The 144,179-nt window shown below is 42.8% G+C and overlaps 2 protein-coding genes across 2 annotated transcripts; both read left to right on the top strand.

The window, feature by feature from the left end:
* Nucleotides 1–44,099: 44,099 nt before the first annotated feature.
* Nucleotides 44,100–94,374, top strand: TAF1B (TATA-box binding protein associated factor, RNA polymerase I subunit B). The gene is given in 16 exon segments (XM_065631577.1): nt 44,100–44,331; nt 44,334–44,794; nt 45,359–45,457; nt 45,937–46,024; nt 47,888–47,985; nt 48,292–48,387; nt 48,989–49,124; nt 52,251–52,407; nt 59,582–59,681; nt 81,378–81,525; nt 83,329–83,506; nt 83,811–83,857; nt 86,698–86,788; nt 87,118–87,188; nt 89,447–89,672; nt 93,735–94,374. Coding segments are annotated over 16 exon segments (2,421 nt in total). The 3' UTR covers nt 93,928–94,374.
* An 8,420-nt stretch (nt 94,375–102,794) lies between these two features.
* GRHL1 (grainyhead like transcription factor 1) lies at nt 102,795–143,251 on the top strand. The gene is made up of 16 exons (XM_065630961.1): nt 102,795–102,841; nt 106,377–106,563; nt 109,686–109,756; nt 111,233–111,623; nt 112,415–112,491; nt 113,298–113,454; nt 113,947–114,058; nt 115,226–115,320; nt 127,667–127,825; nt 133,102–133,189; nt 135,464–135,603; nt 136,988–137,025; nt 137,124–137,212; nt 138,979–139,064; nt 140,759–140,823; nt 142,031–143,251. Exons 1-16 carry the CDS (start codon nt 102,822–102,824, stop codon nt 142,143–142,145), a joined length of 1,890 nt encoding a protein of 629 aa, XP_065487033.1. The 5' UTR covers nt 102,795–102,821; the 3' UTR covers nt 142,146–143,251.
* The last annotated feature ends 928 nt before the right edge of the window (nt 143,252–144,179 follow it).

Here is a 144,179-nt window from a genome sequence, read left to right as displayed (position 1 = left end):
CATGCTCTTTGCGTTGAGGCAGTTCTTGTTTTTTGCCTACAAAAATGCAGCTGCGTTATTATTTTAAAGATGTAGGGGGAGGGATGAGCATGCTTTGAGTTGCTGCTTTTTCCTAAGGCTATTTGTCTATTTGAAAAAAAAAAAAAAAGAAGCTTTTTTTTTTCTTTTTTTTTTTTCCAAATATGAAACACTGCAGTGCTCCAGCACAAGTTCTGTTGGTGCTGTCCAAGCCCAAACCCTCTTGGGTGACTAGACATTTAGTGGTGACCTCCTCAAAAAGGTGAAACCTTTGGGGTCAGTCTCCCTACCTCATGTGTACTCTGTTGAACCCCCAAGGTCTCGCTCCACCAGTGTGCAGAGGTGAGGGCTGAGCGGATACGAGGAGGAAGGAGCTTTGCGTTGCTGTGGAGCAGGTAGCGCAGCTCGAGTGTGTTTGGTGGGTCCACCTGCAGATGTCAGGGTGCGCGGCTAGAGCCAGTCAAGCTGTTGGCCACTTTCACACTTCCATGGAGGTGTAGAGCAGGGGTTCATCTTGGGTGAATCCTTTGTGTGCATGGGAAGAAAAGGCTTAACCAATGGACAATGTAATTAAACTGTGGGTAATTGCCATTTTCATTTCCTGTACCGTGCCCTAGGAGGATAATAACAGGTCAGGCCATATCAAAATGTTCCTGAATACCTTTAGCAACATGACAGCAGAAGTTAACCACAAAAATTTCTAGAAAATTGTGGAGTCAGCAATATCTCTTGGCACTTGACAGTTCAGGCCTTGCTCTTGTGGGACAGCTCTTTGGAAGGGCTCATAAGCAGTGGTTTGGTAGCAGATAGTTGCCATGTCATCTTTCTTTCCATTTGCTTCCAGAAAGACTGAGAAACCCTCCTCTCCATTAACGATGGTTACGTGAACAATCCCGCTCACAGAATGTCTCCATTTGTGGAGAAGTACTCAGAAAGAGGAGTAGGGTGTAAACAACAAGCTTTTCATGGGCAATCCAGAACAGATAAAAATAGGATCATCTTCTCCATCAGCCATCTGGTGATAAAATAGGGCTATGCATAGCATAACTGGTCAGTGAGGTAGCTATTATTTATAGAGTACTGTAGATGAGCATCACACTTCTCAAGGGCTGAATGGAAATTGGAATGGAATATGGAAATTGGAATTAACTCCCTGAAGAAATCACATCCCAGAGCAATCACATTATAAACGCATGGCCAGAAGGTGGAAGACAGCAGCCCATAGCCATGGCAAACAGAATGAGTGTGGTCACTGTAGCTGCTTGCTTGCTCTCCTTCCTCCTGTGCCATTTCCCATCACTGTGATGCTGAGGCTGACCTGCATTGCTGTCATGCCTACAGACCAGTGGTCCTCACAGACAGACGCCACACAACAAGATAATGAAGAAACTCTCCTACGGCTACAGACTAATAGTCTGGTTCTTTCTACTCCACTGCTTCATCCTTCCATCATATTATTCCAGCTCAGCAGGAAACATGAAATCAATTTTTAATGCAGGAGAACGGTGGGGACATTTCCCCTCTTGTGGGAAAAATAAACACAAATGCTGGCTGTAGGTTCTCCCCAACTCCTACTCACTTTCAGCCTGGTGCACTGGGAACTACATCACGGGTCAATAATACATAAAGACACATATGATGCATTGAGAGCTTAAAACTGATTTTAGTCGTAACAGCTTAGCCTACCACAGCATAAGGCAGTATTGGGGTGCTGTGTGTTCATGGCTGCATGGGTAGCATCATAGGCTACAGCAAAGGACATGTCTCTTTTGTAGTGAAAATAGATGACTTTATACTTTTAATGGTGTGTTTACGATATGCAAGTGCCATGCAGGACTGGTACGGATCACACACAGGTCAGGGGCGCCACACTGAGTGGCCCAACGCAATGTACCTGGACAGAGTGTCCCCACCGCCTTTCCCTTCTCTGCAGCCCAGTTCAGTGGCACTGCTGCACCCTCAGCCTCTCCAGCCCTGCTGGCAGCATCCAAAATGAAGGAGGATACAGGTTTTTTTCCAGGGGTATGGGGCCCTGCACTTTGCAGCAGGGTGAGTACCGTGCTACCCCTGCTGCCATGGGCAGCTAAGTGGCCACTCTTTGTATGCTTGAATCCCAGGAGATCTCATTAAGAAGCAGGCACAGCAAATCGTTGCTTCTATTAAGATGTCCAAAATTGATTTCCTGCACTGACAACAGCTTAATGAATAATGTTCCCAGCAAAGTTTGCAGCTACAGGATTGGAAAGTGTCATTGCCACAGATGTCCTTAGTGATGCTAAATTCTGTTTTTCATTGTGCTCTGACTGCTTTTCAGTGAAAGCTCTGTACTGCACAGGACCCCACAGTTTTGATTATTGCTCATGTATTATTTTCTGCTGCTACTAAGGGAGCTTGTATTGTGTTTGTGCTGAAAGCCGCTTCTGCAAGATCACTGCAGGAGCAAGTCTGAAAAGATGACTGCAGAACTGGAAATAAGTGCGAGGGGAGGCTGGCCGTACGAGCTGGCCGCTGCTGCTGCCTGCTGCCCGCTGCTCCAGGCAGCCAAGAAATCAAGGAGAGTTTTGATCGACAATGAGCTAAAGCATTTGGGCCCCTTGTGCTTGGGTTTGGGCCTGCCCAGCAATGATTCCAGGTGTTTTATCTCACGGCAAAGCCACCTGCCAGCAGTGGCTGGGTAACTGCCTGTTTTCCATGCCCTTCTGCAAGCCCTGAGCTGCAATGGGCTTGCGGAGCACCAGCAGCAGTAAAACACGCTGGATCCCCACCTCCCTCTTGGTGTCTCCTCTTGCCCGCATCCCAGCCTGAGTGGGTTTCTGGGATGGTGAGTGGGACGAACAGGAGAAACTATCTGTGAAAAATCTATTAAAATAATATTCTTGATAGTTAACGCATTTGCATGTATAACGACCGAGGTGCTTTCCCTGGATTATGCTGTTGCAAATTTGGGAATGGCCATAAGGCATGTCTGCTTGAAGCTATAGTGAGCAATACTGGAAAGTGCTGGGTGGATCAGGGAGGGGAACAGCTATTATGTGTACATGGTCATTACACATGTAAACACAATATTAAAAATAGAGCTGGCTGAATACTGCCAAGCGTTTCACTGACTACCTGTTGGAATTAAAAAACATGGGTTTGGCTGGAGTCCCTGCCGTTTTGTTCATGACTCCTGTGATCATTTCAGTGTGAGAGAAAAATGCCTGCAGAAAACGGATAATAAACTCGTGTGTGTGAGTATTTACATGAGAAAGTTTTGTTCCATATGGGGTGGGACACCGTTCGACACAGCAGCGGCAGAACGGGATTCCTGAAACCTCCTGCCAAGGATTTGCGTCCCTCCCTCGAGGTGCAGAGGCTGCTGAGATGCAGTTGCAGTGAGCGGACACAAATCACCCTGGAGGACACTCAACGAAAAGGGCTCCTGGAGGACTGAGTCATAGCAGGTGAAGAGTGAAGGTCAGCACAGTCACTCCAAAGGAAAGCAATGCCCTGTAATTTCCCCCATCATCATGAGAAGCTTTTCATCCCAAAGACAACACAGAAAAAAGTGGGAATGTTTGGACTGAGATTTAACAAACTGGGTCAGGATGTCAAAGAAAATCTAAAGCCAAGAACCCTCAGGCTGAACGGCTGAAATTGATCCTCAAAATTCAGAAGGGGTGAAGACAAGAGCCAGAAAAATGTTTTGAAGGCTTGGAAAAAAGTCCTTACCCATAAGCAGTTCAGTCTCCTTAGTTTATGATAAAAAGAGAGATTGAGAGGTGATGTAATTAGGGTGTAAAGATACTTTCCTGGGGAGAAAGCAGTACATACTAAAAAGGCTCTATAACCAATATTGCCTCCTTGTTTCCTCGTATTTTCCCATCTGTCTGTCATATAAACCCAAGTAATATATCAGGAAGAAACAGAAGACAGAGCTGGGATGAAATTTTGATAAATTCATTTTACTTCAATGTCTGACAGGCAATTACAGCTACCACATTTTGCTCCTGAGTTGCTAGATACAGAGTAGGTGCCACTCATGAGTGTAAAACCTTGTGAAGAATAAAGAGGGGACTCCATTTACACCTTCTGAAATTTGGAATGAGGTGGGTCTGATAAAGACTCTCACCTGCCTATATCCTTTCTTGCCTTCCACATGAGGAGGCTCTGGCCTGAATTTGTTGTCCCAGGGTTCGGTGGTGAGGGACACATGCCAGATCTTTTCCAGGACTCCAGCAGACAAAACCAACCTGTGTCGGGTGGGACATGCACTCCGGAGTGGTTAATGGGGTCATTCTCAGGCTCCTGGAAACCTCAAGAGGTTTTAAAAAGTAATATTATCCTGTCCCAGGATCTAACTCGCTTTGAAGGGAATTAGAGAGGGAGAAAAAAAAGCAATATAATCTTCAGCTGTCACCTCTGTCTGTGTGTTTACCTGAGGGATTAAGCTTTTAAAACCAAATGTGAAACAAATATTTTTCAGGCAATTGATGGCAAGATACAAACTTACTTTATGTTGTTGTTGTTGTTGTTGTTGCTAGAATTGGTGGAAACAAAACCAAACCCATCCCCTCTGCATTCTCACGCATGTAGAAGAGAAGTAACTTGGTCCTGGCGTGGGATATAACCTACAAGGTGTTTCTATTATTAGAAGCTGGCATTGGCACTGGGAATAAACCGTGTGGATTGATAAAGCAAATACCAGGTCAGCTGGGATGGGACCGCAGAGGGAGGCCGGTTTCTATGGCGATGGAGAACCGCCGTGATGGGAGGTATCGTGTGTAGGCGGCAGCGAGCGGCGGCTTTGCTCCCAGCAAAAGTGGTTAGTTGCTTTGGAGACAGGTGCACACTCGGAAAAAAAGCACCTCCGAGGGAATAGGATGGAGATGGGGGGATTGCAGGATACCACCTCTGCCAGGCGTGGGCTAGCCAGGATGTGGACAAATGAGGTGGTGTCAAATGTGATGCATTTTGGTCATCAAAAAACCTTTTCTGTGCTAAAACACCACAACTGCGAGCACGCAGTTTGGAAATGGCACACATCAGGACGCCAGCATCCAGGTGACGGCGGAAAGAGCAGTGAAGTAGTCTACAAATTAAATTGTAAATAAACGCACAACTGGTAGGAGGAAAATAAAAAATACATTTGAAAATGAATGCACATGCCTTACTGAAGCTGCTGCTGCAGTGAATCTTAGCACATAAGCTGATCAAGCCCCCAGGAGCTGCTTGCTGGTCCCCCATCGCGCCAGGAAAGGCCCATGGGAAGATGTCAGCAGGGAGGTAGTTGGTGAGATGGTTTCTCTCTTCTTCCATAGAGTCCAAAGCCGCAAAAACACACAAGCATGTAGAGTCTTCCCTTCTTTCTGACGAGGATGACTTCACATGGTGGAAATCATCAAAGGTGAATACAAGGACATAGCTCATAAAGCAGAGGTGTCTTGCTTGGCTGACAGCCCGTGTAGCTGATGCTTGAGGACATGGTGGGACCATTCTCTGCAAGAGGATGGCCTGTTTGAAAAACGAAGCGGTAAATCAGTGTCACCCAGTTTGTCCAAGCCTGAAGAGATCCTGCCGTGTTTCTGTTCTTGTCTGGGCTGTGTCCAAAGAAGTAGAGGACTTTGCTGGGTCCAGACTCATGAGGCACAGCGGAACTGCAACGTGCAGAGACTCATGTTTATGGGTCCTCTGTCAACATGTGTATGGCCCTTGGGACAGCTTCAGATGTTATGGAGGTGTAAGTGGTTAATTCCATGGCATTCACATCAAGTGTCAACACTTGATGTTTGCAGAGGCACAGACGTGGAGAGGAGCAGCTGCAAACACACGTGAGGAAGGAGGACATTACTGGTGCTGGCTGTGGGTGCTGGGGCTCACACAGGGTCAGGGCGAGGGATGGAGCCAGGGGTGCTCCCTGCCTATGCAGGGCAGGGCGGGGAGCAGCCTGGAGGCACCGACATGGAGAAGCGAGGCCAGACCTGAAGCCACCCCCATGCTCCTCAAGGATACAGAACAACAAGGAGGGAGTGTGGGGGCTGTTCATTGGCCATTCCCAGCCAATGAAGTGCTGAAGTGCCAGTATCCATCAGCAGTGACGCTGCTGACACTAATCCATAGCTACCTGACCTCACATTAGCATCGCGTTGCAAGCTACAACTGTTAGCATCATCGCATTAGTGACAGATGAGCAGCCTTAGATCCTCCTCCTGACTCACAGGACCGAACAGCAAGACCAAAGTTAAATGTTTAGTAGTTACTATAACAGGATCTGAAAGAGAAGTTCCTCCTTCATCTACCCTGGAACATGGGGTGGTGATCATATACATCAGCCCATTAGTAACAGGGCTTTAACAGGCTGCAAAAGGCTCAAAAAAGTAATTTTATTTTGAGAACTACATCTACAAAGTTATTATGCTCATGGGAATGCCATTCATATCCTTTGAAAGTCAATATAACTTATTCTGCAGAGAGGGTTTTTAATTTTTTACTGGAAAAGTGGTTGCTTAATAGAAAAATGAAGATTTATATAGATATATAATTTAACCAATTTAAACATTTTAGTAAATTCATGGTATATCTTCTATATGCAAAGGTATACTCCTTGGTTTTCTTCCGTGAATCATATCCTTTTGCTTTCCAACACAATTTTTATTGGAAAAGCTTTGCCAGTGTGCAAAAATGAGACTGAAAGTGTGTGCTTGGCCTCCTCCTGCAGCTGCTCCCTGCCCTGCGAGGGACGCGGATTTCAATGCCCTGGAGCATCCTGCCCGGCAGGTCTCTGTCATGAGAAGTACCAGGAAATCACACCTTTCTGAGTGAAGGTGAATCCTGACTGCCTCCTTTTCTATCATTTATTTTGGAGCTTTATTTTGAAGCCAGTTTCTTGGTGAACTTCCTCCAAGATGTGGTGCTGAAGTTACTTTATCTCTGTAATACTGCTAACACTTATTTTTCTCCTTCAGTTATACTGGGATGGAAAAGGATTTTAAAAGTAGCCAGGCCCTCTGTTTTGAATATTTTCCTTTAAGTTTTTAAAGCAGACATTGCAAATTAGTCCTTTCTATAGCAAATTGTCTCAGGGAGCTGAAATGAAATAACCTGAGTGTGATATAATCCAGGTGAATTTGTTGCAGCATTTCCAAGGCAACTCCTTTCCCATCAAAAGAGAAGCTTTCTGGGAAAATAAAGTTGAAATAATATTGCTCATGTTCCTAAAAAGTTTTCATGAGAGGAAATGAAAGATAAATTCAGCTTTATGAACAGTCATGCCTATTAGTCATTTGTTATTACGGCTGTTTGTGAGCAAGTGAGAGTGACTATGTTTCTGCTTTATTTGGTGCTTTGTTTGCACAACCTCTTCCCATTTTCCCTACAGAACAGCACAGATTTTTTTACCAAGGATGTCTCTTCAATGTTTCTGAATTGTAAGGCAGAAGTTTTCTTTGACTGGCTTTCAATGCTGTACAACCCTGCCCACCTCCTGTTCCAACTGACTTAGTCTCATGAGCTAAAGGATACCATCTGCAGGTGAAATAATGAGAACGGTCCTGGCCATGCAGAAAGTAATCACCAGAGCTGGCCTTTGCTGGGGGCAGCACAGACATACTAGCACATACCTGCAACAAACAAATTTGCAGTAAGAAGCAAGCATCTGTTTTTTGTTTTTTACCCAAAGGAAGATACCTGTCATTGCACTGGAATGGGATCAATGAAGGGTGATTTGAAAAACTCAGTTTCTCTGAGATTAATGGAAATTATTACCCACCAGAGCAAAATGTGTTTCATGAGCACTATAGACACACACCTGAAGTCAAGAGGAGACCAGGAGCCATGGGTGGAGAGTGCAAACACTGGGGACAACTCCGTGGAAGCAAAAGCTTCATCCTGGGAAGCAGAGGAGAGATGATCCTGCTCTGGGGCCCAGATGAACTCCCCCACTCACTTCTGAGCCTTCCTCGAAAACCTCCCAACCACACACTGATGTCAATGGATCCTACTCAGTTCTTGACATTTACCATGGTCGCAGAGTGAAGTGGTTCACAGAAAGCTCCTTGTTCTGGCCCAGTAATGAGCGTACAGGGGTTTAGAGCATTTTTTTCACATAGCTATGCTTCAGTCTTCTAAAAAATGCATGTGCAGGCAGCTCATTCTGCAAATACAACGGCAGCTGGCCGCACCGTGGAGGGTTGGCTGAATTCAAATGTGCAAGGCTTATACATTAAGAAATGTTCTATTCAGATGGAGAAAACTTTCTAGAAATATTAATATTCAGCGCCCACTATCAAGAGATCATAACAATCCAAAAAGATCTGACTGCTTTGAATTACTATTCATGTACCACGGAATATGTATTTTTTAAGTAGCATTGTAAATTAATGCTAGCAAAATGTAATTTGTAATTTAAATGTAAATCAGAATTGACTAAGAATATAATTAAGTTTTGAATGCCTGGTAGTTTCTGCTAACCAGAGTGTTTTGTGTGTTTTTTTCACTAAGATTTTAAAGTGTATTATTCACCCTGAATACCTCAATGCATATTATCTGTATAGGTGTGCTATAAAAATGTAAATAATTATAAAAGATTAGGTTACACCCTGTTGAATTCTAGATTGATACATTTCTGTGAAACTGAAGACTGTTTTATGCAGAGTTATATGGGATTCTTTATGGGTGTATAGCGGCTGCTGGCTCAGCAAGGGGCACGTTAGTAAGAAACGAAGTCCCCCCATCACAAATGGTGCTTCTATTGCTTGAATTTAATATTGTAACAGAAGTAAAATCCATCATGTCTTTTATATTACTCAAACATAACACAGTCACGTAGCTCTAAGTGGTACACAAATTTATATTAATATTTCCTTCAATACAAGATAACTGTAAGTATATATAGGATATATATATAGGATAGTGTGAGGAGAGGAGCATTTCCCACCTTGCAGCACCTACTCCTCAGAGATGACTAGCGTTGTTCGCGAATGTGCAGTTTGGCTGCAGTCTGAAGTTGCAATTAAATCCAGGCGATGGATGAGGGGCCAGATGCCATGTTTGTAGTCAGGAAAGGCTCCTTCTAAAGCACCAGAATTGTAAAATGTTGCTTTTGTGCATCAGGTGACTTTACATGCTAAGGCATCTGGGGCCCAAAACCTGCTGTCAGACACATGGCTCCAACCTTCTTCGACAGGCAGAACTGATATTATAACTGACAGCTGAAATTAAGATTTTCATAATTACCCAAGCTCTTCTTTGCATAGACCCAGCAGGAAAACATCCTACGATGTGCAGTGTGTCAGCCACTTATGTCGAAGTAAATGAAAGCTGAGGCTTTGCAGCACTGGGAAGGTGCTCAGCAACTTCCAGCATTGGGCTGAAGCATGTTTTCTTAGTATGAATAGTGGATAGAAGTTCAGTGGAAAGTTCACCCTTGTAAGAAGTGGGTACACGCAGACCTAAACAGTATGGACAGTGTAAATGATGTTAAACACTGCTTAAGTGGAACAGAGGGGGAACACAAAAAGGGAACAAAATGTTTTAGGAGAAGGTTAAGAGGTGAATTAAGATGGTGGCTTCTTCCTTCCTACACTGAAGTACTGATTTCACAACCAAAATCCTCCTTTCAGGGTTTGTATTTGACTGCATGCTCACAGAGCCTTTCAGCATTGTTTTGAGTTGACTGTTCAGTGAAGAAAATGGTCCAACCTTTGCACATGGACAAGCCCTTAGTATGGCTCTTGCCTTCTATAAGGGCTGTGTCCAAGCACAGCCTTCCTTGCCCAGCCCTTGATGTAAGGAAATCAGGTCCTGTTCCCAGGGGTACGCTGTCTGCTTTGAAGAGTACAAAACAATGGAGAATATAGTCGGGAAATTCTGATGCTGCAGGCGTGACCGAAGGTTGGCTGGGGATGTACAGCCAAGGGACCCTGGAGAGGTGGTCTCCCATGTTGGCTACCATTTTCTCTTCCTCAAGGAAGGGTTGCAAGAGAAGGTCTCTGGACCAAGACCCATCTGCCACTTTGTGGCACCTGCTTGTCTTCTTCTACAGAGTTGGATGCACTGGCTGGAAAGCCAGCTAAGGTTGTCTGATTCTGTGGTTTGATCTGGAGATTTGGGGTTATGAGCCTCAAACTTTAGTTTCTGTGGTTGCTTCAAGAAAACTTTGGTTTGAACTGACCTGGTATTTCCAAAAGATGTCCCCTAAACTCTGTGCAATTTTGCAGAATTACTGTATCACGGGAAAGTGGGTTGGCTGGAGGGTCTCTACCCCAACTTGCTGCTCAAAGTGGTAGAGCAAGCCAGCCACCACCTTCCTTGGCTGAGCTGGAAACCTCCAAGGGCAGAGACTTATCCCTCTCTGGATGCCTGTCCCAGCTCCATGCCAGCCTCCTGCTAAAATGGGTTTCCTTCTGTCCGGTCCAAACCTCCCAAGTGGCAGTGTGTCCCCTTGTTGTGCTAGGTGCCACCTCTTGAGAGGGATTATGCATCACTGAGGGATGCAGATCTGCTGGCTGGTGTATGAACTTCTTCTACTGCTGCAGAAGAAGAGTAGTCCCTCTGCCAAGGTAACTCACCCATGGCCATTCAGCACCTCATCAGGTACAAGTTGCCTTCAGCAGATCTGCTGGTTGTTTTTTGATCGCTTTCCCACAGGTTTCAACTCATTGTGGCACATCTTGTAATTTCTAAGGGGCTTGTGACTTTGTGATCTTCACTGCACTGATGATTTCCACATTCCCCTTAATAACTTAGAAGTGTAGGTGAATGCTCACCCAAGTAGAAGGGGGTATTGAAAAAAGGGTAGCACACCAAAAGCCTGATTTTTGCTTTCAGTGAAAATTTGCAAGAAGTCTATATGGTACACAGTATCTAAATCTATAAATCACATATTTGAATACACAAAGTGTTGTTGTTCATATGCAAAATTGTTGATATGCAAATTCTAAATAATTCATCATCGTAACAATTTCATCAGCTTATCTTAAAACCAGTACTTCATTTAGGCCTACACACATTCAAATAGTTTGTGTTCCTTCTGAAACTAATCTTCCACCCTTTGCTGCTCGTATTCTTCTCCCAGCCCCATCTTCTGAGGGTTCAGCTCCCTGCAGGGAGGGGAAATGCTATTGCTGCTTTTCTATAGCTTCAAGAAACACAGCGACTGAGAGGCACTGGCCATATGAGTAACTCTGTCACGTAACTCAGAGCACATCCAGCTCAGAGGCTGCAATCAGGTAAAAAGCTGTTAAGCCTTCAGCTAACAGAGCAAGAGCAAGGAGAGGAGAACATGCAGGAGAACATCAACTGCTTTTCCATCTAAGCCTTCTTCTTCTTTCACTTAGCTTGTGCCGGGTTATTTTGTCTCCCCTTTCAATGCTACTGACCTGAAGAAGGTGGAGAACAGGCAGAAATAACAATTTTTTTTCACTCCCATGAAATGCGTGATGAGAACTTTCCACCTTCATCCAATATGGTCACCATTGTGCAGCTCCTGCTCTAGGGAAAGGTGGGGGGATACTGCTGCGCTGTGAGTTTCCACATACACCAGGAGCTGTCGGATTAAAATACACCATCGGCATACCTCCTGAACAGTAAAATTAAATCACCAGCAGTTCACGCAAACTTTGACTCAGACTTGAGATTTCAGAGTGAAATCTTTTAGGGCTCTTCATACCGACCACAGCTTTAAGTAAAATACAAAACCCCACTGGATAGTTCTAGCAATTAAACCATTTTTGTCAGAAATCTTTGGCAGGGATGGATGGGACAGAGGTAACTAGTTTTAAGATGGAGCTTTAAAAATATATGAATGGATGGTTGTTTTCAACAAAAGCAACTTAAGGAGCCAAAAGGCCCTTTTTTTTTCAGTCTCGTATCCTGTGTTCCAGTGGAAATATTGCCATTAGGCAGGTTTTCAAAGTGAGCTGGGTAGATTCCCTATTTGGGAAATGAGACTTCTTTCATTTGTTCGTATCTCAGCGGGAAAAGCAGAAATGTTGTCGCTCAGGAAGTTTAAAACTAGATGGAGTAGCACTAAACCACGACCTAGAGAAGAATCCAACTCTGGAAGGGAAAGTGTCAGTGTGCTGCAAGACAGTCCTTTCCTCTCTCATCTCTGTTATATCCGTGTTTTTCATAGTGGCTTATTTATTTGGCCTCTACAGCTCATCTGGAGACAAATGGTGAGGATTCATCTTAATAAAACAATTCTCTGAGAGGCTGAGAGCCACAAAGAAGGAAGAAGGGAGTAATGAAATTATCTTTATGCTTTATAAATAATTTGTAGCTGGGATAAGTAAAATTACACTCAGCAACACCCACATACTTCTTCCTCTCCAGCCCCTAGGAAGTTAAACCGTGAATGCACTGAAGAGAAGCAGAAAAATTAGGTTGTATTTGAATTGTATCTTGAGGACCAACATGCTCTTGTGCGCCTGCCCCTTCTCACAGGACATGGACTGTAGGCTGGAGATCACAGGCTGAGCATTTCAGCTTCGTTAATTGGTCTTACTGTGAATAGTAATTTCCTTGTTGGAAAGGCAGCCTGTCTGAATGACCCAGCCTTCTTGAGCTTGTGCACCACTTGATGCAGAAATGCAAAGAGAGGGAAAAAAACCCGAATGGATGGGGAAAGCTTATGAGTACATGGAGTTTTAGCACAGCAAATCATCTTTATTCAAGCAGAAGATCTTCCCCCTGTTAAAAGTATATGAATTTCCACAGTCTTGTTTCTAATGAGCTGGTGGTTTCTGCTTTTCAGTTTGCGCTGGGGAGCAGGTCCCCAGGGGTAAGAGATGGGGACTCTTGGGTTTGGCAGAAATACACCTCCAACCACGACCCAAATGTCCTCCAAGGTGCCCAGCCTCTAACCTATGTTTTGTTGAAATGTGCTCCTGTCAGATGTACCAGGGATGGGAAGGTGACACGGCAGGGGGACAGTGTTATTTGCAACAACTTCCCCATTTTGGAGCATCCTTCTGGCAAGAGAAAACTGCCTGAAGGGAAAATCAACCACCATACTGCCAGATCAGACAACTCAGGCTTAGTTTTTAAGTGCTAAAAATATTCTTGATGCAGCAGAAAACACAAACTGAGTTCTTCCATGAGCTGAGAAGAGGAAATGGGGAAGATATCACCAAATTCCCACAGGAGTAATCGTGACAAATTGAAAAGTATAATTTATCCAAGTGGTGCACATGAAGAACACACAGAAAGAATGGTTCTCAGCAAGATGTAAGAGAAGACAAAGGTACCGCACAGTTCTTTAAAGCACATTGGCCCTATTGCGCGTGTTCTGCAGCCGGAGGGGAGTAATGTGGAGGGTCTTGTTATGATTTCAATAAGAGTGGGCTGACATCAGACTGGACACTGTATAACCAAGGTCAAAGACATCACAATGTGTGGGATAGAAAAGCTTCAAGTTTTGTTTCTGTTATGGTGTCATCAGATACCAGGCTTACATCAGCTTGAGACAATTTGCATTTACTCTGTTTATAAGTCATAAATAAATTGCTAACAAATATTTATATTACACTACTTTATGATGCATTATCATAAACAATAATTCACAAATACTATCAATTATATTTCACAATGATTAGCAGTGAGTTAACTTTTTTCACACAATGAGTGAAAGAAGGCTGAGCTATTAGGAAAAGTGTGTGCGTTTTGGGGTGAGAACACTTTTTGGTCTGTTCTGCTTCATCTCTAAAAGGCATTAGAAAAACTATGAAAGGTCAAATTGTTCGAGGGGAAGAGAATCTCTGCATTCAGAGACTGTGGTGCTTGGGCATGGTTTGCTTAATAGCCAGAGGGAAGAAAGAGTTATAGGGATTTCCAAATTATGCTGATCAGAGAGGAAGGCAACTGTACATTGCCATCACTACTGAGGAATTAGGTGGCTTTCAAACAGACTGAAGTCACCAAGCCCAATTTCTACTACTTTTTTCTGTCATGGTGATACCTTGCGAGCAAACGCGCTTATTTAGGTAATGATAACTGCACTTTCTTTTATCCCAAGGATGCTGTGAGGATAAACATATTCCAAGCCAAAGGCCCCAACACCGAGGCACAAGTGCCTTTTGCTGAGCCCCGCGCCCCGCTGGGTATATTCCTATTCCATCCTGGCATTAGCGCTTGTGCAGCCACGCTGAGAGCTGGATTAACAAATTTATAATAGCGGAAAGTCAAAACTAACTGATTTTGGCTAGAAGTTACTGTGGTTTTGGCAGCTGTGGCCACTTTAGTTATGAAGTCAAGGAACTAATGGAAATATGAAATTCCAAATTATAACTTTTCATAGAAGTTTGCATAGGGATATCTGACAGCTTCACAGCAAATCATTAGGGCCTTGAGAAAGGTATTTAAGTGGAATATAACATTGAGATTGGGAAAGAACTGTGTTTAGAAATACACACCAGTCAGGCTCCCTAAGGAGGTCCCTCATTTCTTTTTCCTCTCCAATTGCACAATATCAAATACTCCATAATCCCACTGTGCATACAGTGTGCAATAATATACATTCATAATAAGCAGCACTTACAGTGCTTGACATCTTCAAAGGTCTCTACAAACCTTAGCTAATTAATCTGTTTCAACACCCCTGTGGGCTAAGCATAATTATTCTGAAGAAGCCAAAACAGAGAGGTTAAATGAGTTGCTGTGGGCCACAGACAGCGAGGGACAGGGGAGGGCTGGGAGCGCTGCCACTGGCACCATCCAAGCCCGTACCTTTCCTTTTAATGCCTGTGCATACCACGGTCTCTCGAATATACATTAAAATAACAAAAAAATAAGCAAAATGCAGAGCATCATTAAGTTTCTTGTGTGACATTTATTTGGAACAACCTGCCATTACTCATAGTTCTGTGTCCTGGGAGTAAGGTGACACTAAAGTCACATAAAAGACCCTAAAGTGATAAAACCATCCCACTGCTCGATACCATCATTTATATTGCACCTGGGAATCGGGACATTAAGCCTCAGAGTTCAAATCAACCCCAAATCCAGCATCCACTTTGGATTTGCTATTTGGGTTTACAGTATTAAATAAGGTCAGAGCCTATTTCCAAAGCGTGCCACAAGGGAGTTTCGCACCATCTCTCTTTCTGGAAACATCTCCATGCTTCCACTGATATTTATCTGTTTTGTTTAATGGCAAGTTAATGTTTGATGCTTTTTAGCCCAAACTTTTTGATTAATGTAGATATACAAATTTAAGATCATATTCTATACCATATACAGTTTTGTTTCGGTGAATCACTTGCTTTAAAAGAAAGGGATACAAGATTTATTACCCATATGTTTTGAACAGAATGTTTGGAATTTCCAATCTGAATGATTTTATCTAAACACGTTTAAATGTCTAAGAACTGCTTTGTGCTGGCATTTGTCACAATTGTATTCCAGAGGAATACCCCAGAACTGCCAGAAGCAAACCTCCCTTTGCAGGGGGCAGATCTGCCCTGGTAACCTCAGCCATGCCGATGAGACCAATGTGCCACAGCTCCAGCATATTCTCATGCTGTGCTTATACATCATCCCGCACTCTGATTTTCAAGGCTGCTTCACGCCTTGCCATCGGTAAGAGTCAAGGTGCTCAGTCCCTGCAGAAAATAAGCACAAACGTATACAATAAAAGTGTAATTAGCAGATGAGTCATGAATTCTCATTATTATGTGGCAGAATCAGAGCTGTTCCATCAGGGGATAGCAGAGAGCTCTAACCAACTGTTAGTGATGTAAAATACATCCATCACAGTCACTTCAGTCCCCCAGGGCAGCATCAAGGAAATAAAGATGAGGATGCTGGAGCAGCTAAGTACTATAAGGCCCCAGTTCTGCAAAATACTGAAATATGGGCGTTTCAGCGATGCTGACTTCAGCAGGTGGTGAGAAAAAAACCCATGGCTGTAGATACTCAGCATCAGCAAAATGCCAATTTATTAAGATAACCAGGCCTAAGGGAAAAAAATAAACAAATTTCTTTACCTTATTACACGTATAATCCCCTGATGCCTTTTGGTCTCACACCAGGCTTATAGTGTCGTAACCCTGTGGGTTTTAATGGCGCTGGTCCTCATGCACCGTGGGTGAGGTCAGGGTTAACCCATGAACTGAGCTCTGTGCCAACAACAGAGCTTTTACATACGGTTTCATAATCAACATTTTATTAATTCCCGCTTCAAGGTGCCTAGTTTAAAATAGGACGATTTTTCATTTTCTAGCCCAGCATACTGAATATCAGAAGGACAAGAGATGGTTTTCTGCTTAATGCCTGGTACTAAGAGCCGAGGTCCAGCCCATGTGCTGCCTCTGGGCATCTTCAAAGGTTTCCAAAACTTTTAGAAAATATTGTATCAAAAACATTCCTCTTGGTTAGGATACACATTGACTGTGGCAGATCAGATTAATCCCTGGTGTCACTTTGGCCCTGTCAGTGGATTAATTCCAGGAATTGCTTTAATCTATTACCTTTGCTTTCATTTTCTATTAAAAGTTTGTAAAAAAAAGATCAATAGGGAAAAAATGATACACAGATAAAGCAAACACACAAGCAGAACTAAGAATAACCTGGCGAACTGCTCTCATTGGGCAGTATAAATATTCCTTTCAGGTTAAAAATATTTATTTGAGGATATGGAGCCCTTAAGAACCAGAATAGATCTCGGACAATGACACTTCCTCACAACCAAGGGAGTAACGTGTTTTTGCCAGTAAAGGATATGCTCTGCTCTGCAGAGGAAACTCCTCTTGGCTAATTTCACCATGGAAACTCCAGGCCTGACTATAAAAAGATCAACTTATCTCCTGACAAATATCCTTATGCTGGGAATAACAAAAACTGAGAACGGATGGCGTTAACCCCAGGTAAGGCGGTAGCTTCCAGTGCGGGGAGCCTGGTGTGGGCTGGTCTGCACGGAGACCAGCGCTGAGCATCCAGCCATCTCCAGGTCAATAATAAAACCCTGGCCAAAACCAGCCCTAGCGTCCCTCTGCCCAAATCCCCTGCCCCAAAAGCGACCGACGTGTTTCCCTTCCACTTCTGGGACATGCACAAATTGGCCAGAAGTGAGAATAAGGCCCGGAGTTTTCAGCTGCAAAGGTATTTGTGACGCAGAGCTCTCCCACGTGGCTCCCTTGGCCAGTGACGCTCTGAGGCTGCTTTGTGCGAGGTGGTGGCAAAGCGCTTGTGCAAGGGGACGAGCTGTGAGCTGGACGTGCTTTGGTTTCCTTGGACCAGTCTGCACGGACTTTCAGGTTGCTGTTTGCTCCTGGTCCAGCTGCCTGCATCTGTAGCACAGACCTTTTCAGTTCCCCCGGAGAAGCAAATATAGAAATATATAACATAAATGTAACAATATTAATAATAATAATCTTGATAATGATAATAATAAACAATAATACAGATATATATACCATAAACAATCAAATACTCTTGCTGATGAGGGTTAAGAGGACCCACATGGTCACTAGAATGTTTATCATGAATCCTTTCACAGATGTAATGGTTTTCAGGTTTAATTGTGAGCTCTGCCCCGCTGTCTCGGTCAGACAGAGCAGTATTGAGGCACCGTGAGTGACAGACTGATGGCTGATGGTTACATACACAGCTAAAAAAGAGTGCAGATAAAGGAAAGGCCAGTCCCAGTAACCAGAAAGCAGACGAACTTGTGAAAGAGTAGCAAAAAATAATGCACTGTCTTTTCTGTGTAATCCCAGCCAGCAGAGTAATTTATAGCAAACCAAAGGCAGTTTTACACAGGTTTTGTTTTCTAGAGGTAGAGAATTCACATTGGAAATGGCCATGATTTTACTCTCCTATTGTGCTAGACGCTGCCACAACATCTCTGGATGACCTGAAGAGTGACACTGCACAGGCTAGTCACTCTCCATCACTCCCCAGTGAAAGAACAGGCAGCGTTTAGGAGGAGGGAGAACTTTAGTCCACAATGTCACGCACTGCTCAGCAGAAAGACGCCTTGTAGCTCTTGCTTTTATGTTTCAGAAAAACCAGAAGAAAGGATGTATTTTTTTTCTCTAAATTAAAAACCCAAACAGCCCCAAACCAAACCAAACAAATAATTTGCAAGTGTTCAGGAGTGTTGAAAATCATTTTGGAAAGTGCTTTAGGCTAATTTTGTAAACCACAACAGAGCTGTAGCGGGTGGAAACATGCTTTCATCTTATTTATTTCTCTCCATCTTTAAACACTGGGTTTGTTGGGATAAGTTACTCTTTCAAATCCGCTCGGCATGACATATACTTTCTTGGTTGGCCACACAAGTACAGACACCGACATGCCTGATCTGCTTATGATCTTTCTGTCCAATATTAACACTGGGCCAAATTTGGCTTGGCTTTTCAGCCAAGCTTTTCACCTCAAAAATAAAAAAAAAATCAATAGGGCTGATTTTCCATATACCTGGGACGGCATTTTTCTGTGCACCTGTAGCAAGATGGGTTAATTAACGCCAAAATCAGGGGGAGACGTGCTGTAATTTGCTGTACCCAGCACAGAGGCTGCTGGGCAGATGCCGATACCCAGTGCGCAGCACGTGCACTTGACCTGGCTGAAGCACACGTGGGTTGGTGTCATCCTCAAAAGAAGTTTGTCGAGCAAGGGCGCAGGTGAAACCCCGCTCCCCGCAGCTTCGAGCCTTTAATCTCTCTACCCCCCCAATCTCAACCACCTTCCATGTCTCCTGTGAATCCTCCCAGGATTATAAGTAGGACTGGTAGCAGGGATTTGTGTACCTCTGAGGTGTCTGCCACTGCATTATTTTGTGGAACAAAACTGGCCAGTGGGTTTAGAAGCCTCGGCCTTTCCCGTCCTCTCCTGGTCTTTCTCCCCACTCAGGGAATTTCTGGGAGTTTCTGGTGACCTCTGCAAGCTGCAGCGCTGGTGCGGTCCCGCTGCCTGCCCGGGCTGCCTCTGTGCGCGCTGCAGAGACCAGCGCCTCCAGAGGGAGCATTCGCCCCATCTTAAAACACCATCCAAGCAAGGGGAGAAACCTGCTCTCGCAATTTGAGCTGGTTAAAAACAAGCAAAATGCATCCTACCCTAGCTTATAAGTGCCAGCGCTTCCAAAGGCTTTTGCATGCTGAAGTGTGTGGAACCGAGGGTGAGAAACAGCTCTTTCCATACTGTCAGAAGGTAAAGCACTCCAAGAGGGACTGTATATACCTGGATGCATTAACAGGCGAATGACGAGAGCACAGTCCCTGCCCAGCAGTGACAGATTTCTTGCTGTATAACACGAGTTGGGTTTTCAGCAGTAACCAAGTCCTGAGGTAGAGTGTGAAACACCTGATACCTGGTTGTGTTGCGTAGCTGCTGAAGCACGTACAGACTTGTCAACGCTTGCAGGTCCAAGAGTGAGCAGAGTCCCTCTGCAGGGGGTCTGGAGCTGCTCTGTGCCATTCCTTGGCATTTTGGGGTGACCTGCAACTGGGCTGCAGACAGCCAGAGACCTGGGAAGTTTCCAACAGGAGAGGCAGAGCAGTTCTGCAATACGTAATTCCTCTGCAACCGGCAGTTGTCTGTATGTGGCACTCAGTTAGTCCTTCACACCAGCGACCCACTGTTAAATTCTCAACAATATGTTCCAGTGCTGTAAAACATGACTTCCAGCTTCTCATGCTAGACTGAATTGTGTTCCAGGAATCTTGTACTTCATAGGAAAGTGTGATTTGTTATGTGTTATTTTACAGTTTGGACTGCAGTAAAAATACCGTTCATTTTGTTTCTTTCTTTTTATATGGTTATTTATGGGGAAAAAAGGAAGATAAGACCTAGCCTGAGTTCTTTTGCAGTATGAAATGTTATTTAATAAGTAACAGAAAGCAGGTGAGATGGGGTCCTGCAGTTCTCTTTTCAGCAAATTAGCTTTAATTAATGTAATGACAGGAGCATTCACTTCCAAACAAGGAGAAAGTTCAATGTTATGCAGTAAATCATCCTATGCTTTCGATAATTGGGAATAAATACGTGTCCAACAGAACAAAAACCAACAACCTTTTACAGATTTTCCTAGAGTCCTATGGAAATTGTGCTATGGTGGTAAATGTATCGGGAAAATAGAAGACTTTTGGACTGCTTTGTTATAATAAAGAGACTTTAAAACCTTAAAAACTTAAAAGCTTAAAAAACTTTAAAACTACCACAAATTTGGTAGTACATAACTAGTTCTACATCACTAAATTGATTGATTAAACAAGAAAGACAGAAGAACCAAAGGAAGCTTTTTCCTGTGTAGCACTTATATTTCTGTTTAACATTCACTTCTTCAGGAATGTCTACAAAGTGTCGGTCCATTTTAACTGTCAAACAGGTATGAAAAAAAATGTGCAAAACCATCTGGAAGTACGTAGCTGAAAACTGAGTAACTATGAGACCTTCTAGTCTTCCTTAACTTTGTCCCTTCCCTGTTGTCCACCACCTCCGTGGCTCAGACAAGAAGGTGCATGGTGCCCCATGCTATGTGGAGTGGCTTCTCTGACTGCTGTAGAAAAAGCTTGACATGATCCAGGCCTAGGAATGTCAGATCTCTGGAGTATCCTTTGCAAAGTAGCTAAAAGCAATGAACAAAGTAGATCAAATTCTGAAGGATTCTTCTTGGGTCCAGTAAGGATTTTTAGGCTGAAGCGTGTAACCCCTGTTTGGGGACCAAAAAAGAGAAATCCACTGAAAATCTGAATGTGAGAGTTCACCGATAATTTTATTCTGAGGCAAGAAGTTGTATTCCTGCACACTGAGGGTGATGGTAGCTCCTAAAGGTCTCATTTTGGACAGAGAGTTCTGGTGCATGTGCTGGGCAGCAGGGCAGGAGAGGCAGAGGAGCCAGGCAGGGAGTGCTATGGGGGGCTCAGTCCCTTGCAAGAAGAGAGGGGCAGGGACGAGTGTGATGGGGGGTACAAAGTGAAGAAGAAGCCCAGGTCCCCTGGGTGAGGAGAGGGAGAAGGCAATGACCAAGCCCAAAGGCGTCTCAGGATACCGAGCAAGGAAGAATAGTTGTGGGGCTGTGGCCAGCACAAAGACCTCTTGGTCCTGTGAGGGCCAAGGAGGATTGGGATGGCACGGGGCATCCCTCCTGCTTGTAGCTTGTACAGAAATGGAGTGGGGCAGTGGAGGGATGTCTCTTGTTTTTCAGGCAGAGGCTGTGAGCCCCACTTCTCCCCGTCTCGGAAGAGCAGAGCCACAAGATGCTTTGCTGGGCTCTGTGACACTGCAGAGCACTCAGGAGCCCCCAGCACATGAATCCCCTCTTTGCTGGACCACATCCTTTACTGGGACACCTTCATGGGAGATGGAGACCTGTGCAGGGCAGCATCACACCACTTATGAGAGCTCCGTGAAGCTCTTTGAGAAAAATGCATTAAAACAGCCCTAGGGTGCTGCCAGGGAAATAACAACATCTCTTCTCTTCCTTTTCCCATAACCTGCACATCCTCAAGCCTGCCTTGATACCATAAAAAAAGATAGGTCTTCCTTATGGTTTCTATTCATGTTTTATAATTTAATAGGAAGTAATATCCTTCTTCTAACACAACCGGTTACAACAGGCTTGTTCAAAAACACTATCTCCAGAAATGTCCTACAGAATTGCTATAAAAATTCCATAGTTCTTCAATTAGTTTTTAAAGAAATCTTGAAGTTCCCATGGAGGGGACACTTCCAGAGAATTATGGGAAAAAAAATCGTGATCTTGTAATTGAAAGTCAAAATGCTCACAGATGCTCATGAAAGCCGCATGAGAGTCCTTACAGCAGGGTTGGGCCGGGAAATACGTAACTCAGGAAATTTAGTTAATTAACTTATGTCTTTATAAAAACTAGTTCTGCTCATATTGTCACTCTTTTAAAATCCAATTCTAATGTCTTAGAAAATACTAATGTGACCACTTAACAGATTTGACCACTTGTCCACTACACGGACAACGTGTGAGTAAATTATAACCTACTTTCCCATCAACTCTGTTTCTACCCAGATTACTTCTTTCTCGCCCATGGTGCATGCACCAATTTTCAAAAACAAAGTGAATAAACTAGCATAACCATTTGAATGTGTTTCCGCTGATTCTCATGCTCAAATTAAACATGCAAATGAAAACATTAAAAATAATGATTTATTCATGTTCTTAGGCAAAGCCTACACATTAAATTAATGTACGTGTATGAAAGAAGGCACTAAGTGCTGACTCTTGGAAAGCCTTGTGTAGGAAACTACTACAAACTGTTCATTTAATATTTTTATTGCTTAATATGAAACTTAGGAAGACTAACTGTATTGATTCTATCTGAAATATTTGACAATATATATTCATTTAGAGCAATGTCCTCATTTCCAAATATATATTTAATGAAGCATATGCCATTTTAGGCAGATGTTTAAAGTATAAGTTTCATCTCTTTAACATTTTAAGAGTATATGTCACATTAACAACAGTACAAGAGAATAGCTCCTTTGATGTAGCATGTCAGATGGGAAGTTATCAGTAACAAAGCAGCTGCATAGGATTGTATGTGCGACGCTTCAGAAATACAGAAAAAATATTTTTAAGAATGACAAAGCTTGGTTTTAATTTGCACCTTTTTGTTGATCCTTGGTTTTTATTTGTTTGCTGCTCTGGTGAAAATTATATGTACATACATTTTTAGATCTCTTTATGCTACAAGAGAAGACTAGGGGGAAAAAAATCAACCAGCGATGTTTGTTGTGAAGAGACTCCTTCTGTCTGCAAAAGAGCTGAAGACTTGAGTGATCTGCAGTTCAAGTCTCAGAGTTCCTAGCAAGAAAAGGCAAAAGCATGTTGAGCTAACAAAACCAACAAATAGCTCAAGGACAGAGCTAGAAAGGATGGTTTCAACACATTCAAATGCTGGAAAGCTTTCACAGGAGGAAAATTGTCTTCAGTGGCTGAACATGGAGTATCAAAGTGCTGGGGTTAAGGCTGGAACAGACTCAAGTAATCTCACGCTAGGTTAATAGGTAGGAAAAGAAAAACTGAGTAAGTGACGGAAACAAAGCAACAAAAAAAGGCAGCATAGCAAAGATAAAGATCTGCAAAGCAAGGAGAAAACACAAAGTTATATTCACAAGATGGGTGGCCAGGTAAGCAAAAGAATGGGCCCGTGCAGTGAGATACGGGAGCCAAATCTCGTGGTGTAGGACCTAAAACCAGGCACTCACCAGGCTGACAGAAAGATGGGGGCATGTCCCTTCTGGCTGGAGAACAGGAGTTGGAAGGCAGGCAGTGCTCAGGACAGATGGACACAGAGGTAGGACTGACAGAGCAGCACTGCACACTAGTGATGTACTAATGTATAAAGAAGGAAGAGCATGATACAATAAAATTAATCAAGGTCCATTGCCTTCTTGGAAAGCAGTGTAAAACAAAACGTTATTACAGCAGTAGCACAGATCCAATAAAGATCCTCCAGATGAAATCTAACTGTGGCTATGGAACAGTGGAATAGACAGACAACAGGACCTGTGGGAGATGTCGTTTTTCTAGGCACAGATCAGAGCAGAATGATATGAATAATAAAACTGAGTTATGCATGATGACAGAGCTCAGATATTCCTGAATCTGGACTCCTGTCAGACTTTTTTTTTTTCAACAAGATATTTATTGTGCCCGCAGGAGGTAGTGCTAATTTAGACATAGTGAGGAGGTTACAGAAGAGGTGGCTGTAGAAAATAGCCTTGATCATGCAGATCACAAAGGATTTTGATTAAACTGAATGAAAAGAAACAAATCTTCATTTTTCCGGGTTTTCACGTTTGGCCTTTTTTAATCTCAAAACAGTGAAGTCACTGAACTGAGGAACTTGGATACGTACTGTAAAGGAGATTCCTGAAGTCAAAGTTATAAAAATGTATTTTGAGCCTGCATATCAGGAAGGAGAAAAAGCTCATGGAAAAGAACTCCAGACTCAAGTGATGATGACAATTCACTTTGAAAAGGGGTAGCCAAAGGGTCTGCAAAAGTGGAAAAACAAGGGCCCGATTAACAGGAAAAAATGCATTTTGCAGGTCAGAAAATGTGGGGACAAAGTAAGATCTGCCAAAAGCTGGGCTGTGTTAGACCTTGCAAAGGAAATTAAAAACACATTGTAAAATAGTCTTCAGTCATACAAATAAATAGAGAGAAAAAAGAGCAATTTGAGGCTGCTATGTAGTAAAGAGTGGGACAGAGAGTGTTAAAGATAACCGAGGCACGGGCCAAAACCAAAACAAAAACTTTGCTTCAGATTTTAGTAAGCATGGTGACATGTGGGGCAAAGACAGTGTGACTCGTGGGAATGAGAGAGAATCTGAAGCAGAAACAAAATTTAAAAGGCCTAATATTTTCAGACAAAGAAGACTGTTCCATCTCTACCCACAACCCTGAAAGAACCAACACACGAACTGGCAAAAACTAGCAAAGAGATACCTTAACTTAGGAATGGATGCTGGCAGAAGAACAAGAGTAGCTTCTGTATTTTAGAAAGCAAAAAGGTTTTGATCTGGCAAAACACCAACTGTTAGTTTGATTTCAACAGTCAGCAGAGGTAGGCAAAGGAGAGTACAGCTTAGGACAGCTTAGGCCAAGGTAGGTCACACAACGCTAACCTGCTGTCTTTCTGTGATAAGCTTAATTGATTCTTAGAGGGAAAAATCCCCTAAATTTTTCTCGTTCTGCTTTCAACGAAGTATTTCACGTGATGTCACTTTGGAAACTATCAATTACATGAAGGACATATCCAAGGCAGGTGAAGAATTCGCTAAAATGAAAATGGTTGCTGAACATATTATTGGGGTAGAAGACCACTATTTAAAGAGCAAGTGGAAAACTGCGATCTGCCCTGGGGAACCTGCTTTAGCAGGTGGGTTGGACTAGATGATCTCCAGAGGTCCCTTCCAACCCCAACCATTCTGTGGTTCTGTGATTCAGCGATCTTGGAATCAACTATTTTTATCAGTGAGCTTGACATGAAATGCTTGCCAATTCTAATGACATTTGTCACTGACAAAGGCAGAATAATCAGAATATAGTTCAGAAAAACTGGAAGGACTTTGAGGATTACAAGAATAAGAAAAGGATGGACTTTTAAGGACAGGGTCATGCATCTAATTTTTTTTGTTGTTTTGCTGTAAGCTTGGAATTAATCTGTTGACAGGCAAAAGACCTGAGACAATCAGCTGACCACTGGTACCTTTAAGCCAGTCAACTACAGCAAAGAAAAAGGTAAACTTGATGTTTGCAACCTTATGTTTCCTTTATAGTCAGTGGAAAAAAATAGGACACCATGCTGTTTTAAAATTAGATGAATGGCCTGTGTATGGAACTTAGCTTACAGTCAGACAACAAAGTTTGAATGTCTAAAGTTAGGTTATATGAATGTCCCTGAGAAACATTTTGCATTAAATCTCTGTTTTACACTGTATTCCATCCTCTGCGGTGCTGCTGACTTTTGCTTGAAGCAGTTCACGGGAGGTAAGCAAGGCTATAAAAGTCAGACACCTAAAGTTTCAATTATTTTTGAAAGGACTGAGTGTCTCAACTCTGTCTTTGAAACGCTTTCGCAGTCTGCCTTTTGAAACTGGTGGTGGTGGTGAGCTCAGCCCCAGCAAAGCGTGGCTGTGGGTGGAGGCCTTCCGACAATAACGCTTACCGGGTAAATGTGATTGCACTGATTCATGCCACGAATAGCTGCCCAACGCTCTGCAAACACTTAAAATTACATCACCAGAAGTCCCAGGGTTTGGGGTTATGCAGTCGGTGACCCCTCTTGATGGCTGGATTGCAGAGGTGAAGGTGCTGGGCTCACTGGGCATCTGAGGAGGTGGGTCAGACACACAGTGAAGATGCTCTCAGATCCCTCCCAGGCAGTTGTCTCCTGAGGGATCATCCTGACTCTCAGCTGACACGCAAAATGGCAACACATGACTGTGACTTACCAATAACTGATGGCTGGAGTTAAGCCTAAATTTGCTATTTGCTATTTTGTTGATGTTTGAATTTTCCCCTCAGATGTATGTGCAACACCAGCGCAAAATTCCAGCAAAACTCTCTTTCTGCTCTTGGTTTTTAGTTTTCTGCTCCGTGCATTTGTCACCTGAGATCAAGCTGTTGCCAGGAGACAAAATGTGTTTTGGTAGCATCACCCAGCTGTTGGACTGCATGGCTGTATTTCCCAGATTCAGCTAGAAAGCATAAGTGAAATACTATTTTCCTGCGCCTGCTGTGATTAGCAGGAGTGATCCATCTACCTGTTAGAAGTGAGTGTAAATACACGCAAGCACACATGCTATACAGGTCTTCATGCTTATAGGTCTTCATGCACAGCTGTGGAGACACACGCAGACATACACGTTCATGCTTAGGTATGGAAACAGTAACTCCCCTTGCCATTGGAGTCATTTCTGTCGACAGAAGAGGGTGAAAATTACTCCAGAGCAAGAAAAAAAGAGGTTCTTTGTGCTATGAAAAAGCAATAAAGTAGGGGAAAGAGAAGGTAAAGTGTAGGTGCCACCAGCCTTCCTCACCCCCGCACAGTAGGGCCCACTGGGTGCTCGGGGGTCAGTTTGGGTTGTAGGCAAAGGTGGGGTGCATCACCCTCCTCTCCCATCAGCAAAGATTCGGGAGCTACCAGAGGAAAGGCCTGGGCACCACTAAACAAAATATTTTGTTTCCAGGAGCAGATTAATGTATGAGGAGCAAAGCCGTAGGACCCTCCACTGGAAAGTAATCATTTGGTGATTGTGAGTCCACCACAGCTGCTAGATGGAGAAGGCGGAAAAACTGTTCAGCATATACCACAGAATCTTGGGAAATAAAGCCATTCTGCACCAAATCCCAACATGGTAGAAATCCCTTGCAAAGAGAGCTTTGCAGCTATATGGTTTTCCTCCTTGAGCACCTGCCTGTGTGTCGTGTGATTAGGTGATAAATTCTGCCTTGCGATCACTCATCACGCCAAGTAAGACCAACAGGGACAATTAAATGCTGGAGGAAAAGACAAGGATCACTAATCAACTCGCAAATCATCTAATCAAACTGTGCTGCTCACATCCCACTGTTCCAGTGGATTGATAACTATAATTATCCTATTTTAATTTTTTTCCCAATCAGTTTTACCTGAGTATTTATTTTCATGTGCTAAACATATTGTCCTCCATAGACTCAAGGAGTTTTTTATAGTCCTGCTTCTTAAACAGCCACCTTGCATAGCAACTCTTAACCTTGACACATATTCAGACAGAGACAAAAAATATTTATAGGGTATTGCTCTTGGCTAATCTGCAGTATTTCATGGTGTATATGTATGTTTTGCTTATATATTTTTTTTTCATTAGGGATTTTGTGAAAAATCTGAGTATTAGTAGATGATTTAGCTGTACCATAAGAGATTACAGATTAGAAGATATACTATAAAAGATTGTATGATTTTTTTAGAATGGTTTGATTCTCAGAACAACGAAAATCCTCACATCTTTGGCAGTTTAGTTAGGTCCTGTGTGGGCCTTGCCTTTTCACATCAGCTGGACTTCATGTATTACATTTTCCAAGAGTGTTAAAGAGAAGGAGACCATTAGCATATACTTAGGTTACCTAATATTTTACATTTTAAAGGTTTTTAAAGGAACTTTTGGAAGAGATCTTTCTTTTCCACACAGGACACCCCCAACAGGAGTCCAGCAGCTAATGAGAGGCCTCTCTTAGACTTCTGAAAAATCTCTTTTGACATGGCAACATTGAAAAAAGCCAAGGATCCTTTCCATTTTTGTGTTCCCCAGGTCAGAGAGTGTATTGGAAAGGCACTGCAGCAAAAGCCAGACAGCTATAGGTTTGGGCATATGTATCTGCTCACTATAGCTTTAATAGCATTGTGCCTTAATGACTTTTGATAGGATCTTGCAATATTACATGAGCTGTTGAGTCCTGGCATGAGTTTTGTTAGGTAAGCACTTAAATTCTTGGCAAGAAATTCAGAAGCTTCACAGTCAAGAAAAGGTGATGGAAGGCACTGAGTTCACGATTAACCATGCAGGAAAATGTAGTCCTGTCCATCATACCGAGCCAATATGCTAAGGACAAAACCAAAATGAAATAATTATTTCTACACATAAACTTGTCCAAAACAATGTCGATGAGAGAAGAGTTATCAGGATTGCATGATGTCAGGGGAAATTTTAGCTATTCTAAGCACAAAGTTTTGGAGCAAAGAGAGGGATCTGTTTCCCACAGCTATAAATGAATCTTCATATTTTTGCTGCACTATTCAACCTGCTACGACAAATCCCACCAGGAAACCCCTTTATTGACCTAAGAATTTCAATCCTTTGCCATGGGTTGCTCCATTGCAATAAGAAGCAAAGCAGGGTTCATCGGAGCAAATATATGACACTCCGGAAATTAGAGCGCTTTGGTAAAAAGAAAATAAATCCCACCTTTTAAATCAAGAAGCTTTTGTGACCATCTATGTTTTCAATATGTGGTGATACTGTAAGCTGAGCCAAGAACATCTTTACATCTCCAGTCTGAAAGCTTAGAGGTGGCTGTAACATATCAAGCACAGCTCTGTGTTGCTACTGGAATAAAAGACTTCACCAAGCTGCCAAAAATAAAAATAAAATGAGGCCCCTCTCTAAAATGTATTCCTTTATTTCAAATGGTTGAGAGAGATGACAAACAGCTGGCAAAGGCAGTAATTCACTGGATCAATAGATAAACTACCCGAATTCCAGAAGCCTTGAAAATGGCATTACTGAAAAATAAAGCACAGTTTCCGAGGTAGCTCCTGCAGTCAATCATACCACACGTTTAAGGCAATTCTGCTCCTCCTGGGTTCAGGGAAAGTTGACCAGAAAGAAAAAAAATAATCCCTGGAAGACACACAAAAGACAAAAGAGCAGCTTCTGCAAGCCTGGCCTTAAGGCTTGGTTGGAGGTTCATACAGATCAGTGCTAGTGGACGGGAGTTTTCTGGCTGGGCTTCTCCACTGCAGTTTTACAAGGAGTAAATCCAGAAACACAAAATAAGTGTGGAGGCCGTGTAGCCCATGGCTCCCTGATGCACGGCTGGTGCAGTTCCCTGCTCTCTGGGATTGATCACGTCTGGACCCAGTTGTCATCAGGGGCTGAACATACATGGGAGATGGGCACAGGCCTGGAGAAGAGCCATGTCCAGGAGGGCACCAGGAAAACCTCCTCTAGGACCCACTGAACTGGCTGCCTGGTGCTTGTCCCCCTGGCCACTGCTGCCAAACCAAGTTCCCAGACTGGTAACGATTGTGGAATCTGCTCAAACAGTCACAGTTCATAATTCTGGCCAGACATGAGAGCAATACCGTTTGTTTCTCTCTTGGAGCCCTGCTTGGAAAGAAGTCCTCCAAATGCCAGGACTAGCTAGTTTGGCAAAGGTTTTTTCCTCTACAAGAACAACTATGGTCCCTTCTTGATGACCACTGCAAGAGTAAAGTGGAAACTGTAAAAAAATCCTAATGCTTCCAAACTTGCAAAGCAAATCAATAAAATTAGAAGTGGTGGAAATCCCAGACTGATGAAAATCCTGGGAAGCCAAGTATATTAGAGAAGTGGCTGCTTGTAGCTCTACTTTGAAGCAGAAGATAAAAACCTACAGTATTTTAAATGTGTGATGAATTATCCACTGACAGTCTCTGTAGTACAATCCAGATAAATCAATGATATGTTTAATGGGACACTGGTGTGAAAGCAGTATTAGGATTCAAATAAAGAAAAAAAAATCACGTTGACAGTAGAGGACTACATTTCCATTCATAGTTCATCCATCAATGACGGGGATAGCCACCTGCACTCCAATAGGCTCCTGACCTATTTATATACCAGAAAACCAAAATATGTGAACCCTTAGAAACGCATAGTTTGAAACCCTTATTGCTACAGAAAGGTCTTTGTTAAAGAAAAGCCACATGTTTTTCCAGAACTGGGATGCTAATCTGTGCATACACCTTCAAGAGAATTTTAAAATGTTGTCAAGTTCAAGTAACAAATTATCTAAGGACAAAGAGCTAAACATGGTGTTTTGAAGATGGTGGCATTGTATCAGTTAGGAATTCAGCCCAATTTTATTATTTGGACACAGGAGAAATTATTTACTCCTGTAGCCATTTGCTTATGGGCTCAATTAACAAATATTTATGCAGCTTTTTCTGCTATATATGGTTTATAAGCAGAACAGTGGGCATGAATGATGTCATTTAAAACCAATAGATATTCACTGGTCTATTAGAGGATAAATTAACCTGTATAATGCAATATATGATATTAATGTGATTCCATTATTTTTTACCAGGAGGCATCCCGATACATACATTTATTGGAAATACAAGAATTTGTTTATTAGATGGTTGAACCCCATTAGATTAAAAAGCATAGTTACTATGCAAAAGCCTTAAGAATGCCTTAGTACTTTGTGATCTCTTAGGTGTAAAATTTGAAATGGCAAAAGTATATTTCTGAAAACAATATGCCATAAGCATCATTATTTGTATTGCTTGGAAGTAACGCAGTGTCATTTTATATCAAGGAGTATGTTATGAGAACTCCACCTGCATCCCTCTGGCAGGTGCCTCTCCTGTCTCTAGGAGAGGTTTGGGAATAACCCCCAAAATGCCGTGTACCGGGCTCTCCCTGAGGAGGTGACTCTCCTAGCAGGAGGTGACCTTTTCCATTCCAGTCAGCTACAATGCTGGAAAGGACTTTGGTGAGAGCTGGAAAGGAACTTACTCCATTCTGAATGGCTGGTTTTGTCTCACACCCTGAACACCTGAACTAAGAAGCTGCAAAGAGAAGAACTGAAGCTCTCGTCCTGATGTAAATCTTATGCATCTTCTCCAAACACTATTTCTGCCCCAGCTGGAGTCCTGCTTTAATGAGACACCACGATTTTCTACCTAATTCACTGTCTCACCATAACACAAAGGTGCCCATCTACAGACTGGATCCACATGAGATGATGCAGCACTATAACCAGCAGTAACTGTAGGAGCAGTTGTGAGCGCACAGCTTACTCACTGCCACCAGTATTTTAGCAGGACACGCATTTCTACATAGAGCTAAAATGCTGAAGTCATAGATTTCATCACCACTATTAGTCCTGGGGCTGCACCTTTTTTTCAGTATGGAGAGAATTCTTTATTTTGCTTGTAGGACTGAACCTAGAAGTAGGCGCACACATATTGACATTTCTTTACTGCTTCCCATTCTCTGAATTAACTATTTTTCTTTTCTTTTCTTTTCTTTTCTTTTCTTTTCTTTTCTTTTCTTTTCTTTTCTTTTCTTTTCTTTTCTTTTCTTCTTTTCTTTTCTTTTCTTTCCTTTCCTTTCCTTTCCTTTTCTTTCCTTTTCCTTTCCTTTCTTTTCCTTTCTTTTCTTTTCTTCTCTTCTCTTTTCTTTTCTTTTCCTCTCTTTTCCTCTCTTTTCCTCTCTTCTCTTCTCTTCCCTTCCCTTCCCTTCCCTTCCCTTCCCTTCCCTTCCCTTCCCTTCCCTTCCCTTCCCTTCCCTTCCCTTCCCTTCCCTTCCCTTCCCTTCTCCTTTCTTTTCCTTTTCTTTTTCTTTTTCTTTTCCTTTTCTTTTTCTTTTTCTTTTTCTTTTTCAATTCCTCTGGTCTCTATTAAGGTTTTGCTTCAAGAATGTCATCAGCAAATTTGCCATAGCTGTTATTGATAGCGGACGCAGCAAACACTGGCTGTGTTGATGGCTCCGCAGCAGCTGGTGGCCAAGAGCCAGCCCTGCTGCTCCGCTCCAGGGCTGGGCACAGCTGCACAACTCGTGCAAACTGGGGCTACATTTGAAAGTCTGAAAACTCCTTTGTGCTGTTTGCATTTGTTTGACCATCTTTACTTGTTTCTTATTTGGCAATCAAGCATATAAATGTGTAGAAGTATGAACTGTACTGGAAGGCAATATGTGTTAAACAAGGTGACATAATGATACCAGCCTTGGTGTGATACAGCAGCCAAACTTGGGCCACAGCAAAGTTGTTTTTTTCTTGAGAGGTATTGAAAAGTGTTTTGGAAGTGCACAGCGCTTATCCATACTGATGCTTTAGAAACTGTAATATGCAAAGAGAAACCAGCAGTGTAGGGATGGGAAGGGAGGAAGAGGGTTTCCTCGGGGACGGTGTGGGAGCAGTCACTGCAGCAAGGCAGACAGGAGCTACAGCAGCAACACCGTGTGCTGGATGAAGGAACAAAACCTCCACAAAACCCCAGACTCCTCTAGCCGTCATCAAGGGTGCTTAGAAAAGGAAATGGAAACAGATATGAAAATCTTTTCCACTTTCTAAGATGGGGAACTGAGATATATATTATTTTTTAGACTATCATATGCCCTTCAGTATAGGCACGAAGGCATGCAATTATGGAAATGTGGGTATATTGTTTCAGCAGCTCTTAGCACTTTGAGAGCAAGGCATGTTTATCACGCTGCCTGCTTTAGGCATCTAACCCAAATGTGATCCAAATGATTGAAAACAGGAGCCTGATTTTACTATAGACATTCCTGATAAGTTGAAATGAGAGGAGTGGGGTGCACTTTCTGAGTGAGGGCGCTATTGGCAACACCAAGAGCCGACACCACAGAAACCCAAGTACAAGTGAATTTGGATGGAGCCATGTCAGTGGGATCCTAAATGAAGCTGACACCTGAATGCAGCTGTCCAGATGGTTTCCTGCCTCAGCAGTCTCCTGCCATCCCCACCGGAGCATGACACCAGGTCTTGCCCAGCACTGGGACGCTGGTGGCTGTCACCACTGCTTCTTACCCGTGGATGGCTTTTCCATGCAGCCATACCTGGGAAAAGAAGGCAAGTAATAAGAGTAGATAGGAAACTTTGCAAAGGGTCATCAGCTGTTCCCAAGGGGTCCTATAGTGAAAATCCCAAGAGTCATAAAATTGTCTCCTTCAAGTGCTTCACTTTGTATCTTTGGGGTTAAAAGACTACTGATAAGAGTGATCAGGGAGAGTAAGCACCCTTTTCTGAGGAGGGCAGGGAATGTGAACTGAAAAGAAGACCCAGTTTGGTGTATGTAAACGAGAGGATGCTGTCTGATCACTGTGTACTGACCACAGCAACCACATCTCTCATGAACCTCATGCTCTCCTGATGATAAGCATCCCAAATAAAACTAAAGATGCAGCCACTGGGGTTCAATGACAATTAATTAATGATTCATGAACTGATAGTTGAAAAAATAAAAAGTAGTAAACATGAATTTTTCTTTATCTTTTTACCTCAAACAAAGACTTAGAAAAATGTTCTGCATTTTCTACTTCTAGTACGAAGGTTCTTCATTATACTTTCCTGAGTTAAGCCTGGAGAATACTTAAGCTGTGCATTAATCCCTCCTCAAGCCCTGCTTCTTAATACAAGACATTCCAGAAAGTGATCATAGAATCATTTAGGTTGAAAAGGACCTTTAAGATCAAGTCCAACTGTTAACCCAGCACTGCCAAGTCCACCACTAAACCATGTCCCTAAGCACCACATCTACACGTCTGTTAAACACCTCCAGGGATGGTGACTCAACCACTTCCCTGGGCAGCCTGTTCCAGTGCTTGACAATCCTTCCAGTGAAGAAATTTTTTCCTAATATCCAATCTAAATGCTTAAGTGGAAAGCTGTGAGGATTTCAGCTACATATTAAATATACATATATAGATATAAATAGTTAATTCTGCTTCTCCTCAGTCTCCTCATGTATTTCTTTAGCTTCCTTAATGATGAAGTCTTCAGAGCAAGGAGCACATAACAGCATTCATGTGGAAAACGCCTGGCAAACCCAGGGAGCAGCAGCGTCACAGCTCTGCCAGCCCAGCACAGCCCAGCACAGCCCGGCACCATCTCCCCAGGCGCTGGTGTGTGCTCTGCAGCAGCTGATCAGCATCGGCGTGGGGCACCCAGACAGTTGACATCAAGGGAAGATGTACAAACCTGGATGGTATTTTCCATCTTTGTTTATAGCCAGAATGTCTATCTGTTTTAGCCTTTCTTTCTCTCAATGGTTACACCCTATCCAAAAAGTGGCGAAGATGCAAGGATGGAGCATTCAGACCTGATTGCAGGTCTCTGATCTGCACCCAGCAGAGTGCACTTGTCCCTTCACAGGGATAATCCTGGGCTAGGCTGTTTTGTTTCCCTGTGTGCTGGTACAGAGCTACTCAGCCATGTATGTTTTCCTGTGTGGGTGGAGATAATCTCTGTGCCTTTGCCAGCACCTTCCTAACTCTTTTTGAAGCGAAGTGTCACATACAAGTACTTGCTGTTGTTGTCAGCCTGTGCTTCAAAGTTATTTCAGACTTGCTTTGTGAATGGATTATTTTAACATACTTTTGTATATAATCTTCTTGAAAGAACCTTTCTTCAAGTTTAGAAATCACAAAGTTAACTAATAAAACGTGTTGTTTTTTCTCATGGCTTTGTGAATGAATAAGGGTGGAAAGTGGGCGGATTTTCCCTTCAGATGTTAATTCTGCACCAATTTCATGTATTTGTCTTGTACATGCAGACCTTTTGTTTGCCAGGCAAAAGAATGCACTGGTGTGCAGCAGAGAGGCAAATACAGACAATTTCTTGCTACTCTGTCAGAGCTTGAGACATCTCAAGTACTGTCACCCTGAAAGTCCAAAGCTCATGTGCCATGTCCTAAGTACCAGGCAACTAGCCCCAATTTCTTTGGAGAAGAAGTTGTGGATTTTGATCTGTCTCTTGATATTTCCAAGACTTTCTTGTCCCTGTGTGTAGATAAGGGAGAACTGCGGTATCCCCTCCACATTTCTGGAACGTAGTCCCTGGTGCAGAAGTTCTCATCCCACATCTGTTTCCCCTTTCCATTCCCAGCCCATACACCAGCCCCAGGTGCGCTCCTCTGCCCGCTCAGGGAGTTCAGGAAACTTTGGACAGAGGGGAAAACACCACGGGCTCTTTTATTCCACCTTCCTGGGTCTGGTGTTGCACAGGAAGACAACAAGGAAGACAGATGAAGGCAACGTGGAATGGATGGGTTCTTCCTACTCCTAAATGCCCGTACCTGAGAGGTTAACAAAATACGGCTCAGTAAAGACTGCAACTAAGTGTGGCCTCCAGTATCCAGGCCAGCAGAATCACAGAAATGTGTCATTGCCTAATAGTGCATGTTTTCACAGGAAAGTGGAAAAGATTAAAATATGTAGGAGCTACAAAAAACCACTGACAACTTGAAGCGTATGCAATTTTCAACCTTTTAGCTTGGCAATTATTTCATTGTTATTTTTAAAAATATTTCACAAGAAAGTTTTTCTGAAGTTTTTCCTCAACATTTCCATTTTCCAGCATCGGAAAACTTATTAAAAAGGGGAAAAACATTCCCCTTCCACTATCCCTTGATTTATTTTTTTCAAGGCTTCACATATCTACTTCTGTCTTACCTCTCCTTTCCCCACTTCCTGACTCTTGAGACCAAAATGCTGATTAGATGGGGTTTCCCTTCCAGACTGAGCTTTTTAGGGTTTCCTCCATTTAGGAGACCAGCTCCAGTCCCAGCAAAATGCTGTGAGCTACAGGGAAAAAAACAATGAACCAACAAATATTGGCAAGACCACAAAATACAGAGCGTGTCTGTAGGAGGAATATATTCTCAGGCTGGGGAAATACTGAATTTTCACAACATTGAAGCAGATAATCTGGAGGAGGATGGAATTTTTTTCCCTAGCACTCCCTAGTACTAATAAACACTACTGAGAAAACAAACTTGTTTAGGTGAGAGAGGATTGAATTAAACAGCGGTACCCATTTGTGGTCACCTAAAGCTGCTTCTATGCAGATCGCTTATCTTTGTTTACTGCTCTAAATTGCCTAAATGGTGTGAGCAATTCTGGGGATGGGTGTATGCTGTTTATGCCTTTGTTTGGGTTTGCTTGCCCTTGTCATATGGACAGGGATAAGATGAAAATATGGTTCCTGGCCTGACTTTCAGATCTCTTTTTTCTTCCCTTCTGACGATTGTGACTTGTACTTAGAGTGCACTAGGATTTTTAAATCAGTAGGATCAATTATGCCTTACCTGTCTTGCATATACTCTTGAATTAGTGTCTCATACGAGTGGCTAAAAAGTAGAAATGGAACAAATGTTGTGAAGGCAGCAGTGATTTGGGCACTTTATACCACACATTATACTCATGTGAGAAAGCAAGCCTGTATCTGGCTACCATGGAAAAAAAAAAAAACCAAAACAAAACAAACCTGTGTAAAATCAAGCCCCAAATCCCTTCTCTGCGAGGCCACATGATTTCACACGCTACCTTTGGAGTGTGATTGGACCACTAAGCAAAGGTGACTTTATTACACAGGTATGTGCTGGATTTTCCTCCAGGCGAGGGTGGGATTCCCAAAGCACTCCATTTGTCAGGGATTTGCATCACACCTTCCCGGTTTCAAAGTCTCTTCTGAGGAGAGCTCATTTGAAGGGGTGTTCTAGGTAGGCAGAAGGGACAGGGAAAGAAAATCACTATTTTTTTAAACCTCTATAGCCAATGTGAAACATTTTCTGCATGCAGACTCACCCAAGAAGTGCAGGCTGTAAGAAAATTCATTATTTATAGGTTCTTTGCATGCCAGGAGCAGAAAAGAAAGTTTAAATAAATAAATAACAAAGATAAAGTGGGGAAAGAAATCCCTGATGCAATAATAAGCTATCGCTCCAGAATTACATGCTGTAGGATTATGTGCTGATCTGGCTAAGAGAACTCATGGTGTGCAGATCTACAGATCCATCTGCAAGTGGTGACAGCGATACTTCTGTTTCCCAAGGGTGAGCTAAGGCTAAATACATTCATCTGTGATAATTGCTACAGTATGTATATATACACCTCACTCAAGTCAGTGTCCAAGAGGGCATGATCCAAAATCCACTGAAATGAGTGAAATTTTTTTCACTGTCTTAAATGGGCTTTGGATGAGATCTTGAATCTTGCACTTTAACGAGCAGTCAAATAGTTTTATGTTTAAAACCAGGAGAACACCTAGTGCAGGAACACAATGCATTAAAAGGACACCAGATGGACAATTTTCAATCATAATTAAATCATTCTCCTCAGGTAGAGACTGTATTGTTTAAAAAAGTCTTAAGATGAAATGTATTAATAAATTATAAAAAAGCATGACTCATCCCTGGTTTTCCTCTTCTCATCCTCATTGCACAAAATCTCTTAAAAATTGGTTCCAGCGTTTTTCTCCTATTATAACACTTGATCGCTTTGCCACTACTAAGTGCATCCTCTCAAGACAAAAATTTGCTAGAACTGTACTGATAAAACAGGGCTGCAATTCAATTTGCTGTACTCAAACAGGTCCTCATGGAGTCTCAGGTCCACCTCAGTCCTGGCCAGAGCCATCCTGCACTTCTAATATTTCCGTCATATAAGCAACACCTGAACCAAAGACATGCAGTCTCCAGCATCGCAGGAAGAAAGCCTTCCTCTCTGACCTTTCTGCATATCTACAGAAATAAGCTGTTTCAAGGATATCCTGTAGAGGTGAGACAAAAAGGAGCCATCGCGGCTCTGTCCCCTTGCTATCGTGGTGTATTTGGCAACCACCACCACAAATGCTGCAGCGCACAGGGGAGCTCACTGAACCTTGCTGAGGCACATCATCTTCATACTGGTGTGAAGCCATTTGGGTTCCGCAATGTGCTGTAACTTACAGGCTTCATCAGGCTTTGGATAGGGATGGTGACCTTTTCTTTCTTCAGAAGGAAAGGACAGCAAAATAGATGGTGAGAAAAGGAGGGCAAAAGCCATTGGGGACATAGGATTGTAAGTCAAAACAAACTATGCCTCTGTTTTACTATAGTTTCATTTTTATTATTACAATAACAATCACAACTACTTTTTATGGTGCCCCCCCCTTTAAAAATAGCTAATGAATTTCAAGTGGTCCTCAAAATTTAATTGAAATTTCATAAAATGTTGTAGTTAGAACAGAAAATATATGTTTCTAAACTCTCCTTTTAAACCCCATACCCTGCATAAGTATTTAAAATGAAAGCTATTGTAAAAAACGTGTGTTGTGGATGGGGAATAGAAAATGAGAAAGTATTTTTCTTTAAGAATGTATTAAATATTATTTTCAGATTAATTTTCTTTGCAGAACATTCACTTTGCCTGGGCCATGTCTAGTTTAGAACAGCATTTATCAAACATCCTTTGTAACCGTGAACACGCACGTTGGTTTTGAAGAGTCCAGCATCCTGGCCAGGGTGATCCTGCTGGTTCTTCTGGATTCTCCTGGCTGCTGCTGCATTCTCCTCTTGACAGACACAACTTGAGAAGTGCAGACTTGAGTCCAAAGCTTGGGAATGTTCTGAAACTAGGGGTTTCTAGTCTGCTTATTTCTATTTCTTCTGGATTTGGCTTTCCTTCATCTCTGTGTATTCAAACTTGGAATCATCTATCATTTTTTTTTTTTTGAACACTGCTTCCTGTGCTCTATGGATCCATGCACCATGGCCTCTTGGAAGCATGATGGAATGAAGTATGATAGGAAAAGCTGCAGGGTTTTTTGAGACTTCCATATTTTCGAAACCAGAATAGAAGGTGTTGGCTCCTTACCGTAGCCTTGTTGTCTTTGCATTTTCTCCTGCTACCACATGTCAGCTTATATGTGGTTACATTTAAATTACTGGGGGAAAAATTGAACCGGTCTGAAGCAACCATTAAAGATAGCAATAGATATCTCCTGTTTACCAAAACAATATTTGAACAAAAGGGAAATCTAAACTCTATTAAGCATAAAGGATATGCTGGGCTTGCTGGGCTTGTCTGTTAAGATTTGGCCTAAAAATGACTTTTCAAGTTGCTTTCACATGCTAGTTGCTTTGTAGCGTGCTTTGGGATATTAATGATTGTTTGGCTAACAATGATTTTGAAAGTGGCATCTTTTCTGAAATTTAATTTAACTTAGAGCTCTGTTAGTGTGCAACTAATAAAAAAAACTTCTGGAGCTGAAACTTGGCTCACTAGAAGATGGGTAAAAGCACATAAGACTGCTCAGTGTCCCGGGTCCCGCTCTGGACTTGTGTCATGATTCAACTATCAGACTGATTACCAGCAGATTACCAGCCATTTACCTCAGCAATGGCTTCTCTAGCACCTGGAGGATGACTCCACCATCTCAGTCCATTCTTTTTTTGTATGAGTTGTTAGATAGTTTAAGCTCTACCACTTAGAGAGACTTTTTAAAATTTGGGTGTATATAAAATACATTTTTAAGACATCATCTAATGACAACATGTGCTTTAGGTAAAGTTGCTGCTGTATAAAGGCTAGAAGTCTATTTAAAAAATAAAATTTGAGAGCTGAAGCTGTATAATAAATAGCATTGCAAAGCAATGCTGGGTGTGTCTAGGCTGTAATGTGCTGAAAAAAATCAGATACCTCTTTTTTTGGTAAAACCATGTGCTGGTATCTACATATTGGTACTGACAAGTAGCTCAGAGTTCAACATGAGAAATGATCAGAGAGAAATGTTAAAAGAAACATTTTATAGCCCCTATCGCAAGCTCAGAGCCAAGACTACTCTTCTACTATGCAGAAACAATGACCGGTGAATATTTCCAGTTACAGATTATGTCCATCAGTGATCCCATCTTTGCTGTTTCTCTGGTTATGGATCATGGAGCAGTATTTGCACTCTGGCAATCTAATTCCTGATGTTAATGAATGACTGCAGGAGAAAATACGCCTGTGACAGAAATCTACATATAATGATTCCAAAACGTATCAGCGCTTTTGACTACTTAATTAATAATATGGTGAAAAAATGCCCTGTGAACACCACCACCCTCCCACCAAGGCTGTGTAGGACATGAGTACATTACTTTGCTTTCCCAATTCTGCTGCTTGCTGCATTTTTCCATGAGTCTGACATTCCGGCCTGCCCCTGCCCACACGTATACTTCTGGTTCCATCAGCAGAGGAGCTGTGTCCTCTGCACTCACTGAATATGCGCAGACATGTGCATGTTTACCAGATTAAAAACCCCCAGGATCCCACTGGATCTGAATTCCTGGCAGTGAGTAGCTGCTCTCCAGCACTATTATCTGAAGCCCCTTCACAAATTCCACAAGGTGGCTCTCAATTCCTTGAAAAATACCACTGTGTTTGTGGATTAAATACATCTGAGAATGATCCTGAGAATGCTTCTCAGGGCTCTACGGACACACAAGGCTACAGTGGAACCCAAGATCCCATCCCCTTTAGTACGGTGCATATTTTTCCTTCAGTAAAGCTGGAAACTAGACAAAGCCTGACACTGTTAAAGTATTACAATCTGATGGAATGATTCATGTTAGCTGCTCAATAAAATCCAAAAAAGGAGAAAATAAAGGCATTATACACACTAGGAATGAGAACTGAAACACGGAAACACACACTGCCTGCTCTGTTCCTTTGTGGCTGCTAAGATCACCTTCTCTCCTACAAGTGTCCTTCCCCCACTCTGTAGCTCTGTAGGATCAGGTTAACGTGGTCACCAGGAACTGCGGGGTGCAAGCTCTGCTATTATAGCATGGACAAGGCGATAGCAGCTTGGTGCTCCTCAGGAAAGAGATCCTGCCTTTGAAGGTCAGGACCCCAATGAGGTCTTTACTCAGCTCCAACCAGGACATCAGCGTCCCCAGGCAGACCCAAACGACTTTGCTGCTGACCACACGTTCGCATGGTTTCAGATCACATGAGGAGGCTGAACCTCAAGAGTTTTACCTCCTAGAGCAGCTCATCTGAATGTGAGGTCCTCCTCTGTGGTCTGTGTCTCCAAACACCCCTGGTGAGATGACCACAGATGATCACCAGCTCTCTGTGGTGAGGACAGTCACATGTGAAACCAGAGCAAGACTGTGGCACCGCAAGGTCCTTTTGCGAGATGGGCTGGGCTGCAGCACATGTGTGTAGCAGACGCCGACGGTGCAAACCTCATACTTGGTGTATAAGACTCAAGAAGTTTGCCCTCCCTCTTGGGTGCAGTATTGCTGCTTCTGGCAGTCGAAAATTCAACATTATGCTGCTCACATCCTACGAACAGCTCAAGAAAATCTGAGTAAAGTTTGAGGAAAAAAGTTAGCTGCTTTCTATTGTTTTCAATGTTCATATTTTCAGCTTTTCCACAGCAAGGCTAGAAGTCTATTTAAAAAATAAAATTTGAGAGCTAAAGCTGTACAATAAATACTATTGCAAAGCAATGCTGGGTGTGTCTAGGCTGTAATGTTAAATTCATTCTTCTTGTCGCGTCCTTCAAAGCTCCGCTGAGCTTGGCCCCTCCCTGATTGTCCTCCCTGCCCAACTTGCTGCAACCCCTGAGCTTCGCTGCTCTTCCCACCTTTGTCCCTTCTCCTGCCAGCTCCTTGCACAACCGTCTCCACCGCACTTCTGCTCGGCACAGCTCTTCTTGTTCACCCTCTCTACAGTATGGCCTCTTCTAAAGATCGGTCCGAGTGGAGACATCTGCTTCTTGTTTTCCTAATTTCCCTTTTTGTTTCCTGTCTGCCTTTAAACGTGAGTTCTTCCATGGAGAGATGGTGCAAAACTCAAACTGTGGGTGCTCATAATGATGTATATTTTGTATAAACTTCAGTCTGGTAGATCTGCCCTGTGTTCATCTGCACAACCTTTAGAGCAGCTGAGGTTGCTTTTCTGCTCTGACTCTTTGTAGTAGGTGTCTGACAATGGGTAAAGACTCTGGGCACAATCTCTACTACAGAATTTCGTATCCTGGAGCCAGCACAATTTCATGAGCAATATCCCGAAGGACAGGCCAAGGGACATGTCTTTCAGTCCAATATGCAGTTTTTACATTTTCACACATAGAAAATCTGCAGTCAAGAGCCAGAAATGTGGTATCAGCAATGGAACCCAGTTCATTAAAGATTCAAATCAATGGAAACAACAGGACGTATTATTTATCTACACCTCGAATCAATCTGACTACTATGCATAATGATCTTAATTAGAAAAGTGAGCCGAAGCAGGAAGACAGTCTGTCTCCTGGCTTTTAAATTATCATGCCCCTATCAGCATGCTTGGTTAACTTGTAATTAGGGACAAAGGTTACACATAATTTTATATGCTGAAAAACTGGTTTTATACATGTCGTTTCAAAAAATATTTAAGAAATAGATATAAGAGTTGCTACCCCTATTATGCTTTGATTTTTTGCTACTAGATTAAAAGTTTACACTAATTAGTTGATGGTCTCAAGAAATACTGATAGAAGCTTTGCATTTATATATAGCCTGGATACTAATAAGTAACTAGTAACAGCAGTGTTAGTCTTTGTACAACTTCCCTCCCAACGTTTGGTAGCTTTTCACATCTCTGCCTCACCCGCATGGACAATGCAGCTCAGAAGAGCAGGGTGGATTGTCCCAAAGCAGAGAGTAAGCACTTCTCTGTTCAAAAACTTTACTGGCACATCGCACCAGTACACCCAGAATTATACCAATATAGTTCCCTGTGCAGTCAGCCAATCTTTTCTTCTTTTCTGGCTTATCTTCAACTGCTGCCACCAAAAAGTGTTCTGATTTTGACAAATTGGCAGAGTCCTGTGATTACACTTTCTTTAACGTTTCTTTTGAACAGCTATAATTAGTAAACAGAAGACCTAACTCCGAGGTCCTGCTTCATCAAAGCAGTCGCTTCCACGCTTAATTTAAACAAGTTCTTCAATTTAGTTAAATCCACTGAGCAGGCCCATTGCCTGCTCACAGCGTGGAGTCAAAGACAGCACCGCTCTCGGTATGAGCAACGCGTTATCTTCTGAACTGGAACACAAGTCTTCCTGTTCTACCACAGACACAGCTACCCTGATTTTTTTCAAGGTAGTATTTCATCTTACAAAAAGATCAAACTCTTTCCATCACATGAAATAGCCCTGCTTTCCCAGAACTCTTATTTCCACAAACAAAAAATATGGAAATTAAAATCACAAATAGCATCTGTTTCATCAAAGTATTAGCTACATTTCTGTGAGGCTGACAATCACCTTTTTAACATGTCAGGAATCATATGCGTAATTCTCTTTAATGGGTGATACAAATGTTCATCCCACACTGAAAAAAGATCACAGTTGGTATGAGTAATAACTTTTTTCTTGAACATAAACAGTTCCCCTCTAGCTCTGTACATATCCTCCAACATCAATGTAACCACAGCTGTCAAGGCAGCCTCACCTCTTTCTATGTATATTTTAGCTTTAATTTTTTCCCATGCTTTCACTCAGTGGAGTTGTTTTTTTGTTTTTTTTTTTTTTTAAGGGGCCTAAACCTGTTCTCCAGTTTTGTGGGCAAATTCACTGCAATAACAGATCTTGGTGTTTAGACATCTTTAAACATTATTATTAGCATGCAAGAAATTAGAGCCCTACATCAAGATCTGGAGGGTTGGTTGGTTTTTTTTCAATTGAAAGTGAATTTCAGATCATAGTTTCCCTCATTCAAGCATCTCCAAGCACTTTACATAGTTAAAAGAGCTCTCGTGGCCTCCTTTTGTACAAGCAGTAGCACAGTTCCCCTGCCAACAGCCTCGGCACAGCCGCAGCGGTCACCCGCCATGTGCGCCCAGCCAGGGCGATGCCAGCGAGAGGACGCGGCTCCGGCAGGGCCATGGCAGCGGCTGGGGCTGGAGGGGCACGTGTCCCCTCTGGTCCCCAAGACACCGCAGTGGGGAAGGACCCGTGTCCTCTCAGTGAAGCAACTCACGTACCCTTGAACCACTCGTTCCCTCACAGAATCACAGAATGGTTGGGGTTGGAAGGGACCTCTGGAGATCTAGTGCAGCCCACCTGCTAAAGCAGGTTCCCCAGAGCAGATCCCACAGGAAGGTGTCCAGGTGGGTTTGAATGTGTCCAGAGAAGGAGACTCCACAGCCTCTCTGGCAGCCTGTTCCAGGGCTCTGGCATCTCAAAGGAAAGAAGTTCCTCCTCATATTTAGATGGAACCTCCTGTGCTTCAGCCTGTGCTCGTCGCCCCTCATCCGATCGCTGGGCACCCTGAAAGGAGTCTGGTCCATCCTCTTGACACCCACCCTTGAGATATTTATAAGCGCTGATGGGATCCCCTCTCAGCCTTCTCTTCTCCAGGCTGAACAGCCCCAGCTCTCTCAGTGAAGTTTGCAATGTCCCCTCAGCGGCGCAGCACCCCTGCGTGAAGCACGCGATGTCCCCTCGGCACGCCGCTGCCGCCTCGGCCACCGCCACGGCCCTGCTGCCGCCGAGCCGCGCAGACACCGCGGGCAGCGCGTCGAGCAGCGCCGGGGCGCAGCGGCCCCTCCGCGCCCCCGAGCGCTGTCCGTGAGGGGAGGCAGCCAGGCCGCGGCGGGGGCGGCCCCGCTGGGGCTCCGGAACGCAAGTGCCAGGGCTGCAGTTTCCAGGCCGGCGCTCGGCGCGGTTGCCGCGGTGCGGGCCCCGGGGCGGCTGCCGGCATGGACGAGGAGGCTGCGGTGCGGCCCGGGGAGCGGCGGGGGCGGCTGGTTTCGCTGGGCCGGAGGGAGCTGGCGGAGCGCGGCGGCTGCGGCCGCGTGGGAGGCGCTTCCCCGCCGGGCGTTCAGCGGCTGCGGGCCGGGGCTGCGTGGGGTTCCGGCGGGAGAGCCGAGGCGCCGCTGGGCGCTGCCTGCCCGGGCGCTGCCTGCCCCGGCCCGGCCCTGTCCTGCCCGCCGGGAGCGGCCGGGGCCCGGGGGCGGCGGGCGAGGCCCTGGCCGGGCCCCTCGGCGCGGCGGGCTCGGTGCTCGGCAGCCGCGGGGGTTTGTCCCGGCCGGGGCCGGTGCGGGGCCACCCCCGGGCCCCACGGGAGCTGCCCGGCGCCGGCACGCTCGTGGAGGATGCTTCTGAAAAACACTCCTAAAAATCCCTCCTTTCCCCTCTTTTCTGCTTCCTCCTCTGATTTCTCCGAGAACGGTCCCGTTCTCCCGGCATGTCTCTTCACCGGCGTGTGCAGCCTGTTTTCTGCTGCGTGGGTCTTCACAGTTCTAGACATTTATTTTTATTTTCATCTTCCGCTCTCTGCTTTTTGTCTCTGCTTCCATTTCCGATGGGTGTTTTTTTCTCAAGCCGTGTCACGTGTGGATTATTATTCCCCTTGTACTAAAGTTCACATACACAAGAGCTGGTGCGTGCCGGCTAAAATTATTTGTTCAGAGTTATCTATAATTGCTAGCAAATGCTCTGATTACTTGTTATCTACCTAGTGCTAATGTAAAGGGCATAAATATTCTCCTCTCTGAATAATCTCAAACGCTGTGAAGCAGCCTGGTAATAGTGCCATTTGTTTTACTCGAACACCTTTGGAACTTCTTGTTTGTTTCCTTTTAGAGAGACTTTAATGAACGCTGTGCTCAATGTTCGGAAGTGAACTGGGGTCTCACTGATGGAGGCAGATTTTATTGCAGATCTTGCCACAATGTTACCGAGGTAAAAAGATAAGCTACTGGCCTTAGCAAAGGTTTATTTTTATTGTTTCTTAGTTTTATATTAAAAAAATATTTCCTCCTTGGCATTAGTATTGGCAGTATTGTGGTTCTTCCTTTTTCATGCTTTACTTGACACTGTTTAATGGTCCTTGAAATCACAACATGTGCACTGAGCCACCTGAAGATGCTGCGTTGCTGCAGCTGTAGTGCCGCCGAGCTATGTGATGCCTTAGAGATATTGCCTGGGTGCTGCTGTGCTTCAGTACCTACCAGTCCAGACAAACCCTGATGCACATCCCCTGAATGTCTAGAATAGTAATTCTCTATTTCTGTGATTTCTGAATGAAAATTTCAGAATGTTCTGTCTCCCTTTGGTTTAAGAAATTTGAACAAGCTCCTCCGTTAATGTTTTATGATGAGACAATCTGTGCAAGTTAGGCTTGGCTTTTTTTCTTGCTAAGATGTATTCCTGTTTTCCAGAGGACTAGAGAAGTTATAAACACTGATTTTATTTCTAATACAAGAGTCCAGACAATCTCCAAAGGTTCAAGAAAGAAGGAAAAAACTGGTATGTATGAGTTTCCCTCTGTATTTTGCATAAGAGTGGCTGTTCAGCCAGGGTTTAGCTAGCCCATTATGTCCTTGGCAGTGGCCAAAAGCAGACAGCTTGGAAAAACTGTAGGAACAAAATACATCTCCCAAATGCTGTCAGAATCTTCAGCAGTCACCTTTGGTGACTTCCTGAGCCACAGGTGAGCTCTGTGAGCCTAGCGGTGGTTTTTTTTGCATTGAATGGAGCTACGTGTCACCTATTGCCACTTTGATTTGTGGAAGGCAGTACTCACTGAAGATGCTTGTGGCGTGCATTCAGACGTGGTGATCCCCTTCGTTCCTTCCTTATGATGGTTATCACAAAACCAGAAAAGCTGTCTGTCTCGGTGTGATGTGCCGGTGGTCCAGCTCTTAGAATATCAGTCTGGCTTGCGTTACAGGTGCTTGGTCCTGTAACCTACACACAAACCTACATGGAAGAAACTTCATGCAGTTACAGTGGCTAAACCAATGTTACATCTTTCATCCAGAGTCACTTCTATACTTCTGATTTCCTGATTCAGAAGAATAGTGGTCATTATGTGTGATGATATATATCGTAAGGGTGTTACAGTAAGGCTGCTGCTGGAGCTATGTATATATACTGTGATGGCTGGATAATTGTTTTACTGTTGTGGCCACTTTCAAAAAGCAAAAATGCATATCAGTGCTAAATGAAGCATGGGTTTGTTTTGTCTCTGACACGCTGGCCTATCTTTGCTCTACTGCGGTGTCAGTGGATTCTGATAATACATTCATTTGAAAAGAACAACTTGTGTGTAGGTGAAGGGAGGAGTGAAAAGGTGAACAACCTCAACACCTCCACTTGTCTTTATCCTGTATTACTCCTGAAGTTGGAGCCGTGTACCACTTCATGCTTTTTATTTCTCCTGTTAGGAAGGTCATGAGCCATCCCCCAGGCTTCTTAAGATAGAAACTCTTAGCTTCATACAGTCCCTTCTGTGAGTGCAGTTATGTCATACCATGGCAGCTTATTTTCAGGCATTTATAGGAGTAAACTGTATCTGTGGTTAACAGTTAAAGCCAACATCATTAAAGCAGGGCAGAAGCTTTGAGCAGATAACTTCTAAGCTGGTGAGATGCAAGGTGTTATTGGAAGGAAAAATAATGAAGATCAGGTGCGGAGAGAATGTAAAGGAAGTTGAGAAATGCGGAGAAAATGTCTAAAACCAAAAGCCTGTAGAAGAGGAGAAGTAAATACAGAGAGGTAGGTGTCAAAAGTAAATGCAATGCAGTCTGAGGAAACAGTGAATAGATTTGGGCAGGCCTGCTCTTTATGAAATTCATATTCTGCTGAGGTTTGCTAGAAGCTTGGAATATCTGAGAAAGTTTTTTTCATTTAAATGTGTGTGTTTCCGTGGGAGAGAATGGTGAAGAAAGTGGTGATATTGGTTGTTTTTTGCCTGACTCACCACCATAATGTGTTCCAGTTTTCTGTGCTGGGGATGGGAAAGAAATGATCCTATTTAATTTTTTAATGACAGGTTGTCAGTTATTTTAAAACTGGTCACTTAATAACTCTCCACTCAATTGCCACACTAGAAATTACAGTGAAATATATTATTGTTGGGAGATGTGTGGAGAACAGTGCTTGTTCAGTAGCTTTTTTTCTTGATTAAGACTGTGAATAAATGGAACTTAATGGAGTATTCAGTGTAGCTGGTTTATCCTCTAGGATCTGAAATTATTTAATAGAGAGACGTGTCTCTGTCCTAATACCAAGAGAACAGAATATTAAGTTGAAATAAGTGTGCGTAAGGTTAAAATAACCCAAAATAGTTCTAACAAAACCATTTTTTTTTCTCTTTCTTTTACTTAGATGGAGGCTGTGAATGGTATGTTTGTGAAGGCTTTCAGTTTGTGCTCAAGAAACAAGCTGAAGCTTTGGAAGCATTAGGAGTATGTCCACAAATGAAGGTATGTGGATGTCAGTGTGAGTTGTACACGCCCTGTACACATGCTGTGTGTGTGTTACAGGACCTGCTATTTCAAAAGACTGTAATTTTTAAAGTGAATTGAACAACTCCCTGTTTAAAAACATTGAGCATATGAAAATAAACTTAGCTTCTCTGGTAATTTTAAAACATAGTTAATAAATGACAGTTAATAAAATTAGAGGCGGAACATTATTCAGATTCCTGAGTTAGAAATTACACTCCGTTCTCTTAGCAATTAATGATCTTGTAAACTTTGTACTAATCACTCTCCATTTGTATTTATCAGGATGAAATTCTGTGCAATTTTTGGAGGCTTTACCTTCAGAAGAGCAAACAGGCATATTGTGACAGACCAGATGGGGAAACTGTCAAAGCATTACCTGTAAGTGAAAAGCTCAAATCCCATGAGATGTTTGGTATCCTTTTAAAAAGCAACAACAGAAACCTACTTTGTGCAGGCTACATATCTAGCTTGTATTGATGTCAATTCAGCATGAAAGTTGTCTTCTAAACAGGGCTCGCCATGTCCATTTTATTGTTGGTGGTTTTTTCCCTAGTTCAAGAGAAAAATAATTCTCCAAGTATGGAAAACTGCTTACTTAAAAAAATTTCTTTGTCCTGACATAGATAGTCAGTAGATAGAGCAGAAATTACAATACCAAATGGATCACCAGTTACCATCGTTTCCTGCCTGCTCTCTCAAAGTCAGTTATTTAATCAAGCTTTGTTTCTATGTATTGCAAACTTCCTCGTCACCGTAGCAGAGTGAAATGTAATGTAATCACTAGAACTCTTCTTATCTGGAGAAATCCTTTAAAAAGACTTTTTTTGCAGGGTTTCTTTACATACTGGTGATTCATAGAGAAAGTAAAAATGTGAACAGTTTGGGTTTAAACTTCATTTACTGTTGATCTTGCATCTGTCACGCTTTATTTGGTTTCTTCAGACTGAAACAGTACCTAACAGTGACTTATTTACAAAAGCAGGTGTGCGATAGCAGTACTGATGTGGAGAGTGAACCGGAGACACCCAGCCTCCTTCACTTGTTGTCCCTCTCTGAAAGCGAGGGGGACCTACAGACCGATTCCAGCTTCGTCTCATCAACTAGCAAGGTCTCAGGTAGGAGCAACGAACTGAACTGTCTGGAAACCACTTTTGTACGGGTTTTTTAGATAAATTAATATGTATATGCAGTGTATTCATGTACAATGAATTGGAGGAACTGGTTGGAAAGCGTAAAGTTTTCAGTCCTGTTTGCCACTAGAATACTTTATGTTCTACCAGAAATAGAAGTCTTTTCTCCCCAACCCCCACCCAAGGAGACAAAAGTTGAACAGGACCTGGAAAGACAACGGGAAATACAAGAGGAAGTTCTGTTTCAGAACAAGTTTGCTCCACGCCTCCTGTTTGGAGTGGGGAAAAAATTGCTATTATATTTGTAAAGCTAGATGTTAACAAACATGATAGCTTTGAACAATAAGCACTTGTTCAGCTAATAGCAGAGCTGTCAGTTGTGACTTTGATGTTAAAAAAAGAAAAAAAAAAGACTTTGTTCTTTTGGGGAGGGTATTTTTTTTTTCTGTCCTATAGATACTTTTAGCTTTCTAATTTTTTTTCCTTACAGTACTTTTTGTATTTCTATGTCTTCTGTCTCTGTATTCTTTTTACTACTTTCCCTATAACCCCTTCTGTCAAAAATCTTCTTTTAGCATTTCATCAGTTTCTCCTTTCTGTTCACAATATCAACTTGAAAATACTTAAAATGTTTAGCATTCTGTAATTAAAATGTTATAGAAAATTGGAGTGTTTGATGCTGTTGGGCAAATGTAATGCCAGTCAATGCTGCAATGTCTGATAGTGGAAATACATTTCTAGACAGATGTGAAAGCTTCTGCTTGCATTTTAAACTTCTGATGGTTTTTCTTTTTTTGCTTTATTCTTTGCTTGCCTTTTCTTGTCTCTTTCAGTGTTTCTTTTTCTCTGTTATGTACTATCCTCTTTATATCCCTTTTCTGGTTTTCTGTGATATTGCCTGTATACCCTCAGAAGAATGCAATCTTTTTCTTTGATGTTTTTCTCTTTATTTTGCAAAGTCCAGAAATGGAATCAGAATGAGAAACTTGATCATCTGCAGTTAAAAAAAAATTCAAACAGAATTAGAGAGGGAGAAAAAGGTGCAAAACTGGTGGCACTGGTGAAGGTAGATAGTCTTAAGATAGGCCATAATTTAATGTGCTCTTGGTCTGTTTTTTCAGAGATTGAATTCAGCTTTAAGTAGTCATACTGATTTCACTAAAAGCTCTTGAAATGGATTAAGAGTCACTAAAACTACCATTTGGTAAAATCAGACAAACATAGGACTTGTTTCGTGTACTGAAATTTAACACGGGTAATACTAGAGGCATTCTAATTGATTAAAAATCATTGTGCAGATTCATGGGTTTCCTTTTCTTTGCTGTTTTTACTGAGCTGTTACTGCTACAGATTGGAAACCTCAGCACCCTTTTTTTCCTCAGGGGCTTGTCCATTGTGCAAGCATTCTTTTGTTTTAATTTTTTTGTGTGTGTGTAGGATTAATAGCAAATTTGACTCAGTATAGCAGTGACATATTGCTAGAGAAGCCTGCTGAACTCTTAGGTTATTACACGTGTGTAACTCTGTTGTCACGCCTTGCATAAGCTGGAAGAAGTAAAAGGAAATTGTGTGCCATCATTAAGGCCGCAAATATAATGAGGATTATTTTAAACTGAGTTGAATGTGAAATTAATAATGAAGTTTCAGTCGTGAGGCTGCCGCTAAGCACTAGTATCCATGTAAAAGGTGAAACTAAGAGGGTTAAGTGATGTTCCTGTGTTTGTTCTCTGGCGCACCTGTACGAGACAGACCTTGCAGGATGCTGTCATCTGGACCTTGTCTTGGTCTGTGCCAGGTGTGTGTTTGAGCCAGTTCTTCTAACCTGTTGCTGCATCCCTGCAGTTTTAGGAGCCGGTAGGTGGCATCAAAGACCAAATCTGGCTCAGGAACACGGTATTTGCAGTGTCTGTCTTCATACTGCATGTCAGTGGGCCCTGGGCCTCCCTGCTGACCGCTGTCACCTTCCAGGCTTGGCTGTCACCTGCCAGCATAACCACGGAGCTGAGCTGCACAGCGCGCTCAAGTTTTAAACTGTTTTTTGCAGGCTGCCCGCCATGGCCCTGCAGCTCCCAAAAGCGGAGCTGTGGATCCAGCCCTCGCTGTTCTGTCTGAACAGGTGAACAGTCTGTGGGGAAACAGTGAGAAAATCGCTACAGAATCGATGCTGTTATTTTGTGCTGCTGTGCTTTAAATACAAAACATTTCCATTCGTTCTAGCTGGGTCCTGGTGCAGGGAAGACAGGCTTTTCTTTTTTTCTTCCTCCTTCCCTGAACTTCCAGGTTTCACTGCTGAAAAGGTTCCTAACTCATAAATGACTCCCTTAAATTAAATTTCTCATTGCTGCTGCTTTTGGTTTTCAGTGATTCATCTCAGTAGAGAAGTAAGGAGGTTTGGTTGATTGTTCTTGGTTGTTTTTTTCCCACCTTCTTCACCATTTGCTATATTTTTGTTCTAGAGGTGTTTTCTTTTTTATTTAGTGTAGTTACGTTGTTTTAAAAGAATATTTACATTTCCACAGTTGGAGATCATATGGCAGATGGTTACATACCTTAACCTCGGTAAAATTTCTGTGATGTAAATAATGTTTACATTAAAGTCCTGACTGCGAAGTTTAAAACGCTCTTTTAATCCTCAACTCCAAGGCATTGATTTAAGCACATTGAATTTTCCCTTGCTTCCCCACTGTTCCCTTATCTCTCAAATGGAAAATAGTATTTCCAGCTCATAAGTACTGTGAGTTATATGTCGGATAGGAGTTCATGTCCTTCTAGAACTCCAGGTTTAAGTGTAGTTCCCAATAAAAGTTCTGTTTGGATGGGTACCAGAGTGAGTTTTGTCTCTTCATATGATCCAGTGTCTTAGTCAAGTGAAGCAGCAGTTTATGAAGCAGGTTGTCATCTCGTATCATGGGAGATGAATAAATTAGAGTTAACTGTTTAGTAGAAGAGTACACAAACTACCCAGCTACTCAAAGTAATGATTTCAAAATGTTACTAGTTGCTGAACAAGGGTCTACGTATGTTCCTTTATCTTGTTTCCTGTATACGATGGACTGTGTGTATGTCGTATCAATTACTTTTTTTCTTTTCTGTTTTTAACATAAACACAAGCAAGCACCTCTGTGTGCTCTGGATCAGTAGATGGTAGCTTGTATTTCATGAAGAACCAAAAGGAGAAGCTGAGGATGACAATGCCAATGACCCTTTCGTTTTGTTACATGGCGTTACTCTGGTTGAGAGAACCAATGACATTATCTGATCTGTTAAGGTATGTCTAGTCTCTAGTGAAATATTTGTTGTTTTTGTAAATAATACTTTTTTTTTAAAGTTAGATCTGTTCTCTTGCCCTTTTACTAATTTGCTCATAAAAAGTGAGAATTTCTCTCTATTTAGTTGTCTTATCTTTACTTTGACATAACAATTTGTGCTGCTGCTTTTGGAGAATATTCTCTCTGTTGCTTGCGATGAATCTAAAAGACCTGTAAGGGAGAAAGTTTTGGAGATAGAAGTTTTTTATCCTTCTCCTTCACGATTTCTTAAGATTCACTGGAGGTGCGTATGGTCACAGTTCTGCTATTCTTGCTGTTGTCAGCATGCCAGAATTAAATGAGTAAACATTCTCCAGGACTTACATCAGTGTGATCATACAAACAATACCAGCAGTATATAGTGATATGAAAGGTAGTTAAATAGCTTCACACAATGGAGTTGGGCACAGAAATTAGTATAGGAAGTCTTTTTTCACCCTCATATCTTTGTAATTATCAGAGTTCAGAATGATACAGCGTTTAATGTAGGAGAAATAAAATGTTCTAATAGTAGGGTTTGGTGCTAAATGGAGACCATCAAAACTATTGCTGACAATGCCGTTCCCTTCTGCCGTCTATAAGGCCATGAATACACTCCTTATTTACTTCCAGTCCTGTCAGTGTTTAAGAGGCATTTGGACAATGCCCTTAACAACTCGCTTTAGCTTTTGGTCAGCAGTTGGACTGGATGATCGTTGTAGGTCCCTTCCAACTAAAATAGCCTAATCTATTCTATTCTACTTAAGGAATGAAAAATAATTCAGCTTTTCTTGTTAGTAATAAATATTTGACATCAGGCCCAAATGGTTTAAATTCAGGAATTCTTAGGTCTTCTGTGGAAGACCTTTTGTATATTGATACACCTTTTTAAACAGTGTTGAAATTCTGTGGGGCAAAAAATGTTACTCTGCTAAAATTTAAAGAACAGAAAGACTCAAGTAACTGTACATTGGCAATTCAAATTGCAAACTTGGACAAAAACTAAAAACCGATTCAAAATTCAGTTGATAGGGTAGATTTCAGTTCTTTAATTTTTATTTTTCAAATATGTAACCTCGGAGCTAAAAGGCAAGGCAGTGAGGACATCATCCCCACCTGCAGTGCATCTAACCAGTACTGCTGCTGACAGTGTGACAAATGCAAGAGAAGTTTACCCCAGAGCCTGATCTGCCATCGTGGCCTCTCTCCTTTGCAGAGCCAAATTCTATCTGCGCTTTTCTGGCTTTGTACAAGCTTTCTGAGAAGGATGGGTATTGAAGAATGCTTTTTTGCAAGTGCTTTTTTAAAAGGGGATGTTTGTATGTCTCGAGTACAGTAGTTAATACGAGCTAATTTATTTCTATGCAAAACAGTGTTTAACCCTTTGACTAAACTTTAGTGGGGGGCTGTTGCCTTCATTGGTCAGAATTGCACAAACCACTGCATGTTTGCATAACTGGGCATGCTGTCGTTGCGTAAAAGATGCTTGTAAAATGTTCAGCAAAATGCCACAGTTTTCAGAATTCAAACTAGCAGCCTGCAATACAGGAGTATTTATTGAGTGGATTAAGAAATAGACCTACTGACTAGGATCCTCCTATGCATACTCTGTATTTTTGTCAATGATTAGAAAATAAATATATAAATCATGTCTGGTAGTGTTTGTATATAGCAAAAATCCAAGTAGTAAATTACAATTACTGCGATGGAGCAAATGGTTCACAGTAGATAATTATTGCTTAGCCTATCTTGTTTGGAGAGAAAAAATAATAATGAAATATCTATTCTTTGGTTACCGAATCGTGGAAACCGTTTCTGGAAAGCTTGTGGGGTCATGTGGGAAAAACATCCTCACAAGTTCCTGTCTTAGTATGATGGTGTAGTTTGAAAAAACCAACAAACCAACCAAAAAAACCAGAAACCAACAACCAAACAACAACAACAAATCCAACTGTCAAAGTCAACTGTTAAGAGGAAAAGTGAATTGTGTTGTTTGTGTATTAATGGTATATTGTTGTATTTGGCACTTTAGAAATTGGGGGCTGCAGGGAAGGTCCAGGAAAATGATTCAGGACCTGGAGAACATCCTTTGTATGGAGATACTTATGAGATGGGTGCATTTGCTTGAAAGGATTTAGAGGAAACATGAAAAACATAGAGGAAACAGTAAAAAAAGCTGGAAAAGGAGAGGGGAAAAAAAAGATCAAATATAGCACAGAAAGGCGTAATCAGAAACTAGTAACTGGAAACTGAAATAAGATTATTTGAATGAGAAGGTATCATTTCATTAGATACAATTCATGCATGTAATACTTTTAAAAGTGGGTAAATCAGAATGATTCAGTGACTTAAAATGCACTCAACATATGAACTAAGTTAAATGCAGAAATTGATGTTTAAAAAAACGTCATTTGTATTGCTAAGTTTTGCCATGATAACGATAGTTATAAAGACTGTAATTACATTATCATGCTTCCCTCCCTACCCTTAAGGTCTTTGCCTTTCACAAGTTTGATGAAGAAAGGGAAAGATTTTTAAATTGCATGAACTACCATAAAATACTTGTTTTCTAACTTCTGAATATTTAAGTTTTAAAAATCAGACAATGCTCACATTTTTGCATGCATTAAGATACACAGATCAAAATAGCGACAGACCAGAGATGAAAACTATGCAGAGAAAACATTAAGTATTCAGCATTACCTTTTAAATCTTTATACGCAAATTGTTTTATTTAAACCAGTTGAATTACAGTTGTACTTTAAGTTCTGCCTTGTTTTTTCCTCAGTTTGGTGTTCTCCCTACCCTGAAGTCAGCTGACTGCTGCTCCTCCCTTGTGATACATGCTTAGGCACTATAGTAGGGCAGTCTGCCAGCATTTGAAGGATTTACAACACCAGAAATATACTCCTGCTACTTGACACACTTAGCAGAAAAACAGGACAATTACCTCCTCTGACAGGAACATTTTTGTTTAAAAATAACATTTATAACAACTTTTTACTTAAGTCTGTGCAACACATTAAGTCCTTTTCCATGGTGAATAACGTCACGAAATCCCTATGCTGCATGTTATTTATCTAAATAATGAATAAAATTGTTGGCTTGTGGAAAAAAGTTTCAAGATGCTAGACTTGGAGATTCTGAGAACCAGTGCTTTTCAAATGTGGTTCTACCCAGCCATGCTGGCAAGACCAAACTTGTAATCAGTTTGTGGCATTACTGTGTGGCTTTCACAGATGCATCATTTCCTCGTAGCACGCAGAGGACCTTGGATTTTTTTCATTCTTGAACCTTACTAATATACACTGCTGCTGTAATTAAAAGAACACAGACTGTGTACTGTATCTGCCAGTCAAGTTTTCAGGCACTTGACTGATACAACAGTCTCACAAAGTGTTTTGATCATCTGTCTGTTAAATGAAAGGTTTGGAAGAACAGCAGACAGAAGAAACTGTTCTGAAGTGCTATTCCAAATCTGGGCTTTTTGAGTAAGTGTTTAAAACCTGAATCATCAGCACATTATATTCATAGTAGGGCCTTTACAACGTTTCATGTATTTTTAGAACATAAAACCAACTTTGAGCCTGAGAAAGAAGAGCATTTTTTTGTATGGAGACAGTAATTTCAAGCTAGGAAGGATGCTATTATTTCTTAAACAGTTACAATGCTTTGACATGGCACAGCCAAGTGAGTGGAAACTTTTTTTTTTTCAAACCATTTTGATAGACATCGCTTGTTGCTGGATTTGGTTCCAGTATCAGTTTAAGCTGATCTGAGTTTCAGTTGCCTTGGTCCTGCATAAACACTCCTGCTCTTTCTCTTGCCTTGGGCACATTCATCCAGTTCATGGTGTATTAGTTGAAAGAAGCAGATCTGCATAAAACTAATTTTGCAAAAGAAAGTTTCGCCGGACATTTCAGCGCAGGTTAATTTGCTTCACCGCAGTCCATTTCTGCCTTGTGCTGGCAGTCAGCGGAGTCCGGAGACGTGTCTGGTTGAAATCAAACCCTGGAAAACAAAAGACTGGTTCTCAATCTAAGGCTCTTTCTGAGAAGTCACACAGGTGCTTTTGTCAGCAGGGAGGGGTGCGTGGCAGCGACTGGAGGGTGGGATTCCCCGCTGCAGAGGCAGCAAAGCTGCTGGGGTGGTTTGGCTGCAATCGCCACCACACCCCAAGGAAGGTCCCGATTGTCCTTTTACATCTGCTGCTGTGCTGGCTCAGGAGCTTGCTGCCCTCAGTGTCTTGGTACCAGCTCTTCAGATCTGAAAGCTGATCGTGTGATTGTGCCTTAACGCGTGTCAGTCAAAGCTTATCATCAGCTGAGCCAGTAATGGGCCGCTGCTGCTGAAAGAGGAAGATCTTGCTTCTCTTTCTTCTATCCTCCTGCCTATGTGATGCAGCCCATTCTCTCTGTCAAGTCTTGCACTTGTTAGGAGCCATCTGTGAGCCTCCTCAGTTTGTTAGATGATGGGGAACAAACCGCTCTTTCTTGCCATAGAGTGATAGGTAGTCTGCTGGTGCTATTGTGAGTTACATTTGTGGAAGAAGATCATAGAATCATAGAACAGTTTGGGTTGGAAGGGATCTTCAAAGGTCACCTACTCCAACCAACCCCCTGCGATGAGCAGGGACATCTTCAACTAGATGAGGTCGCTCAGAGCCCCGTCCAGCCTGGCCTTGGATGTCTCCAGGGATGGGGCATCAACCACCTCTCTGGGCAACTTGGGCCAGTGTTTCACCACCCTCACTGTAAAAAGTTTCTTCCTCATATCCAACCTGAATCTCTCCTCCTTTAGTTTAAAACTATCACCCCTTGTCCTATCACAACAGGCTCTGCTAAAAAGTCTGCCCCCATCTTTCTTACAGGCCCCTTTTAAGTATTGAAAGGCCACAACAAGGTCTCCCTGGAGCCTTCTCTTCTCCAGGCTGAACAACCCCAACTCTCTCGGCCTGTCCTCACAGCAGAGCTGTTCCAGCCCTCTGATCATTTTTGTGGTTTCCTCTGGCCCCTCTCCAACAGGTCCATGTCTTTCCTGGGCTGAGGGCCCCAGAGCTGGACACAGGAATCCAGGTGGGGTCAGGCTGGTGAGCACCAGGAGCACACAGCCAGGCCAGGAGAAGGGAAGTACGACTGGTTATGTTGAGCTTTCAGGTTGGCTCAATCCATTCTGTGAAACCATCCCTCAAGTTTGAATTCTTCAGTTTAGTGCAGCTGACCTTGACTAAAATGAGCTAAGGAACTGCTGTGCAAGGATGAGCAACTGGTGCTGGGTTTGGAGGACAACCTCACCAAGCATGTGGACCAGTGCGCTCCTCCACCCGGGGTGGGGAAATGCTGTCTGCGCTGGTTGAGGAAAGCTACTAAAATTTTGTTAGCAAAATGTACATCACAATTTGGTTAGAAAGTATTGTGCAGCGACTTTCACCTCTTCGTTTAAGGGACTAGTACGCAGAGCTTCAGAATAAAAAGGATTGGGCAATGTGATTTTTCAGGCTGCTGCTGATTTTCAGAAGTCGTTAGAAATGGTGAGTTAATTCTAACTGAGAGACAGTTTTCATTAAGAAATGCGCTTTTCATTTAAATCCCGGTTTGAATTCAATTTTTAAATAAAACTGACAATTCAGTTGGGAATGTTTAGAGTTACTTTTTTTTTTTTTTTTTTAACTTTGCAGTTACTAGCCTTTAAACAAAATTTTAGTTGACTTCAATAGACACACACGATGTAACATGCAGCCGGTTGCGGCCAGGGCACCGCACTGGGAGAGGGAAGGTCGGCTTGTGCGTGGCCGTGGGCTCAGGACGGAGGTGGATCCTCCTCAGCAGTGGCTGCTCTGGCTGTGAAGATGTTGTTCTGGTTGGTAGGGCTTTGGTTTTTTGGTTTTGTTTTGTTTTTTTATTTTCTTCTCTTTTTTTCTCCCGACACATTTTCAATGAAAGTGGCAGATTGCTGTGCTTGCTTTATGGGGAGCTCGGTGTTTCAGCCCGTGGGAGTGGATCCAGCTGTGGATTGAAGTGTGGAGGTGCTGCCCCACACGGGGTGCAGATGCAGAACCCACTCTTACAACCACTAGTAACCCAGGAGGGACTCGTGCGGAAATCATAGACCAAGGAGTTACTCATCTACGTAGCAAGATCAGACAGATACTGTGCAGATAACCCAGCTGGCAGGAGAGAAAATTGTTTTCCAGTCTCCAATATTATTTAAAGAACAGTGTCTTTCTGCTAGAAATGTCAACTTATTCCAGTTTAATGTACTCTTTTAGCGAAACTCTTTGGAGAAGGGGAGACAGGAAGGTAGTTCCAGCTCAGTGCTATGGGAGACCACTAATATGCTTTAATCTGGAATGAGAGTAGCGTCTGTGCCCTTGTGAGGATCTGTGCTTGTTCAGCGCTGGTGTTGCCTGCTGTGAATGTTGCTTGAGATGTTAGATAAGAGCAGGGGTTTGGTGTGGTGGTGGCTTTTTACTGGTACCTGTTAAGTCCCATCTTATGTATACACATGAAAGAGTCAAGAAAAATCCCGAATAATACTGTCAAGCCATTTTTTAACCAAAAATGCATTATTTGGGTGCAAATAAAAAAATGTATTTATTAGTATACAAAATAATTTCTATTCATATCTGAATAATGCTTTAAAAAAAAATCAGAATACAGATACCATGAATGGGGTTTCAGCTCTGTGTATCTGCTCATCATTCTGTGACACTCCTCCCAACCACATTACCTGACTCAAACTCCTCCAGCAGAAATTGTGTGTTTTAAAAGTAAAATTTACTTAGCTTTAGAGTTTAAAAAAAAAAGAAATGCCATACCATTCAAAGGAGGCCTAAAGCAGTTTCAGAAACGCAGTAGCTGAAGAATGTGCAGAACAAACTCAATATAAACGTGTTGATTGTGAGCTTACTGCTGTAACATTATTGTTTGTCAGTCATATCTGAGCTAGAACTTACAGGCCTGTTAAATGATTGAACTGGTTTTTGTCCTGTGGAGCATTTAGGGGTGTGTAACTTCAGATAAAATTGTTTAGGCAGTGTAATACTGATGTTATTTCAAATCAGAAGTTGATTTTGTGTATTAATTTTAGAATAAATGTATGCGTTTGTCATAGTAAAACTATTTTGATTTGGTTGTCTTTTTTTTTTTTATGCAGGTTTGTTGTTGAAGGTCATATTCCGTATTTGAATGTTTTTCAGCATTTTCCGGAGAAGATGAAATTATATGGAGTTGATCTTAAGATCTTTTGTGTAGAGGTAATTTTTTTCTGGAAAATTTTTAAAAATGACCAAAACCTAGTCATCTTGTGATATGTCAGGTTTTTTAGTCACTGTACTAATCAATCGATTAAATATATTGTTATGTTGTAGAGTTCATGTTTTGCATTTTGGAGCCTGCGCAGAAACCAGTGCACTCTGTAACTCAGCGTACTTTAACTAGTCTTACTAAACTGATTACCTAAGCTAAAACAAAATCAATAAGTACTTTTGGAGTAAAAGGTATTCAGAACTGCTTTGGGAACACTCAGAAATAGGATTTGGCTTCATGTCTAAGGGCAATATATTATCCTTTTAGGTGCTTATTTAAAATATGTCTTGAATTTGTTGTAACTCCACATTCTTTTCGTAAAATATGGGTTAGATGCTGTCTCTTGATCCGTTTCTTGCTGTATTGGTTGAAATATATCAAACCTAAAATCTATACAAGAGGTTACAGCCCTTTTAGAAGTTGAATAGTGATGGACAGTCATGAGTAAAATGTAAATTTCTCTTATTTAAGGTACTGTGGTAACAATTGCCCGCTGATGGCATGTTGCAGAAAAAAAGTTCATTATGGATATTTTGAAATGTGCAAAACATAGCTTTTACGAGCAGAAAACAGCAATTCTGCTAACAGGAAAAGCTGGGGTTTGGTCTGCTGTAAGGTCTTTGTGGCCCAAGAGCTCGCTAATGATATTGTGAGTAATGTTACTGTTCTCCAATAGCTTATATTCAGCAGGTCATGAGTTGTTCAGAAGCTAATCAGTGGCATTTTTTTTTTGTATGACTACTATCCAATCTGGATAAATAAGAATTATGACTTCAAATTTAAAAAATCAGGAGATAAATTTAATATGAAACCTCTTGATTTCTTTTTTTTGTCTTAGATATTTCCTTAATAGAAAAGATAAATCAGGTTGAAACGTGGGTATAAACTTCTTTTCTTTTTAAACTCTTTCAATTTTGAGTCTCTCTGTCCTTCTTTGCCTCCATCGTCGTGAGGTGTTTTTGTCACTCAAAAATTGCTACATAGAACTGTTTTCTGTCCTGACTAAATAAAATACACTCTCCTAGAGCTGGTGGTTTGGATTATTCTGCTGTCCCTCTGTAAGCAGCTTCCACTATGGACTGTAGTGTGTCCTGATGTGGCAGTGGGACTTCACAACTTGAAAGCCACAAGCTGGTCAATTTAATCTTGATCCACCTTTTATAGAAAAGAGAAAGTCGAGCCATTTCACCCTCTGTCATTTTCCTTTATTTCACAAACTGGGGAAAAAAACCCCAAACAAATCTGACTTTTCTTGTCTTATTGCTTATGATGAGTCTGTATCTAGTGTCATCTATTTAGCTTGCAGGAAATTGCTGATCTAAAAGGTGAATTTTTGTAACTTTTAACTTTCGTCTTGCTTGTCTGTGATACCGACACCTGCACCCCTCACTTCCAAAGTATAAGTAGATATACACACTAATCAAGTAATCTTTTAACTTAGTTTTCATTGAGGTACATAGGTAAAGTTCTGCAAGCTTATTGTACAATTTGTTTTCCAGCCACTACAGTATTATTGTGGCTTTCACTTTCTAGGAATATCTGCTCCCTTTTTTACCTTCAGTGTTCCTGTAGTAACACATCCTTAGGTTTATTTAGTTTTAACATTTTTGACTACATCATTGGGCTGATAATTACAAAAAGCTTAGTAGCTGAGTGTTTCAGAACTGATCTTGCTGATCATTGCAGCACTGAGATAACCAGTAGTTTACTGTATCTAGTTTTGACATCGGAGTTTTGAGAAATTCAAGAGATGAGGTTATTGTCCTGAAGCAGGAAGGCAGATTGTGTAATACTTCATCCAGAAAATACAGGGTGCATTATTTTCTCCTTGGTGTTCTGTATATAATATTTTATAGACAATTATCTTCAAAACCTTTACGGGCTTATGACTGTTAATAACCAGGCAGGTAAGATGCTCTAATGCCATTATTTGTTGTACTTCAGGTCTGGTGAATGTAAGCTGCAAACATGTTCTAAAATCTTGATAACTGACAGGACTACTCAATATTGTCTCCTTTTTATTTTGAACAGATTTTTAGTGCATTTAATTGTGTCCTGTGCTAATTCCCTGCAGACTGAATTTGAATCAAGAAATAGTTATGTCTTAGTGGCTTGAAGGATTTGAATTCATACTAAGTGTAAGTTTATCAGTTAGGTACAGATAAAACCTAACTTGATAAGGCTCGTCATATAAAAACATTCTCAGTGGCTTAAAGTGTGTTTTTCAGTAACAACTTCCAAAATACTCCAAATATACTGAATTTGTACGAGTCTGAAGATGTTATAGCTTTAAAAAATTAAATGCAACAATTATTTCTAGGTGAGTCACATCTACTTTCTATCTTTCTGTGTAGTGACGTGTGTATGTGTATATACACAAGGGGGTTTTTTTTATGCCTCATCATTAAGTAGTAGTATTTCATACACAAGGAATGTGACCAGTCTCAGGCTTCCCAGCTGATGAACCTCTGTGCTGTGTAATACAGAAATGGAGTCCATATCACTGACAATTTTTCCCTGTCCTGTGTACAATTTTGCAATTAGAGGTGATTGCAGCATCTGTCATACAAGGAGAGGCCGAGAGCGCGGAGATTTTTATCTGCGAGAAGGCTGGGGAGGATTTCAGTGATGTGTATAAAGCCCCGACGGGAAGGAGTGGGGATGGGGTCAGACTCTGCTTGCTGGTGCGCAGTGGAAGGGCAGGAGTCAACGTCACAAACTGAAATACAGGAAATTCCATTTAAACAGAACTCTTTTACTGTGAGCGTGAGGGAACGCTGGAGCAGGCTGCCCCAAACCTCTGTGGCATCCTCATCTTTGGACATGCACAAAACCTGACGGGACGCAATCCTGAGCAACGTGCTGTAGTTCCCCCTGCTTTGGGCAGAGGCGTTGGACTCGGCAATCTCCAGAGGTCACTTCCAACCTCAAGGATGCTGTGATTCCAATTGTGTAATATGCCTCGTACTCTGTTTCACATTTTCAGTGTAGGGGGAAAATAAGCCCTTCATGTTTTTAGTAATGGAAGAACTAGTAGGAAGGGCATGATTTTTCATTCTGCGCAAATTGGACTTTAAAATACGTACCATGAAGGTTATCCTATCTGGACATCTCTGTCTGGAAGTCTCAGAGCTCTGGGCATAACTGCCTCATCAATAAAGAGAAAAGGAGCCTCCACGTCTTCAGATTTTCTTTATCATAATGTCATATTAGACACGCATCAGGTCCCAGCTGGAGATAAGTAATACCCAACAAGTATTTTATGAAGGATAAAAGTATTATATAAAAGATCTTTGTGTAAAATGAGTTATCTTCCATATGTGTTTATTTTTCCATTGCTCTAAGTCTCTTTTCGAAGCCTTCGCTTGATTAGTCATTCTATTTATCCCTTCATCTATTAAAATCATGTGTATGTTAGAAGTTAGCCTTCGGTAAGTGGGTTTTACCAAAATGCACGATCAGGGCAAACGGCAGCAGTAGCAGGGTGCTCCTGCTTAGTTCTTAGTTCAGAAGTTCTAAGTTCCCAGTACAAGAGAAGAAAAGCAAGTTTTCATCTTACTCTGCAAAATTTCATTTTTCTAAAACAAGTATTTGTATTCCATTTGATTAAAACCTTTTTTTATGCATCACGAAAGAATAAGATACTTAAGTTTTGGGTTTTTGTTCTATGCAGGAGATAAAGTTTCCTTTCTTAATGCAGAGGACATCTATTTCTTTAAAAGCATGCTAGTGTAGGAGTTAAAATGAATTTGTAAATTACTGGTATGTAGAAGGTTCTGTGGGTAATTTCCTTTCAGTTTGCTTTATTTTTATTGATCGTATTTGTCCTCCGGTGGAGCCACACACAGATTCCTTCTACCATTTCTGCTTGAAGTAAGGATATATCCTTAAGGTACACATGCTCTATTTTGTTTTTAGGGATTTATCTTTATCCTCATACAAAATTGATTAAAGCACCCCTTTTCTCTTGAGCTAACAACAACTTGTCCTTGCCATAGGTCTGTTTTTCCTTCTGTTTTTGACTCAGGACTGTGTTTAACTCAAGACCTGATCATCTTTTATGCAATTATTTTGTTTGTGCTTTAAAGTTGGTTCTGCTTTGCTGTCTCAAGTTTACCTTTAGCTTTCATTACTTTTTATAAAACTCATTGCTTTTTGGTGAATTTTACCATTAGTGCATTGTAGATTGATTTTTTTTTTTTTTAATGTCCAAAAATAAGTTTTGGGTTTGGTTCTCATGTTCTTAACACACATACATGCAACCTTAAATCTACATGTGTGTATATATATATAGGTGAGCCAGCCACTCCCATGGCTGTTGGGCAACACGATTTACTGAAGTATTGAAGATAACAAACACGTCATTTTGGAGTGTGTGCTGCGTGGAACAGGACAGGTGTAGCCTCATAAATATCCTTCGGATCCTGATGTTCTGAAGAGCTTGGGGAATGCTCATATTTTAAGTGTAGAAGTATCTGGACTTGGCAAGGAGCCCGATGTGTGACTCAGTGAAGTTCCCTTCTTTCAATCCCTCCTCCAACTTTTAAAATAACTCTTTTTTTCCCTAAACTTACAAAGAATCTGGTGTGGGTTTTGTTTGGTTTGGTTTGGTTTGCTTCTTTTCCCCTAAGGAATGGAGGAGCTGGGAGAAAGTTGAGCTTGGTGAGTGTTAGATGAATTCTGATTAGAAATTGTCCACCAACCAGCCCTTGAAGACAAAAGGACTGGGTGTTTACCTGATGATCCTTGCTGCTACTTCTGCCCTGGAGTGGGGTCATGGAAGGGCTTCTCTGTATGAGCCTTTCTCTTTTTTTTCCTTTTTTTTTTTTTTTCCTTTTTCAATCGTAGGTTGAAGTAGCTGCACAATTCTAAGTCTGTCTGAAACCTGTCTTCTGAGAGGGCCACTGAATGCTTCAGTGTTGACAGAGTGTTGTTGATATACATTGCTGTCTAGGAAGCTGTATCTTAAAAATGCTTCGGTTTTTGTTTTATGATTTAATTCCATTCTTCTCTGTCTTCCTCTGTGTGTTGGTTTTGTTTGTTTGTTTGTTTTTAATAATCCACTGAGTATTTCTCCTTATAACAAGAAGTGTACTATTTAGGGAGCTTTGACCCTGCAGTGTGAGAAAATCAATATCCAGATTACTTTTCAGTTGTCTCGGTATACATTTTTTTGTTTCCCTCTACACATCCTACCTCCAGCTTACCCATATTAACAGAAGCACTGTTTCATTTGAAATATGCTCTTTGTAATGCACTTATTTCCATCCCTTGATGTCTTGGTTCTTCAGTAACTCCTAGCGTTACTCTTCAGCTTTTTTCATGATACAGAAACGCTTTCTAAACTTCCAGGTGAGAGGGATGTTAGCATCTTCCTTTCCCTTTGCCTGTGGAAAATTCTCGAATGCACCCTGGTAAAGTGGCAGCAATGTATTTGGCTTGTCAGAAATTAGTGTTGTGGACAAGAGGAGAAGAATCATGAAACTCAAAAGCACGGCTCAAGATTTTCTCCTCCTTTTCCCAACTAACTGAAAGGCTTCATGTTTCTCTCTTCTCCCTGATATATATTTTTTTTTCCTGGTTTATCTTTCTGCATAAAAATAGGCCAGTAGTTCTGGGTAGCTCTCCATTGCGTCCAGTTTAACAAGAATTTCAATTCATGCTCTGTCATGAACTGATGTTGGCTTTGATGGGAAGAGTTTGAAAAGAAATATTTGCTGCCCTACGAAAAGGTCTAATTCATCCAGGGTCGTCTTTTTCCTTAAAGTACCCTCTGATAGGTGTTAAAGTAGATACCATAATGTATTTATAAAGTAGACTGGAGAACTTCAGCTCTTTTGAGAATGTGCCACTTCAGTGCAGAGTGTTTCATTCTGTATGATGCTTTGGATTTATTTTATTTGAGTTGGAGGAGAATATACCTTGCACGCATGCGTGCACACACAACTCCCCACCCCGGCTCGGGTTATTAAATTTCTTTCCTCTTTTATTTGGGAATGAAAGGCTTGCTTTAAACACTGAGAAGTGATCGTTCTTCTCTACGCTGTCTGGAAACTTTCCAATTCTGTGGTTTCTTCTCTACCGTATCCTATGACTTGTATGTTTTTTTGTTCTCTTTTTTTTTTTTTTTTAAATTTTGCTTGATTTTATTCTTGGCAGCACTTTTTAACCCTATTGCTCTGCCAGTAATCCTTCTGCCACCCATCTCTGTATGTCAGCTTCGATCAAATCTCACTTTTGCTGAGGATTTGAGAGATCCAGTTTCTGAGATGAGTTTGCCAAGATTTTTTTTTTTGTCCTGCACACTTTGCTTTCCAGCGGGATGGCTCTTGAGTTTTGAGTACAATTATGAGTTATGGTCTTCTAGTGAGACCTTGTGGTGATTTCTTTTCTTTGGGTCCCGTTTAGCTATCCCCTAAAGAAGGAGAAATGTTTTTCAGAGCAGCAACACCAGTAGATTGTGCTGTTTTCCTTGTGGGAGCTGGAGCTTCAGTCGTCTCTCTCCTCTCCTGACCTTATGAAGGCTGCTTGACTGACAGGATATTTTTAGCTTCCATTTTTCCCATTGCCATTGTATTATTCTGTTCAGGATTCATGCCAAGCTAATAATTTTAGAGTTCTTGAATCTCCCCTTTTACATTTTTTTAAATACTGCATATTAATATGGAGAGTCCTTTGATGTTTAGAATTTCTTAAGATTATTTAAAAAGCAACATTTGTGTTTCAGAGAGCTCCTCACTTGTTTCCTTGAAGCTTCTTGTGTGTAAATTATCTGGGCCTCTACTTTGTAAAATACTCAGTTTTATCAGATACTGGTTTGGTTTTTTGCAAACATAATTTTTCTCTTCCTTACATATGATTTTGATGAGATGGAATCATATTCTTTTTTCAGTTACAAAACAATCTTTCTTTTTCTTCATATTTGTTTCATGACTTACCCATTTACCTGTGGCATTGAAATACAAGGTTTGGGGTTTTTTTCTTTTTTTACTTTCCCTACTGCTTACAGCTTAGTCACCTCTACCTCTTGTTTCATTGCAGAATATCTATAGTGCTGTTTCTTGCCTTTTTTTTATCCAGGAGGTTGTCCCTGAGCACTATGCGGTCAAATTCACCCTCTGCTTTCAAAAGGGGATCTTTTATTTGTGGTTTTCCCTGTATCCCACGATAAAAAGAGGGATGTGACAGACCTGTCTAGGAGTGTAGTGACCTGCCAGGACTGTATTTGGAGAGGACTGAAGCATGTGCTTTCATATCTAGGAGCTACACATTTTTGTAGTGTTTACTGTCCTACTTGAGAACAAGGTTTAAACTCGGGACTTGTATCCTTGTGCAGTGCTGCCCAGTGTGGGACTTGTCTTCCAGGTTCCGAATGATGATGGTAACGTTAATCGTTTGTGTTACAATATGGTTAAATATTGCGGAGTTTTACTATGGCAAGAAGGTTGAAGATGTGAAAGCTCAGATTTCACCCCCTTTCTGACTCTCTTAGTTACAGACAACATTATAATTGGAATACAGTTATTAATACTTGCACTGTATAGACATTTTTTGCCTTGTGACCATCTTCTAACAACTCAGTTGCTCGGTAAAAACTGGTTTGAATTAAATGGGGATGTGCCACAAAAATGTATTCGAATGAATTCGGCATTGTTCAAGCACAGTAAAAGCCATTTTGTTTTGTAAATTTAGCGGACAAGTTTAAGTAGTTGAAGACGCCTCCTAATTTTGATTTCCCTGTGAATGTCGGGGGCAGAAGAACTGTCAGGTAGCCTGGAGGAAAACATAAAATTGGAGAGTTTCTCATGGATTAAGGAAAGATTGAGTGATATTTTGACGATTACCGACTTTATACAACCAAAAGCCTTCAGGTTTCGAGGCTAATGGCTCAATTTTAGAAGTAATTCGACATTCAGTCCTCATTAATTGAGGATGGGGTTCGTGCAATTTATGCTGCTAGTATTGGTTGAATAATTTGGCTGTATTCTGACCAGAAGTAGCATCAATATGACAGGTTTCTTGAAAACTAGTTCTTTGAATACGCGGTACTGAATAACACATGAAAACTGTCTAACACTTCTATATCTAAGTGAATTGCTTGGCTTATTCACGTTGGAAACACCTGTTTGCATTTTCTTGTTAGACACTTTGAACTGCTTCTGTTTTGTTTTGTCTCCCGCAGTCAGGAGCGTATCACAAATTCATAAAATATTTTACTGTGTTTGAAGTGCCTAAACTTGGACAGATAGGATCTTCCTTGGGAGGCTTTGAAAAGTAGTTACCTCTCTTGCTTACTGAGAGCGTTTTCATTAGATAACTTCATGTAGATACTGAGGAAGGATAGACAGAGATTAGCAGAGGGGCTGTTTGATATTAGAGAATTGATGCTTCTCCCTTCTTGCCTATGCTCGGCTCTTTTCCCGGAGGGCTGGGCAAGCTCATAGAGTTTGCATGCAGCGTTCGCTCACGGTGATAGTTCTTCCCACCTCGCACCAAGCACAAAGCCGAAGTACTTTCGCATCATTCTTTACGCTTTATAACTGTGTGCTCAAACCATGAGGCGATCGGGGAAGAGCACGATGTCTGTGAGGATGTTGTCACTTGGGGATGGCTGTGGAGCAGACAGCTCATATCTGCCCTTCTGCCTGTGTAGAGCCAGGGTAAACTCTAGCAGAGGCATAAAGTTATATAAAGTTGGAATACTGGCCACTGAAGATCCTTAGAAATCTCATAATGACTTTTTAGCATCACTAAAAATACAGGTGTTTGTCCTGGTCTTCAGGCTAATGCCTTCTTCAGGTTTTGCTCGTGTTGTTCCTCGGTTTGTACCCTAAATTGGATGCAATGTGGCTGAGTGCTTCCATACAGCAAATGCTATTTTAGCAAGTGATATATATTTAGCAAGTGATAGGACATGGGGAAATGGCCTCAAGTTTTGCCAGGGGAGGTTCAGATTGGATATTAGGAAAAAATTCTTCATGGAAAGGGTTGTCAGGCATTGGAACAGGCTGCCCTGGGCAGTGGTGGAGTCACCATCCCTGGAGGGGTTTAAAAGGCGTTTAGACCAGGTTCTTAGGGACATGGTTTAGTGCTAGAGTTAGGCTATGGTTGGACTCGATGATCCTGAGGGTCTCTTCCAACCAAAGTGGTTCTATGATTCTGTGATTCTTTGTGATTGTTTTATATCAAAGATGCTATTTATGGTACTGTAATTTCATCAACTTAAAAGCGGAAGGATTAGCATTTACTTCATTACAGAGTTTGGGTATGTGAATAGAAGTTTATAAAATTGATAGTATTTTTAAAGTGCTCCATTTCTTTGGTTCTGGGTGTGGGTTTAGTCTCCTAATTATAGTACTCTTCTAGGAGGGGCAGATGAAGTGAATCACTGTTCTAGGGCTTTATGTTTTTTGTCCCACTGTCTAAGGAGGAGTGAAATTCTTGATATACTTTTATATTCTGAATATTGCATGAGGTTACTGTTCCGAAATTCTTACTGTGAAAATTATTTATACCATTTGGTGACTGCTTTGGTATTACTAATTTGATAGGTGACAACAATGCCTTCTCTAAACTGACATTACTGTTTTGAATGCTGGTATGTTAAATCATTTTCTAATCTGAAGATGTTTTTTGAAATAAAATGGTCTGGTGACCATTTTTGATGAGTAAACCTTGTAGTAAAAAGTAAAATGCATATCACTGATGCACGTAAAGACTACCTATACTTGCAGAAGTCATTTTTAAAGAAGAATAATAATTTTAAACAAAAAACCCCAGCGTAAACAAAAGTATACCTACAAGGTGCTTGGTCTTTATCAATCTCTTCAGTTTTGCTTTTTCACTTATGTTCTTTCTTGATAAAAATCTTATTCCTATGTTATGAGCAGTTTGGAACAAGTCTTGAAAAGATGCTACCCTCTTGATCAGATGTATTGGGGGGAAAAAAAAAAAAGAAGAAAGAACAAAAAAGGCAAACTTGCCCTACTCTCCGTCTACTGAAATATGTAATGTCTGAGCTCCACAGTTGTGAGAATACAGATGGAGCAAATACAGCTTGAAGTTTCTCAAATTTTCTTCCTGTCCAGCAGTTGACTTAAAAAAAATATTTTGAGTCTATTTGGACAAAATAGCACTAAATAAAGAAAAATTGAGTGGGATGGAGACCTTAAAAGACTGATACAATGCAAGTTTGAGGAATTTTTGTATGACATCATTACAGTGGATCAGTGCTACACATTAGTTTTTTGCTTCTTTAAAAAAGATTATAATTAATTGACCCACAAGCTGCTATTAAAACACACAGACATTTTTTTTTCCACCAATGTCTGTTCTGTGTCCAGGCACACCCATGAAGTACACGTCAATCAACAGATTGGTCCATGCTGTTATGTTTGTTAACTAGGAAGAAATTTTACTTTTTAAAGAATAAAATCTGTAGCGTTCTCTGAAAGCTGGTGTTATCAATGCTATTATGTTCATGTACCAGCCTTAATTTAAATATCTGTGTGATATTAACTATGCATGTTTCTGTAATCCCTTCATGATGCTGTTTTCAAACATGCCATTGTTGTAGCCCAGCTACATTGGAATTATTTTCAAGTAACTCCTGACTTGCAGTAAGGAAATGGAGATCAACTTTTTGTTAATGTATAAATCTGTCATGCACCCATATTTTAAATACTCCATGGAATTCTGGTTGGATTTTTTTGCTTTTGTTACCCTCCCTCTTCTCAAAGTTATAGAAGAACTAAGAGGTACAGAGACTCACAACAAAGATCATTAAATGTAGGGACAATTTTCCTGCAAGAGACAATATTATCTACTTATCTGTCAGCCTAAAGATGAGGTGCTGGGGTGGTATTTTGTAGGAAGTGTTTAGGAAGCAACTGTTCAAGGTCTCTTCTAATATGAGGACTGAGAGGTGTCGGAAGAGGTTGCTGGTCAGCAGGTTCAGAATCAAACACCAGGAAATGCGGCTTCCTACGTTTTGTGGATAACTGGTGAAAACTCCTCATGTTAGGATGTTCTGGATGTTAAGAGGGCCAGATAATGACTGGCTAAATGCCATGAAGGAAAAAGGATCTGGAACGAAAAAGTGCAGAGATCTCATTGTTGACGCAGCCACCAATGGTGTGAAGCTGGACAGACATTTGGTCGTGTTGTTGTGGCTTCCTTGGCTCTGAAATTCCTCCCTGCGCATCTCTCTTGCTCGCTGCTGGATGCAAGGCTAAAGAGATCTTCTTGGATTGGTGTGGTACAGACACTTTTTTTAATTTGTTTGTTTTGGGATTTCAGTTCCAGTTTCAGGTTGTGGTTTTTGTGTTCTAGGGAGACTTTTTTTCAGATCGTAAAACTTCATTTTTCATTCACTAGTTATCTCACAAATCTTTTTTTTTTTTTTTAAGTCATAGTTCAAGCCTTTAAATTAGGTGAACTAAATACCATCCTTTTAAAGTTTCAGATTTAGAGATCTGGGGATGTTTCTTATTCAACTTGAAAACTGTTGAAGAACGATTAGATGGTAGAAGTATGCAAAATCATTGCATGAAAGGGATATCTCTAGCCTATGGCAAAAAATCCTAAGCAATGAAAGCTACAGGTTTCTTAAGCAAAAACTTTGCTTTTTGATAAAAGATTTTGCATGCTTGTATTTTTCTAGTGATCCTTTGGTTTGTTTTGATGGAGGAACTAAAGGAATCTCTTGTTTAAAAACTCACAGCGTAAAATTTCTTACTGTTGAGTAGTAGTGATGATCTCAACATCAGGAGGAAGAAGGAGCACTTGCGAGAAGTCTGGCCTAGGAATGTGGCAAGAGGAGAAACAGGAAAAGCCATGTAAGAGTAAATAAATTCTAGGTCATGGGGGAGCCATCCTGAAATGGCAAAGATATGGCAGCTTAAGGGTTTTTGCACTTTACCCGTAATATTTCTGAACAGCCTTCAGTTCTGTGCAATTTTTCTTGGCCTTAAAACTAAGCACAGGTCTTGGATTTGTGAACAGGTGAAGCTAACACTAACTTCTCTTTTCATGTCTTCGAATAGCGATTAAGGGTTTAAAATTAAGCATATCGAATTTAGGAATTACTGGAATGAATTTGCTTTTAGCCGAGACTTATACCTAAGCACGCTAGGGCGTAGTCATTAATCATTTCATCTCGTATTGTTTCTAAACCAAGATAGCGTCTCAGTTTAACATGCAGAGAAGGTAATGAGCTGCTCCGTATATCTTTTCCTTTTCTCCGTTTAACGTGGGAGTCGAAGCCCGCGTTAGCGCACGCCGTGCAAAGCCAGCGCAGTTGCGGAATATTTGGTTCTCTCTGTTTTGACGCTGGTCTTTGCCCCGCTCACGGGACGGCGGCCGCGGCGGCAGCTCCGGGGCCGGGCTCTGGGGTGGCGATTGTGCTGCTGCGTCACAAGGTGCAAAACTGGGACAAAGAGGCCTGCCCGAGGCCACGGGGTGGGTTTGTGGCACCAGCGTGAGGAAACCTGAACATTTCCTAAGTCCTGTAAAGTTATCCCTGTATTTTTTTTTTTTTTTTTTCCTCCACACCGACTTTTCAAAAGGATTTCATATCACTTAATAATCTGTTGCTGGCTAATACCCACATCTTCAGGTCATCACGCAGCTCACAGGAAGCTGCTGCCATTGGATTGCCTCACGCTCCAGGTTTTGGCGGATTGCATGTTTATATTTTAGTTTGGGTCTCATTCAAACAAAGTAACTCTGACTAAATCTCATAATAAACTCCTGAATGTAGGTCAAAATATTTGCTCTGTTTTCTCCTAGAGTGTTCAGACTGGAATGACAATGGCTTTCTGCTTCCCTGGAAAGTGTATCCACCAGACTGGCTTTTAGACAAATTCCTCTGTTTGCTGAGGTCATTTTCTATTAATAAAAACATTCAAGGTCTGATGTGCAAGAGCCTCTTTTCCTGACTAAAATTTGAATGAGCTTAATTGCCATATGATTTTTTTGGTGGTAACTATTTAAAGAATTCAAATTAAGCTAGAAGCCAGTCATTCTTGTTTATTTTAAAATAATCTTCTAAGAGGTATAACATTCTAGCCATACAAATTCTGCTAATGAGCCATGCTGCTTTTACTTTCTAAAACAAGCAGCGATTCCTGCGTTGGTCTGCTGGTGTTTTGAGATACCTTGTAATCATAGTTTTGTTAGAGGTGAGTGTCTTTCTGTCTGTGGGATTTTTTTTTCTGTCTAACTCTGTATTTTTTGTGCATTTTAACAGGTGCATGCAGTGTTCAGGATAGACAGCAGTGCAGAATGAAAAGAATCAAGGGTGAGGCTTTTATTTGAAAGAAAAAAAAAAGCTGAGGAGGAAGTTCACTGCTGAAAGGGTTATTGTAATCAAGTTTATCATGGGAGCTTGCTGTTGTGTAACAGAAACTCTAGCTTGTCCATACCTGTCTTTAAGCATTACTTAATGAAGAAAGAAAACAAACCTACCAAAATATTTATGAAATTCAATAAAATTTGTTCCCAAACTCTTATATTTCAACACATTATGACAGTTCAGCTCCTTATTGGATGACAATCTCCATTTGTAGAAAGACTACATTTTTTAGAAAAGTGATGTTTGCCAGAGCTTGTGAGCGTGAACAGGCTAACGCTCAAGCACATCTCTGTTGGTTTAATAATATTGAAAGTCATTTATTAAAAAACCACTTTAGCCAGGAATCATGTAATGAAAAAGATGTCTTCTTCTGAAAGTAGCCTATTAAAAGGTCTGCTGTGCATCCAAGGAAAATCTATTATCTTTTTCTTTTGTTCCTAGGAAAGGAGTACCTCCGTACTTGATGTTCAGTTAGCTTTTTCTCTTGTGTGGGAGTTGCTGGCTCATCCACGTGCTGTCTTAAATTCTTTAGTAAAAACTGCTTCTGTCAGTTTAATGCAGTCTAATATCCTAGCATGCATAGATTTTTTTTTTCTGTTGAAAATGCATAAACATTGTTTATTTAGTCATCTTCTAAGATGAATCTTTTTTTCTGTACAAAGATCCTTCTCAGTCCTTCTGCAGCAATGAGCAGTAGTAACTTGGGATTTTAAGATGTAGTAGCTGTTTCAGCTGGAACAGTTATCATAGAAGAGGGCAAGAGAGAGGCTGCCAGTGTGATTTCTATGATTTTCAAATCTTATCTTGACTTTTTTTTTGTCTTTTTTCCTCTGCCCATTTGTTGCCAGTCAGATAATTTGGGCAACCTGTTTGCCTGTCTTCAAGGTGGACAAACTGATTTCATTTTCCTGTCTTAACCTTTCAGTTATCCTTTCTGCAGGCCTGTGGCGCAGCAACTTTAATTGTGTGCTTGGTCTCTTTATGTCTTTTCTAGTGGAAGAAGTCTCATGAGCTGCGTATTTCTTAGCAGTTATCTAAACGGGGTTTTGTAGCAGTTTCACCTGTCTTTGTTCTTCTTGTCATTTGGTTCCCTTTTAATAATTCCAGGCACACCCTCTCGCTGTTACATCAGCATCTGTATGTGATTCATGGATATCAGGGTTTGAAGACACGTATCCGCTTCCTTAGTCCACCGAAAAGTGGCTGCACCGAGTCGGACTTGGGGCTTATTGAATCGGGGCTCCTGTTGCTGATGGTGGCCTGGGGAAGGACGTCGGTGCAGGGCACAGAGGTTCACCCCAGTCCCTCGCACTCAGCAGTTCACAAGTCTGGGACACTTCTGTACAGCAGCGGTAACAGTGCTCACACTGTTACACAATCGCCGAATGGTTTGGGTTGGAAGGGACCTTTAAAGATTCCCTTTAAACATTACATGTCTTTTCTGTATACCCCGTGCTCCGACATAGAAGGTATTCATGAAGAGACTACACAGAATCGAACTGTGCAACAGAGCTGAGTACATTAGTCTTTTTCCAGCTAGGTTAGGTAGCAAAAACATTTTAGTGAGCATTGCTCACTTTTTAAAGTTTGTATTCATAATAATACACAATGCTAAAGCACATTTGGTTATTGTGTGATGGCTGTTCCATTAGTTTGTTGCTGTTCCAGGTGGGACAGTGATGGTCCTTTGAGAGGTAGATAGAGGTTAGGCAAGAGTGGAAAAAACGAATGTGGTTTAAAAAATATACATCAGCAAGATTTGTTGGTGTCTGTCTGTAGAGGAGGTAGCCAGATTGATAGTACTGTGAGAGTACACAAAAAACATGGAGAAAAAGAAAATCTTTAGTCATCTGGGAGTTTTGGCTTGCCAGCCACATTAAGGATCTAGTACATAACAATTGGTTCACAAGGTCATTTCATTCAATTTTAAATACTAATTTGGGTGTAAATTTCACAGCTGATAGAGTTATTGTCTGTACTGTCAATTCTTTTATGTAACCTGTGTGCACTGTGGCTGGCGTCGTCCCACATCAGGCTTATGCTGCAGATGACCAGATATATCTGAACCAGTCCAGCAGCAGAAGCAAAGTACGGTGAACCAGGCTCCATAGAGCACTCGACTGCTGCGCACATTGTTGGTGCCTGATTTTCCCTTACCTGAATTTAAAGCTAGCTTGGGTTCCTGGGAATGTGTGTTTCAATGCAGGCTGCATTCAAAAATGTTTGCACACCCTAGGGCATCCATTTGGTTTATTACTTCTACAGAAAATATAATTTGTTTTATGGACATGCCTTGCTTTACGCAAGGATTGAACCAAAACTCTGGATTGTGTTGCAAAACGCTTTCTCCAACTCTCATAACTCGATGTTTTCCAAACCTTCAAGTTAAATTAGCTTTCTTAGTCCATTTCCTGAAAAGTTCAGTACACTCTTTTTCAAACTTGGTCTAGGTTGCATTTGTCATCTTAGAAATGATGAAGCCTTGCTGGTTTTTAGATAATTGCAAGCATATCCAAACTCTTAAGTTTCAAAGATTCCCAGAGACCTACAAAAAGCCGATAACAAGAAATGAAGTCAGACCTGATTAGATTCCAGTATTAAATGGTCATTAAAAGAATCACTCGGGAAAGATGTCCACTGCTGAACATGAGCAGCACAGGTGAGGGTAGAGCCTTAGAGAATGTGCAGGTGTGGGAAGAAAGAGTAAGAGTTCCTGGGATTAAATTCACAGGTGGAAGAATGGCAAGGAAAGGAACTGTGCTGTGGAAAAAGTACTGAACAGGAGAGGAGGATGGAGGAGAAAAAGTATAAAAGGGAGAATATAAAACAACTCTATGATTCTTTTTAGAAAGGATAGAACTTTATCACAATAAAACTGAACTGCGAATACATGAGTAATGCCTGCTGGGATATTTTCCTGATACAGGAGCAGGAAACGGCCTGTACAGTCATCTCAGAAGAGAGTCAGTCAGACCACATTTAAAAGAAGGAGCTATGGAGTCTGCAAATTAATCTAGAAAGCCAGCCAATGCGCACTGTTTTCTGCTTGTTGATCAGCAACATTCTGATATTGTCCAAACAAGTAGGAGAGGCTGCAATCTTAGCTCACCCGAAACAATTACTTATTACTGCAATCTGATTATCATGCTAATAGTTTGGCTCATCTGCTTCTGAAAACCACCTTCTTCTTTTCTAATACTGGTGAAAAATTCTGTGTAACTTTGAAAGATAAAGGCAACCCCTTTTTAATAGTCTAATGAATATTTATCATCATGAAAATCTTGTTGTAGACACTTTTTTCACCACCTCAACAGTGTATGTTTTGTTCTCCTATGCTCAGCAGAGGGGGAAAGAAAATAAAGTATTCTCAGCTAGTACTAATCTTCTGTACTGCTTCCTGGAGAAGACCTGAAGCTACCTTATTTGTCACATGTGGGAATAAGATACAAAGCTCTTAAAGACAAAGCTGTTAAGAAGAGTTCTCGGTAACCTCTGTACCCAATCTAGACAAGTTGTAGACTCTGTCGGCGTTGTTGATCAGACTTGAAGAAATCCCGGTTTGCGACACACCTGAAAAGTCTGGCAGGTGGCATAACTTTAGAGGGATTTTCTGACTGTTCCTGAAATTATTAAGTGCCCTCAAGGGTTTGTAACTGAGCTTTATATGCGGAGTGTTTCCCATGTTCTCCAAACAGGGCGAGAGCTCAGTAACTCCACATGCTGATGGATGGGGGAGTTGTCCTCATATTTAGCACAGAAACACAACTTGAAAATGCGTTAACGCAAAATTCTTTCATTTATGATTGGATAAGCAAAAGTTTTACTCGGAGAGTGTGTGACGTGATCTAACGCTGTCCCCTGTTGTCCTTGGGGTGTAATCACGGGGTGCTGGAGGCAGAGGTTTGTCACTCAGAGGAGGTCCCAGCTCTGGGTCATGCTCCCCTAGTAGATTTGCTGCTTGACTTTCAGTGCAGCTTGTTTTATCAGGTTCTTATTTTCTGGCAGAGGTACATAGCTACATAGAACGTGATAACTTTTATTAATTTTGAAGCTTTTTGTTTGCTATATCTTGCTTTTTCTTAATATCGTCCTAACATTTGCTATGTTTGTTGTGTGGAATTTGGTTGTTCTTTCTAACTCTCCCAGTACATATGGAACTTTGCAGAAGAGATTTGCTGTATGAGCTCATAGCTCTTTCAGAATTAAACGGGGTATGAAAAAAGTATGTAGCAACTGGTAAAAATCATCAGTGCTTGATTACTGAAACACTCTACAGTCTCTGCAGCCCCGAACCTCTCAGCCCTTTGCTGCGATGTGTCCTACTGAGATGGGATCTTGTGTTGGATCCAGCTTACTCTTGCAGTTTACAGTTCAAGAGATTACTGTGTGCTGCTGGAAGTGGTTTTTGGTTCAGCTTGCGTCGTCATGACTCAGCGCTGTGTTGTAGAAACATGAGGACTGCAGTGGGTGTTTCTGAGCTCAGGGGGTTAAGCCTTGGGAAGTAGCAATTGCTTTGCTTGGTCTTTATGGTGGATTAGTATGTCCGTCCTAGGTCTGCACTTCCAATTATGTTTAAATCTCTTTATGAACACATACCAACTAAGAATAGTTTTTGTCTGTTAACGATCTTTTTAAAATAGGCCAAGTGAGAGCTCTCAGTATCAATTTTTATTTGTACATTTTACACAGCTTGTGTTCGCTCTTGCAAAAAAAAAAAAGGCGTCAGTTGTCATTGCAAAGCAAAGAGTGTTTTCTAGCCATTTTGAAAACTAACTGAATTGCCTTCTCTAGATTGCAAACGGAAGCTTTGAAACAAGAGTCGTTGTCGGGCATGAGGAGGGAGGGATGGTTCAGTGGTACATGGGACAGGAAAGCTGTCTCCTTCCCCTGGTGCATTGAGAGGAGCTCGGGTACAAGGTGGTGCAGGTGTCTGCCTTGAGTCGTCCAGTTAAGGGCTGTGTTCCTTAAAGTACCTCTGTGTTAAATTACACTGTTCAGATAACTTCACTGGTGATAGTTTCATGTTTGAGAATGGGAATGCTTCAGATTACTGAATTCCCAGTGTCTTAATTAATTTTCATCTGATATATTATTAAGAAGCTACTAATTCAACTGCTTTTCATTAAAGGGAAAAACATATTTCCTTTATATCTAATTAGGAATAGTATTTCTGTAATCGTTTTATTTGAATTATCTGGGACTTTAATTTTTCTTCAAATACGCTCAAGAGTACTTACGTATGATGCAGTTTTTGCTCCAAGATCGTTTTGGTATTCAGTTTAGCTCTGCTTTTTAAGAGGAATTGTAAGTACCGTGAGCCTGGTCTTCTGTAGGAGTCTTGTAATGCCTGTTTTTCTTGTTTCTCAAGATAGTCCTGTAGCAGCCTAAGCCAATTTTAACACTCTTTAGAACATACACTGAACATGATACAACTTCCTAACTGTTAAAAAAAGTTGCATGTGTAATATAGTAAGTGACAGTAGAATTACTCATTTGCTCAAGCACATGTTCACGCAGTTAAGCAAGTCTGAACTTCAGTCTGAGGGAAGACCATTTAAAAAAAGAAAAGGAAATGTTGGCAATCATTCAAAACAGTAACATTTGAGCATTGGCTACATAGCTTACATTAAAATAGATTAAACCAAATTATTGAATACAAACACATTATTTCAGTCTTCTTGTTGTCGTAACCACGATTTCTCTGTTTTTAATCTGGTCTATAAAAAAGCCAGAAACCTGAATTCACTCTTGTTGAGGAAAGTTTCGAACCAGTTCATGAAGTATAAACCCCTGCTTAATTCCTATTAAAGGAAAGTACCAAATGCACAAATTGACTTCATCGATATGAATACATGATAAAGTGTTCTGCTGAAATAGAACCAACACAAGCAGATAAAGCATTTCTTTTTGTACACTTAAAATGGTAAAGTAGGCCGAACAACTGAAAAGTATCACTTTAAGAGGTAAATTCAAGTAATAATTCAAAATATAGTTAATTAAGAATGTTTAATAAAGCAGTTCAAGTATTAAGAAATGAGAGTCAAATCTCACAGTCCATACTTACGCAAACTTCACCAGGTCCTGCTGAGTTCATTTTGAGTAAGCATGACAAAATCTGTCTGTAAGTTATGTTCTCCTCTAGCAGGAAAACGTCAGTAGAAATTGGGTGAACTTTCTTCATGCCGTCAATATTGCAAAGAGAATTGCAGATTTATTTTCATGAATAACTATGCCAATATGGAATTTTATATATATATTTTTTAACGTAATGATAGTAAAGATTCTGTGGAAAGGTTCTAGAGAATGTGGACCTGCTGCTGAATGGGAATGGGGACATAGTCACAAAGACCAAGGAGAAGGCTAAGGTGATGAATGCTTTATTTTTTTTGCCTCGGTCTTTGCTGATGAGAGTGGCCTTCAGCAATCTCAGGCCCTTGACACCAGTGAGAAAGTCCAGGGGAAGGCAGACTTGCCCTTGGTGGAGAAGGAGCATGTTAGGGAATATTTGAACAAACTGGAGGTATGACGGTTCTTGGGCCATGATGGGATGCTGCCACAAGTGCTGAGGGAGCTGACTGGTGTCACTGCAAGGACACTGTCAATTTTTGAAATGTGGTGTTGACTGAGGGAGTTTTTTGAGGACTGGAAGAAAGCAAACCTCACCTTTGTCTTCAAGAAGAAGGATCTGGAGAAATAAAGGCCTGTCACAGCCTCATGTTGATCATATTCATACTAATAAATACGGAAGACGATGGAGCAAATTAACATGGAAACGATTTCCAAATATAGAAGGCCAAGACTGTGACTAGGACTACTCAGCATGGATTTACAAAGGGGAAATCATCTGACCGACTTGGTAACCTATGATGAGTAGAAGTCTTGGTGGATGTTCTTTGTTAGAAAGGGTTTTGACACTGTCTTCCACAACATCCTCATTGACGAAGTGATGAAGTTAAGAACTAGCTCAGTGGACTGCTGCAGGGTGGACTGAAAACTCAGCAAGTTCGCAGACAATATGAAACTGGGAGGAGCTGTTGACAGACCAGATGGACACGCTGCCATACAGAAAGACCTCGACAGGCTGGAGAAAAGGCCCAACAAGAACCTTATGAAGTTCAAGAAAGGGAAATGTTAAGTCCTGTACCTGCAGAGGAAAAACCGCAGGCACCAGCACATGCTGGAGGCCGACTGGCTGGAAAGCAGCTTTTCAGTGAAGGTCCTGAGAGTCTTGGTGGACAAGATGCTGTGAAGATGAATGTGAGCCTGCAATGTGCTCTTGTGATGAAGAAGACAGACATCATCTGGTGCAGCATTAAGCAGAGCATTGCCAGCAGATCAAGGCAGGTGATCCTTCTTTTCTACTCAGCACTGCTGAGATACATCTGGAGTTCTGGGTCAAGTTCTGGGCTTCCCAGTACAAGGAGATATGGACATACTGGAGTGAGTCCAGTAAAGGGCCATGAAGATGATGAAGACAGTGGAGCATCTTACAAATGAGGAGAGGCTGAGAGAGTTGGGACTGTTCAGCCTGGAGATAGAGGACTTCAGGGGGTATGATGTGACAGGAGGGTGAAAGGGAGAAGAACCAGATCCTCCTTAGTGTCCAGTGACAAGTTGAGCAGAAACAGACACAAATTGAAATACAAGAAATTCCATTTAAGCATAAGGGGAAAAAAACAAACAAACAAAACCCAAACCCAACAAACAAAACAAACAGCAAACCTTTTTTTCTTTGGTACAGCAAGGGTGGTGAAACACTGAAGCCGATTTCCCACAGAGCTTGTGGAGTTGCCGTCTATGGAGATGCTAAAAATCCGACTGGACGTGGTCCTGGGCAACCTGCTCTGGCTGACCTGAGCAGGGGCTTGGACCCAAGGATCTCACGCGGTTTCTGCCAACCTCCTCCCTCCTGTGATTCCCTGATCTCTGAGCTCTTCAGAGTTCACCCTCATTTGCACCTCTATATTTTTTTTCCAACACTTTCAATTTTGGAGCATCTGGAGACATACTGATCACAAAAAAAAAAAGTAATAGGTTGGTTGCAGGTCTGAAGCAACTTGCTATATTTGTTCTTTATTTCATAGGCTTTAAAACTAGCACGTTGTTCTCTGCAGTACTGCAGGCTGGCTCCATTCTTATATGCGCGTTTCATCACAGAGAGTACTAAAAGAGTCTGTATAAGTAATTCTGCATTAAATACTACAGAATTTAAAAGGGATAACTAATTTTAAATCAGTAACAAATATGAGAATAGAGCAAATATATAACACCCTCTAACTCTGTCTTTCAGTCGTGGCCCGTATATGAAGAAGTATTCAACAAAATGCATGAGCTTGCAGCGTTTTTAGACCTGCCTCGTTTTCCAGATATAACAGACAGCTGCTTTCTTCATCCAGACATGCTGTGCATGAAGTACTTGATGGAAGCTAATTTACCTGGTAAATATTTTCCTAAACTCAAACTGATAAAATATTTCTTTGGTTTATTAAACTCTAGCCAAAAGACTTGAATTACTACTTCAAAATTGCCTACTCTTTTCCTTCTAATTTATACCTATTTAAGCTTGAACTGAAAGATAATTTCTATAGAAAGCACCTTCATCAAACATTTCCGGTACGTATTATAGGTCCAGATATGCAGGGGCACTCTGGTGCTGGCTCTCTATGGTGCTGGAGTGGATACTTCACTTCAAATCTTTCAGTATCCATGTGAACTAAGAGGCACTAGTTGAAGTCACGTGATTCATTATCTTTAACTAAATGATTCATGAAGTTGGGACACGGTTCCTTAGCACTGGAATTGTCTCATATATAATATTGACTATATATTTTATAATATTATGTGTTAGCATTCATTTTAGCATTAACGAGCAATACTGTGTGACAAATGAGCTGCTGTCTCACTTGATTTCCAATCTAGTTTTGAAATAACATATTGCATAAATATTGAATATTTTTGTTTATCCTTAAATTAAGTCTTGAGTATTGAATTGCCAAAGAAAGACCAGTAAGTCCTAGTATGTGGACTGTTTGTTGGGCTACCATACTACTTATCAAATACCACTGTCACTGAAGATGAGTTATACAGACAAATAGCCTGGAAATTATTTTTTTTTTCTCCAAAGCATTCCAACAATTTATAGTTTGGGGAGTTTTATTGTGTTATTTTGCAACTAGTTACAATGAAAAAAGCTACATGGCTTTTCTGTTTACTCACAGTTGAATGAAGAGAAGGTAACCAACAGATTCAGGGCTAAAGTTCCAGAGCAAAAATTCAGATTTTGTAGATTTACACTCGAGTTGTGATCCTGTAGAGGATCACATTATTTTTCAGATTTTAAAGTATCAATTGAATCAAAGAAAAAGCTAGAAATCTGGCATTTGCAGATTTATTACAGAGAAATAAAAAGCTAAGTACTCTTTGAAAATTACTGTAAAAGACAAATATATTGTCCTTTACTTTTTCCTTACAACTAAGCTATTTATCATGTAGAAACATTTTTTGTACAAATTGAAAAAGGACTATTGTTGTTGTCTAACAACTCCTAAAAAAAGCATTCAATTGGCAGTGTTTCTTAGGACACTAAATACTAATGAAAAGGCCATTTTAATTATCTGAAAGAAAAGAAAATATACTGACAGTATTTATAAGAAAATCTGGTTTCTAGATTTTGTTCAGCTTTTACTGTTCTGTACGAAAGGATTAAAAAGTAGTTCCTACTGAACTCTTTGTAAGCAGCAAGCGAGTATAAAGGTACAGCTGGATTAAGGTTGTACTTAGTCATACATTGCTAACCTTTGTGGAATCCAACGGTGATGTAATCAGCTCCTGTACTTCTTGCTGAACTGGAAAGGTGAGAAATTTGGGGGATTTGTATCTATGAAAAATAAGTGCAGAGTAGTAAGCGACTATGCAGATACCACACTGCTGCTCTTGGAGCTGTAGTTGGATCTTTTTGGCATAACCCGTGCTAGCAGGTGCGATTAGACTTCACAGGGTAATACCAGTTTTTTTCATGTGAATATATAATAAGTTGCACCTGTTTTCCATGTAAGCGCAGTGAAGGTTGCCTAGTATTTTTTAAAATACCCAATACTTTTCAGCCTGAAAAAAATTTCTGTCTCATGGTCCTAAAAGACGTAAGTATTGTTTTCCTCAAATGACCAACATATTTGCACTGTAAAAGTACTTCTGGCTTGTCTCAGCATACTAGTTTTTATATTTCTATTTACATTAATCAGATGAATTGCATGATTGGACTTGTCGAGTGGTGAAAAAGATCTGTATTGGAGAAGCGGATTTCCTAACTCTTGTGCCTGGAAATAAGTCAACAAGAAAAGTGAAATATGATGTTCTTGCTGCTGCAGTTATTATAGTTGTGCTCAAATTACTGTTTTTATTAGATGATCACTATGAATGGTAAGTGTGCAGGCAAGTCTGTAGCAAAGCCCAAATTTCAAATAGTGCAAATGATTCTCTTGGATCATTCTTTGTTTAGTAATATTAAATTTATAGTATGTGAATTTTGATTAAGTTTAGTAGCATAAAACACACACCTGAAAGCCTTTTGGATATCAAACTTACTTATTTTTAAAAATCGTCAGTTTTAATCTGAACCTTGGAGTAAATTAGGGTGTAATTTTTGTTGCTTGTATTTGAACTTCATGTGAAAAGTGCAGTATTTGGATCTACAAAATAGACTTAATTTTACTTTTTTTTTTAGGTTACTTTCAGACTTTGCTGAAGAAAGAAATAAAAATAACAAAGAAGGTACATAAATATTCTGGTAGAAGCAGCTTTATGATTTTGTAAATGCAGTAACTTTGTAATCAGGCTTAGAAAGACTTGTTTCATTGATCATCAAAATCTGTTTCTGTCATTTATTCTTTTAGGGCAAATCTTTATTCAGAGAAAACAGATCTTGTTCATATAAAATCATCTCAGTTTACCTGCATAATTCTTATTGTACCGGATAGGGAAATTTCGTACACATTTTGCTAGGTACCTTTCTGCTTTTCCTTGTGCATGTTTGCCTCTTATTTTAGAATTTTATGTACGGTAGGTGAAGATGAATGGATATGCAGTAAAGAGGGAACACACTTTGATCGTAAACAGCAGATACTTGTTAGGGGCATCAGACCACATTTATGATAAAATCCAAACTTGTTTAGTCTTGTTAAATAAAATGCCTTAGTGTGTAACATATTTCAGATGTAATCTGTTTTCTTAGTCCAAATAATCCTGAGAGAGTGTGAAAAAGCTAGCAGCAATTAAGATAGAGAAGATAATGGTGTGAACGTGGTTCTTTGAGGGCAGAAAGACCAAATAAAAGATTATAAATCTTCAGGAAGATGTTCCGTGGCCTGATCCAGATCACAGTTGGAGATAAGATCAAAGATGTATTACAGATGTATTATCTTCTAAGCCTTCCATCCAGTTTTGGGTGCATTTTGACCCTTCTGTTACTTTTTTAAAATTTAAGTCAATTAAAAATCGGCGTTAGCCATGTGTGAGCACAATTACCACTGGATCTAGAGACAGTCATCGCTGCTAACTAAAACTGGTAATTCTCATTTTCAAGTGGATACACAGACTTATTTTGGATCTTATTTCTTTCCTTTTAGTTTACCTGGAAAACTTGAAGCATGTAATAGTGACAAGAGCAAAAGTTGTGCAACTGCTCACAGGCTGAGGCTCAAAGCCATTGATGTCTTAATGGGGTTTCTCCCTTATTAAAAAGTCTCACCGCCCTTGAGAATTAACAGCTCCTTCTTTGCCCATTTTTTTACTTCAAAATCTGCTGGTGCAACATGATCTATATGCTGTGCTATGTTGTCCTGACAATGCTGGGGTGACAGCAGCCGCGCAGTGGAGCTGATGTGAGAATTTCTGTTAGAGCGCTGATGAGTGCCAGAGCTCAAAACTGCCTCTGGCGTTTTCCCAAAGTCAGTGTGCTGAAATGAATAATGGTTAATACTGAGTTTTCAAGATCCAGTTTATGTTGGCTCCATTTTAAATTTAACTATCCTTTCCCTAGTCTTTTTTTTTCTTTAAATTAAAAAAAATAGTATTTCAGCTCCTACAGTTTTTCAAGACGGACTGGAAGCTGTACAGTTGGTTGCAGTTACCTAGTATGTCTGTGCATGTATGTTCTATGAACGGCACACAAACACAGTACTGTTTATGTTCAAATAAAATGTGATTGAGATGTATTTATATACGTGTGTATCACAGAGCTGTGCATTTTCCAGTCAGCTCAGCCATACGAACATCAGACGAGCAGTACTGGCCAGGTACACGGTTGTTATGTGTAGCATTGTGTCTCTGGCAATGGTTTTGCTTGTGACAGAGGCTTAATAATTCATAGGATGTTTAATAAAAATTTCTGCCCCTCTCCCCATGCCCTTCAACTGCCCTCCCAGCAGTTTGGGACTACTTACATAAAGCCCTCAGGGTTTAAGGAGTTCATAAAAGAAGTTGTACCCACACCTTTGAATTTTAAGTACTACTGAAGGATCTTTCTTCCCTTCATTTGTCTGTTGCATTTGGAGTCCATCTGTATTTGTGTCAGGATAACTTGAACAGCAAAATGCAGATAATACAAAAAGTATGTAAGCTCGACTGTAAGAACATGGTGTGAACTGTGGAGTTGTCATGTGCAGGGACAGGAGCTGGACTTGATGATCCTTGGTGGGTCCCTTCCAACTCAGAGCATTCTGTGATCGTAACAGTATAGTCCCCTTCAGCACAGTTTAAACAGCCACATGCACTGCAGTGGGGGTGTTGGGGAAATGCAAAGCCTGGTTAATTCACAATGCAGATAATCCACCCACGGGTAATGGGAGTTGATTATATTTTAAATATATAAATCTATACCGTAGTTTGGTTTGGAATGGTTATACTTACTGTTCCTGGTTGGTCTGCTTCCATCCTGTGCCCCTCAGGAGTGTTGATGATAAATGGGCTGCTAGAATGCCACATGCCTTAATGGTTTTTTGCATGTGCTGGTAAATATTTGTTCACATATCAATGAGTGAAGTTCCTGTGCTCAAAAACATGGGAGGCTGATGCAAAGTGAATACGATTGTCTAGTTCATCCTTCCTGCCCTGTGACGTTTCATGGATAGTAGGACAGACAGTGGGGAGTTGATGAAACTGTTTGAAATCTTACATCTCAGCTTGTTTAGATCTTATTTGTTTAAACCTAAGCTTGATGTATAGTTTCACTAATCCCTTGAAGTCAACTTGCAAACAGCTGAAGGGCACTTCACGTTGTGGAGATCTAGTTCACTCGGTAGAGAGAGGGTAGTTTCTTGCCTTAACTTTCAGCAAGGAGGGAAAAGGTTTGTATTGTGCTAAACCTATGAAATCTATTCTCAGCTAAGGAGCTGCTTTGCACTTCTTATGACATGCTGTTCTTTCACTGCATTTCTGCATTCCTCTTTCTTACAGAATGGTGAGATCAAGTATGTCTTCTTAAAGCACATAGAATTCAGGATAGGTTTGCATACAGGTGGAAGACGCAGGGTCTAACTGCATGGAGACCACCTTCTGTGTGTTACATGTCTCTTCAATTTCTTCGCAGCCTAAAATGTGAATGTTTTATTCAGGTCGTCCATATTTTGAGTTCAAAAAGTGGTACAAGGTTATAAAATGTTCATTGGATGCGGAGCAAAAGAAATTGGATGAAGAAAGAGCCAAGTAAGAGGTTTTTAAGTACTTTTCTTTTTTAAGGTAGACAGTTTTACATTAAATCCTGACCCTACAGAAATTACAAAGGTTAGGAATTTGCCGCACATTTCCATCCAGCAAGCTTGGGTGAACAGTTTAAATCCCTATCTTAATTTTCGATTTACATCATAACGTTTATCTAGCATATTAATTAAATGATCATTTTCTGTGACAAGGAACTTATACCACTGAAAATTAACTGAGTACCATACTAGCAGTATTTGTAAGAAATTACTATTCTTTTACTTGTTTGCTCCAACTTTCTTTTTTCTAACAGTTCTTATGTCTCTTGCTGGTAGGTATCAGTGGAGATGTGAAAAACCACTGTTTTATTCAGCCGACAAGAAATCTAAAGTTCTTAAGAGAAGACGTGAGTAAACTTTGCCTCTTCTCAGCAATGCAGAAGTCTGCACCAACTTTTCCCATCATAGAGAATCTGCAGCTCTGACCGTGATAACATTTACATCTTAAAATACTTTCTCTTCCCTCTTTCATCTGTGGTTACAATTAATGTAGTACTATTTTGCAACCCATGGCTGGAATTCTTCAAACAGACATTTTCCTCATGCTTAACTGAAACTGCCTTTGCCAGTCTTCCTAATGACCTGCTGAACCTCGTCTCAGGTTGAGTGCTCTGTCCTCATCTTCACTGGTTTGTCAGCTGACTTTCCATAACTGTGATCTTTGTGAATTGTTGTTGCTGTTCCATAGCTTTCCTGTCCCTTTTCTCCTTTCCTTCCTCGTGTCCTTTGGTACGGATATCCCAGGATGTCCTCTGCTAGACCTTGCGTGTCCCTCTTCTCTCCCACTCCCTCCCACAGTCTTCTGTAGAAAGTGAGGAAGGCTTGTCTGAACTTGAATAGCCAGCTGTACGTGCTCAGAATGCAGGTACACCTCCTTTGTTTTAGTAGCTCCAGAAATACTTATGAGAAATTGCTGGGTTTTATATTGACATAAAAGCAAACAAACAAAACAACAAAACCCCCACTTGTCTGTGGAAATACAGAAAACCAGAATTTTATTCAAACAAATTAGATCTGAAGTTCTTCATTCTACATTTGATAGTATCTAGTAAGCAGCAGATATTTGGAGACATTCAGAGTGGCAAGTGATATTTTCCCCTTTATATACTCTTTCACTTTCTGGAACTGACTGGTTCAGTGACTTCTAGACAGGTCGTATAGTCCTATTTGGTTTGAATAACTCATGTTGGATTTCTCTTTCAACAATCCAGCTGGGGTTTTTTGAAAGGGTTGTCAGGCATTGGAACAGGCTGCCCAGGGCAGTGGTGGAGTCACCATCCCTGGAGGGGTTTAAAAGGCATTTAGACGGGGTTCTTAGGGACATGGTTTAGTGCTAGAATTAGGTTATGGTTGGACTCAATGATCCTGAGGGTCTCTTCCAACTGGAACGATTCTATCATTCTGTGATTCTATGATACTATGAATGTTCTTACTCTTCAAAATTTGGTAGGAGTGATCCTACGGTCAAGTCAAGTTCTGTGGAAAAACACATTTGGGTTTATTTATTTCAAGCTGATCATTTGCTCAGATGCCCTTTAGTTCATGCATTTATAAGACAAAGTGAATAATGATTTATTGTTCACCATTTCTGTGGCACTCTAGATTCCTCTTCTGGCTCCGCTTCTCTTTGAGCGAGAAGAGGACCCCTTAGGTTACGGAGCTTTACCACTGGCTGTTGCAAGCAGGAATGTCACATGGTGCCATTGCAACTGGGCAAGATTCATCTTAAAACAAATTTAAAATAGTAGAGAGCAGAGTGCTCTAGAACACTTAGATGCCAGATACAGGTTTTCAGAAACCTTTCTCAGCCTTTGCTTTTGATGTGAGATTTTAGTGTCCTCTTGAAAGAGAAGCTTCCCAGTCCTTGGATTACTTTAGGATGTCTTTTCTGCTTTTTTTTTCCAGTTTATGAGTGAGTTTATTTGGTTACAGGTCATAAAAAGAAGTCAAAGCTCCAACAACAGTGGGTTTTAACCTGATTTTATTCTAAGGAAAGAAGGCTTCGCCAGTCATACAGTGTGTGCTGATCTATGATCAGACCTTCTGTCCCCTCTCAGCCTCAGTAACTCTTTCACTAGCAGTGGGGGTTTGTTGTTTTATTTTGTTTTGTTTTTTTCCCCAGTTTAAATTTGCACTGTGAAGAGTTTAACCTTAAATCCATATGTGTATGAAACCAGGCTTCCTTAATTCTGATACACAGGTAACTACTCAAAAAATCTTTGCCAGTCCTAGTGATAGCATACAACCAGGTAAATATAGCGAAAGGCATCCTGGCCTGTGTTTTCTATCAGAATAAAAATACCAGCAGTATCAAATGGATTTTACGTGCTTTACTTGGGGAATACTTACGTCTGAAAGATGTCACATTTTGAATTATCTTTCAAAATATTTCACTAAAGCATGTGACAGAGTTAAATGTTATATCGAATGGGGGAGAGAACATACAGACCTTCAAGCTTCCTCAATATTCCTTGCAGAGGTTTAAAGAAAAAAGAAAAGGAAAAAAAAGGCAAAACCACCCTATTTTCTTCCTGTATTATTCACCTCTCAATAGTATTGTAATACTTAATACTTTTGCCTTGGTTTTTTTTATCTCTTTGTACAGAAATGGTTGTGAACTTACAAAATCAGTTTCGCAAGCTGTCTGGTTCAGTGCAACCTGCTGAAAAGCCAAATCCTTCAAGTTTTCAGTTAAGTTGGTCTGAAGAAAACACAGATGGGAGTTGTTTTCACGGGCATAGCCTGAAGGGAATTTTGCAAGAAAAACGTGGTGTACTTGCAGCCATGAACCCTGACTATTGGCTGTGTACAGTTGAACTATGTCGCGAGAGGTAAGTGTTCAAATTTTTGTTAAATACGTTTTGGAAAGTTCTCCTGAAAGTAAAGTGCCATATATAGATTTCTACAAATAACAACTATGAGGGGTGTGCACAGCTTTGTATTCAGAGATAGTTAAAATTCATAGAAAGGGGCGTGTGCAGAATCGTTAGTCTTGGATTGGGAGCAGACAAACTGTAATAGAAGAATGATCAAAGAGGAGATGAGACAAAATCAACAACTACAGTCACATGGTAAGAGTAGCAGCTAGATACAAATATTCACTTCACTTCCTTCTTTATAGTGTTTTGGAAAAAAGTTGCACGACAGCTCTCCTGGGAATGGGAAAACGGTTCCATTCCTCTCTCCCCTGGCCCTCCAAAAAGCATAGGAAATTAATTTTTAAATCACTGTCCTTTTGTGGTGGCCTTAGTCAAAATTAAAGTTAAAATTAGCAATTGGAGTTAAAATAAGCAGGCAATTAATGCCTCTAGAATGTGTTCAAAAAAATAATTATGAGTGAAAAGGACTCTATCGCTATTTCGTCAAAGTATATCAGCAATCAAGTTGTATTTTTTGCAAGCAGAAAAGTAAAAATAAATTTCTTCTACTGGAAAAGTAAAAGAAGAAATATGGAAAAAGAAAATATTTTATGTTATTAAAGAAGTTTAATGTTTGTCTTTACTAGAGAACTGCTCCCAAATCCTGACTTCACAAGTGAAAGGCATTTTTTTTTCAATTAAGAGTATATCAAAACAGTCATGCTATTTGTTAGTAAAATTATTTTCTTTAAAGGACCTAATTAGCAAGGAGAATGATAGCCCAGCTAATCCAGCCGTGTACAAAGTTATAGAGATATTTCCGTATCTGCCTGGTTTGTGTTGAACTTCTCGCTCTTTAATATCTTCTCCTTTTGTGCCAAAATCTGCAAAAATTGGTGGATTTGCTCTTTGGTGGGTGCTGGCAGAGAACCACTGCCAGAGACAGAGAGCAAAACTCCTGCTGAGGGGTTGTAGGAATTCGGCAGGTTTTACACCAAGGAATCAAAAATATCAAAAATAGTGTTTCTCATAAATTCCCCAGGTAGTTTAGGGCTTCTGGATCACGTGCCAGATTTCAGTTCTGCCATTGGTTGTATCATTGAATCCTCATCCAGAAGATTGACGTACCGGTGGGTACCAGTGGAAAAGATGAACTTTGCAGATGGATTGGATTCTCCTGAATTTCTCGTGTGTGCAAGTAGAGTGTGTGGTTTTTTTGGAAAGGAGGTCAAGGTACATTAATGTGAAATGAGATTTCATTAGCACATTGAATAACATCTTAAATCTTTATCTGGTATGTACTTCTAAATGGCATGCTTGAGAGAGCAACAACCCCTACAAAAACTTAGAGATACATTCCTGATTTTTAAACATTAAATATTCCCCTTGAAAATCACTGGCTTTTACATGTATGCAGTCTTTTCTGTCTTTCAGTGGATTTATTTGCTTATCTTTATTTTCCTTTTCACATTACCTTTCACATATCCACTGTGACAGAAATGGGTTGGAATAAGGTAAACACAGTGTTCTATTACAAGAGCTTTGGTTGTGTGGACTCATTCTTTTGTATGAATAAGAAGGTTTTTTTTGAAGGGAGGAGAGGTAATAATCCTTTTACCACAAGTTTGCGTAAATCTTATGTACACACTGAATGAGTGGATATTTCGATGTATGTTTGTGCGAATAATCTTTCATGCAAAGTCTGTTTTTAAGCCTACATTTTCATATGTAATATATTAAAATGTTAATGACAAACTGTCATAGCTTTCATGAAACAAGATTTGAATTTAAATTCTTACTGGTTAAATTTCCCATTGTATCATTTGCAATGCAAGTAATTAATTATACATCTGACACTTACTTAACTTTGGAAAACATCATCTGCTCCCTTAGATATGAGGTTTTATCCTATGCAAGTGTTTGGTTTTAGTTCTATTATACATACAAACTTAAATTCTTTCTCTAAAAATCAGTGTGGTCTAACTGGGACTACTGAAGTGCTTTAATCCCAGGACTTAAGGTATGATTTCAGATCAGCAAAGCTGAGATTGGTCAAATGGTTGGTAAAATGCTTTTACATTTTCTTTTAATTTAAACGTGTCCATTTTAAACTGGATTCTAAATTGATGTGGTATAGAAGTCTTTAGGTGATATGTGATGAGGTGTGTGAAAAATGTTGAGAAAAATGTATTTCCCTTTATCACATCTAAATTTAAAATCACTTGGTATTTTTTTAGCTCTTCAGAGATGTTCCTAGGGTAAATGGCACAAAAATAGCATAAAATGGGGCAAAAATGTGTGTGTGTAAGTACTCTTCTGAAAAGTATAACTCCAGTTGATCAAATAGGTGCTCTACAGCGTGGATGTGATTGTGTGTTTGCCTTGGAATAAACAATATCACTCCCCTGCCTCTCCCCAGTGAAGACTGAGATTTGACTCCTAAGCTGCCATAGCAGCTGTAATTGCTGAATGTCAGGGTTAGGACTAGGATGTAGCAAAATGTCTTAATTCGTATTAGCCAAAAAATGCAGATTTGATTAAACCAACAACATTTCTCAATGAAGCTCAAATTTAGCAAACGTGTTGGGTTGTGAAGTCAGCTAATTTGCTCTGACACTGCCGAGATGTCTGATTTAATTTAGTTTTTGTAAGAAGTCGCTGGCAGTTTTGGAGGAACGTGAGGTAGGGCAGGGGATGGGACCTACAGTGAGAGAGACCCAGTTTCGGATTTCCAGTCTGCCAGACTTGGGGAACCTTTAAACAAAGACTCCGCTCCCCGAAGAGCAGCTTGTGTGGCACCCCAGGACGGGTCCGTCTGTTCCTCCAGTTTGAGGTAAAATGTAAATGTTTGTTGGGCTAGAGGGAGCGAACAAATGACTCTATACTCTAGTAATTAGCACACTTGCCCATAAATTGGGACAGACAGGTTCCAGTCCTTGTTCTAGTGAATATTTAAGGCTGCTGCTCTGAATCAGACAGAGGGGAAATTTTAAACTCTGCTTCCCCACATCCCAAGGCAATACCTAGTGAGCTAGAAGGTGCATAGAGCTTATATGGTGAATAGCACCCAAATCCCCACAAATGTAAAAGGTTTTTTTTTAAAAAATTGAAACAGTGGGATTTTATACTATTTTAAACTTACCGCTTTTAATAAAAACAAATTTGGGGCTAACCCAGAAAGGGGAGTTTTCCAACCTGAATTGCTGAACTTACTGTTTATAGAGCTATCTCTGCAGTCCGTCCTCGTGTCGTCTGTTCAGTCTGACACTTGGTACCAGCTAGTCCAGTCTGCTATTTTCATTAGGTACTTAATCAATAAAATCACCTCATCATTTTCCTTAACATTTTCACCATGAAAGCTACAAAAAAATTAAGCAGAAGTCTGCTGTAGCACTAATTACTTTCTGTCGACTTGGCCAGCGTTTGCCCCAGTGCTTTTCTATGTTACTCCATTGGCTTGGACTTCACTTTTCCCTCTTGCTTCTAGGTAGGTATTTTCTATTTAGCACACAAAGACAATGGAGAAGAAACGGATGGGTTGCAATCACATGGTGTAGTGTCAGGAGGAGGACAGGGGACCTGAGGGAGAGCGTGTGCGAAAGAGAATGGAGAAGAGAGCCCAGGGTGTCTGCACTGGGCAGCCTCGGCAATTCTAAACATGGGTTAAGGCAGCCGTTGTCTCTCTGCTACATTTGCCAAAAGCTGGCAGAATGGACAGTGGCTCGATTTAGTCCTGAGAGGCAAAGAACATTTTCGTTGTCTGGTTGAGTATGATCCTGATCCGTACTGCAAGAAGCTCTACAGCCTTTTCCTTCTTCCCGTGTCTGCACCATCTCTGAGCGTGTCTCAGTGCAGTCCTCTGCTTCAGGGTTTGGCAGGAATGGATCCTTTCACAGAATTGACCAGAATTGTGATTTATGCAGCTGATAAAATGTTGGCATTTTCCTCTAATTAGAGTCAAATGTATAAATGCTGGCTGAATACTAACTAAATACACTTATAATTTAGGCCTTTTTTTCCCCCATTTCTTTTCAGGTCATGTGGTCATCTGGCTCATTACAGAGAAGTGGAATTTCCCCAGAGTTACCATTTTGTACTAAGCTTATTCTCTTTTCTCCTGAGGATACAGCCCTCTTCAATCCATGATGACGTGTGTCTGATAGAACACAAGCTTTTTAATAAAAAACTCTGTAAAAAGCCAAAATACAACACAGTCATAAGGAAGTAAAAAGGTCTAAAACTATTACTATTAATCACGCGTAAATTAGTTGGTTGGATACCAAACCATGGTATTACATCTAAACTTCTACTGATCCTTTTGCCTGCATGGAAGTTTTTTAAGACAGTTATGCTGAGATCTACTACTGCACTTTACTTGTGTCATTTTATCTATAATTTAAGTCACTGGTTTCCAGCTGAGAAAGTTACCAAGGAAACTGTTTATCACAATTTATTTCCTCACTGTGCATCAGAGCCAACAGGAAGCTATGAAATTACCATTTTTTGGCATAATTGTGCATACTTTGAGCGTGCTGGACAGCACGTTAGCATCTAATTACACTGTGAGATTTTGCAATTAAAATATCTATTTTTTTTACCTACTGTTGTATGACAGCAAATATATTTCTAGAAAGTCATGTTTATTTTGTTTGGAAAAATTGTGTTAATAAATAAAAGGAGCAGTCGGTTGGTGTTTTCACTGCAGTGAGTTTTTCTAGTCATTGTTTCCAAACAGGCTGTTGTGGAGTCTCTTGTTATGCCTGAGCCTCTCATTCACGTTTACACCTTTCAGGTCCATGTTCCACTCCAGGCTTCACAGATTTTGCAGCTACTTTTGTACCTGGAACTGTGCATCCTAATTCTTGTGCAACGGTAACTGCCAGGTCCTCCTGCCGTTCTTCTTTTGCAAGGCTACTGTCATTTGAATTTCTTCTGATCATTTTATAATCCAGCATCTTCAGCAGCTTGTGCCTCAGCCATCCCACGAGTTTCTCATGCTCGGTCTTATTTATAAACTGTGTTTTTAAAATGTCCCAGACAACGTGTAAATGAAGTTGGGTGCTGCCACTACATTAAAGACACCATAACATATACATATGTTGAACAGAGATGTTGAGTAGATACCCAGATGAATATTGCTGCTTTCAGTTGAATGAAATAAAGTTCAGCACCTCCAACCGTCAGTATACAGTACAGAAGTTGACAAATCTGTTTGATCAAAACCAGAATCAACAGCTGTTTCTAAGCATTATTATAGACAAGAAAAGTGGTGTCTGCAGACTTCCAAAAGAGTAAGAGCTTCCTTCCTGAGCAGGGACTCCAGTGAGATGTAATCTGGGAAAGTAATCGATTGGACGAGTAGGCTCTGAGTATGATGGAGGGGTTTAAAATCGGTTGCAGTTCAATCCAGGAATCTGTTGTCTGAAAATTGAGGACAGGTGAATGATAGCAGAGGAGATGTGCTGCCTGTCAGGGGCACAGTGATAAAGCAGCAGAACAGACAGGAATATTAAAGGTAAGTTGTAATAGTTACTTGGAAATACCAGCAACCCAGGAGGCTGCACTGGCTCGGTACAGGCAGGAGATACTTGAGCATGGTGTCCTGGGTTAAGGTGACAGAAAAGACACCGTTTGGGTGAAAGTTTTTATTTTTTCAGATGTTTTAAGGAGTTGCTGTAGAACAGGGATTTAGAGCAATGACCCTGTGATTGTGACATGTAGATGAGAAGGCACAGCTTCAGCCATCCCGAGCTGGACCGAGCGTGATGGGAGAGAGGAAGGAGCAGACTCAGCTCTTCCTTGTTCTATGTCTTAGAGATTTTTGAAGTGGGTACAGTTTAGTATGTCTCAATCTGTTGCCACGTTGTGCTGGATACCTCAGACTGCTAACATGATGTGTCTCGAACTGATGTTTACGTTAATGGAATATAGCAACTTGAATCTCATCTTGTGTCTGGTGCTTGTATTTTAAAATTGGCCGTTATCTATTATGTTCAACCTCACCTGAGTGAATTACTAAAGTTCGCAAATAATTGGTAAAATTATTCATTGTTCTAGATGAGCATTCGTATCACTTAAAAATCTACAGGAGTATAATACACATTGTCACTGTTTTCAACAGGGCTTGCTCAAGCGACTGAACATGCCTCATTCTTTTTACTGTAATATCTGTTAAAGTTTTGAATTAACTATCTCAAAGACACCTTATTATACATAAATGTTTCATTTAATTCAGAAGTATTTATTTGAAAGACTTATGCACTTAATTATAGGTACACCTTTCTCTTAAAACTACTGTAGTAGTAAAATCTGAGCTTCATAAATTAAAAATACTGTGCTCATTGTTACGTTGTTACAAACGTAACAAAGCTCCCTTAGATGTTAGAATAAATTAAAGCCGTACTTTAATAAACTGGAATAAAGCTTGCAGTTAATCATCAAGAGCCATGTGCCTTCTGGACACACAGGTTAAGAGTCAGATTTAAAAGCAAAGGGTGTGCCCGTAAAATACTGAAATGTTAGTTCTATCCTGTTTAATCCATCAACACTTATGTTGGAGTAATGATGTTTAAGAAGCTGGCGGGCCCCGAGAGAGCCTTATCCGAGTGAAGTGCGGTTGAGCTCTCTCGGAACAGCTACTCAGAGTCCAGTTACTACAACCTGGCGGTGGAGCAGCTGCCGGAGGGTGGATGCTGAAGGGCAGCGTGTCTGCCCCGGCCCAGCACCTCCAGCCGCCTCTTCTGGCCGCTCACACCTTACAGCTCCTTCTGGAACTGTGTGCTGAAAATGTCCAGGGAAAGCTCAGCTTTCTGATACCTACTTTTTTGTACTGCTTCCCGTGGAATTTTTAAGTAAAGAGAGTTTGATTTGTTTCTTACTCTAAAAGTTGAGTGAGAGTTCTTCAGTATGTGTAATAGATAAAGGCAAGTGCTTTTTTAGATTAAACTTTTAAATCATGTGTACTGAGAAGATTTAGAATAGTTAATAATTACTTAACTTAGACAATAGCAAATCAGTTATTCTGAGACCTTGGTGTGCTTTCTAGAATGAATTAAGCTTTTTCCTAGTTTCTGAGTTATTTTTTAACACACTGGGTTTTTTCTTTCTTTAATAGTGCAAAAGTAACATTGCTTTATGATTTCTCTTAAATAATGCAACCTTCTCTTGTTTCAGTGGGAAATATGACAGATGTCTCGTATTTTGAAAGGTACAGCCTGCAGCAGAATTGGAATTTTACCATACTAATTTTTTACTGCATTAATATGTCTGCATTTTCAATATCAACTAGTCTCAGTCAATAGAATTTTCTTTGTAAAGTTTTTACCATTTTCCAGAAAATGAAGGAGAGATGTTTGACTTTCTCCTTAACTCTTACGCAGAGTGAGGGCCCCGCACCTGATTTAACAAGAGAATGAGAATCAGCCTCTGTGCCTGCAAGCAATTCTAGTCTAATTTATTGTCCATAACATGTAGCATGGGCTTCACTGTAATTACATCTTTCCTAACCCATTTTTAGCATGATCCCTGAAACACTCGTGTTTAGAAGATTTGAGAGAGCTGCGTACAATGTTGCAGGCAACGCAATGAATATCTCACTTTCTCGTAACTTCTTGGGAAGCTCAAAAGTCCCTTCCTCAGAATGACTTGTCTCTCTTTTTGGACAAATAAGACTTTAGCTGATGGTCCTGAAAAACTATTTCAGGGTGTTTATGGAAAGTCGTTATAGGGTGCTTTTGCAGGGCGGGAGCAAAAGGGCCAGGACCAGTACCCACAGGGTTTTTGGGAGATGTAAAGTCTGGAAATGTGAAGTCCCTGATTAAGTGTCTGCTCCCTGGTTCATCTGTCCCTTCCCCGTGTCAGGCTGAGTAAGTTTTATGCTGCTTCACAAGCAGAGAAGGTTCAGGATAACTTTGATTAATTAATCTCTTATTTCGATCCAAAACGAAATGGATTTCCCAGCACATACAGTCATATATGTTTCCTGGCCGAGCATGTTAGTATGTGGATTTACCAAAGCAGCGTCTCTCGCTACGTTTGTCCTTGCACTAAATACAGAATCCTCGTTTTCCATATGTCCTCTCTAGTTACTGGTCTTGTTTCTCCTGATGTGTGAAGCTGGCTTATTCCTGGCCAGGTTAGATGAGAGCATAAAGGGGATGCCAAGATGTGGAAACAGGTGTACGTGAAGGAGCTTGCTTTCCTCGCTGCTGCTTGTGCTCGGATACTGCCGAAACGGTGAACAAGAGGGTGAGGAAGGACTGGCAGAGCAGGGGATGATGAATGCTTGTGTCCTCACGTGAGGTTGTAGCTGCCCTTGTACAACTGCTAATGGCAGCATTTTGAGAGCCAGAGCACTCCTCCCTGATCCTCGGCATCTACGCTCTGCCTCTGGCAGTTCATCAGGTAGTTTTAAAAGAAAATGCAAGCATATTCCTCTAATGATCTCACATGGCTGCTCTGCATTGTAGAAGTATTTTGTGTCTACTCCCCGTTGTCCTAGCAGTGGCTTTGCTCATCGGCTGCAGACCCTGCCATTGCCTTGTGAGAACGCCACTGAGCGTGTTTAGTGGCCGCGTTGCAACCCGAAAGCTGGATCTGGGTCCTGGGGTGCCTCTGCGCTGCCTTTTCGCGGCGGACACCTGCGGCGGCTGACTGGGGGAGCATTGCGCGCCGCCGACACGGCTGCCTGCGCGGTGGAGCAGTGGCTGCTGCGAGACAGGCGGGTGAGCATGCCACCTCCTTACCGGCCCAGGGGAGAGAAGTGTGTCCTAAAACTACATCCAAGCGCCCTAGCTCTCCCAGTCAGGACGTCAGACCACAGAGCTGGTGAGCCGTCAGCTCCTCGCTGTCTGGGCGGGCTTCGTGTCCGCAGGCAGGCTGGCTCCTGTGCGTCCGAGCAGGACGTGGGCCGCGGTCCCGGGAGGCCGCCCCCTCAGGGCTGCACCAGCGCCGCCCGGGCCGCGGCCCGCGGCTTGCTCTGGCGCTAGGATGCGATGGAAGCCACCTGGCCACGCGTCTCATCTGCACAGTAGGTTGTGCCTCGTCAGTATAGAATCGTAGAATAATTTTGGTTGGAAGAGATCCTCAAGATCATCGAGTCAAGCCATAGCCTAACTCTGGCACTAAACCATGTTCCTAAGAACCTCGTCTAGACGTCTTTTAAACCCCTCCAGGGATGGTGACTCCACCACTGCCCTGGGCAGCCTGTTCCAGTGCCTGACAACCCCTTCTGTGAAGAAATGTTCGGTAATATCCAATCTGAACCTTCCCTGGAGCAACTTGAGGCCATTTCCTTTCATCCTATCACTTGCTACTTGGGAGAAGAGACCAACCCCCTCCATGCTACAGCCTCCGTTCAGGCAGTTGTAGACAGTGATAAGGTCTCCCCTCAGCCTCCTTTTCTCCAGGTTAAACAGCCCCAGTTCACGTAAGATCGTGACAAAACACTTTTGTTTGCTGAACTGAGATCCGTGGTGTCTATAACTCCTAACCGGGCGGCTGGGTGGTTTCCGTGCCGCGGAGCGAAGCGGGTTAGGCAGAGAACAGCCGAGGAGCTGCACACGCTGTTCTCCTGCTGCAACGCTGTCGGGCTGCGCGGCAGGACCTGTGCACGCAGAAACCAAACCCCGAGGAAGCGCAATATTGAGCAGAGACGCACACTGTGATTTTATTGTTGATAGAATTCTAGACTTCAGGCTGACTTTTTTTTTTAAAGGCTACTGCAAAATTGATTCATTTACATTGTTGTCATTTCAGAGTGTCCTCAGTCAGGCTGATGGAGCTGCATCTCCTGTCCCTGAATGGTCTATATGCTCTCAACGGTGTGTGCATTATCTTTGGGGCTAAATACAGAATTAAAAGGGGAATCTTTAAGGAATGCCTGCAAGATTGCATACAGGGATATGCCTGAAGTGAAAAGGCAAACTTTCTTTTATTTTCCTGTTCTGTATTTCACACATTGTGCTTTCATTTATTTCTTTACCCCTTTATCCTCCCAGATTTTTCCATCTTCTCTTTCCTACAAGGCATTTCCAGCTTCCTTTTCCACTGTCATGTCTTTCTATTTCTTTCCGCCCTACCTGCTTTCACCTCACTTCCTAGTGAGTTCAGGAACCTCTGCCTGAGCTTTTCCTTTTTTATTTTTTTTTTAAATTTCTTTTTCCCAGCCCCTTTGATGCCTTCAGGTAATTCCGCGGGGGTCAGTGATCAGCTTCAGGCCGTCTTTTCCAGCTCTGCCATCAGTGACCACAGGCTTGTGGCAGAAGGGAAGAGCTTTCCTGGTGTTCTGTGTAAGGGAGAGAAGTACAGAAGACTCACTGCTCTTTACAGCCAGCTCTGCAGCCTGGCCCTCGCATTTTAGGAGTTCAGATTAAGTAGAAAGTATCTTGTTTTGACTCCCTGTTGCATTTTGTGACATCAGAAGTAGTGTTACCAACTTGATGCAACTTGTTTGTGTATTACACAGGTGTGAACGGCCAGTGCGTATAGATGATAATTATCAAGTATGAGATTTTAAAACCTTATTTGCTAGGTAAGTCATAACAGTAGCTGATTCTTGTCCAGAATAATTCCCAGTTTCTCTAGATACTGATGTCAAAAGACAGACTAGGAAGAGGTGCAAGCACATTGAGACAGTGCTCGGCCAGATGGTTGCAAACGACGCGTGAGTTTGATGGCTTCCATGTGTCTTTCGAGTGGGATTCGTTTAAAAGGAAATGAATACGTGAAGAAGGGAAGGAGAACGCTGAAGGCAGGGCCGAGGCAGGAGAAAGGTGAAGGGAAGGGCATGAGAGGTGGAGGAGAGTGGTGAGATGGAGGTGAACGGGCTGAGCGAGGCAAGAAGCTGGAGCGAATGCCAGCCAGCGCGGGGCACGGGAGGCCCTGCCCGAGCGCTGCCGCATCAGGCTGGCGCGGCTCTGTGCCCCGGCCAGAGCTCTGCCCAACCCCTGTGTGCTTCTCGCCCCATCTTATTCGGCGGTGATGCAACCCAGTTAGCGACATCACAGAAATACACCTACAAGTGGTGTTACAGAGTCTAGATTGTGACCGGCAGATTACTCAGCGGTGTCACAATCCGGTGTTTATATCATTGTCTCCTCGATGTGGACGCGATCACTGTGATGATAACTCAGTTTTTGTCGTCGGATCTGCCTGTTAAGAAAAGCCGTCCCTTCTGCAGAGATGACAGCTTGGATTTATTTGGAATAAAATCCTGGTAAATTCTAGTTAAGTAGAGATACCACGTGTGGCACATTACTAAGTGATTTCAGCAGTTCAGGTGCAACGTAGACATGTGACTGAACCTCAGCACATCCTTCATCTGGGTCGCTTAATACTACAGGGTAGTATTAAATTGTGGTGTTAATGAAAAGTATGGACATGGGCCAAAAAGCAGTGGTTGTGTCTGCACATCCCAGAATTCTATGAACAGAAGCGGGGAGCCTTAGGAGTGAATAACACCTGAGAAAGTTGGCAGTTCTTTCCAATACTTGCAATTTTGAGCCGGTTTTGTAATTTCTATCGGAAACAAAACGAGTTATACTTGTTTGGAAAAACGTCACTTTCTGACATCTTAATTGGATGACAGTTTTTCATATGTGAGAGCTGATAAGAAATTTTCTTCTATGTAATCTCAAATTAGATTTTTAAAAATGGGTTGAATATATATAACACCGTTTATTGCATGTCATAAAGAACAGTTTACATCAGTTCATTTCAGTTTGTAGAGCAAGATCCTACTTCAGTAATGATATTTATCTTTTGCCATCCTAACGGCAATGTTTGCAGATCCAAACAAAGCATTTTGTGTCCAGAACGCTAGTTGTAATCCAGCCAGAGGATATTAAGCAACTTCCAGGATTAGACCCTTAGTGAAAGTTTGTTCCCTTTAGTTTCATATTTCCTTTGGTTGGCTGCTTGAATTGCCCTTCTATAGTTTTGCATTGGAGTATACCCTGTACAAATAGGGAAGCGATTTTGACCTAGAAGGAGAGACCTCTTATTAGTGTGCATACTTTTAAATTACAGTAGCTATCTGAAGCATCTTGACATATAATAGATAGCATTGTTGCTGGATGGGGTTGATTCAACTTGTTACTTGAACAAGCAACCTCCCACCCTTATTTCTCAAGGAGAAACTTAAGATCTTTCTGATTTAAATACATGCACGCCACTTTGGACATATGCATTGTATTTGTAACGCTGGTGCTGTTGTTAAACCAGAGGATTTAGATACATTTCCAGCAGTAACTCCATTGTAAACCTGCCCTTTTCTCCCAGCGCGCGTTCATCTATGAGACGCGTGACGCCGGGATCCACTGTACTTCGGCACTCGGTGCAAATTAACGAGTCTCGTGTTGGTTTTAGACTTTCCTAAAAAGGGCTTTAGTACAGGAGAAAGAAATAAGGTATATGGGATGGGAGAAGGGAAAGCCATGTGTAAGGTGAAAGCGATCCCAGGGTGATTCCCGCGAACCCCACCGCCAGTCCCGGGCCGCGCCGGGGGCCCGGGAGGTGACACCCCCTGAGGCGGCCCCGGGGGGAGCGGGACGGGCCGATCGGGAGCCCCCGCGTACCCCGGTGCAGCTGCGGTGCCGGCGCCTGAGCGCCCGTGAGCGCTGTACGTGCGGGGGGAGAGCTGAAACCGGGCAGAAAAGGGGTTTTTTTTTCTCAGGAAAACGCCGTTCGACAGTGGGGTGCGCTGCCGGGCCCCAGGGAGGCCCCCAACCGCGGGGAGGGCACCTCCCCCGCGAAGTTTTACTCGTCCCTTGCTTGCGCCGTCCGCCGTGTTGTAACGAAGGGTCCCCGGTTCGGGTCCCCGGTTCGGGTCCCCGGTTCGGGTCCCCGGTTCGGGTCCCCGGTTCGGGTTCCGCACGGGCACCGCTCCACCCCGCGCCCGGCCGTCCAATGGGGGCGCGGCGGCTCCGCCTCGCGGTCCGCGGCAGCCAATGGGAGGCGTCGCTGGGCGCCCGGCCACCTGCGGCTGCGGCAGCCACCTGAGCGGGCGAGAAAAGCCGACAAAACCCGTCGGTGCGGCGGGCTGCGCGCTGCTCTCTCCGCTCGCCCCCACCTCGCCCTCCCGACCAGCCGGGCCAGTTCTGCCGCCCGCTGCCTCCGCCAGACATGACACAAGACTACGACAAGTGAGTGAGCCGGGTGGCGAAGAGAGAGCGGGGAGGAGGGAGGAAGAACCGGGTCCGGTCCGACCGGTGCTGCCGCCCCTCCGGGGGGCTGCGACAAGAGGGGCCCGCCGCCTGCTCCGCTGTGGGGCCGGGCCGGGGGGAGCCGCCCCCCTCTAACTTTGCGGAGAAGCAACCGGAGGCCGCTGCGGGGCGGTACGAAATGGCGGGGAGGGGGAAGCCCTGGACGGGGCGGGGCGCAGCGGGGCGACCCCGGCGGCCACCCCGCCCCGTGAGCCGAGCGGCGAGGCCGGGCCGGCTTTGAAACCCGACACCCGCAGCGAGGCGTGGGGCCGCGCCGCCGCCGGCCTTAAATGCGGGCGGCGGCGAGCGGGCCGCGCTGTCGGGAGGAGCGGGCGCCGCCGCAGCGCCGGGCTGCCCCTCTGCCGGGGGCCGAGGGAGGCGGGCGGAGCCGCAGCGGCGGGTTGTGCCCCCCGCCGCAGCCGGGCGGTGCGAGCGGCCCCCATGGACTTCTACGAGGCGCACCCCTCCGGAAAGGTGGATTTCGGCAGGTGAGGGGGTCGGCGGGCCCGGCCGTGCCCGCAGCCAGCGGCCGGGGGGCTCTCGGTGAACTCGGCTGCAGCTGCGGGAAGCCGGGTGTTGGAAGAGCTAAATCTGAGCGTAGCGTTCTCTGTAACTCCGTGGTGTTGAACGCCGAGGTGTCTTCTTCAGACGGATCCCTCGGGGGTTTGGTGACTTGGGTTTACTCCTGCACTTGTCACCGCGCCCGTCTGGAGACGGTGGCCGTGGGCACTGTAAGTGGCTGGAAAATGGGATAACTCTGAGGGGATTTGAAGAACCGAGTGTAAAACTACAGTATTTTGAATAATCGGTGACTCGAATGGACTCACTTTCTAGGGAAACCATAGGATTTCTACCAAAGGCGTTTCGATGTTTGTCTGGTTTTATTTTTTTTTTTTAGTATATAACTTTCTAGAAAGAGGACTCTAATGCAGCAGTTCACTAACTTTACCCTGTGATTAGGATTTTTCCTATTTTTTTTTTTTTTTTTTTTACCTCTAATGACGCTTGACAACCGAGGCCATAGCAGTCGAGGTACATGAGCTTCGCTTTTCTGGCACGTAGAAAGAAGCCAGCGAATGAAATCATCTCTGTTGCCTCAGCATTAAAGGTGTGTGCTGTGCAAAGCCCAGGTGTAAAGCACTCTGAGGATCTCTGAACGTCTCCAGTTAAATTGCACGGTGACAGAGAGAAAGGGAGGGTTGCGGATCAGTGAAGTAAGTAGGAGTAGTTTCTGTGATCTGAAAGCTGTGGGTTTCTCACAAACAGAGAATATTTACTTTTCGTGATATTCCTCTCCTTCCACTTTAGTCACGTAGAAAGTAAAATTCAGAAATTATTAAAACTGCAGTAGGAAACTTATTTCCAGCCGACACTGGACATGTCCGCTACTTTGCGAGCAGATCCATGTGCCAGTAGTGTTGAAACATAAAAGAAAAATAAATGTTTATCTTCTCTTATTTATTATTTTTATTATTATTAGTTATTATTATGCTCTTATTTTCCTGAAAGAAGCTGTGGCTCTGTTAAGGGATTGAGTTACTGCCAAACCGTACGCTTCTCTTGATAATTCTGCAGATGATTCTTTCTACGCTGCTTTTAGGGGAGTAGGTTACCTGTAGGGCAACGTGCATTATATTTAGGTGTTGGCAACGACAAAGAAATAGCACAAAAACGTGCTGGTTTTTGCATTTGCTACATTTCTGGTTAGTGGCTGCTTTAGTTCTTGGTGGTTTTTGGTTCTCCCTTTCTGTGTGAGCCTTGTGTTGCTGGAGGGAATCAGCTTAGTGTTCTTGTGAGTCCCAGCAAGGCTGACTGAGCCCTTCTGCTTTGTCTTCTGCTGTAAAGTCTCTAAGAGAAAGTGGAGACTGCCCCCCGCAACATCAGAGGTATCCGCATTTTGGTATTTGCGTCAGTGTGTACACAAATACGTACAAAGGCATAAAGAAAGGACTTGGTGCAAGGGCTTGTCTTTTTTGTTGTTGTTGTTTGCTTTTTTCCAACTATATAGTACTGATTTACAGCCACAAAGTGCTCTGATAAATCCTGGAAACTCCCACTGGCTTTAAGTGTCTTCAGCTCAGCCGAACTGTCCTGGAGCTCAGTGAAACTCCTGTCACTGATAAAGGACCAAACGCGTCATTTGCAAAGTGCTTTGCAACCTTTTTGGTAGAAGGTGGTGATAAATGTAGGATACTGTTAAGATTATTATAGTGATTAGAGTATTTCACAACTTCTTATTTCCCAACTTTTTGTATTTGTAGTATATTTCAATCTCTGAGTGCATCTGGGTGAATAGATGAAAAGAATGCTTATCTACTGGGAAAGGGTGTGATGGTGGCGGGGAACTGCTTTTTGTGGGGATTGTGGTTTTTTTGTTTCCTTGGGTTTTTTGGTAATATTTCACTTATTTTAAACCTATTACCAATTCATTAAGAAACACCGAGTTTGGCATTATTTAAGAAAATAAAAAAGCTCCCTTTCTTTCCCCTTCCCAATCTGTAGTAACTAACGTTCCAGCTTTCACTGGAAAGAAAACTTTTTGAACTGGTTTAAAAGTCAGATTTAAACACAGTTAACTTGAACTGACTTGGAAGATGAAGCGTATATTTTACCAATAGAACTAAAGTATATTAAGTTGTCTAAGCTGGTATGACAGCATTTTCTGCAGATTTTCCACTTTCACCTGTGGGCAGAAGGTCCAAGTCGTCTTGGAGCTTTCTTGTTCCCAGTCATCTCAAAATGTTCAGAGTAAACACTTTTTTTTTTTTTTTTTAACGCTACAATATAAAGGGAAAAACTCCAGTTTTTCTCTCTTTTTTTTTTTTTTTCCCCAGTCATCTGTTGAGGGTGTTTCAGACTAGTGTCACAGGTTATTTCAGCACTAACCAGGCAGCAAGTCTTTTGGCTTCTCTTGTCAGAAAAATTCACTGCCAAATTGATTTGAGGTCCCTTTGACCTATTACCCTGTGAAGTCTATAACTGATTGGCAGCTTCTAGATGGTATTTCAGATATACTCTGAGAGCCACGGCAGCTCCTGAAAGCTCTGGGGGAAGGAGACGTTTCATTAATTCACAATTTCTAGTTCCACGTGGGAACTGGAGCAGGTTGCAGCTTGGTATGGTATTATTATGTAGGGCGGGCTAGAGGTTTTGTAGGTGGTAGGCCAGTAAACATGTGGAAGTCTTTCTGGTTTGGATTCAGAGCGATCAGCTGTGCTTTTAAACGGCTTTGCTATTTTATATAGGCTGGTGTAATCCAGCTGAGTTTGGTCAAATTAATCCTGGTTTACACTGAGTGTGAGTGAGATCAGAATTAGGTTTCTGGGCTTTTTGTGTTGACTAATCCTTGCAGTGCACTGAATCAGAATATGAACCTTGTGAAACTGGGGCAGCTAAGTTAGAAGAACTTTAGGAATGTTTTTCATGTGTTCTAACAGGTGGCTTTCTTCTTTCTTCCTTTTTTTTATGATTCAAGTAAAAGACCCGTCTTGGTTCTTCAGAATGACTCTCTCTACTCTCAGAGACGTCCTTACACCAGTGAAGATGAGGCCTGGAAAACCTTTCTTGAAAATCCCCTTACAGCAGCTACCAAAGCTATGATGAGCATCAATGGTGATGAAGACAGCGCAGCTGCCCTGGGACTGCTGTATGATTACTACAAGGTAGATTGGCGTGGGTACGCTCTGGGAGCCAGCAGAGCTCTCGTTCCACCTGTGGAAAAGGTGTCATTTGCTAGAGGATTTTACAGAAGCTATGACTAGATCACAAAGACTTTAAGCTATGTGGTTTTTAAATGGAAAAAAAATTCCATGTCACTTTTTCTGAAAGTTGGTTTATTTTTAGCTCAGTAGAGCAAGATTCCCTGGATCTTAATGTAATGGGTCAAAACTTCAGTAGGACTTTGCCTGTTGTCTCTAGGTTCTGCGGGAGCCAATATATTACAGAAGTAGGTGTGAAGGATGATACTTCAGAGCATGTCTGTGTCTGAATGTAAATGCACATGGAGAAAGAAACTTCTCTCCTGCTGCTGGTGTGATCCCTGTTCTGGTGGGGCCCTTGGCTTTTGCTGGGACTTTGATGTGCTACCTGACTCTCAGCTGATACTAAGCTATCACTATGGATTTTTAGCAGTGTGTGGGGTGGAAATGCCCACCTGAAGGGGTTACTGTCCGCACCTTTCTAACCTTCCATGGCCTTCAGCTACCACTGTCTGTTAATCCTTTGACAGCTTCAGTTGTCTTCTCCAGTGTTCATGGTCTTCTCAGAAACATGTGCCTTCCTAGATGCTCACAGGTGAACGGAATGCAGTCAAGCAGATAACCTCCTGCTTTGTAGGGGATATATTTTGCTGAGCTTTCTTTCCTAAACACCAGAAGTCTAAGCCAGGGTAGTTAGGTCTGTGTCTAAGTCAGTGGAGACCAGCATGCGTTTCCAGGCAGGGAGGTGTCCTGCCTGTGTTAGATGCCTGTGTTATGGTGGCCCAGCTCACCAGGTGGAGATGCCTGTTTTTTTTCTTTGCTGAGTGTGCAGGAAGGCCAGGAGGCTGACTTGGCTTGCGTGCCTGACATTTTGGCTATTGTCTTTTAATAGTAGTGAGCACAATTGCCAGCCTTGGTGTGTTCTTCACGCAGGAAGAGGGGCTGACTTGTGCACGCAAAATCCTTGCCTGCCCTTTTAAGAGCTGAACGTGCCTTACGTATCAAAGTATTCTTGTAATGCTTAATATGGAGATTAACGCTCCACACACACACACGACAAAATGCCGCAAACTCACTGATGTGGATGTTATTCGGGTAGTTTTGTGGGAAAACTGGCTTTCTGCTTTGTGCCTCTGCTTGCTATGCTTTTGGGGGGAAAAACCAAACCAAAACAAGCAAACAAAAAAACCAAACACGAAACCCCAAACAAACAAACAAAAACCCAAAACCAAACCAAAACCCACACACTTTCACCAGAACAATTTTAATCCACAAAATAAATGTTGATTTCTAAACCTGTAGATTACAAAGAAAGCATGATGTTGATCCTTCATGCTTGGCAAAGCAGAAGGGATTTGCTGTACATTAACGTCTAATTCGGGGTTTCCTCTCGTGTTTGGTTATCAGTGGGTGTATAGAAAAATCAGTGGAAGAACAGGTATGCTGCACACTTCGGTGAAGCAAGATGGTTAGAAGTTGAAAGATTTATTGAGGACTGTGATGAAGTAATGCTAGAGGGATGACATCTAGGCATTTCTGATACGCCCCCTCTGCAATATTAAAGGTGAGATCACCTTTGCATTTAAAAAAAAAAAAACAAAAGAAAAAAACCAACAGAATCAAACAACTCAAGTTTTCTTCTCTTTGACCAATGGGCTATCCTGATAGCTCAGCTGTGGTTAATAAGGCCTTACAGGAAACAAATCTTTGATAAAAGTCTGGAGTTGAGAAGTGTTGGACTTGAGGCCAGATGTGGCTTGGAAGACCCTTGCTTTCCAGTGACTAGTTAGTGTCACCCTTCTAGGAGCCTCCCAACTAGAGGTTCTCAAAGTGCTGCTGGTTCCTGTGGAAAACTCAGCAGTTCTGGTGTTACTGGAGATTCCAGGTTATGTGGAAGAGCCAGGAGTTAGGTTTTAGTTGAGGGCCGTTTAGAGATGGGGGCTGTTCGTGCAGATATGCTGTCAGTGCAAAGCGGTGGCTCCCCGTGTTGCACCCGAGCTGGCGAACGTGGGCAGTATCTGAGCAGGCTTCAGTGAGGGAAGGTGGTGGGAGTTGATTCCTCCTTACACCACAAAGTGTTTCCTTTGCTTGTTCAAGAGGCGTGTTGAGGGTGGCAAAAGCCCTGGGCGCCGCGTGTGTGCTTGCAGAGGAGCTTGCGTGGACTTGCTGCATGGCTGAGGGGACCTGAGCCCCACGGGCTGGTGCCCGCGGTGGTGAGAGCCGCTCGTGTCGCTGGCCCTGTGCTCTGGGAAACCGAGATGCTGCAGGTTGGAAAGTTTACCGCCTCCTGTGCGCCTCGGCCTGGCAGCACAGCTGGGAAAATGGTGCGTGTCTGTGCCTGAGCTAGGCGGTTGTGTGGTGGGTGTTGTGGTGTGTGGCGTTCTCAGGGTAAATCCTGCCCATGGCATAAAGTGTGAGAAGCAGTATTGAGCTGTTTTGGATCCAGAGCACTGGTGTTTACCTTTTGTTTATAAAAGACTTAGCGCAGTTTGGGCCAGTGTGTTGTACATGGCCTTGCACAAGAATCAGCTGTAGCATCATAATATGCTTCTTGAACCTGGTCTTCCCTGAATCCCCTGGTTTCTGAGGAGAAAGGAAAACCTTGAGTAGTCTTTTGAGGAGGTGGCCTAGGGAGCACGTGTCCATGGGAAGGGGCTGTGGAGCAGTGTCCTTTCACAAGCCTTGGGCTCATCCAGCATGCTGAACCCTGCCAGCCCGCGGAGGAGAAAACCTGCACCACCAGTGCAAACCTCGGGAGCTCTCCTCCGAGTGCCCTCACCCCAGTGCTGGTGCTCCCGGCAGGGTTAGCTGGTTTTCTGCACCGGTTTTACCAGTGCGTGGTGCTGGCAGGAGCCCAGGGCTGGCACAGCTGGCTGGGTCAGCCACACAGGCATCCGTGGGGCATCACCTGGGACAGGCCTGCCACCCCAAAGCTGTGGGAACATCAGCCAAAGTGTAATATTAATAAGAACTGGTATCACAGAATGATGCTTTCTCAATTTCACCAAAGGTCTGTGTGTTTTAAGGAGCTGTTTGTTTTTGTATGGGAGGACGAATGCAATTACAGTATGTCTTGTATTTCCCAGGTTCCAAGGGAGAGGAGGTCTTCCACAGCTAAACCAGAGGTAGAACATCCTGACCAAGATCATAGCAAAAGGTATCAGTTTTTATTATTGCATGTCTGCTTATCCCCCTTCCTTCCTAGACCACCAAAGCTGCTGGAAGAGAGAAATTGTTTGTTTTTACTGTGCTCCAAATTCCTCTGCTGCCCCAGGAGCAGGATGGAGATTGGACCATTATGTGGAGCTGAGGCCCACACTGCTGCTCATCACTATCCATCTGCTTTCTGTGTGCTGGTGTCGTGCATTCAGCATAGCAAAAGCTGCCCTGCAACCCTGGGCACAGCCTGGTAGCACAGATACCCTTCCCGAGGCTGCGGAGGTGCCTGGTGACCCTTTTACTTCTGCGTGCGGTTGCCTCAGTTGCTCATGGCCGGTTTTGTTCTCCAGCACCAGCAGCATTGTTTCTTCATGCATGGGCTGGTAGGGAAGGACTTCAAAGCGCTTGCGACTTAGCTTTGGTTTTGTATTGCTCATGGACTTCTTTTGTATCCTCTGGAACTCTTTCCTTCCTTCCTCTTCCTGCCCTCCCTCTCTTGTGCCTTCCAAGCAGAAGATGATACCAATTAAGTAAATATTACGAATGTGAGGTTCATTCAAGCCAGGCTTCCACTCTTGCCTTCCTCTTCCTTTGGACAGACTAGAAAGCTTTAAGGACTCAAGGTGAGGTTTTTGTGGTCTGGCTGAGCTGATTGAATGACTCTTCGCTGAGAAGAACAGTCTGGTTCCCAGCCACGTGTTCCCACTGCTCCCCTCGTACCAGCCCTGGTCTTCCACTGACCCATAACCTAGCAGGCAAAAGAAAAAAAAAAAAAAAGTGGCTCATTTTCTGCCAGTGGAACAAGCCAAACTGGCTCGCTAAGGGGACGGGAGAGCGTCAGAATTGGTGCGAAGGAGGGGGCAGGACAATGTTGTGGGGAGGGAGAAAGGGAGGGCAGGCAGACTCAGTGGCTGCTCGCTATGAGGTCAGCTCAGCCACAGGCCTGTGTTGTCCTGGCAGAAATGAGTGTGGTGGGGTGGAGAGTGTGAGGTTACGCAAACCACTCCAGGGAGTCTCGGTATGGATTTTCTTGGGAGTTTGTGTGTGAAAGAGGAGTGTAATTTCCCTGTTAGTGCTTCCCAGGTGGCAGAGGACCGGCAACTTCGCTCTCGGTCCTCTCCATCCACCAAAGAGCAGTTTTATGGAGCTGCATGTGCCGATGCATGGTGGGAAGGGCCTTGAAGCTCTTACTTTTGGATGACTGTTTTCCAAGCAGTGAGGATCTGGGCTGCGAACCCTCACCCTTTACTCCAGGGTAGTTCATCTCAGAGGTAGGGTTGTTAGCAGTGGGTGAGGTTACTTTTTTGAATGAGTTTCTCAGCTTTGCAGGTCAGGATTGAGCTGTTCTGCACAGGCAGGGGAGCTGGTATCAGCTGTTCCTGTCCAAAAGGCTGAGAAGTATTTCTAGTTCTTGTTTAGTGAGAAAATCAGCTGTATAATTTATGCGTTATTTTTTTTTCTTTGTCCCTTAAAGGAACAGCATCCCAAATGTGACAGAACAGTCGCTCATTTCTGCTGGAGAAAACAGAGTCCAGGTTCTGAAAAATGTGCCTTTCAATATTGTCCTTCCACACACGCCCCAGATGGGCATGGACAAGAGAGGCCACCTCACAACGCCTGACACAACAGTCACTGTTTCAATTGCCACAATGCCCACCCATTCCATCAAAACGGAGACGCAGCCCCACGGCTTTACAGTGGGCATCCCACCAAGTGTCTACCACCCCGAGCCCCCTGAGCGGGTGGTGGTCTTCGACAGGAACCTCAATCCCGACCAGTTCAATTCCAACACCCAGCCTCAGAACTCCCAGAGGAGAACGCCGGACTCCACCTTCTCAGAGACTTTCAAGGAGGGTGTGCAAGAGGTACCAAGAGAGACGAGACAGTTGCTGTGTGTGTGCATGTCTTGATCTGGATGGGGAGATCCTGTTCAGTCTTTAATTGTTCTTGTTATGTGAGCCAGAAATCTGTCCAGTGATTTAGGAATGGAAGACTTTCTCAGAAAGATACATAAATATAACTTAGTAAATAAAGCCTTCACAACATGAAATCATTACCAAATGAAATGACTGATCTTACTAGTGACAGAGCCTTTGGCTTGCAGAGTACGGAAATAGTTATCTTGATGCACAGCACAGGGCCAGGTTTTGCAAGAGTTGAACACTCTGCTGTGCCTTTGCAGGTACCGGAGTGAAGTGACTGTGTCTGTAAGCTTCCTTACTGCCAGTTTCTAGGTATGGGGTGTGTCAGTGGAAAACAGTCTGTTTATTTTAGGGCCTTGGGTGAGAGGTAGACTTGGATGAAACCCCATGTTTTTTGTTTTATGGTATCAGCTAAAAACAACAGAGTAACTGTGTTTTGATTTTTAAGCAACTCAGCAAGGAACCATGTGGCTATCCCCTTTCTTTGAAATTTGGGGAAGCTTTAAAATATTGCCCCAAGCGGATTCAGAAGGCTTATGAGATGTGCTTAGTTGACACCCAAAAGTTCTGGATTGAAACCCTGCTTAAGTGTCCTGTTTGTACAGACCAAAAATCAGTTGTTATCTGATGATCAATTTGCCTGCCAGAAGTTCTGTGGTAACAAGTATCTGTTTAATCTTGACTTCCCTTGTTGCTGCTGTGTTAATTGTTGTTTTGTTTTGTGTCTACCCCAGGTTTTCTTTCCTACTGAACTGAATCTCCGGATGGCCAACATGAATTCAGAAGATTATGTGTTTGACAGCATTTCTGGGTAATACTTTAAGCTCACTACTTGCCCATATCCTCCTTTTCTCTTACAGTTGGCTTCTCCGTGTGCTCAGGGAGCAGTACAGCTCACTCCCTTCTGTGCTGAGTATCAGGCACTGGGACTGCTGTAGATCTCAAATCCACAACAGTGCCTGCTCATTTGAATTTGGCAGTTGAAAGTTCTGCCTCTATCTTAAAGGAAAGCTACATGCAGGGTTGGAAATACCACCCTGTTTCAGTCCATGTGCTTGTAAGAACTCCCTGTCCCATGGGAGGGTGCGGTGTTGTCTGTGAGCTCTGCGGTGGTCTCAGAGCTGGCTTTCAGCTGTGTCCCTCTCCCTGGCCTTGCTCTCTCCCTGTTGGAAACCTACAGCAGAAATGGGAAGGATGAAACTCATCTGAACTCCAAGGGAGGGGAATAAACTCATCGTTTGGTTAGCTGCAGTTGGCCAAGGAGGAGGAGACGACTGTGGCCACTGAATAGCTTATTAGCTTGTGAATTGTAATTTAATTGCTAGTAGATACTTTTCTGTTCCATGGGAGCAGCTTGCTGCTCTCAGCCTGAATAGGGCGCTTCCAGTGTTGCCTGCTGATGTATCTTGGGATTTAGCTTGCCAAGAACTTCTCTTAAGTGTTCATTCATGAAGGAAATGGTTGAAAAAGGGGCTCATCCTGTTTTCCAACTTCCTTGCCTGTTGGTGGCTTAGTGAGTCAACTAACAACTTTGGAATTCCTCCAAATTAGATGTAGAACGTTTGATCGGCTTTCCAGGAAAATGCCATAGCAATCGCTGCCCTCTTTGCTCTGTAGGAATAACTTCGAATACACTCTGGAAGCCTCTAAGTCCCTCCGACAGAAGCCCGGGGACAGCACGATGACTTACCTGAATAAAGGTCAATTTTACCCGATCACACTGAAAGAAGTGAGCAGCAGTGAAGGAATCCACCACCCCATCAGTAAAGTCCGAGTGAGTGGCAGTTCTTGTGGCTCTTGGGAAAGAGGGTGTGTACAGCGGTAGCCTTAACTCTCCCAAAGTGCAGTAATCTAAACCAGAGCATCAGCGCTAAGGCCAGCTTACCGCCTCACTTACGTCAATGCTCGTTCCTTTGCTTTCCACCTACTTCCAGACCAACCCATCCTGGCCCAGTCTGTTAAGAAGTGGTGTCAGCACTTGTGTGAAGGTGATGCAACACCTGGAATGAGATCCTTGAGCTCCAGTTAGGAGAGCAGTTCTGCTCATCGCTGTTTATGACCCAGAAAGCGCTGCTGTCTGCCTTCCTGTTTGGCAGCGGGGTGCCAGGTACACTGTGGTCGTCAAGTTGGAAAGCCTAAAGCAGAAAACCTGATACCAGGAAGAACTTCCAAAACAAATTTACTCTGTGGCCTTTTCTTTCACGTGTTTGCATTTTGTTTTATTTATTTATTTTTTTAAATCTTACCCCTCTCCTTCTCCTTTCAGAGTGTCATCATGGTCGTGTTTGCTGAAGACAAAACAAGAGAAGACCAGCTCAGGCACTGGAAATACTGGCACTCAAGACAGCACACTGCCAAACAAAGATGCATTGACATAGGTAAGGAACACTCACTGCTGATGTCAAACTCCAAACCTAAATCCTTGGCAAGGTTTGTTTTTTTTCTGCTAAAGCTTTGTTATTTTAAGGAAACTTTGGATCATGTTTTCTGCTGTCCATAGCTTTGCTGAAAGCCCAGAGAGGCTTTAATTGCTTAGAACTAGTGCAGTAGTTTGGGCTAATTAAAGAGGCTGAGTTTTGAAAGTTTTGTTTGACTGGTGAGCAGGCTGACTTCACGGTTTTGCATTGGGAGATCTAACACCCCACTACAAACTACAGTTGTTTTAGTATATCCTGGTGCTTGTAGCTAAACGGCAACTTATAGACTCTCTGGCTGTCCTAAATACTGTGTTTCTTCAAAGGACAAGATCCTCATAGAAATAACACTAATGATCCTCCTTCTAACAACTTCACTCACAAGTGGTCTTTGGTACATGTAAAAAAAGAAAACACTGCAGATTTCCACTTGCCTCCAGACAAGGCTGGGGCTGGCTGACTTCCAGCCTTCTCTGGCTGAAGGCTGGGTTGTACTCCTAGTCCCTTCCTTCTGTGAATAAAAGCTGGGATTAATCACTTGGCACTTAAAGCAGACGCGCATGCAAATCTTTGTTATTGAAGGAGTTTTATTGAGAGCTTATGCCCTTGCCATACAGGGCAGAGTTTCCCGCACATAGCAGGCTATGGTGCAGGATGTGTGATGTTTGGGATGTCTGCCTTTCTTGCTGGAGTTTCTAGTTTGGAATTTCTGCCTAGTCCCTTGTTTTCTTCCTTCCTCCTATTTGTTGGGTTTTTTGTTTGTTTTGTATGAGAACCATTTCCAGGCTTTTTAATGATTCATTTTTAAGTACAGTTCAGCTCTTTCCTCGTGAGGGTGGTGAGGCACTGGAACAGGCTGCCCAGAGAAGCTGTGGATGCTTCATCCCTGGAAGTGTTCAAGGCCAGGTTGGATGGGGCCTTGAACAACCTGGTCTAGTGGAAGGTGTCCCTAGCCATGGTGGGGGAGTTGGAACTAGATCGACTTTAAGGTCCCTTCCAATGCAAACCATTCTGTGGTTTCTTTTGCCCCAAAGGGTTGCTGAGGAGTTGCAGTTTCTGGCTGCTTTGTGGGATTAAGGTCTCCAGATGGTATCCCTCTTCCTCTCTCTCATGCATCCCTCTTTCTAACAGCTGACTACAAAGAGAGCTTCAACACCATCAGTAACATTGAGGAGATCGCATACAATGCCATATCCTTCACTTGGGACATCAACGAGGAAGCAAAGGTATGAGACCATGATTATATTTCCTGTCCTTTTAGCAGATTCAGGGGCTGGGGGAGGGGAAGGGTGTGTGGCCTACCTGGTGATTAGCATGTAACAAGTTTGTTTACGCTCTTACATTAGGCAGAACCTTCTGGCTATTTCTTAAGAGGGTTTGCATGCGCAACCGTGGAGAGCTTTGCATCTACTTTAAGGCTCTTGGCAGAACTGCCTACCTGACAGACAAGTACTGACAAAAGGAAGCGCCGAGCGTTTCCAGGGCAGGTGAAGCGGTGCGGGAGGTGTGACAGAGCGTAGCTGGGCTTGGCAGGGAGCACGGGCTTTTGGAGGATCCCGGCTGCAGGTGGAGGGCAGTTTCTGAGGGAGTTAAAGCTGTGGCAGTGGGCTTGCTTGCAAAAGGAGGAGTAGCTGCTGCCATTGAGCTCCCAAAGCTTGTGTTGCTGAGACTGTGGATCTCAACACCCAGTGACCTATTTCAAGTTAGAGCAGCGTCCTGGTGAACTCTGGTTTGATCTTTTTTTCAGGACTGTGGGCACTGTGGTAGGTGTGTAAGTAGGGGCGGCTACTCTAGCAAGTAGCTAACTGCAGCTGTTAGAAGCCACTCTCTCTAGCTTTTCAAAAAGGCCCATGTATCTTTTTGGTGCCAGGTCAGAGCAGAATCACCTCTGTTGCAAACGCGTTTCCCACCAGTTTGTTGCTGGAGTTGAAGTGCAGGAGTTTTCTTTGGAGAGTTTTGTTACTGCCTGGGTTTTTTTTTTTTTAAATAGAGAATGGTTTCCTTCAGTTTTTGGAGGCTGGCTGTTCTCTTGCTAGTATGTCGTGTGCTAGTCACCACTGTCATGGGGAAAGCTACTAGTGGCTACAGACTGCCATGTCTAGGCAGAGCCTAGCTTGGGGGACACAGGAGCTCTCGGCAGAGAATGCAAAGGTCCTTCTCTGGAACTGTGTGCACCACTGTGCTCTGCAGGAGACACAAGAGATGGTGTCACTGCACAGAGCTTGCTGTCACCCTGAGCTTTGCTCTGTGCTACACAAAGGCTTTGGAGAACAGAGACAGGTAGAGGTTGTGTGGGGGCTGGTTTCAGCTCTGTGGGAGAAGTTTGGGGCACCCGGCAGGCAGCAGCAAGGAGCTGCGTGTGCTGCTGATGGAAGTGCTGCCTTGCTGCATGTGTGCCATGGTGTTGGGCGCCAGCCTTCCCTGTTCATCAGACTCTGCTACTGGATGTGGCTTCAGTTGGGTTGAGAGGGATGGCAGGGAGGGCCTTATCAGCCTTCTAGCATCCTGCAGCAGGGGTGATTTATTTTTTTATGTAAGCATGAAGCGTGTTTGCTCTGTGAACAAACAGATGAAGCTTTGGAAGGGCTCTCAAAAGGAGGCAGTAAGTATTCCCAAAAAGGTATCCTGCTGCCATTGACAGTCTAACATGGTCACATTCAAGGAGGTCTGGTAATCTGTGTCTTCAAGGTACTAAGGTCTTAAGGTTTGCACACAGGATTGGATCATGCAGGCAGACATGGCAGTGATTTCTGATCCCCAAGGAGTCAGAAGCACTTTGCAGCTCTGCAGCTGCCTCTCTGCAGGCTGAGCCATGCTGCAGTGGTAGGGACAGGCTGCCAACCCAGGAGCAGGGCTTAGAGCTGATGATGAGAACCCCATGGCTGCCCCAAGGAAAGCCACCCCTTCCCACTGGCTGGCAGAGCCCAGACCTATGAAGCTGGTGCAGGTGGTCGTATCCCAGGTGCTTTACAAATCCCTGAATGAATAGCTTCAGTGATTGCAGGTCCACAGGGAAATTCTGAATAGCAGCTTGAAAAGGTCTAAGGATCCTCAAGGTGGTATTTCCACTCAGGGCAGAACTTCATGGGGCGAGGTGGTGCGGGAAGGCATGACTCAGACTGCCTTTGTAGCTACATAGGTAAATTCACCTCTAGATTCACGGTTTTAGTGTGTGAGATCCATATACTTTCAGTATTGGTTTGTACGAACCTGCAGAGGGGACTGCTGGTACCAGGAGTACAAGCCTGGGCTCCTGGGATCAGTATCATATTAAGACAAAAATACTCTGGAATTCAGTGTTGAAAGAATTAGCATTTTCAACAAGTGCTCTCTGTATTTAGGCATCCGTTTAACTTTATTTCTTTTCCCTGAGTGGATGCGTTTTGTCAATGGTTGGATTTCTCACCAGTAGAGCTGCAATTCTTTCTCAACTCCTGTGATCTTATCAGGAGCTGTGTGAGCCAATTTCAACAATTTTTATTGCATGGTTCATTTACCTTGCATGTTCTCTCTTTTATTTTCCTTTTTTTTTAAGTTTCCCTCCCCTCAAACAATAGTCTTGAAGTATATGAAGAGAGCAGGGAACAGAGCTGAGTTTCTGATGCTAGAGAAAGTCTTCCACAATAATAAACAGTGTCTTAATTTTTATTAACAGCAGCAGTGTTGCATAGATTATATATTTAACCAACCAGCAACCCTTGATTATTATAAACTTGCTTCCCCCCAAGACTTGGAATTATTACCTGGACCAGAGCCAAATTGTTGTTCTGGGGTTGCCACTTCTCCCATTTCCCTCTTGCTCCCAGTTTGCTGTGGGAATGGTTTGGTCCTGTGCAGAGGTATCCAACAGGAGGTGATGAGGCTCTGCATCTGGGATTTTTGATGTAATTACCCATCTAGGCACCCAGGGATCTGCCTGTGTGTTGGGTTTAAGGAAGAAAGAGTGTCTTATCACAAGAAGTTATCCCTAGCACCTCTGGGACCAGGTACTTGCCCTTCTTGTGCTGGCTCTCATTGAGGAATGTGCAGGGATGTTGAACCTCTGCTGCCTTGTCCATGCAGGAGAGTGTCACCTGCTTGAGAGAGTGTTTTGCCAATCCCTGTGGGGCACTTCGAGGTTCTGTAAAATGCAGCTTTCTGGGGAAGAAACACTGTTTTCAGGTAATGTGAGCCATGTGCTCACTCTGTAGCAAGGAACACTGCAGCTGCGGCATTGGGGGATGGAAAGGATGTTTGAGATGCCCTCAGCAACCAGTATTTCCCAGTTTTGTTGTGCTGGGAGAGCTGAGGGTGATGCCAGACACAGCCGGCAGGTCTGGCTCTGCGCGGATGGAGTTGTCGCCCAGTTGGCTGCGTTGGTGTGCTCTTTGGGAGCCCGTTCGTGTGGAAACCAGGAGTATTTCATGCATGACAGACACTTGCCACTCGGGGACCAGGCAGTGTCCCTGGTTTTCAGAGCAAATACTGTGTGCTTCTTTCTGTCAGCTCCTCTCTGCCCTCTTCTGTTGCTTTGGGACATCACAGGAGAAGCAGCCACTTTATGGAATAGTGGTGGGCTAAATATTCCCTGTGTTCAAGATGGGAAAGGATTTGGAATCCATAGCCCCCTTGTCCTGAGACAGTGAAGGCAGCCGAGGGTGGGGAGGAGAAGACAGACTGTCCTGGAGTGCTGCTCCTGAGACTGGGAGGAGGGTGAGGACAGGGCAGAAAGATGGACACAAGATGTTGCGGAGTGGGGAGGTGGTGATTCTGGTGGGCTTCCAGGTGTCTGTGTTAGAGGTGGGGTCTGACCCCACCACCTGACAGATCAAGGGAAGGGAAGAATGAGATGAGAAGGCAATAGTGCTTTGTGAAGAGAAAAGGGGAGAGGGCGAACTGGGAAATCAGTTGATAAACTGGTCAGTTGTTGAACTGGATATTTAAGAAAGCCAGCAGAGCTACTCAGTCAGGAGCCATCCTGGTTGGGTGGAGGCATGGTCTGATGAGTCTGACAAAGATGTGTAGCTGATACACTCACTTGCATGCCATAGGTAATGCTGGAGTTACCCTGGGGCTTACGGAGACTTCAAACAGTTTCCCACCCTGTCCCAGCCGTCTGCTGTGCTGGGCAGACAGTCAAGGTGGGGTTCTTCTCCTGTGAACAGCTTTTAGATGTCTGAACGCAAGCTTGTCATCTTTTGCTTATATGACTTCATTAGGTATGGGGTGTCTTGAGCTGGGATGGAGCTTTCTCAAGAGGTGTGTGCCCCTCCTTGTTGACTGAGCGGGCTTGGCCATCTTTAAAATCAGGGCATTTTAAAGGTAGGGAGGAAGAATCTTGTCCTTGCAGCCCTTTTTTATCAGCAGAACCATTTGTAGGTCCAGTTAATGAGTTTTGGGGTTGGGAACCATCTCTTCCTAGGTCTGTACAGCATGACCAGTTCTCCTTCTCTTAGTGGGTACCTGCTATAGGGCTTTCAATGAAAATTGCCGGTTCATGCACTACAATGCATATTTCTTTTGAGTGTTTCCTGCTGCTCTTCATGATGTTGGCTATTGTCCTGTTCTCTCTTGTTACCCGTTAGGCAGTGAAGCAAATTCTCTATCCCTTACCTTTGGCCTGGGGACATGGGCTGCTCTCAGGTTAGTGCCAGTTGAACAATCTGGACAGATCGGTTTCCCCAGGGTTAACTGGCTTTGCTGGATCCCGCTTTACTCAAACCCTGCCTGAGCTCCTGCCCGGTGGGGCGAGAGGGCTGGGGCCTCATGTCTGAGTAGGGCCAGTGATAGTAAGAGCCAATTTGCCCCATTTTTTGTAGTCCTGCCAGTGCAAGGACCCCACTGTTGTGCTGGGGCGCCCCTTCCACACTTGCCAACGGGTCACATCTGAAACGTAGTGTTACTGGAAGCAGCTTGCAGAGAGGGGCCCCCATGGAGGTCTTCTGTCTCTCTTGCTTTAGGCTGGATGGTGGGACTGGAGCCAAAAATGGTGTCACTGCCCATTAAGGGATCTATTGTCCTCCCACTCCTTCCCTCCACACGCACACAAAGGCGTTGTAAGCCAGATGCTCTGTGTGAAAAGACCCTTTCTACTGAAAAGGGATACATAATGAGCGTGTAAGAGGGGCATTTAGAGGTGGAGAATATTGTAGAAGAACTTTTTGCTGTTCCCCCAAAGGGAAGGTGCTGTGCTGTCTCTTGTGACACCATCAATGACAAAGCAATTAATGCTGCTCTCTTTTTTTTGTTATTGTTTTTGTTTTGTTTTCTTGTTGTTTTTGGTTTTGTTTTTTTCTAAGAAAGGTGGAATGGTCTTGCATTAAACTAATTTGAGGCTAATTTGGGTTCGCCTTTTGAAATAGCAGATTGGGCAACGAGGGTGGTCTTCTGCCAGATCCTCCTGTGTGGTGACTGCAATTCTTGGGCAGGATTTTTTTGTTCAAATGAGCTCAATTTTTGGAGAGGGTGGATCTCTTGCTACAATTTGAAGTAAGGTTGGGGTGTATACCGCTGATACATTTTAAGAGTTTTTTTCTAGAATAACCCTTACTTGGTGTTCACCGTAGGAAGAATTTCAGCTGCTTTGATTAATGAATATCGCATGCATTTATATGGATGCCATTGTAATGAAGCAGCAGCCATATGCCTCATTAAAGAAGGTGTTGCCACCTTCAGTGGCATTGAGGAGGTACAGGTTTGTCTAGTTGGAAATGAAACTATGAAATGTGATGAGTCAAACATACTTAAAGGAAGGAGATTGGTTTGAAGCCAAGGCTGCAGACCACAAGTACTTTGAGGCACAAGTACATGCAGCCTTCAGAGCGGTGACACAGGAAAGTCACAACAAGTGCTGCTTACCTGCCTCTTCAGGCAGACCTCTCCCTACTCAGTCCTGGGTTTTCTTAAAAACAAGCATGTATTGCCCTTGATTTTAAGCTTTGCAAATTAGAAGCGAGTTTTCAACTGATGATTTTTCTTCAGGACTTGGTGCCCCAAACTCCACCATCTCTCTAGTCTTCCAACCACCTATGAAGCTCACAATGTGTTACCTAAAGCTGGAAAAAAAAATCCTCCCAAAGGTAGCTCTTCTATAGAGAAAACAGGGAGGTGACATTTTCCTCCTCCATCCCTTTCATTCCTGATGGCAAAACTTCCTTTTCAGCCATTTTTGTGCCTTTGTAAATGTAATTCTTTCAGGTTTGTGTTGGGTTTTTTCACTTTTTTTTTTGTTGTTTGTGTGGTGGTGTGTTTAGGTTTTTTTGTTTGCTTTTGTGTTTTTTGTTAAGGTTATTTAGTGTGTTGGTTGATTATTTTTGTTTGTTTGTTTTGGGTGTGGTTTGTGGGATTTTTTGCATGTGTGTGTTTTGGATTTGGTTGGTTGGTTGGTTTGTTTGTTTTTTAACATTGCCAGGTTTTTTTGCCAAACTGCTGCTTTTGCTTTCTTTCCAACCAACAAAAGCTGACACCTGGCCCCGCACCTTTATCTTATCAGAGCGTGGGGTGGGAGGAAGCCTCGGTAGCACTGGGAACCTCTATCCCCAGGTTTCCCACGTGTTCCCTGTATTTCCTTGCCTCAGAACAGGTTGGAATAACAATGAGCATTGCTCTTTGTGAGCAGGAATTCATATTTTCCTTTCATTACCATTCGTTTTTGTTTTGTTGATGGAGTGAACTCGCTAGGAGGATGTTCTCTTATCCAAGGCTGAGCCGTATTTCCCACCCGGCGTTCCTTGGCGTGGTGTGGGACTCGCGGTGTGTTCTGTGTCAGTCACCCCAACTGGGTTTGGTAGGTTTGAATGCAAACGAGCTTCCGCGGGCTGCGAGCAGGAGGTGCTGGGTCTGGCTGAGCGGAGCTGGGAGGGACGGGGCCCTGTCGCACCTCTGCCAGACAACCCTTATTTGGAGCATCCGATCCTGAAGGCAGGAGCCGTCTGGGGAGCCCACAGGTGCATGAGTTGCCCAATTCTTTTTTTTATCACTCTTTCCTGGCTCGCCTCCTGCTGATGCAAAACCTGTGGTGCATGTGGGAGGTGAAGAAATGAATGTGAGAGCAGTAAGATTAGCCACCTCTCAGGTGATCTGTACCAAGCTTTTTTTTTTTTTTTCCCCCCTCCTCCTTTTAAAGACAGAAGAGTCTTCCCAGCGCCGCTTGCTTGGGATGTGCCGCGGCGGCTGTGTGCGGGCAGACCCTGCCTGCCCTGCCGCACCCCGAGCTCCTGGCCGTGACCCAGCGCCCATCCTGGATGCCGTGGTAGCTCAGCGGTGCCCAGGGACAAGGGCTTGGGGCTGCACTGCTGGAGTTTATAAAGCTTTTTGGGCTGGAGGTGGTTTGCATCCAGCCAGCTCACAGCACAGATGAAGGACACTAAGGCCTATCTTGTACACACCCATGCAGACAAATCTTCAGAAAAGACCCTCTATTTTTCCCTTTTATGCTTATATTTGTCCAAGCCTTTAGAGAAACTTCGTGCTTTCAGCACTTAAATAACAACCTTTGAGCTTCTGGGTAAATTTTCTTTAGTGGAGGGCTGATAAATGAGTTGTTTGTGGAATTTGGGCGTGGGGCTGCTCCTTCAGGTAGCCAGCGAGGAGCGCGGTGACCACATGGCTGCGTACTCCTGAATTGCACGGGCGTCTGTGGGATACCAAGCAACTCGCAGCTGCCGGGCTTTGCGTTGACATTCCCGGGATTCCTGCTGGCAGACGCGGTGGGGAGTGGCCGTGTCCTGGCATTGGTGATAACTGTGGAGCTTCTAGCTCCTAAGTGTGGAATGGTGCATGTCGTGGTTCTCCAAGGGAGTCTGTGCAGGCGGAGGAGGAGGGAATTGGTTTGTATCCTCTTGTCCATACCCAAGTCCCTTTATTTAGGTCTGATGGATCCTTTACCTTGTTTGTTCCTTTGGTTTTTAATCTGTTGTAGCCTCAAGGGCTCCTCTTCACATCAGTTTAGTTGAGGGTGTGTGTGACCCTTTGTCCTGCAAAAAGGGAAAATAACACATCGATTAAGTTGGCTGCCAGTGGGATGTGTGGTGGTGGGTCCACAAACCAGGCACTGCCTTTGTGCTGGGGAAATGGTCCCAGGACACATTGGAATCCCTTTGCCTGCTGTGTCTCGGGCAGAACATTGAAATTATTTAGCCAAGGTCAAGAAAAGCAGTATCCAACTGCATTCCCTGGAAAGAAGCTCATAGCAGTTTAAGCTGTCCCTGATTGTTGTGTTGTAGGCTCCAAACTCTGTATACTGTACAAACACAGTAATCCAAAATCAAAAGCATTCTGACAGTTCTAAGTTGAATATAATATTAAAATGAGAGGCTTTTGCCTACTAGTGGTAGAAGAGAGTGGAAGTTTTTATCTGAATTCTAAATAGAGAAATACCCAATGGGCTTGGATTGAGTGATGTCTTTGTCCTCTCAGTACAAAAATAAAATGGAGCAGAAACAGGAGGAGGTGAATTAAATTTAGCTGTCTTCTATTGAAACAAAACCCATGCGGAGCAAAGCAATCAGACTGGAATAGTATCAAGTCTGTCTTTGTAGAGTCTTATCCAGAAGGATGTACAAGACTGCATGGTGGGGACATCTGTTACGTGGCCATCCTGGCTCACCTGTGCCTGTGTTTGCTAGGGGCTGGCCAGAGCTTGTGGTGCTGAGCTGCTGCCATTACCTGTGGCCGCCCTACACGGTGTTGATTGGCACCTACATATTGTTCCTTGTCAACTTGGCTTTGCAGTGGGTCAGAAGAGGCCGCACAAGGTGACGTTTCATCTGAAGTTGCTGCATATGTAACCTTTGCACTAATCAGAATTGCTGGTGCTTTTTGTATGACAAAAGAGCACGGCGTCCAAGATAAACCGAGGAGAAAGATCTGGGTATGCAAGCCTTCATTTTAAGAGGCATCTTTCATCTCGCTGACAGCGAGGTTCCTGCAGCGCTTTGATTGCCCTTTAATTATCCCTGCTTTTCCTGGTTTGTTTGAAAGGCAGATCTTGTTAGAAAAAGGTGCTGTGTGGAAAGAACTTGGCTGCCTCTGCTGCTCTTCCTTGAGGGCACACAGCAGAGCTGCTGGGTTGTTTTTTTTTTTTCTGCATTATTAAAATGGAAGATTGTTTCTCGTAGATCTGGAGGTAGGCACGGTGTGTTTCTCCCGAGTCAGGCGAGGAGGGGCACGAGTGGTTGGGTGTTTAGAGCAAACTGGGAAGTCATGAGGTCTGGCTGCTTCCCACGCCGACTTCCAGCGCGATCCTGGGGAGGTGCTTTATTTAATCCCGCTGCCTTCGGTCTTTCGCTATGTGCACTGGGCTGCTGCTCGTGCGCCCCAAAGGCTGTGGGAAACCCAGCCTGGAGCTGGATGGAGCGGGCTCTGCAGGGGTCGGGCTGAAAATCACCACATGTAGGGGCTCAGCAGCTCGTACCAGCTCACAGCTTTCATGTCATTTGGTGTTTTATCTGAAACCCCACTGTTGCGGAGCCATTTGTCTCAATGAGAACCTCAGCTTTCAGGAATAATAATTAAAAAAAAAAAAATCGACCAAAAAGAAATAGAAAATAAAGCCTGGCTTTAGTTGGAGAGAAAAGCCTGGAAATATGATTCAAATATAGACTAAAGGCTTAATTGCCAAGCAAGCAAAATAACTTGAGAACAGGTTTCTAATCCTCTTAGAAATCTCAGTTTTAAAAAAAGTCTGCGTAACTTTTGAGGGCTTGACTCATGTTTGTAAGTGCTCAGGCTTGACAATGCTCTATTTTTAAGTGCTGTCTTTATGTTGAATCTTGGGAGGAGAGATGATTTTTTTTTTTTTTAAGTAACAACATCTTAATATAGCTGAGAATGCGGAACTGCCCTTAGAAAAATAGGTTGGACACATGAAAAGGAATCTTGCTCAGCCGGCTGAAGATGCAGAGCAACTTCTGTGGTTACGTTTTTCTTTCTTCTGGCAATTTTGGGGTGGGGATGTAGCTGGCACAGTCACTTGGCCTTATGTTTCTTTTCGAAGGCAAATCAAATAGTCCTGAACAAAAAGCAGCTGCCTTGAAACTGTTTTAGCCCAGACTGGAAAAGCTGTTCTCTAAGACATTGTTTTTGTGGAAGTTAAGGCAGCTTGAGATTGCTCAAAAATATGAGTTACAGGATGGGTAGGGAGAAGTAGAGGATCCTTTTGAATGGATGAGCAGAAGACAGGCTGGCGCTCTGCTTCAGAGGGATGATTAGGTTTTAGTTGCCATCTTCAGCCCTGAGTCCCAAAGACTTGAATGGCATGAAAATGAAGTCAGCTGCTTAAAACCAAAGCTAATCAAATTGAGGGGACTCTGGAGTAGGAGGATAATCTTTGCCATCTGACCGGCAATCCCAAGTTCCTATGCAATACCCGCGCAGCTCTGCTGCCCTGGCGTGTGTCTCTCATGCTGGGACCAGCGCTTCTACCTCCAGCCCAGCGTGCTGTGTGGCTGGTAAGTGTGAAAACTGAAAACACGGACCTGAATTAATCCAGTGAAGAGGTGACACCGCTTGCTAGGGAGCTGCACATTGAGTCCGCTGGTGTGCAGTGGTGTGAAACTCACAACGAGGGATTTCACAGAAGTTTTGAGGCTGTTGTGGTGGACGTGCTGACACGGCTGCTCAGGCATCTTTTCCTGAAGAACGCAGTCATTTCTTCATACAGGCGTGAGAGTTGTTTATGAATATTCAGTATGGGTAAATAAATTTAAAATTAAAATTTAAAATGTAAAAATATGCAAACAGCAGAGCTGAGACTCCTTTTTAAAAATAAAACCCCTGCTCAGGGAACACAATTATTCAGGCTGTGCTCACATCTGATTACCTGGCTCCGAAGTGGGTGAAAGCAGCTCTTCACACTCCTGGAAGCTTTCCCCGGGTGTGCCAGCGCTCCCAGCAAAACGCCCTTGTAGTGCTGAAGGCAGCAAAAAGGGAAGGGGGCGGATAAAAGCCGGCAAAGCCATCACTTGAGTTAGTCTAGGAAAGACAGGGAAGAAGGATGTATTTAGCGCTTTCCAAAAAACTCGCTGTGGAGGGACGTGGGTTGTTTCATGCTTTTCGGTGTCCCTTTGCAGGGACCTGCGGGGACGTTGGCAGCTCTGCGGGCTGGGGTGTGTGTGCAGGGGAACGATGGGGACTTTGCTGAGCTGGTGTGCGGGCAGCTGCTGCTCACAGGGGCCGCAAGAGGTTGCATGTGAATCTCGAACATTTCAACAAGTTATTAGGAGAGAAGATGTTTAGTTCTTCCCCACCCCCTCTGCCCCAGCCTTTGATACAGCTGTTATATATGGGGCGGGGGGGCAAGTTTGTATCCTTAATCTGGTGATAGTTATTTCCATTTCCCCTCTTCTGTTAAAACTAGTAAAGGATGTAGCAGCACCTGTGTCAAGAAGCCCAATGACAAGCACTTTGCAAAGCCACAAATCTAACCCAAACCCATGAGCTTTTCAAAACCTACCTCGAGATTTTGCAACTCCAGGATGGCTCCGGGAGGTGGCACTAACTCACCACACAGCTTGTAGTAGTAACAGAATTAGTAAGTGATCAGTAGTGGGATAGTACTCAGTATTCCTGCGGAATCTCTGTCAAGGTGCTTCTGGCTCCCGAGGCTTTGATTTTTTTTTTTTTATTTTTTTTTTATTTATTTATTTATTTATTTATTAAGCAGCAGGTTCCCAGCTTTTATTCTTGAGGTGGAGAGGAGCCATTGCAGGTCTTCATAGCTCATAAATTCCTGGTAATTAATCGTTGAAATCTTTTCTGAGACATGCTGATAATGAAGATTGTGTCTGGAGAAAAGCCTGGCACACAGGCAGCCTATGTTCTGGATACAAAGTATTCTAGTCTATCTGTTCATATCCACAAAAGGATGTTTCTTCCTTCTGTTAAGCAGCATTGGATTTATTCTCTGGTTGTAGTGTTTTTTAGGCAATTACAAAAATGAAGTTAGATGTGTTTGAAATCACTCTTAATTGATTTTCTCCATGATATTCAAAATAGTGTTAATCTTTTAAGTGCAAAGCCCAGAAACTCTTTCACTGAAATAATGGCATTATCCCTGTGTTTAAAGATAGCGTGTTGCCTAATATTTTTTAAAAGCTTTACTTGGCTTTGTGTTGTCATTTCTTTTTGTAAATTATATGTAGTTTCAAGCATAAGCTGTGCTTACAGCAGCTTATGTAAAACTCATGGAAAGCTTTAACTTGCCCAAAGTAACATGCATTTTTCAAAGCATGGTTGTGTTCGTACCAAGATGATAAAACACTGGGCAGCGAGGACTGGGTGTAGGAGAATTCGTGTTGCTAAAAGTCTGATATTTGAGATCTATTGGGTGGAAATATCTGGAAAATATGGGTGGAGTCTTCATAAGGTTCCGAGAGTTTGGAATTCATTCTGGACAAAGTGGCTTTGCCCCTGTAATGGCTCTTATAAAGAATTAAGAATGTTGTATCGCTTTTGGGGGATTTTACTTCATTTCTCAGGAGAAATTCCTGCTTTTAGCGGCGAGGACCAGCGTTCAACTCTCACCGAACAGTCCCTTGCCCAGCGGCCAGGAGTCTGTGTGTCACTGATGGGCGCTGCTTTCCCCTTATGCAGGTTTTCATCTCTGTGAACTGCCTCAGCACGGATTTCTCCTCTCAGAAGGGTGTTAAAGGCCTGCCCTTGAATCTTCAGATCGACACCTACAGCTACAATAACAGGAGTAACAAACCTGTCCACAGAGCCTACTGTCAGATTAAAGTCTTCTGTGACAAGGTAAGGTTGGGTCAATGTGCCAGTAACCTTTCAGGAAAGGCTGTTCTGCAGCTTAGCAGAGCTGTTGGTTTTTTTTTTCTTTTTTTTTTTTTTTTTTGTTTAATCTAATTTTGCAATTGCTGTTTTGGCTCTGAAAACTCCTGCCTGTGTTCAGCCTTTGCAAGGAAAAATATTTCTACCCCTTCTGCTTGGCTCATAGGTGTTGTGATGACCTCAGATAAATTTGCTGCTCTCAAAATGCTGGAGCGCTGAGAAGTGTTCCTGAGCACTGACTTTGGAGAAAGGTCAGTCTGGGAGAAGATTGATTGTCAGTGCTCCAGACACTGGGAAGTCCTGCAGAGTGCCTTCAGCAGGAGAGATCCGTGCAATTGGTTGGAGCAAGTGCAGGCTTGTCTTTTTGCCCAAGTTATGTTGTGCTGGTCCTTTTAAATTTCTTTTTTGTGTTCTTACTGCATTTGTTCTTAAAAAACAAACAAAACCCCCCAAAAACCAACAAGAACAAATGAACCAACCAAACAAAAAGCAAACAAACAAAGAAAAAAACCCACAAACCAAAACAAACAACTTCCACATCTTGTGAACAGAAAATGTTTCTGTTTTCGTTGTACCACTGTTTTATACAGCAGTATAACAAAGCCCATTTACAAGCAGGGCGAGTGCTGTAATTTGGCTGCTCTGCCTAATGCATTTAGCACACAGAGAACTAACACCTTTCCCAAAGCCACTGTTCACCAGGAGCTGTGAAAGCAGCATAGCAGGAGCTGAGCTGAAAGCAGTTGTAGAAGCTTAACTGGGTTTGCAAAGAAAGGACATTTCCTGATCTTTGTCATGTGTGCCTGCCTGAACAGTCTTTTGAAGGACTAGAGCAAGTAATGTGCAATGTTGCTGTTTCCAGAGTGACCCAGAGCTTTCTAGGCTGGGATAAATGCTGCCTGGACTTACCCAGTCCTTCTTTTGACTTCTGTAAGCAACACAGACGTCCTATTTTGCTGGCATCCTACTTGACTCTCGTTCTTTGCATCCAGGCTCCCTCTTCATAGCACAGACTCTTTGGGAGTGATATCTTGAATACCTCTCTGCAGCTGCAGGTCTGAGATGGGCTTGTGCTACCCACTCTGATTCCTGTGCTGGCTTTGCACCATCACATACTGTGTGGTCTTGCCTTGTTGTCATCCCCCAGGACACTGTCGCAAAGATCAATCTCCTGTGCCATTGCTCTGCCTCCATTTACCTCCCGAAAGATATGAGCCCTCCACAATCTGCCTCTGCTGTAGCACCCCATTGACCCATCCTGCCATGTTTTGTTGTCCATCTATATGCTTCTAAATAGGTGCTTCTGCTTTCCTGCAAGGTTGGCAGAACCTGCTTGTAGCTGCCTGCCAGTGTAAACCTACTCAGTCATTGTCCTTCAAGTGCCTCCTGAGATGGCTCCTGTTGTGATGATTTCTGCAAAGAATTTACTAGGGTCTTCACAAATGTTCTCCAGAGTATCTTAAAGGCTTGCCAGTGAGCTGAAGAGCCTTGGGTCTCATGGGCTTTTTTTCAGGCTTTTTTTTTTTTTTCCCTCCCCTTTTTTTACCTCTCAAATGAGATTAAGGCAAGTGTGTCATCTAAAGCTCTTTCATTATCTAGGAGTCTTGTGTGTTATCAATCTATGTTCTCTACAATACCAGTGAGTGCAGACTTGCTGCAGGGAACAGGGGGTTCTTTTACTCATAAATTGTCCAGTCAATTACTGACACTGCGCTAAAGCTACTGACAAGCTAATAAGACAAATCGGTTAATAAAAGGGCAGACATGTAGTCAGTATGTGGCTTAAACGAGACCTTTTGAGTCTATACCATAAATTTCAGCAAATCTCTTAGTATGGTAATGCTAGTGTATCTTCTACTTTCCTTGGGGATTTTGACCTTTCTTTCTGCTTTATTCCTCCAGATACTTTGCAAATTGGACCTGAATTAAAAGGGGAGGGAGGGGGAAAAGATTACTCTTCTTTATTTAATCTGACTGTTGTTCATTCTGTGAACATGCAGCCAGTGTGAGGTGGTTGCCTCATGATTCTGCAATTTGCATTTATAGAAATGGTGTTGAAGTTTGCTGCCTTTCAGACCTGTGCTGGATCTGGCAATGAGAGCTGGGGACAGAGCCCGACAAGCTGAATAATGTTTGTCACAGAGTTGAATCAGTGCGTTCTCAAAGGCTTCTTTGAGCCTCTGGGCAAGTGCTCCTGTGAGCAGACTGCTGCAGGTACTGACTCGTAGGCTGCAACACTGGCCACTGTCTCCAGGGTCCTGTAAGAGCATTGGCATTTCAGAAAGAGCACCCATTTTCTGCCCTGCTCTGAATCTTGGGTAATCAAGCAGCTGGTCTTGAATGTTTACAGGACAATTGTTACTATAGTATCCACACGTGTTACTGTCCTTAATGTGTTTGTCCTTGTGTGGCCACTCTTACCTGTAGAAGTGCTGTTATCCATGTTGTCTTTGTGGAGGGCCAAGTCTATACTGTAGAGATCTGTTGGAAAAAACAGCACAAAATGACGATGCCGTGGCCACCTAACAGGGACAGGCAGCTCTGTGTAGGTCCCCTCTGTTCTTTTGTCTGTTATGGCTGTGCTTGCATTGCATGCCTGAACTGACCTTGAACCTGGACACTGGCTGGCAGTCCTCTGCTGCCTCTTCTTTGTGTATGCTCTTCATAGGAGAGGTGCTCCAGCGCTCTGATCATCTTTGTGGTCCTCCTCTGGACTTTCTCCAACAGGTCCGTGTCCTTATGTTACGGGCTGCAAAGCTGGACACGGTACTGCAGGTGGGGTGTCATGAGAGTGGAAAAGAGGGGGAGAATCATCTCCCCCAACCTGCTGGTCATGGATCTTGTGCAGCCCAGGATACGGTTGGATTTCTGGGCTGGGAGTGCACATTGCTGGGTTATGTCCAATATTTTGCCTACCAGTATCCTCTGGCAGCTCGGCCACTGGGGCCTCAGGGCAGAGGAAGAGCTTGGACAGCTTGTGCACTGAGTGCCAGAGCTGCACCCAGCATGAGAGGGGGTGTGGAGCAGCCCCCCATCTCCAGAGCACACCCAACCAGCACAGCCCCGGTGCAGAAGCCAGGGGTCCCACAGTGTCGTGAAGGGTCCGGATCCCAGTGTGTCGTGACTCGGTGTCGCATCCTCTTCCTGCATCTCTATTGCTTATCAAATACATCATGTTTGTCTGTGGGACAGAGGGATGGCAGCTCTCCCCAAAATGCTGCTTCCCTTTCTCAGCCCGAGAATGTCTTACACAGCTAGAGACTTTGAGGGAAAGAACAACACCAAAAAAAAAAAAAGTAAAACCTGCAGCCTTTAACACATAGACAAGAGGATGAAGTCTTGCTTTTCAGGCAGTAGGCTGTTCTTTAGGTGATGAAGTTGGGAAAACCTCTTTCTTACAATCGCATTTATTCCATGATTGCAGAAGACAGGAGTGCCAGTGTCTTTTCTTTAAAAGTATCTGGTCCTGGTTGTCACTGAGCTCCACTGGCAAGGTGGAAAAGCCTGTTATCAAGACATAGCTTTCTTTTTTTATGTGGGATTTAAGATGTGTTTACCTAGGCCCCTGTAGCCTGGAACAAGTTGACTTTCAGGCAGAGCTCTGGCTGTAGGTATGGGAGGGCAGAGGTCTTCTCAAAATGTGTACTCTGGATGGATTAGCATGTTCTCCACGAGCAAGCAGGTGCTGTTCCCTGTAGCATAGTGTTCGAGTAGCAGAATTTTATTATTGCTATGTGAAAAGTAGAACATGGGGCTGGAGCCAAATCTGGTCTTTCTCCTGTGAAGCTGAGATCTTGCGACTCTTCTGGTAAGGGAAGTCGCAGAGGGATGCGGGCCCAGTTGGGCTGAGGTTTAGGTGGGATGTCTTTGCTGTAGTGGGCTGTATCAGACTTACAGAGTCAAGCAAAGCTGACAATGGCTGTGTCTTCATTAGTCATTTTTTTCTCTTTTTCACAGCAGCTGCCTGAAGCTGCTTGTGTCCCTTCTGTTAGATGGGAAAAAAGGTGATATATAAATGTTAATGCACGTCAAATATTTAGGCTCATTTTCCTTTTTATCACTAGTGCAGACATGCCCACTGCCATCTAGCAGGCACAGGCTTCCTGTCGTCTATAGGGTATTGATTTACTGTGAGGCTGGGAGGGCCGTTGCCCTTCTCCTGTGCTGGGCTTTAGGCACCGTTTCCCACCCCATTGCCATGTGGTTTTTAACATCTCGTTTGCCATAACTATTGTAGTCTCCTCCAGCAGTGTGTAAGGATGTAGGTGTGTTTTGGCGGCTTTACAGGGATGGGAATGAGACATAATGGCTTCCTGTGGCCAGATAACTGTTGCCTCTTACCCTGCTTTGCAGGAGGCTGTTGGGAGACAGGTAGAACTCACCAGTGATCTGGTGGTAGCACCAGGACTGAGCATTGGGGATCTGCTGTGGGCTTGTCACCCTGTGCAACTGGCAACGAGACATCCCTGCCTTAACCCACGGTCATGTAGGAGGTTTGGGCACAGCTAGAGGAATGAACACAATTTCAATACAAACCTTCCTTCCTTCTCTCTCTCTCCATCATAGCTGCCTTCACCTTGCAGAAAATATAGTTCTCTCCTCACTGCTGCTTGGTTTGAAGGGCCAGGAACCATGGCAAGAGCCTGGTTAGGTGTCTGTGGATTCCTCCATAGCCTGGCCCCTAGAAAAAGAGAAGTAGTAATGCCAGCTTCACAATTATGCATGTCTTCAGCTTGAGATCTGTGAAGGCTGGTATAACTGCTGCTGGCTCCATGTGCAACATGCAGGGAAGGTATTTTGCGCTTTGTGAATCCAAGTGTGGCTTGGTTTTAATAGATCAGGATTTAATGACGATCTAGTGAACTCTTAAACCGAGGGAACTTGCAAGTTTTTATTGTTTTATACAGTTCAGATGTATTTTATCTCACACTTCATACTATTGTTATAGCTGTGGATGTCTTTTGCCGTCATGTCCCCATATGACTTGAAAGAAAAGCAAGTGTTTGCATCTTGGATATGATTGTTTGATTTCATTAGATGACAGGACTTGAAAGTAAACACTGTGCAGACCTCAAAGTTGGCACACTCTGGCAAACCTGCAGCTTGGGTATGGTGGAGCTGACCTTCACAAACACAGATCTGGAAGAATCAGTGTTCCTGCCTCTGCAGCTGAAAAAAACAAACACACCAACCTAAAAAGACCTCCTCTCTCTCCCCATTACCCTTAATCTCTTATCTGGCAGGGAGCAGAGAGGAAGATCAGAGATGAAGAGCGAAAGCAAAGCAAAAGAAAAGGCAAGTGCACTGACCCCAGCTCTCAGTTGAATGCCTGTAAGTAGAAATTATTCCATTGGTATTTTAAATATTATATCGCATTTTGGTTACAAATAAGTTGTGCAGGAGAACTTTCCTAAGTCAATTTTTATCCCCTGTGGAATAGTGTTTGTTTTAAGCAGTTGCTTATGGAGCAATTAATTGTGTTTTGCAACATACTGAACCACTTAGGACTTCACTTCTACCTAGTTCTTCCTGTCCAAGACGGGGTCCTGCCATGTTTTCAATCAGGTATGGTCTTTAGCAGTTGAAATAACAGGGTGAGTGTGTGATTTTTTTCTTTTTTTTTTTTTTTTTTTGGGCACTACTGGTGCCCCTGCAGCAAGTACTGGAGCTGTTCCATGTGTTTCCAGCTTGGTCCTAAACTTAGGCTTTAACTTATGTTAAAAATGTGTTTATAACTGTGCAGCAAGGTGGTGGCAGCCTTGGGACTGAGCCTCCAGCCTTATGCTCACTCTTCTAAAGCCAAGTGTTCCCTAGTAAATAATTTCAATAGAAGTTGTGAAGGATGTGAAGGCCTCAACACTTGTGGTGTGTAAACGCTGTGGAGCTTCTTCCAGCTGAGCATCTTTCCTTTAACTGCTGCAGATGACTGAAGCAGATCCTGTGTTTGGATGACTAGTTATTGACCAGCAGAGCTGCTCAGAGGAAAATATATCTCCCTGCTCTTCCTTTGCACGAGGCAGGTGCGTGCTCTGCTCAGTGTGCTTGTCAGAGCTGTGCTATTAGCAGTCCAACTGGTTCAACAAGCATGAGCCTCACGGCTTGCTGGGCAGGATTTTCCTGACACAGCAGGTACAGGTTGCTGGAGCAGCTTCAGAAGATTATGCTATGAGGGAACCCTTTGCTCAAGGGCAGTTGCAGAAAGGACTGCTGTTGGTTGTGGCGTGGGTTTGTTTTTGTGGGTTTTTTTTTTTTGTTTTTCCAAAGTACATGGTGAAAGGTAGGTTTAGCACACTGTTAGCATTTCACAAATGTAGTAGCCCCAGCGCTCCCAAAAGATTACTGCATGCAACCCTTTGCGTAATAGCTGGAAAGTGCAAACAGTTTCAACACAGATTTCCAAGATCTTATGTTTTGACAAAAGCTGCTTTCCAGTGCGAATTTCCTAGGCTTGGCCTTAGCCCGATGTGACCTTTATTTTCCTGGAAAGTACAATCCATTGCTGTTCAGCTCTTGTGTGCAGTTCAGTTTTTGATTTTTGTGTGTGTGTGTGGTTTTTTTTTTTTTAAGCCATAGGCTGTTATACACACTGCCAGGATCACAAATGCCATATGTGCATGGACTCATCAACAGCGGAAGTAGTTTTTGTAGTTCGTGACTTCTGGACAAAGTTATTTTCTACAGGGATTGAGCAATATTTAAAACCATCTGTTTTGGAAGGAAAAAAAAAAGTATATTTTTCCACTGGGGACATGAAGTAAAATGTTTTGCTTGCACTTGTTTTGACCCAAAATCAAAATGTTTCCATGTGCTAGAATGAGTGGAAGTCTTCAGCTGGGGCCAGTTTGACATGAACGTGTCTGAAGGGCAGTTTAAGGCACCTTCTGCCTCACTCTCTCCCAGATGGGTCTTTCTGAGTGAAGTCTGTCCCCTTGGTGGCTTGTGTCACATCAGCTGGTGTGTGGTGAGAGCCGGAATGCTCTGTGGGAGACAGTGCTGGTCCTGGCAGGGGATGAACTGAGGCCCGGCAGCTTGAGGTGATCAGCATGAACAAGAAGATGAACAAAAATACAAAACTTGAAAGGATGGAATTGAAATGTTTCTTGCAAGATGCTACATTTAGAGTTAGGGGCTCCCAACTGGAACCACATGGTTGCAGGTTGTCTCTATCTTCTTTCTTCTTTCCTGGTATGGGAAATCCAACACTCTTTTGAGTGAACAGACAGGGAGAAGAGGGGCTGTGGACTGACTTTTGTCCGTCTGTTTGGATGGTTTGCTTGGTACATGGAAGACCTATGTTCCTTTGTTGGGGTGAGGGGCCAGACCGTTCCCCAGCCCAGTTTAATATCTGAACAAAATCCAAGAGCTCACTTGGAGACATGGAGCAAACTCCTGCTCCTCTGTCAAATGAGCTGTTTCCTCAGGGTCCAGGCCCTCATCTGAGAGGCAGACAACCCAGCTTCAAACTCTTCTACCACAGCAGCTTCTCACTTTGCTGACTACAAAGTTCCTGTGTTCAACAGCATACGTGCCTCTTAAATGATGTAGGAAAGCCACAGCCCTGCTGGTGTCTTCACTCTCCTCTGTTCCGATCTTTGGTCTCTGCAGTTTCTGATGTCAAAGTGCCAATGCTTCCCTCACACAAACGTACGGACATCACCGTCTTCAAGCCCTTCATGGATCTAGACACTCAGCCAGTCCTTTTCATTCCTGATGTTCACTTTGCAAATCTTCAGCGTGGTGCTCACGTAAGTAAAGCTCGTGGGTGTGGGGATGAGGAGGGCCGTGGGATGTATTTGCAAAAAGCCTGGGATGCTTTGTGTACATACAGGCGAAGGAAATGCCACACTGTCTGCACTGATGCTGCGAACAAAAACAGGCTGAGTCTCACATGAGCAAGAGATGTTGCTCCTAGCTCCATTGACCAGAGTTAACTGGGGATGTTTTATGAATAAATTATTTGCCTATCAACTCCTGTTTCCATGAACCTGAAATGGCGTTTCCAAAGCATCTCCAGCTGAGAGCTCGCTGAATGAACTGCAGGCTGGTTTTCTCTCGTAACATCCCCTGGGTTCCTGCTGTGCTGCTGCAGACCTCGGGCTCCTCCAGCCTGCTGCTGCTGCGGGGCAAAAATCTGTGGAACTGGCAAGTGTCAGCTCTGATCCGCTGCCAGAGCGCCCTGCAACGCCGTTTCTGCAGAGTCCCAGCTGACAGGAAACTGGAAGGGAAAAAATTAGAGCATAACAGAGTTTCAAAATCTTGAACTTTCCTGTGCTGGGAGTTCTGGCATGCTCTAACAGAATCTAAACCTTACTTTTTAAGAGCATTGCCTAAGCTCCCAACAGGGATGGAGAATAAACTTGTTATCCATAAGACTGACTTTTCCCCATGTTTTCATGTGAAGGCTCTAGTGCTGAGCTCTGTCAGAAGGCTATGCTAGTCAGCATAGAAAGCTGTTTGGCTCTTGTATGTTCCTGTCTCTCACTGGAGACCCTTTAACTTCTCTTTATGAAAAGGGGTAAAGAAAATGCTTACTGGCTTTTGGAATATTAAGCCAAAGTGTCATTTGATACAGGATTGAGAGATAATATGAGGAAATGAATTTTAGTTCTGGATAAAATTTTCACAACCCTAAGTGCGAGTATTATTTGTGTATTAAAAGGAAGGCCTACGTTTATTGCTTGGACCAAAACATCTTACTTCTAGTACTGTAGTTGTGTCTGGCTTCCCAGTTGACAGCCTTGGTTTCCCCTGTGTCCCTGTGCTAAGGAGTGGGGTGGGTGGGTGACCCTTCAGCCCTTGCAGCTCCTTCCTCTCCTAAAACCCGGTGCTGCTGGACCTCTGCTCGTGCTGGATGCGGCGGGATTGTTGTTCCATGCCAATGACTCCTTAACGCAAGTAAAGCTATCTCTAAGTCAATTTTAACAGGTAGCACTTAAAAGGATGGGGAAGACGTTGCTAACAACAGCAAATTACACCAGCTAATGGGTCTCTCCTTGTGCAACTTTTTGTGGCGTTCGGAGCTCTTTGCGGTGTTTTCTGAGGACTGGGTACCACATGAGGTTCTCGCTAGCTAATTCAGCGTGTGTTTTTCTGTGTAAGTCAAGAAAAATCTCTTACTTGTTTTAAAAGGTCCTTCCTGTTGCTTCAGAAGAGCTGGAGGGTGAAAGGTAAGAGCTGTGCTACTTCAGCCTCCTGAAGGTTGGCCTTCAGACGGGTAAGTCCCTGTAATTGTACTGCTGCTGACTTTTTGCCCTGTCGCTGACAGCTCCAGCCTAAAGAGAGGAGCCTATATTGGTGAAGAGGACTTTATTGCTACCCCAAATAAGATGGCCAGAATAGAAGAGCCAAAAAGAGGTATTATTTTCTTCTTCCAGAGACTAGAGTATTTGTCCATCATGATAGATGCATCTGAGGTTGAGGAGTTGTTTTAATGTATTTTGGAGCATACTTCAGCCTGATTTTTCTGGCTTTGAGTAGTAGTAGGAAGAGTTTTTATATCCGGATATAGTTCAGCTCCGCGAATCTTTTGCAGTGTCGAAATTCTGTGTTTTTCTGCCAAGTCAGATACTAATTGACTCTGAACCCATATGGAAAGAGACTCGGAGGAGGTGAGCAGGTCACCAGTCTCCTTGGTGGATTGGGGGAGAGAATTCATCATGCAATCCACTACCAAATACTTCAGAAATCTTCTCTAGGACTTTAAGCAGTGAATGCCAATAACTGGTTATGGGTACAAAACTACTGCATCTTTCATGGTGCCAGAAAATGGGCTGTTCACCACTGAGAACCTCACTGAGAGAAAATTCTGCTTATTTGTAACCTGTTGCCAACCTTTGCAATTTGATATGGAAGTGGATGTTGCTGTGGTGTTGTAGAAGGAGATGAGAGGTCTGTTTGGAGATGGTGTGGAGGATTACCTGCACGTTACAGTCATGTGTGGAAGGACCATGACAAAGCTTAAAGGATTAAAAGAAAAGGATTAAGCTTGTGATGTGGTGAAGGTTAAGTCTAACAAGTCTGACTGTAATGGGGCTGCACTTCTGTAGTCTGGATAAACTAGTAAGGAAGGATGGATTTTATAAAAGGAAATTAGACTTCTGGTTTTTCCTGTTGCTCTATGCCATAAAAAGAGACCCATGGGATTCTCCCTCCTTTGGCTGGTGTATCATCTGTATGTGTTGTCTTCATTTTTTTAAATCTACAGTCCTTTTTAAAACCTGCCTTTAGCACAGGAAATCCATCAAGGTGCTGCGCTGTCCTGAATTCACCTTGTGCAATTAGATATGCCAGTAATTGTTGCAGGTGTGTCAAAGCTGTGGCTGATGAACCCTTGTGAACAATCCAGGCTGCAATACCTAGTTATTACAAGATGGATTAAAGACAGCAAAGCTGTTAAAGTCCAAGCTTTCTTGCTCTCATGGCTTATTCCTGAGCCTTAACTCAGTTTTTAATGAGGCTGATGTTACATACAGAGACTTTCTGCAAGCTTGAGAATGCTAGGGATGCTTTGCTGATTGGGTTTCTTATTATTTCGTTCCCCTCTGAGCAGGAGACTGAGTCTGTGTTGTGTGTCAGCTGGGCTGGTATGAGTATTGCTGAAAACATGGCAAGGGGTAGGAAGAGAGATGAGACACTGTAGGAGGAGCAGGGGACCATACAAATTTAATTATTTAAAAATGAGGAGGTGGCTAGGATGGCTTCACCTGCTGTGGTAGCATCTGTCAAATCACTTTATTGTGAAAAGTCTTATGGCAGATGACCTGTGAGATGTGGATACCCAACAGCCTCCAAATTGTGTGGTTTGCATTCTACCCTTCTGTGTTTCAAATGTAACCTTTTGTTTTTTTCAAATAATAGAGAAAATAGCAAATAGAGAAAGATTAGAAGTAGTTTGACAACAAAGATGTTTGAGCATGCAGTATTTCTGTGTGCAAAAAGTATGTTTTTGAGCTAACCTAGCTGTACATGTTTTTGATACCATCTTCCATGTATATTGAACGTATGTGTATCTCTTTGTGAGATCCTCACTGTATTTCACTCTGTACTTAGCCACTATCATGTGCAGATCGTTTTTGAGGACCAATTATGCCATAAAGTCCGCCCTTTGATTTGCTTTTCAGTGTTGCTGTATGTCCGAAAAGAGTCAGAGGAAGTCTTTGATGCACTAATGTTAAAGACACCGTCTCTGAAAGGTCTCATGGAAGCGGTAAGTAATAAGACTGTTCTATAGTCCTCATCTCCAGTTTGAGAAAGAGTGAGTGTAATCCCTGGCTGTCCAGTCCTTGTACACAGGAGCTAGACTGTCAATCACAGCTTGTGTCCACATATTCCTGCTCTTCTGGATAAAAAGCATAAGCCCAACTTCCTTTCAATAATTTGGTAATTAATGTAAATAATGCTTTAATTATTAAGGGACTTCAGGAAGCTTCCCTTAAGTATCTTGCCCCACATCTGTGGAGTCTGAGTGTTCTCAGTCTTCCTTGAAAATCCAGGTCTGTCAGGCTTCATGACTGGGTACCTGACACAGTCCCAAAATGATATGTGCTGCTGGAAGGAGCCTTCTGGTCTCTGTGCTTATGTAGGCTGTGCATTCGCCAAGCTGCAGAAGCAGCTGTGTAGGTCTTTTCCTGGTTTTGTCAACAAATGGTCAATAGACTCCCCACTGTGGATGTCCCTCATATCACAGAGAGTACTTTAATTAGAAGATGGAGTGATTTTCAGAATGTGTTCACTGTCTTGGGTTTATTTCAGCCTTTCAAAGCCTACTTCTGAATGCGCTTGAAGACTTTTATATGTCAGTGTATATGTGCATGAAATTGCTCTCTGGTACTTGACTTCCAAAATAGCCTTCCACTACCCCTGCTGCTGCAGCGCTGCAAAGGAAATGCAGAACTTAACTCCAAGGAATGGCGTAATGGTTGGCACGAGCTCAAAACTGACGTTTCTGGCTGCCTCTTTCTGTGACTAATGCCTCGTCGGTGCCCAGAGGACGGAGGCTTTGGGGCTGTGCGGCCAGGTTTTGGTGTTCGCTTTGGGACCCAGCAGTGGTTCTGTAACCTGAGGTTCTCTCCTGGCTGTGAGGCTTTGCTGACAGGGGCAGGCTGGAGATGGGGTCTAGTGGGGAGGGGAAGCAGAAGCTGCGAAGTCCTCCCTTATCCCATCATCCTGTGCCTTTTTTGTTTTGCTTGGACTTCTTAAAGCAAGGAACCGAGAGCTCACAACTGTAGCTGAGAGGAAACCCCCTGTGCATTTGCATCCTGAAACAGCGTATTGGTTTGGTACTTGCTCTCCGTGTGACAGAGCAATTTGCCAAAGTAAACCAGGCTCCGGTTACTGACCTCATGGCTTCCTGGAGGTTCATGCGGTGAAGCGCCGTGGTTAGTGGCCGTGGCTTTGCACTGAGGTCACTCAACTGGGTGAGGGGGACATTTCTGATCAGCTCGTGTCCTTAGCAGCAGAGGTCTTCACTCTATTGCTATTTTCTTCCTGCACCAGCCGCTGTGACGACTGGTTTTCACCTGATCCCTCTGACACTGAATTTAAAAATGGTTTTGATACGTTCTTTTTTAGAACAGAGAGCCAAGAGAAGTTGAGAACCAGGGTGTGGGGTGGTTTTTAATGCGTGGTGTGGGGGCAGGGGGTTGCTGTATGAGAAGTCAGTGGCCAGGTTTAGAACATGACTAAAATTTTTGCGCAGAAGTTGGGCAAACTGCAGAGGAGGGGTTCTCATCTGTGGGTTTATGCTGTAGTTCAGGATTTAGTAATTGCCTCACAGGGCAGAGCAGTTGCAGAGTGGTTGTTTTGATCTGCAGACCTTTTTTGTTCCTTTGTAAAATAGTAAGTGGAAGACAATACCAGCAGTCTCCTTGCTTCAACAGTGCTTGCTTTCTTTTATTCTAGATATCTGACAAGTATGAGGTTCCTTTTGATAAAATAGGAAAAATCTTCAAAAAATGTAAAAAAGGGTGAGTACATACCTATGCAGCAACTATCTGAAAATATGAACTCCTTTTTTCAAACCTGTAGGCAAATCTGCTCTATAACTCCTCCATGTGCTGCCTGGGTGTAAAGGTCATCTGTGGGGATGTGTGTGTGTGCATACAGGATTTACTAATCTTATTCCAATTCAGTCCTAATCAAACTTGAACAGAAGACTGTAAGGATCCTATAGAAATACGTAGTCTGACTTCCTCAGTAAATACAAGTCACGGGACATCTCTGGGTTAACTGCTATTTGAACCAGAGTTGATGACGTCGGGGGAAGAAGAGTTCCCTTTTTTTTTTTTTTAAAAGACTCCCAGTGACGAAGAACCTATTTTAACCTGTGTTAAATTGTTCCAGTGGTTAACTGTACTCACTGTGTCTACATTCTTTACATGCAAAGTACCCCCTCCCTACAGAGGCTACACTCCACAGTCTTTTTATTTTGTAACATAAATAGTGGAATTCCTGACTATATCTGCTTTTATTGCTCCTTTTAATCTCTTGGTAATTTTCTTGTGGTTTTTTTTGTTTGTGTGTGTTTGGTTTTGTGTTGGTTTTTTTTTTCCTGTTTCTGAAGTCACTTTGGTGTCTCAGTCCCTTCCCCAAAGCCCCTCTGGCTGTAAAAGTGTTTTAATCACATTTGGAATGTAGTTTCAAGGGCTGTGCTTTCATAGCAGAATTACTGTAGAAGTTTTGAAGTGATGGTAGCTAAACTACTGTTAAGGATGGTTTCATGTGTGTTCACATGCACTCTCACATGTGTGTGCTTGCACATAAACACATAGGTAAGGACTGGAAGCAGCCAGGCATCGGTAGTTTCTTCCCTGCAAGCTCTGTAGGGTTTTATGCTGATGCTTTATAGCTGTCAGACAAACCAGTTCAGAACTCGAAGTTTGCCCAAGTGTCTGCAGCTTCAGAAGGGTTTCTGCCCTTTCTGAGATCTCCCTCCCTGGTCCAGAAGCCAGATTTAACCCTGTCATTCAGATCCTGCAAGCACAGCTGTGAGCCTTCATGGCAGGTTTGGGCAAGAACAGCTGGATCTGCTGTAGGAAGCAATGGGTCAGAGATAGGTGAGCAGGGATCTTGCCTTACCTCTGCACAGTCCGGGCTCTCTGAGACTTGAGGGCACCTTTGCTGTCTCTACCATTTAGAACAGTAATATCTCCCTGCCCTATTTTCTTTTTCCAGAATTCTGGTCAATATGGACGATAACATCGTGAAACATTATTCTAATGAAGATACCTTCCAGTTGCAAATTGAAGAAGTTGGAGGATCTTACAAGCTCACTCTCACCGAGATCTAAGATCGTGGATCCTCTGTGGATTTTAAACAAAGGTCTCAAGTGAACATTTTCCCATAATTTAGGATGCTGGGCAAAACACTAATCACCTTCTCCAGAAGAAAGCCAGATGTTGACTTGTTCTGGAGAGCAGAGCAGTGTTTTTACTTAATATATTTGTGTTTCTGTTCTTTGCTAAGAACATGGTATTGCTCATGACCTTATTTGCACTTGAAATGAGTGAGCAAAGATGGGCAATGAAATAGAGAGCATGTATAAAACACTAGTAAATACGGGAGGGGAAATCCCCTGGAAGGTGGCCTTTTAGAGTGGTGATATCTTATTTATCTATCCAGTAACCATGTTTGAGCCTATTGTCAGCTAATGCCATTTTGTTGGACTGTTTTCTGCTAAGTAGAGCTACAAAACTACTCATTGATACTAGTAGGAATTGCGTGCAGGTTGGAGAAAAGTCTTTATAATGTTTACTCTTGAACAGGGCAGACTTGAAATCACTTGTGTCATTTTGGGGGGGAATGTAAAACTGCCTTGCTTATGAAGAACTCGCCTTAGTAACTGTGTGAACTCTCATCAGATGAAGCTATATTGTATATAAGTGCAATATATTTTTTGAAGGTTTGTAAATGTGTACATACAAGTGATATATAATATATATAAAATATGGTGTTCTGTATATACCGTGAATATATGCAATGGAGCCCATCTAAAAGGATGCCATATACAGAGGAAACAGATATTTAATGTAGCTATTTAAAAATGGACAAGCCCTTAACACGCACCAAAGGTGAGCACACGTTTGTACATTCATAGAAGGCACAAGAGACCTGCTTGTTCAACACGGATCTTCCTACGTGGAGGGAAAAAGGTATCAGCTCTCTCCTAAACCCTCCTGCACAGCAAGGCGATGGCAGTCCTGGCTTCTCTTACGAGCTGCCGCTTAGAGCCCTGACAGGCTGCGTACCGCTGCCCGGGGAGGTGACTTGTGCCAAGTCTGAGAGCTGGGTCCTGAGAGGAGCTGAGCACTTGCAGATCACTTGAGATCTCACTTCTGGGGGTCAGGAAGAAGGTCTCCTAGAGGGTGGATTTTTTTTTTTTTTTTTCTTTTTTCTCCGTAGCAATAGACTTAAGGCTTAGCTGGATGCTGTCCACAACAGCAGCTCAGGCTGGATGAACCTGTGGGTTGGAGCCAGCTTGCAGAGTCCTAGGATGTCAACAGCTGGAAGTGCACAGGCAAGGCTTTTGAGAGAGGAAGGCGGCATCCCAGCGCAGCGGTGAAGCATTCCTTGTGTATATACATTGCCAGGCACTGACCCACTGCTGGGGTGGAGGGACCAGAGGGGCAGCTGGTAGCAGGTGTCCTGAGCCTAGCCCCAGCTGGGAGTGCCAAACACCTCCAAAAAAACCTGCTCTGCGGTGGATTGTACAGTATTTACTCATTGTGTGCATCTGCTTATGAAGGAAAGGCGCCCTCTGGTTAGTAGCAAGTGAGAGAGGAACATTTGAACAGCAGCACTTGGCTCTAAGGCAAAAACCTGCATTACATGGTGAGAAGGTGAGTGTGAGTACCAGGTCCAGTGTCACTTAGTGCTTTTGTTAGGGATCTGGATAATGAAAGAGAGGTTTGTGATGTTTTCAGACAGCATAAAACTGAGAAAAGCTGCACGCGCCTCACCTAGGATGTGATGGTCAATCTGGATAGGCTGGAGAAATAGCCTGGAAAAGTAGGATATGATTCTACTTAATGTTTAACAAATCGTAATCAAATGTTGTTCAGCTATGTCACGCTGCTGTTTGGAAGAGGGAGGCAAATGCCACACTGAGCTCATGAACAGGAGCATGGCCTGCAAGAAATGGGAGATCTGCCTTTTGCTCTACTTGGCATCGCCAAGGCCTCTCTGGGAGCTCTGTGCCCTTCAGCAGAGCCTTGTCCTGTCAGGTGTCCCCAAGGCCAGACTGCCCTGTCCTTCAGCTGGAGCTTGTGGCCTCTGATGAGGACGGGGCTGGATGAGTTCCTGATGAGTGGTCATCTTCAGAAGG

Source organism: Caloenas nicobarica, chromosome 3 (genome assembly GCF_036013445.1).
Source record: "Caloenas nicobarica isolate bCalNic1 chromosome 3, bCalNic1.hap1, whole genome shotgun sequence".
In the NCBI taxonomy this organism is placed as follows: domain Eukaryota; kingdom Metazoa; phylum Chordata; class Aves; order Columbiformes; family Columbidae; genus Caloenas; species Caloenas nicobarica.
Note: the sequence above shows the minus strand (reverse complement) of the source record. Positions and strands in the feature narration are given on the sequence as shown.

What these genes read in the sequence shown, in the direction of transcription:
- GRHL1 (XM_065630961.1), top strand. Translation starts at nt 102,822, where the DNA reads ATGACACAAGACTACGACAA. An exon ending in ACATCAACGAGGAAGCAAAG is followed by an intron (nt 115,321 to 127,666) that starts GTATGAGACCAT and finishes CCCCTTATGCAG; the next exon opens with GTTTTCATCTCTGTGAACTG. An exon ending in TGAAAGGTCTCATGGAAGCG is followed by an intron (nt 139,065 to 140,758) that starts GTAAGTAATAAG and finishes CTTTTATTCTAG; the next exon opens with ATATCTGACAAGTATGAGGT.